Raw genomic sequence first — 119,882 nt, 5'->3', positions numbered from 1 at the left:
GGATGCTTTGTTGAAGAAAGTCTTGGTACAATTTGTGATCTTGTTGGTCATTGTATAAGGACAAGTTGACCTTGTGATGTAGAATTTTGACCCATTGTATGGAGAAAATGTGACCTAATTAATATGTGGAGAAAATGTGACCTAATTAATATGTGGAGAAAATGTTACCTAATTAATGTGTGGAGAAAATGTGACCTAATTAATGTGTGGAGAAAATTTAAGTGTGGGGATAATATAAACATAGTGTGTAAACTATGAGTGTGTGGTGATGGTTGTGTGTATAGACCGAATGGTTTAGTGCGGGACAGTGTCTGGTTTTGGTGTAGGCTACATGGTCAAGTCGGCTTAAGAAAACTTATCTATTTAACTTTTGCATGTGTCAATATATTGTGCTCGTATATTGGTACAAACCTTTAACAATTATCACAATGTTTATTTCTTCAATTTTGAAGATGCAGGTGCAAACTTTATTACAATTCAAACTAATTACCTTGTACATAGGTCTTTGACTATTAGCTTTTTTGTGTACAATAATCTTTAACTGTAAGATTTTGTGTACATGGTTCTACAACCGTGAGAGCCTTGTGTACGTTGATCTTTGCTAGATCTTGTGTGCATAAGACTTAAGCTGTAGTGGATCTTTGTTTGCATAGATCTTTGACTGTTCAGACTTGTGTACAAAGATCTTTAAATCAAGATCTTGTGTACATAGATCATGTTTTTAAAAATTGTGTCAGATTCTTTTATCTATTATATAATATGTTCACTACTATTCAAAATAAATAAAACATATTTTTAAATGCTAAAATATATTGTTTTTGTCCTCATTTGAATATAGAAATAGTGATCTATTTTAAGAAACAGAACCATGAAATTACAATTAATACATTGCTATTTGATGGAGATTATTTCATTTTCCTAAAAAGAAGAGTTTCCTTGTAAGACTCTTCTTGTGGATTACTAATACCTTTTTTTTTGGGGGGGGGGGGGGGGGGGGGGGGCTGCAAGTCTGCCGCTTCCCCCCCCCCCCCCCCCCCTATTCAGACTTAATATTAAAAAAATAGTTTATCTAGAATATATATACTTAAATAAGTGTGCGCCCCTCCCCCTACACACAGGTAGTTTATTGTGCCCAGCTCTCTCTATATATAAGTGTTATGATAATTAAAATTCATTTCTATAACTTGCTAGCTTGACAACCTTGAACCTTTCACGTATTTGAGAGAGAGCGAAAAAAGTAGAGACACGAAAATTGTAGGCTATAACTCAGGAATCTTGTGAGTGCGGGAATCTCTTCAATCTTTGTAGAGCGACATGTGACAGGTCAGCCTGGGATGTTCGTTGGGTGAAGGTTGGGGGACGGCAGTGGCGGCATTAGAAAAACTGCCCCCCCCCCTAGACGAAATGGAACTTACATAAATATATTTTTTTAACAATGTCCGCGGACCCCCCCCCCCCCCGGCGGAAATTATAGTTCGCCCCCTTTTCCCACCCGAAAATTTTAAGTGCCCCCCCCCCCCCGGAGAGAAAAAGTTTGAAAGAAACACTATATATATATATATATATATATATATATATATATATATATATATATATATATATATAATATATATATATATATATATATATATATATATATATATATATATATATATATATCCTAATTTATAAAAGGCCATGTGCGCTCTTCTCTCTCTCTCTCTCTTTCTCTGTCCGCAAAAAATTTTCGCCGGACATCACGTCAGAATCGGCAGCGATATATCGAGAACTTTTTACGGACTTTTGTTGAAAATAATATGTTAGATGTTTTAAATGTATAACCACAATTTTACTTAAATAAGAAAAATAAAAATTAAAGGCGTATTCGAATGTAGAGAAACAGTATTATTTATGCAACCGGAAAAGCATTAATAGATGTGTTAAAGAACGCACAAAACTGTGACGACACTATTGCTTACTAATGACGTCATCTGCCGTGTTTAGAATAAAAAAGAAATGAACTATTTCATTCAAATTTGATTTAGATCTACGTACACTATGAAATGTATACAATACAATTTTTCCGGCCTAAACTCATAACATTTATTTATACAAAATCTTTGTTTGGAACTGGCTAATTTGGGATAAAAAAGTTAATTTGAAAGAATAGGCATATTCGCGTAAGTTAAGATTTTAAAATACGTCTTTCATTCTCTGTATTTTATAAGGTGCCTAAATAGCGGAGATGTTAGTGTACTATAAACCACGCAGGTGGTGCGGGTTCGAGACCCACCAAATCAACTTGGTTAATGTATTTTTTTTATTTTGCTCGGACTAAACTTAAAAAAAAAAATTCAATTAGGATTCTAGATCTAGATCTAGATTGTCGGGTGTCCGATAAGGCACTTCCCGGCGCCGCAGGCGCTTCAAATTTGGCAGGATCTTGCCTTGGGGCGACAGAACACGGGGGCCGGTTGGCCAAAAAGTCTACGATGAGGGGGTCAAAACTGACCTCGACTGACCGGTACCTTATATGAGCTATAAATCGAAAAAAAATGTCCACGGAGGAACCTCTTCATAACTCTTGAGGTCGTAGACCGACCCTCGGGCGAATTAATTAAGCATTCAAATTCTCAATGTTTTCGAAAGCCTAAGCGAAGCTGGGCAGCATGCCTAGTATATATATAAGAACAAAGAAGACATTTATTTTTTTGTGGTCTAATTTCTAAAATGCAATCATTTGTTTTGAAATGTGTGTATATCGTAACGAGTTTTTTAATTGTTACTCATTGTCGATTCGCTTTTGGCGCCCCGTATGTTTGGGAGTGCATCCCCTACATTCCGCAGCAACAGCCACGCCTCTGCTTTAAAGTACACATAACTTAAGCACGTATCTAGTGGTGGTCTGACCGTCCATTTTGATCCACCTGATTCATAAAAGTCGTCTGGTCTGTAAAAATCTTGTCCAGAAGCGGGACATCAGCTAGTTAATTCACAAACTTGCCATCTGCCCCGAGATTTATGTGCCCTGTGTAAGCCTCGTCAGCTCACGGCGACTACGTCACTCTGTCACACGTCTCGACTATTTCCGGCTGGAGTTTTCGAAAGTCAAGGTCACACATCACGTGAATAGGTTAGATCCACGAGCCACAGTTGAAAAAGTTGGTCGAGTGAAACGGTAAGGTGCGCATTCTTTTTTAAACAGAATTTTTTTTTCAACTTTTTTAAACAGCACATTAAAAAAAATGATAATTTTTATAAAACAAAATACCAGCAGTGACTTTAAAAAAAAATTAAAAATTGTTTCATCTGCAACTCTATGCTGCAAATAATTTTAGCTAAAGTCAGAGGAAAAAAAAGTTCCCCATTTTTCCCCTCAATTAATCCGCAACAAAAGTGGAGAACCTGGAGAGCTAATTAATTAATTAACGTGTCGTTTAAAACGTCTTGACTTGGTCTCGAGTGTTTCTTTATGTATAAACGTAGTTTTTTTTAAAGCCAGATTTACGGTTCTTGTAGCATGCACTTTTCAGTTACAATTTAAAAGAAAATTTAGTTTTCAGATAATTAGCCATTATATTTATTAATTTCCAATTATTTTTTTACGGAGTTCGTATATTGAAATGGCGTAGTCCCTATGTATAATAAATAGTGTTTCAAGTGTCTGGTAATTTTCTCACTGTGCTTAACTAACTTGCAGTTGGCTTACAACTTGCGGATATTTCTCGCACCGACGACTGAGAAGGAGTGAGTGGACCCTGGAGTGAGTGGACCCTTGAGTTGATCATGCAGAGCGAGTCTGGCCGGACACCCCAGTGGGTCACCCTAGACGTGGAATCGGCTGACACCCACGGGGAGCTGCCCACACACGTGACAGGTAGGTTTAGGTTAACACGGGTGTGAGGTAGGTTTAGGTTTACACGGGTGTGAGGTAGGTTTAGGTTTACACGGGTGTGAGGTAGGTTTAGGTTAACACGGGTGTGAGGTAGGTTTAGGTTTACACGGGTGTGAGGTAGGTTTAGGTTTACATGGGTGTGAGGTAGGTTTAGGTTAACACGGGTGTGAGGTAGGTTTAGGTTTACACGGGTGTGAGGTAGGTTTAGGTTTACATGGGTGTGAGGTAGGTTTAGGTTTACACGGGTGTGAGGTAGGTTTAGGTTTACACTGGTGTGGTGTAGGTTTAGGTTAACACGGGTGTGAGGTAGGTTTAGGTTTACACGGGTGTGAGGTAGGTTTAGGTTTACACTGGTGTGGTGTAGGTTTAGGTTAACACGGGTGTGAGGTAGGTTTAGGTTAACATGGGTGTGAGGTAGGTTTAGGTTTACACGGGTGTGAGGTAGGTTTAGGTTTACATGGGTGTGAGGTAGGTTTAGGTTTACACGGGTGTGAGGTAGGTTTAGGTTTACACGGGTGTGAGGTAGGTTTAGGTTTACATGGGTGTGAGGTATGTTTACACGGGTGTGAGGTAGGTTTAGGGTTACACGGGTCTGATGTAGGTTTAAGTTTACACGGGTGTGGGGTAGGTTTAGATTTACACGTGTAGGTTTAGCCTAGATCGAGAATGTACCAAAGAGGTTTATGCGTGTTTAACACAAATCTATCCAACTAGGTACCAAGCCCTATAGGTTGGAGAAGATATTTTAAACTAAATAGACCGTTCTAAAGATCTAATAAGATCTTTTAAATAATTAGCTCGTTCTAAATATCTATGTAGCTAGGGTGGGCCTAACTACTAGTTACAAATCTGATAACGAACGATAAGCCGAGACGCAGTATTACAGTCTGACGCAACATAGCAGGTGGCTTATTGGAGCGGACTGATAACAATCTCAAAGCCAACGCGTGCTATTTTGGGAAACGGTACGAAGAGAGTCAAAAGGCCTGTCAACTTTGATTGATAGGATGCAGATGTTATTTCACGGACTGTACGCTAGAACTGCGTAACTAGTGGTCGGAGACATCGAGTACAAGTATCGATTACGGAGGAATACAAGTATGCAGACGAGTACGGATACAAGGCATAAATAGGAGGGGACGACTGAACTCGTTCTCTTACGTCTCTTACGGCTCTTACGGCTCTTACGGCTCTTACCGCTCTTCCAGCTTCATCGCTTGCTTTAGATCAGTCAGTCTGTGTGACATACTCAAGTTGGTTATATTGTGTTAAGAAGGACAATAGACATGTGGATTCAGTTATATGAAGCCTAGTGAGGACTGTTAGGGGGTCAGTTGATTCAGACTATTATTGTGAAACATTTCTGTTGATTCATTGTGTTATATTGAAGCATTTCTTGATTCATGTAATAAAAGGATCAATAGCGAACCTGCATCTTCGAGTCTTTCTACTGTAGTCGATGTTGTGTAGCATGAGTGGTTCAACTCGTTACAATTGGCGTTGTCGGGCAGGATAGACTCGGGGAAGGTCACATTTGGCGTTGCGAACAGGAAAGATGCAACTAGCCTAGGTCACATTTGGCGTCGTCGAGCAGGATGAATTCAACTAGACTTGCCGTTTTAGGCACCCATAGTCAACCTTGTGCATAACTGTGTTTTGTGTGTATGTGAATTCGGACATTCAGGAACTGTGAAAATTGAGGAAAAAATTTTTCATATACACACGGTAAGAAAGAACTCTTTTGTTTTACTTACGGAATAAAATGTCTACTCTGGACGAGAAGCAGACCCATATAGTGGTCCTACCCAGAGAGTCCCACATTAACAAATTTTACGGGGACGGTGATCCCACTTTAACCAACAGGTTCAGTGAAGAGGTCAAAGCGGCCTGGGCCTCGAGAGGCATGTCACCAGAGGAAAGATTAAGACTGCTGATGGGCAGCATAGGAGAGACGGTTAGGGCAGAGGTCAAATGCCACGATAAAACCATCCAATCAGATCCAGATAAGGTGCTGGATCTGATTATGGAGACCTTTGGGGAGAGACGGTCGGGATCGCAACTGCTAGCAGGGTTCGTAGGCTTGAGGCAGAGATTGGCGGAGAGTGTGATGGAGTACTCACACCGGATGAACAGTGCCTTTGATTCGGTAAAGGTCAAAACACCGGACATTGATGTACGCCTACTGAGGGACCATTTCATTGAGGGGCTGGCAACCCCGATCCTAAGAAGAGAGTTGAAAGAGGAGGTCCACAAAGAACCGCAGTTGACCTTCCTTCAGGTCAGGAACTCAGCGATCCGCAGGTCCGAGGATGAGGACCAATCGAACTGTTCGGTGGACAAAGTCTCTGTGCCTGAACAGAGACAATCCCCACCCACAGGGGCCGACACGATAGAGACCATGATGGCTCAACTGTTGGCCCACCTAGATAAGGTTGACCAACGTTTGGAGAGGTTAGAAAGCAGGTCAACAGCTGAGAATCGGGAAAAGAACGGGACAAAACAGGGACGGGTTGGACGGCCGCGTCCGGCCAAGCCATCACTCCAATGGACGGCCGACGGTCGACCAATTTGTTTGTCTTGTTCACAACCCGGACATATGGCACGGTACTGCCAGGGAAACGGTCGTCCTCTGTAAGGCAAGGCCAGGCTACAGAGGGGCGAGGGTATGGCCCAAGAAGCAAAATGATGGGAGTCTGTCCCGAAATGGTGATTACGATTGGGGACATCGCGGTGAAGGCAATTGTGGATACAGGCTCCCAGGTGACGACAATCACGGAAAATTTTTACACCAAATGGATGAAAGGAAAAGACCATAGGTTGAGGTCTGACACATGCATGCGCCTGACGGCAGCTAATGGACTAACCATTCCATACTGTGGTTATTTTCTGGCGGATGTCGTGGTGGCAGGACATAGGTTGAAGCAGGTTGGGGTGTTCGTTACGAAACACAACCTAGAGACAAATGTGTCAAATATACCTTGCCTGTTGGGCATGAATATTCTTGGCCAGTTGCCAGAATTTCTTACAAATATTGTCGCATCGACCACACCAGGTCGGGGATCCAAGTTGACCAGGTTTGCCAAGACCAGAGGAAGGACAGCAGTCCCGGCAAACACGGTCAAGGCAATCACATTACAAATTGGTGATAGAAGCGTGAATGGTGATGTGATGATAGAACCATGTGGCGCCGCACTGAGGGCAGGCGTCGTGTTACTGCGGACATACACATCAGCGGAAAATGGACTAGTTCAAGGATTAGTGGCAAATGTTTTGGATGAGGAAATTTTTATACCGCCTAATACTCTGGTAGGAGTACCACAGAACGTCGAGGTACAAAGGTCGGCACAGTGCATCGAACTGAGCAATACCAGCAGTAATGAAGTAACAGTTAGGTCGGTCAATGTGACGGCCGAGGTGAAGAAAGAGGATGGCCGATCATATACATTCCCGGAAACTGAGGACCCAAAACTAAATGAATTGCTGAATAAATACAGTGATATATTTGCCTCGTATGAGGGTGATTTGGGGTACACGGAAGTAATAAAACACCAGATACCCTTACTACAAGACAAGCCGGTGGCGCAACCCTACCGAAGATTACCACCGAGTCACTACTCTGCGGTGAAAGCACACCTGAATGACCTACTAAAAAAGGGAATTATTACAACCAGTACGAGCCCGTATGCGGCACCGATAGTAGTGGTAAAAAAGAAGTCAGGGGAGATAAGACTGTGTTGTGATTACCGGAAATTGAACAATATCACAAGAAGGGATGCATTCCCCTTGCCTCGTATTGATGAATGTCTTGATGCGTTGGGGGGAGCAAGATTTTTTTCTACCTTGGATTTGGCTAGTGGCTACCACCAAGTGGCCATGCACCCCAACGATCAACATAAAACTGCATTTATTTCTCCACTGGGACTGTACGAGTGGACCCGTATGCCGTTTGGTCTAACTAATGCACCTGCTACATTCCAGCGAGTAATGCAGAGTGCTATGAGTGACTTTCTATTTCAAATAATGTTGGTGTATTTGGATGATATTCTAGTTTACTCAAAAACTTGGGAGGACCATCTAAAAAGATTAGAACAAGTGTTTCTCCGTCTTAGGGAGATAGGAGTAAAGCTGAACCCAGACAAATGCTGCTTTGGTTTGAAATCGGTACATTTTTTGGGTTACGTGATTTCGTCGGATGGCATCGCCACTGACCCAGATAAAATTGCAGCTGTTAAAGAATGGAAACAACCAACAACTACGGTAGAGGTCAGGTCATTCTTGGGTTTTGCTTCCTATTATAGAAAATTTGTGCCGGGTTTTGCAAAAATTGCCGCACCATTGCATGACTTGGTAAACAAAATGACAAAGAAACACAGTAAGGAGAAAAAGAAAGGTAAAACACAACTGATAGGTGAATTATGGACTGATGAATGCCTGAACTCGTTTAAGCTATTGAAAAAGGCTTTGACAGAGGCGCCGATATTGGGATACGCAGACTTTGACAAACCATTTCGGCTAGAAATTGACGCCAGCTCTAAAGGTCTGGGAGCTGTGCTATCACAACAACAAAAGCAAGGTTTCAGGGTTATTGCGTATGCAAGTCGAGCTCTGAAGGGATCAGAGAGGAACATGACAAATTACAGCGCCATGAAACTAGAACTTTTGACATTAAAATGGGCTGTGACTGAGAAATTCAGGGACTATCTATTAGGTGCTAAATGTGTGGTATACACTGACAATAACCCCTTGAGCCACCTAAAGACAGCAAAGTTGGGATCCATCGAACAGCGATGGGCAGCAGAATTGGCACTCTTTGACCTAGAGATAAAGTATCGCCCGGGGCGGTCCAATGGCAATGCGGACGCCTTATCAAGGAATCCTTACGAGAGACCGGGTGATGAGGAAGAAACACTGACAGGAATATGTGAGGTCAGAGCGTCAACAGATATCCCTCATGGGGTACAAGTGATGCAGAACGGGCAGACCGGGGTGGAGCACATATCCACGGAACCCGGACATATGGACAATAGTGATTTTAATTGCCTTAATCACCAAAAGATAAGAGATGCCCAGGGAACGGATAGTGGCTTACAACCGCTATTGAAATACGTCCAGGAACAAAAATTCCCAGGAAGAAGGGAAAGAGAACAATTTGGTCGAGAAACAAAGAAAATACTGAGTCAGTGGGACCGTCTCAGTATAGAGGATGGTGTTCTCATGCGGAGAATTCATGACCAAATTGATGGGACAATACACCAGGTGGTGGTGCCTGGACAGTTACGAGAAGAAGTGCTAAGGTTGGCACATGACAGGGCAGGACACCAGGGTCAGGACAGGACGCACAAAATATTACGACGGAGGTGTTACTGGCCCAATATGGAAATGGAGGTCAAACGCCATTGTGAGGCTTGTGTGAGGTGTCAGCATGCGAAAATGCCAGTTGTCAAAATGAGACAGCCATCAGGACACCTACTAGCGACAAAACCACTAGAGATTGTGGCTATGGACTTTACGTCGTTGGAGCAATCATCGGATGGGACGGAACATGTGTTGGTAATGACTGATGTATTCACCAAATGGACGGTGGCGGTGCCCACACGAGATCAGACTGCCAAAACAGTGGCAAAGGTCTTAATAGAACATTGGTTCATCAAATATGGCATACCAAGACAATTACATTCTGACCAAGGAAGGGCTTTCGAGTCAGAAGTAATTAACCAACTGTGCAGCCACTACGGGATTAACAAATCTAGAACAACCACATTTAATCCGAAAGGAAACGGACAGTGTGAACGGTTCAACCGCAGCATGCATGATTTGCTGCGTACGCTAGAACCTGAACAGAAAAAACGTTGGCCTGATTTTCTCCCAGAGTTGGTATATCTATACAACTGCACACCCCATGCCACAACCGGCTTTGCGCCATACATGTTGCTGTTCGGACGGGAGGCTCGACTCCCTCTTGATTTGTTCCTAGGAAAAAGGGAGAGTATGACTGGCTCATACACCGCACTGGAATATGTGAATGAACATATGAGAAGAATTAGAGAAATGTACAGGGTAGTACAGGAAAGACTAGAACATGAAGCACGGCGAAGGGAACCGCCGGTACAGACAAAGGACCCGCCACTCAAACTGAATGACAGGGTATTACTGCGTAGTCACCCGTTAGGCAGAAACAAAATCCACGATCTCTGGGGACAGGAGATATGGCAAGTCGTGGAGATGCCTAAAGTAGCAGGTGGCCCCTTTAAGATAAGACCCATCGATCACGCCAAACCGGATCGGTGGGCGAATATTGCTCAATTAAAGAAATATTGGAATAGGCAAGAAGAGCAGTTACACACAAGGAAATCCAAGACAATTAGGGAACCGGAAGTTACAACGGAAATTCACATACCCATCCCGGAACCATATCACCATCATCAGAACAACCGCGATACACAAGTGGAGGATAACGGCAACAAAGAGGATCCCGTTCCTTCCAGAAGCAGAGAGACAGTAGACCATCAGATAAGTGGTCCGCGGAGAAGTTTGAGGAACAGAAGGAAGACGAAATTTTTTGTCAGCAACCATCAAGTCTTTCATGGTCGCGCTGGTATGAGAACAGACTGTTCAAAAAGCTATAAAAGTGAACTGGTGAAGGCACCAAACGAAAAGGTGGATGTGAATTCTAGAACTGTTTTGTGTCTCAGGAAGACGATGTAGACACAGTTGAGATGTGAAATAGGTATAACTGTCAATCGTATACGAATGGGACGTCGTGGACAGTGAGTGGAACAATAATTTTTTTTTACGATTATGCGATTGACTCTGGAGGAGTGCACCTGCCAGGCGTTGTTTGTGGTTGAAAACACACAAAAAAAGGCAGGGGTGGATGTAGCTAGGGTGGGCCTAACTACTAGTTACAAATCTGATAACGAACGATAAGCCGAGACGCAGTATTACAGTCTGACGCAACATAGCAGGTGGCTTATTGGAGCGGACTGATAACAATCTCAAAGCCAACGCGTGCTATTTTGGGAAACGGTACGAAGAGAGTCAAAAGGCCTGTCAACTTTGATTGATAGGATGCAGATGTTATTTCACGGACTGTACGCTAGAACTGCGTAACTAGTGGTCGGAGACATCGAGTACAAGTATCGATTACGGAGGAATACAAGTATGCAGACGAGTACGGATACAAGGCATAAATAGGAGGGGACGACTGAACTCGTTCTCTTACGTCTCTTACGGCTCTTACGGCTCTTACGGCTCTTACCGCTCTTCCAGCTTCATCGCTTGCTTTAGATCAGTCAGTCTGTGTGACATACTCAAGTTGGTTATATTGTGTTAAGAAGGACAATAGACATGTGGATTCAGTTATATGAAGCCTAGTGAGGACTGTTAGGGGGTCAGTTGATTCAGACTATTATTGTGAAACATTTCTGTTGATTCATTGTGTTATATTGAAGCATTTCTTGATTCATGTAATAAAAGGATCAATAGCGAACCTGCATCTTCGAGTCTTTCTACTGTAGTCGATGTTGTGTAGCATGAGTGGTTCAACTCGTTACAATTGGCGTTGTCGGGCAGGATAGACTCGGGGAAGGTCACATTTGGCGTTGCGAACAGGAAAGATGCAACTAGCCTAGGTCACATCTAATTAGATCTAATTTAGATTTTTAAATAATAGCAAGATCTAAAGATGTGACAAGACAAATGTGTTTAAAATAAATAGTCTTTAGATTTTTTTTTAAATATGCGTTAAAAACGTTTTAATAACAAGCTTTAATGCAATAACGCACTAAGGAGAAAATAGATTATATAATGAACTACTTTTCAAGTAACTAAAAATAAATGCGTGGGTCGCTCTTTTATGTATTGAATACCTTTACTAGAACTCAAGAAGCGGCCCACGCTTTTATTTTTAGTTAATTAAAAAGTAATTCATTATTATTTTTTTCAAAGAAAATATTTTTTTCTATCAATATTAGTGCTTTATTACATAAAAGCTTGTTATTAAAACTTTTTTATGCATTTTTTCAGCACTTTCATATTTTTTAAAATTACAATATTGTTGCATGAGTTAAAAAAAATTGTGCGCCAAATGAACAGGAGAAAAATGTGCGAGGTAATTAATACTTTAAATAGGAAATTTTAATGAATTCTTTCAAAATTAATTAAGCATACAATTAAGTCAAATTTGATATCAAATTGCATTTTCTTGGGTTTTGACCCACGTTTCATGTTTCAGAAAAATTTCTCGGTTAAAAGAGGTCGAAATTTTGATTGCCATTTCCGAACCATACGGACATGACCAGGATTCAAGTTAAATAAAAGCTTGTAAAAATTACCCCGTGCTAATGGTTGAAAAATATCTTTAGAATAATTAGCAAGTTCTAAACAACTAATTACAGATTTTTAAAAATTATCGAATTCTAACATCTAAATAGATATGATCTTTTAAGTAGACTGCTTTAAAGATCTGAAAATATGTCTTACTATTCTGATAAGCGTAGTAATAACAAAGCTGTTATTTGGTATAATTCTTACACTGTCCACAACACGAGCCATGACCTAACACTGACCAGAAAATGACCTAACACTGACCACAACCCTAGCCATGACCTAACACTGACCAAAACCCGAGACATGACCTAACACTGACCAAAACCCGAGACATGACCTAACACTGACCACAACCCTAGCCATGACCTAACACTGACCAGAACCCTAGCAATGACCTAACACTGATCAGAACATGACCTAACACTGACAACAACCCAAGCCTAACACTGACCAGAAACCCAGAAAAAGTTTCTTAGCAGAGCATGTTGATAAAAAATATCAAAATAATAACTTTTGATGTAATAATCATAGCGACCCCTGATTGAGTCTACCCCCCCCCCCCCCCCCCCCCCGGGGCTCCACTCACCTGTCACCGCCCCTGTTGCCGCCCACAACCTTAGCGACAGGCCGGCGGTGACTTCCGTGTACCTTATCTGCGGCAGGTGAGAGGGTTCGCTGTCTAATTTAATTAAGTTCCAAGATTTGACCTAAGGGAGTTAACCTAGTGTGACGCATTATGACAAGGTGAGAAAAGCGAGGCGTGTACGACAAACCGCATTACCTTATGGAAAACCGCCTTCAGCTCTTTAACATTTTCTCTTTTATCAAATTTTTAAAAAAATAAAAAATCAACCAGATGTCCCATTCATTCTACCAAAACTCCACCCATGACGGCCCAATGTAAGGAGCATAACTCTGTATGATCAAGTGAATAGTTTCACAAAATATTTGTTTTTGTTTAAATGAAATTGAAAATTAAGATAAAAATTAGTGCTTAATGTTGGGAATAAACCTGGCTTTCCAACAGTATTAAATAGAATATATTATATTCGGTAAAAGTACAGTATAAAAATAAAAAATGTCTGAGAAAATTCAAAACAGGTCATTTTCGGTAGTCAACTTTATTTATTTTTGTCTTAACAACTATGCATCGAATTTAACAGTTAAATATCAATTTGGTTATGTTTAACATATATAATTCATAAAATACATGCCTAGATACGTTTAGAGGCATTAATTTTTTTTATTTTTAATATTAAATCTACTAAAAATACGACAGATGAGTCGAAAATTTCGAGATAGAAAGAAACTATTATTTTTTATCTTTCAAAAGCGCCATTGAAATTACAAGACCGGAAAAGGATGCTGAAACCATCCGACTTCCTGTTTAGTTAAAAATTAGGATTTGTAGGCCAAATTTTAATGAAACAAATTTAATTTTTCTATGCTTATTGTAAGCGGGCGGCAGCGGGCGTTACGGGACATTAACGGTGTCGGGCGGCAGCGGGCGTTACGGGACATTAATGGTATAAAATGTAAGGATTTTTGTAGTTAACAAAAACACAAAAGGGAAAATTAATAATATTTTTTCTTAGTCTTGGCTAATGTTTCACAAAATAAATGAGCAGGGGACGAAATAAAAATAAGCTAACAAAACATCTTTGATCCCAAATGTTTAAGATCTTAAGAGAATATTTTAAGAACAAAAAAAATATTTTTCTTAAAATAGAACATCGTGTTTAGAATCAAACCAAGGGACAACGGAAATATACGTTAAAAGAACATTACATGTCGGAGGCATTTATAATAAAGGGAAAAAAATGTAGAAAAAAAAATGAATAAAAATACTAATTTTAAAAAAAAAAGAAACAGCACTATTATATTTAGCACTGTAATGTCGTAGAAAATTATTTTTAAATGCAAGTTTCAGTCAACGACTGGATTCAGTAATGATCTGTGACGTCATCAGGTCGGGTGTCACTAGGTCGTGTGTCACCCTTCTTGGTAGCGGGGGGGGGGGGGGGTCACCCCACCTCCTCCAACAATTAAGCATTTTCGATTTGAAGTAATTCCTTTTTCACAACCATCCTCGTTTTAAAATGGATAGAACATTGTTTTGACATTAAATTGTAAGATTTTTGAGTTGGAGTCTCCCCCTAAGGCTGCGGTTACACTATCCGTCGGCAGACCGAATTTTTTCATCTGACGTCAGGTGTTGTCCAATCTGCCGAAGAAGGGTGCGCCCCAGCGGTTACACTGTAGCCCGTCAGAACGTATGTCTGACCACCGGCAGGCATTGGTTTCAATACAAAAAATCTACTAACAAATGCAGCTTCATTTTTTAGCAGAAAACAATGATGCTTCCAAGATTATTTTGCTTAATGAAAAGGAAAGAGAAAATCATATAGGAAATGCATTTCTCCAAAGAAACGCTTGGCTTTGACATTGAGGCAAGTGTCTTTGTACAGTTAATTCTTATTAAATAAGATATTTTGTTACAGTAAGTTGAGTAAGGCCTATTCTAAATACCATTCATTATTACAATTGTGTGTTCTATGTAATCTATACATTTAAAACAAGTAAAATCTAAGCTATAAATTTGGTTGCAATACCTCAGTAGTGGGGAGTAGATCTAATCTATAACTATAAGGTCTTGATTCTATGTTCTGGCCTGCTTTTAGTGCTAAATTAAAATAATTTCATTTACAGATAGGCCCCTCACTACAACTGTATTGGCCTACTAATATCGAATTGTCCATTCACCTATCACCACAATTATCTATGAGACATTTGATATTATGTGGAGATGCCTCACTAAAAAGCATGTACCATTACCAACAGCAGCAATGTGCCAAGGCTTTTGAAGACTGAAGACACCATCTGAAGTATTATGAAACATGTTGAATTTGATATTTAATTGAAATAAACTTCTTTTTGTTGTTTTGTTTGTTTTATTTATATTATTCATAGATAATAATAAAATCATTGGCCAAATCACCTGATCAATATCAATAATTCCTACTAGTTAGGCCTACTTGACTAACTTTGACTTAGTCCTACTTGCTCCTTATAGTTATAGAACATAGGGCCTCCACCATTTCCACCAGTTAGGCCTACTGGTTAGACTTAATTTTCTAACTCAATGTCAGTTACATGTTAGATTGTTACAAACTAAAATGGTATTGGTTTTTGATCATTTAAAAAGCATAATTCATTGTTTTAATTTATTAAGCAAATCTGTAAAACATGTTTAAGTAGCATGATTAACAGAAATACATCTCATAAGACACAGGCCTCATTGAATTATTAATTTAACTATTTTAACTACTGGTATAGGTAATTCTCCATTACAGTTTAGGCCTGCATTTAAAGAATTCTTAAAAATAATAAAACAGTAAACAACATACACTTTTCAATTAATTTTTTATTCAGGCATAACACAAAATTAATTAATCCTGGGTCAGGATCTTTAGCAATTGCTTCTTCCACAATTTGAATCAATGTCTTCAAAAATAAAATATCTTTTAAACAATGGTTTCACTTGATACTGAATTGAAGTTGAAGGTATCTGTATGCTGCTTATCGTTTGCTTGGAAGCGAAACAATCATTCATAAAGGATAATTGATTATAATATGTCCATGGTTTGTTTGGAGCTATACTGCCAGTTACTCTTTTGTTGCTAATCTTGATATGCTCCTTTCTAAATGTATCAAGCAGGTTTTTCCACTTGGTTTTTGCTTGTGCACCTGAAATGAATTAAATATAAAGATCAGTTTAGACTGATTGTAACTTTAATATGTTGGATACATATAATTTATATATATGCCTACAGGCTATAAATGAAATAGGTTTCTAGATAGAAAAGGGCGGATAAAAAATAGTTAGGACTGTAGTGACTTAAGTAATCAGCTCATTAATTAATTACTACTAGATCTAGATCTAGTGGTCTAGTCCTAGATCCAGACTTTTCTATCATAATTGTCTGGGCCTAAGCCTAGATCTTGATTCCTATAGACAGTTATATCGATCTAGTAATATATAGTAACATTACAGTACAGGAATCTAGATCTATACTCTTAATTTAGATTAGATTAAGGCCTATTAATATTAATAGTATTATTGTACTATTAATATAAATTTTAATTATTAATCTAAAAATAGATTCAATGGAAATAGAATAAATTTAAATATAGGCCTATACTATTATACTTCATACATATTACTATAGATCTACCAATAGTCCTATAGTCCCTATAGATAATAATATACATAGAGATCTAGATCTAAATCTAGAAAGAATCATAGAATACTAGAAAAATAGATCTATTTCATAGATTCTAGATATTAGAAATTAGATAGACTATCAGATAGGCCTAGCCGAGAATGAAAGATTCAATTTTAGAACCAAGAGTAGAGAGTAGAGAGAGTCTACTACTAGAGACTAGAGAATATTAAATTCAATGAGTAGATCTAGAGGTAATCTATCGTTTTGGGTACGTAAAATCGCCCGCGGCTATTAATGTACGAAAACGTTACCTCATTGTCAAGGCTGTAATAGAAGTATATTGTGATATGTTTGTGTCAAATATTATAGATAAATGAATAATAAACCCAAATCAATGGCTAAATATATTAATATAGGCCAGAAATTAACTTTAAACATCAGTGTCTGCAAGCAAGATTTGCTATATAAACAGCAGCCATTTGTAAAATAGAGTGACTTCCGCCTGAATCTCGAGCTATAAGTCTATAAAAATAAAATTTTAACAAGATGGCTGCTATAGTAAATGAGCATGGTTGCATCTGTTGGAAACATCGCTGGTGTTCATTTATTACTGAAAAGTTTTAATTCAATTGTTTAAAAACAGGTACATAAATGAAACAAGGAAACATTTTTGTATTTTTCAAAACATAAATCCTCCTCAAAATGTGAAATAATTATTAAAATGTAAGGAGTCACCTGTTTTTCACATTACTAGTCGCGGGCGATTTTACGTACCCAAAACGATAGATTACCGATCTAGATCCTATTATTTAATAGGCCTAACTAATTATTTTACTAGTTATTACTAGATCTAGATCTAGAATCTATTTTGAGGTTACTTACTTTTCTATTACTTAGTCTTAGCCCTAACTAGACCTAGTACTAGATCTAACCCTTGCCTTAGTCTAATCTTAGAATTTAGAACGATGACGATATCTAGATTCTCTAGATCTAGACTAGATCTAGATTCTGGATTAGATCTAGAGTCTAGAATAGTCTAGATCTAGAATCTAGATCTAGATCTGAATTCTACTTCTTCAGTACTTCGAAGCAAGATCTAGAATCTAGATCTAGATCTAGATTTTCTAGATCTAGTCTAGAATCTAGATATAGATCTAGTCTAGAATCTAGATCTAGACTCACTCTGCACTCTAGATCTAGAAAAAAGAATTAGATTTAATAGTATAGATCTAGTTTTCTAGATCTAGAGTCTAGAATCTAGCTTAGTCTAGAACTAGAAATAATCTAGATATCTAGATCTAGAATCTAGATTCTAGATCTAGATCTACCAGTTGAGTAACTTGAGTGACTTGAGTGAGTTGAGTGAGAGTCGATAACCAAAAAAAAAAAATGTGAATGAATGATAAAAATTAATCAATGAAGTGAATAAGTGAAATAAATTACTTAACTTGTACATCCGAGTTAATCGGCTATTTCAGACCTTTAATTTTCTCTTCTGGATAAGTAAAAATCATCTTCTCTGTGTCAAATACTAGATCTACAACTTTCTGTTCAAACTGAAGTCCTCCATTTTATATTTTGTTTATCCTGCCAGATAAATTTTCATCAGAATGTGTTTTCCGTCAGAACAGAAACAAAATTTTAAGTTCATCATCAGGCGCCTGACGTAGTCTGACGACTCGGACGATGAGTTCGGATCTAGTGTAACCAATAGAACTGGGTTATACTTTTTGTTTGCTTTCCAGTTGTTCGGCCGTGTTGTCAGAAACAGAAATTCGGACTGCCGACGTATAGTGTAACCGCAGCCTAAATGGTGTCACCCCCTAAATGCTGTCATCCCCGAAATGGTGTCACCCGTTGCGAACCGCCCCACCCCCACCCCCACTGTCGTCCTGTTACTTATTCATGGGTATGATATCTATTTTATGGTAAGGATGTACACATTAGCAGAGTTTCTTCCAGGTATCTCTTGGGGGGGGGGGGGGGGGCATACAGCCGCCCCACCCCCCAAATCCCGATGAAAGTCTGCCGCCCCTCCCCTCCAGAACGAAATGTAATTTATATGGACATTTACTTTTACCCGTGTCCGCCCCCCCCCCCCCCCCCCCGGAGAAAAAAGTCTCTAAGAAACAATGCACGTTATGTGTATATATGTGTAGGCCTATGATACTTACTTTATGAGTGAGATACTAAATAACTTTATATATATGAGTGTGATATATTATGTAGGCTATATGGTAATTTCTTTATGGAAATGACATATACTATATGAATATGATAATTTAACTATATGTATATGTTAATTTTTTGGTGTGTATGATCGACCTACCTCAGGGGTCGGCAACCTGCGGCTCGCGAGCCGCGTGCGGCTCTTTTGATATCAAGATGCGGCTCTCCAGCTCCTTGAACAAATACTAATAATCTTAATAAAAAAAAATATTTGAAATAAAAAAAAATGTTAGTGGCTCTTTAAAACCAGGGAAATTTTGAAAATTGTAACTTTTGGCTCTTCCGCTTCAAAAGGTTGCCGACCCCTGACCTACCTATTATGTGTATGATGTTTACATTATGTGTATGTTCTTCCCTCTATGTGATTGCTATCTGTAACACAGGACACATACCACAATGGCTGAATGGGTGTCTGTACAGAAATGGCGCCGGTGTCTATCAGGTCAAGGACACCAACATCCGCCATTTTTTCGACGGCTTCTCCGTCCTCCACAAGTTCACCATCCAGAACGGTCACGTGACCTTCCGGTCCTCCCTGCTGGACACCCACACCCTGCAGCAGGCGATGGGCATCACGAGAACCGTCACCAGCAGGTCTGGCGTGCACAGGGTGTTGGACCCATGCAAGAACATTTTCAAAGAGTAAGTTGCCAGATCAATTTGCTCGATAAACGACAAATTTGTTAAAAGCAATTTTAAAAAAAAAATACAATTAGTGTTTGCCTACATAAAATCAAATCAAATAAGACTAAATGTTTACTTTTTTTTAATTTATCGACGACATGGGGGGGGGGGATAGATTAACTGCGGTTTCCTAGAAAGTGACGTCATCCCATCGACAGCTAATAGACTGAACTCTATGGTGACGATAGAAGTGAATTAATTTAATTATGGGGTTTTAGAAGATTTAAGCTTTTAATTAATTGAATAAATTAGCTTTTGATGGCAGGTGATTTATTGAATGAGTTAAATGTTGTGAAGTGTTGGATTGAATTTAAAATCTAATCTCAAGAAATGTTCATGTTGTTAATTAAAAACAAATTGCAGAACGTCTATTGAATAAAACCATGAAAGTTATTCTTTATAAACTTGTGGTCCATGAAGCAGATGAAGTAGCGATCAACTGTTTCTGTTATCTCGTCATACGGAGTGATAATGTAGCCAACATTATGTCCAGTCGCCTTTACTTTCCTAAATGTTATTCATGTGCCCATTGGGTTGACTGCCCATTGGGTTGACTGCTGATTGGGTTGACCGCCCATTGGGTTGACTGCTGACTGCCCATTAGGTTGACCGCCCATTGGGTTGACTGCTGATTGGGTTGACCGCCCATTGGGTTGACTGCTGACTGCCCATTAGGTTGACCGCCCATTGGGTTGACTGCTGATTGGGTTGACTGCCCATTGGGTTGACTGCTGACTACCCGTTGGGTTGACTGCCTATTGGGTTGACCGCCCATTGGGTTGACTGCTGACTGCCCATTAGGTTGACCGCCCATTGGGTTGACTGCTGACTGCCCATTAGGTTGACCGCCCATTGGGTTGACTGCTGACTGCCCATTAGGTTGACCGCCCATTGGGTTGACTGCTGATTGGGTTGACTGCTGATTGGGTTGACTGCTGTTCACTTTAAAACTTTTTAGTTTTTACTAATTCACATAGACCCTTGTTTAATTATTTTTACATCAAATATTTTTAACCAATTTACATTGACCTTTGTGTAAAGACATGTCAACCTTCATGTCAAGAAATATTTTAACCAGTACACATAGACCTTTCTGAAAAATTTTCCAAGCAGTTCACAAAGATTCTTGTAACCTTTATGTGAAAATCTTCCCTTGTATTAAGACATTCATGAGAAAATCTTCCAAGTAGTTCACATGATTCTTGTATTTATTAAGACCTTTATGTGAAAATCTTCCCTTGTATTAAGACCTTCAAGTGAAAATCTTCCAACCAGTTCACATGATTCTTGTATTAAGACCTTCATGTGAAAATCTTCCCTTGTATTAAGACCTTCATGTGAAAATCTTCCCTTGTATTAAGACCTTCATGTGAAAATCTTCCCTTGTATTAAGACCTTCATGTGAAAATCTTTCCCAGTAGTTCACATGATTCTTGTATTAAGACCTTCATGTGAAAATCTTCCCTTGTATTAAGACCTTCTTATGAAAATCTTCCCTTGTATTAAGACCTTCATGTGAAAATCTTCCCTTGTATTAAGACCTTCATGTGAAAATCTTCCAAGCAGTTCACATAGATTCTTGTATTAAGACCTTCAAGTGAAAATCTTTCCCAGTTCACATAGATTCTTGTATTAAGACCTTCATGTGAAAATCTTTCCCAGTTCACATAGATTCTTGTATTAAGACCTTCGTGTGAAAATCTTCCCTTGTATTAAGACCTTCATGTGAAAATTTTCCAAGCAGTCCACATAGATTCTTGTATTAAGACCTTCATGTGAAAATCTTTCCCAGTTCACATAGATTCTTGTATTAAGACCTTCATGTGAAAATCTTTCCCAGTTCACATAGATTCTTGTATTAAGACCTTCATGTGAAAATCTTCCCCAGTTCACATAGATTCTTGTATTAAGACCTTCATGTGAAAATCTTCCCTTGTATTAAGACCTTCATGTGAAAATCTTCCCTTGTATTAAGACCTTCATGTGAAAATCTTCCCTTGTATTAAGACCTTCATGTGAAAATCTTCCCTTGTATTAAGACCTTCATGTGAAAATCTTTCCCAGTAGTTCACATGATTCTTGTATTAAGACCTTCATGTGAAAATCTTCCCTTGTATTAAGACCTTCTTATGAAAATCTTCCCTTGTATTAAGACCTTCATGTAAAAATCTTCCAAGCAGTTCACATAGATTCTTGTATTAAGACCTTCATGTGAAAATCTTCCCTTGTATTAAGACCTTCATGTGAAAATCTTCCAAGCAGTCCACATAGATTCTTGTATTAAGACCTTCATGTGAAAATCTTTCCCAGTTCACATAGATTCTTGTATTAAGACCTTCATGTGAAAATCTTTCCCAGTTCACATAGATTCTTGTATTAAGACCTTCATGTGAAAATCTTCCCCAGTTTACATAGATTCTTGTATTAAGACCTTCATGTGAAAATCTTCCCTTGTATTAAGACCTTCATGTGAAAATCTTCCCTTGTATTAAGACCTTCATGTGAAAATCTTCCCTTGTATTAAGACCTTCATGTGAAAATCTTCCCTTGTATTAAGACCTTCATGTGAAAATCTTCCCTTGTATTAAGACCTTCTTATGAAAATCTTCCCTTGTATTAAGACCTTCATGTGAAAATCTTTCCCAGTTCACATAGATTCTTGTATTAAGACCTTCATGTGAAAATCTTTCCCAGTTCACATAGATTCTTGTATTAAGACCTTCATGTGAAAATCTTCCCTTGTATTAAGACCTTCATGTGAAAATCTTCCAAGCAGTCCACATAGATTCTTGTATTAAGACCTTCATGTGAAAATCTTTCCCAGTTCACATAGATTCTTGTATTAAGACCTTCATGTGAAAATCTTTCCCAGTTCACATAGATTCTTGTATTAAGACCTTCATGTAAAAATCTTCCCCATTTTACATAGATTCTTGTATTAAGACCTTCATGTGAAAATCTTCCCTTGTATTAAGACCTTCATGTGAAAATCTTTCCCAGTTCACATAGATTCTTGTATTAAGACCTTCATGTGAAAATCTTCCCTTGTATTAAGACCTTCATGTGAAAATCTTCCAAGCAGTCCACATAGATTCTTGTATTAAGACCTTCATGTGAAAATCTTTCCCAGTTCACATAGATTCTTGTATTAAGACCTTCATGTGAAAATCTTTCCCAGTTCACATAGATTCTTGTATTAAGACCTTCATGTGAAAATCTTCCCCAGTTCACATAGATTCTTGTATTAAGACCTTCATGTGAAAATCTTCCCTTGTATTAAGACCTTCATGTGAAAATCTTCCCTTGTATTAAGACCTTCATGTGAAAATCTTCCCTTGTATTAAGACCTTCATGTGAAAATCTTCCCTTGTACTAAGACCTTCATGTGAAAATCTTCCCTTGTACTAAGACCTTCATGTGAAAATCTTCCCTTGTATTAAGACCTTCATGTGAAAATCTTCCCTTGTATTAAGACCTTCATGTGAAAATCTTCCCTTGTATTAAGACCTTCATGTGAAAATCTTCCCTTGTATTAAGACCTTCATGTGAAAATCTTCCCTTGTATTAAGACCTTCATGTGAAAATCTTCCCTTGTATTAAGACCTTCATGTGAAAATCTTCCCTTGTATTAAGACATTCATGTGAAAATCTTCCAAGTAGTTCACATGATTCTTGTATTTATTAAGACCTTTATGTGAAAATCTTCCCTTGTATTAAGACCTTCAAGTGAAAATCTTCCAACCAGTTCACATGATTCTTGTATTAAGACCTTCATGTGAAAATCTTCCCTTGTATTAAGACCTTCATGTGAAAATCTTCCCTTGTATTAAGACCTTCATGTGAAAATCTTCCCTTGTATTAAGACCTTCATGTGAAAATCTTTCCCAGTAGTTCACATGATTCTTGTATTAAGACCTTCATGTGAAAATCTTCCCTTGTATTAAGACCTTCTTATGAAAATCTTCCCTTGTATTAAGACCTTCATGTGAAAATCTTCCCTTGTATTAAGACCTTCATGTGAAAATCTTCCAAGCAGTTCACATAGATTCTTGTATTAAGACCTTCAAGTGAAAATCTTTCCCAGTTCACATAGATTCTTGTATTAAGACCTTCATGTGAAAATCTTTCCCAGTTCACATAGATTCTTGTATTAAGACCTTCATGTGAAAATCTTCCCTTGTATTAAGACCTTCATGTGAAAATCTTCCAAGCAGTCCACATAGATTCTTGTATTAAGACCTTCATGTGAAAATCTTTCCCAGTTCACATAGATTCTTGTATTAAGACCTTCATGTGAAAATCTTTCCCAGTTCACATAGATTCTTAAATTAAGACCTTCATGTGAAAATCTTCCCCAGTTTACATAGATTCTTGTATTAAGACCTTCATGTGAAAATCTTCCCTTGTATTAAGACCTTCATGTGAAAATCTTCCCTTGTATTAAGACCTTCATGTGAAAATCTTCCCTTGTATTAAGACCTTCATGTGAAAATCTTCCCTTGTATTAAGACCTTCATGTGAAAATCTTTCCCAGTAGTTCACATAATTCTTGTATTAAGACCTTCATGTGAAAATCTTCCCTTGTATTAAGACCTTCTTATGAAAATCTTCCCTTGTATTAAGACCTTCATGTGAAAATCTTCCAAGCAGTTCACATAGATTCTTGTATTAAGACCTTCATGTGAAAATCTTCCCTTGTATTAAGACCTGCATGTGAAAATCTTCCAAGCAGTCCACATAGATTCTTGTATTAAGACCTTCATGTGAAAATCTTTCCCAGTTCACATAGATTCTTGTATTAAGACCTTCATGTGAAAATCTTTCCCAGTTCACATAGATTCTTGTATTAAGACCTTCATGTAAAAATCTTCCCCAGTTTACATAGATTCTTGTATTAAGACCTTCATGCGAAAATCTTCCCTTGTATTAAGACCTTCATGTGAAAATCTTCCCTTGTATTAAGACCTTCATGTGAAAATCTTCCCTTGTATTAAGACCTTCATGTGAAAATCTTCCCTTGTATTAAGACCTTCATGTGAAAATCTTTCCCAGTAGTTCACATGATTCTTGTATTAAGACCTTCATGTGAAAATCTTCCCTTGTTATAAGACCTTCTTATGAAAATCTTCCCTTGTATTAAGACCTTCATGTGAAAATCTTCCAAGCAGTTCACATAGATTCTTGTATTAAGACCTTCATGTGAAAATCTTCCCTTGTATTAAGACCTTCATGTGAAAATCTTCCAAGCAGTCCACATAGATTCTTGTATTAAGACCTTCATGTGAAAATCTTTCCCAGTTCACATAGATTCTTGTATTAAGACCTTCATGTGAAAATCTTTCCCAGTTCACATAGATTCTTGTATTAAGACCTTCATATGAAAATCTTCCCTTGTATTAAGACCTTCATGTGAAAATCTTCCAAGCAGTCCACATAGATTCTTGTATTAAGACCTTCATGTGAAAATCTTTCCCAGTTCACATAGATTCTTGTATTAAGACCTTCATGTGAAAATCTTCCCCAGTTCACATAGATTCTTGTATTAAGACCTTCATGTAAAAATCTTCCCCAGTTTACATAGATTCTTGTATTAAGACCTTCATGCGAAAATCTTCCCTTGTATTAAGACCTTCATGTGAAAATCTTCCCTTGTATTAAGACCTTCATGTGAAAATCTTCCCTTGTATTAAGACCTTCATGTGAAAATCTTCCCTTGTATTAAGACCTTCATGTGAAAATCTTTCCCAGTAGTTCACATGATTCTTGTATTAAGACCTTCATGTGAAAATCTTCCCTTGTTATAAGACCTTCTTATGAAAATCTTCCCTTGTATTAAGACCTTCATGTGAAAATCTTCCAAGCAGTTCACATAGATTCTTGTATTAAGACCTTCATGTGAAAATCTTCCCTTGTATTAAGACCTTCATGTGAAAATCTTCCAAGCAGTCCACATAGATTCTTGTATTAAGACCTTCATGTGAAAATCTTTCCCAGTTCACATAGATTCTTGTATTAAGACCTTCATGTGAAAATCTTTCCCAGTTCACATAGATTCTTGTATTAAGACCTTCATATGAAAATCTTCCCTTGTATTAAGACCTTCATGTGAAAATCTTCCAAGCAGTCCACATAGATTCTTGTATTAAGACCTTCATGTGAAAATCTTTCCCAGTTCACATAGATTCTTGTATTAAGACCTTCATGTGAAAATCTTCCCCAGTTCACATAGATTCTTGTATTAAGACCTTCATGTGAAAATCTTCCCTTGTATTAAGACCTTCATGTGAAAATCTTCCCTTGTATTAAGACCTTCATGTGAAAATCTTCCCTTGTATTAAGACCTTCATGTGAAAATCTTCCCTTGTACTAAGACCTTCATGTGAAAATCTTCCCTTGTACTAAGACCTTCATGTGAAAATCTTCCCTTGTATTAAGACCTTCATGTGAAAATCTTCCCTTGTATTAAGATGTTCATGTGAAAATCTTCCCTTGTATTAAGACCTTCATGTGAAAATCTTCCCTTGTATTAAGACCTTCATGTGAAAATCTTCCCTTGTATTAAGACCTTCATGTGAAAATCTTCCCTTGTATTAAGACATTCATGTGAAAATCTTCCAAGTAGTTCACATGATTCTTGTATTTATTAAGACCTTTATGTGAAAATCTTCCCTTGTATTAAGACCTTCAAGTGAAAATCTTCCAACCAGTTCACATGATTCTTGTATTAAGACCTTCATGTGAAAATCTTCCCTTGTATTAAGACCTTCATGTGAAAATCTTCCCTTGTATTAAGACCTTCATGTGAAAATCTTCCCTTGTATTAAGACCTTCATGTGATAATCTTTCCCAGTAGTTCACATGATTCTTGTATTAAGACCTTCATGTGAAAATCTTCCCTTGTATTAAGACCTTCTTATGAAAATCTTCCCTTGTATTAAGACCTTCATGTGAAAATCTTCCAAGCAGTTCACATAGATTCTTGTATTAAGACCTTCAAGTGAAAATCTTTCCCAGTTCACATAGATTCTTGTATTAAGACCTTCATGTGAAAATCTTTCCCAGTTCACATAGATTCTTGTATTAAGACCTTCATGTGAAAATCTTCCCTTGTATTAAGACCTTCATGTGAAAATCTTCCAAGCAGTCCACATAGATTCTTGTATTAAGACCTTCATGTGAAAATCTTTCCCAGTTCACATAGATTCTTGTATTAAGACCTTCATGTGAAAATCTTTCCCAGTTCACATAGATTCTTGTATTAAGACCTTCATGTGAAAATCTTCCCCAGTTCACATAGATTCTTGTATTAAGACCTTCATGTGAAAATCTTCCCTTGTATTAAGACCTTCATGTGAAAATCTTCCCTTGTATTAAGACCTTCATGTGAAAATCTTCCCTTGTATTAAGACCTTCTTATGAAAATCTTCCCTTGTATTAAGACCTTCATGTGAAAATCTTCCAAGCAGTTCACATAGATTCTTGTATTAAGACCTTCATGTGAAAATCTTCCCTTGTATTAAGACCTGCATGTGAAAATCTTCCAAGCAGTCCACATAGATTCTTGTATTAAGACCTTCATGTGAAAATCTTTCCCAGTTCACATAGATTCTTGTATTAAGACCTTCATGTGAAAATCTTTCCCAGTTTACATAGATTCTTGTATTAAGACCTTCATGTGAAAATCTTCCCCAGTTTACATAGATTCTTGTATTAAGACCTTCATGTGAAAATCTTCCCTTGTATTAAGACCTACATGTGAAAATCTTCCCTTGTATTAAGACCTTCATGTGAAAATCTTCCCTTGTATTAAGACCTTCATGTGAAAATCTTCCCTTGTATTAAGACCTTCATGTGAAAATCTTTCCCAGTAGTTCACATGATTCTTGTATTAAGACCTTCATGTGAAAATCTTCCCTTGTATTAAGACCTTCATGTGAAAATCTTCTCTTGTATTAAGACCTTCATGTGAAAATCTTCCAAGCAGTTCACATAGATTCTTGTATTAAGACCTTCATGTGAAAATCTTCCCTTGTATTAAGACCTTCATGTGAAAATCTTCCAAGCAGTCCACATAGATTCTTGTATTAAGACCTTCATGTGAAAATCTTTCCCAGTTCACATAGATTCTTGTATTAAGACCTTCATTTGAAAATCTTTCCCAGTTCACATAGATTCTTGTATTAAGACCTTCATGTGAAAATCTTCCCCATTTTACATAGATTCTTGTATTAAGACCTTCATGTGAAAATCTTCCCTTGTATTAAGACCTTCATGTGAAAATCTTCCCTTGTATTAAGACCTTCATGTGAAAATCTTCCCTTGTATTAAGACCTTCATGTGAAAATCTTCCCTTGTATTAAGACCTTCATGTGAAAATCTTTCCCAGTAGTTCACATGATTCTTGTATTAAGACCTTCATGTGAAAATCTTCCCTTGTATTAGGACCTTCATGTGAAAATCTTCCCTTGTTTTAAGACCTTCATGTGAAAATCTTCCCTTGTATTAAGACCTTCATGTGAAAATTTTCCCTTGTATTAAGACCTTCATGTGAAAATCTTCCCTTGTTTTAAGACCTTCATGTGAAAATCTTCCCTTGTATTAAGACCTTCATGTGAAAATCTTCCAAGCAGTTCACATAAATTTTTGTATTAAGACCTTCATGTAAAAATCTTTCCCAGTTCACATAGATTCTTGTATTAAGACCTTCATGTGAAAATCTTTCCCAGTTCACATAGATTCTTGTATTAAGACCTTCATGTGAAAATCTTCCCTTGTATTAAGACCTTCATGTGAAAATCTTCCAAGCAGTCCACATAGATTCTTGTATTAAGACCTTCATGTGAAAATCTTTCCCAGTTCACATAGATTCTTGTATTAAGACCTTCATGTGAAAATCTTCCCTTGTATTAAGACCTTCATGTGAAAATCTTCCCTTGTATTAAGACCTTCATGTGAAAATCTTCCCTTGTATTAAGACCTTCATGTGAAAATCTTCCAAGCAGTTCACATAGATTCTTGTATTAAGACCTTCATGTGAAAATCTTTCCCAGTTCACATAGATTCTTGTATTAAGACCTTCATGTGAAAATCTTTCCCAGTTCACATAGATTCTTGTATTAAGACCTTCATGTGAAAATCTTCCCTTGTATTAAGACCTTCATGTGAAAATCTTCCAAGCAGTCCACATAGATTCTTGTATTAAGACCTTCATGTGAAAATCTTTCCCAGTTCACATAGATTCTTGTATTAAGACCTTCATGTGAAAATCTTTCCCAGTTCACATAGATTCTTGTATTAAGACCTTCATGTGAAAATCTTCCCCAGTTCACATAGATTCTTGTATTAAGACCTTCATGTGAAAATCTTCCCTTGTATTAAGACCTTCATGTGAAAATCTTCCCTTGTATTAAGACCTTCATGTGAAAATCTTCCCTTGTACTAAGACCTTCATGTGAAAATCTTCCCTTGTACTAAGACCTTCATGTGAAAATCTTCCCTTGTATTAAGACCTTCATGTGAAAATCTTCCCTTGTATTAAGACCTTCATGTGAAAATCTTCCCTTGTATTAAGACCTTCCTGTGAAAATCTTCCCTTGTATTAAGACCTTCCTGTGAAAATCTTCCCTTGTATTAAGACCTTCATGTGAAAATCTTCCCTTGTATTAAGACCTTCATGTGAAAATCTTCCCTTGTATTAAGACCTTCATGTGAAAACCTTCCCTTGTATTAAGACCTTCATGTGAAAATCTTCCCTTGTATTAAGACCTTCCTGTGAAAATCTTCCCTTGTATTAAGACCTTCATGTGAAAATCTTCCCTTGTATTAAGACCTTCATGTGAAAATCTCCCCCAGTTGACATAGATTCTTGTATTAAGACCTTCATTTGAAAATCTTCCCTTGTATTAAGACCTTCATGTGAAAATCTTCCCTTGTATTAAGACCTTTATGTGAAAATCTCCCCCAGTTGACATAGATTCTTGTATTAAGACCTTCATGTGAAAATCTTCCCTTGTATTAAGACCTTCATGTGAAAATCTTCCCTTGTATTAAGACCTTCATGTGAAAATCTTCCCTTGTATTAAGACCTTCATGTGAAAATCTTCCCTTGTATTAAGACCTTCATGTTAAAATCTTCCCTTGTATTAAGACCTTCATGTGAAAATCTTCCCTTGTATTAAGACCTTCATGTGAAAATCTTCCCTTGTATTAAGACCTTCTTATGAAAATCTTCCCTTGTATTAAGACCTTCATGTGAAAATCTTCCAAGCAGTTCACATAGATTCTTGTATTAAGACCTTCATGTGAAAATCTTCCCTTGTATTAAGACCTGCATGTGAAAATCTTCCAAGCAGTCCACATAGATTCTTGTATTAAGACCTTCATGTGAAAATCTTTCCCAGTTCACATAGATTCTTGTATTAAGACCTTCATGTGAAAATCTTTCCCAGTTTACATAGATTCTTGTATTAAGACCTTCATGTGAAAATCTTCCCCAGTTTACATAGATTCTTGTATTAAGACCTTCATGTGAAAATCTTCCCTTGTATTAAGACCTACATGTGAAAATCTTCCCTTGTATTAAGACCTTCATGTGAAAATCTTCCCTTGTATTAAGACCTTCATGTGAAAATCTTCCCTTGTATTAAGACCTTCATGTGAAAATCTTTCCCAGTAGTTCACATGATTCTTGTATTAAGACCTTCATGTGAAAATCTTCCCTTGTATTAAGACCTTCATGTGAAAATCTTCTCTTGTATTAAGACCTTCATGTGAAAATCTTCCAAGCAGTTCACATAGATTCTTGTATTAAGACCTTCATGTGAAAATCTTCCCTTGTATTAAGACCTTCATGTGAAAATCTTCCAAGCAGTCCACATAGATTCTTGTATTAAGACCTTCATGTGAAAATCTTTCCCAGTTCACATAGATTCTTGTATTAAGACCTTCATTTGAAAATCTTTCCCAGTTCACATAGATTCTTGTATTAAGACCTTCATGTGAAAATCTTCCCCATTTTACATAGATTCTTGTATTAAGACCTTCATGTGAAAATCTTCCCTTGTATTAAGACCTTCATGTGAAAATCTTCCCTTGTATTAAGACCTTCATGTGAAAATCTTCCCTTGTATTAAGACCTTCATGTGAAAATCTTCCCTTGTATTAAGACCTTCATGTGAAAATCTTTCCCAGTAGTTCACATGATTCTTGTATTAAGACCTTCATGTGAAAATCTTCCCTTGTATTAGGACCTTCATGTGAAAATCTTCCCTTGTTTTAAGACCTTCATGTGAAAATCTTCCCTTGTATTAAGACCTTCATGTGAAAATTTTCCCTTGTATTAAGACCTTCATGTGAAAATCTTCCCTTGTTTTAAGACCTTCATGTGAAAATCTTCCCTTGTATTAAGACCTTCATGTGAAAATCTTCCAAGCAGTTCACATAAATTTTTGTATTAAGACCTTCATGTAAAAATCTTTCCCAGTTCACATAGATTCTTGTATTAAGACCTTCATGTGAAAATCTTTCCCAGTTCACATAGATTCTTGTATTAAGACCTTCATGTGAAAATCTTTCCCAGTTCACATAGATTCTTGTATTAAGACCTTCATGTGAAAATCTTCCCCAGTTCACATAGATTCTTGTATTAAGACCTTCATGTGAAAATCTTCCCTTGTATTAAGACCTTCATGTGAAAATCTTCCCTTGTATTAAGACCTTCATGTGAAAATCTTCCCTTGTATTAAGACCTTCATGTGAAAATCTTCCCTTGTATTAAGACCTTCATGTGAAAATCTTCCAAGCAGTTCACATAGATTCTTGTATTAAGACCTTCATGTGAAAATCTTTCCCAGTTCACATAGATTCTTGTATTAAGACCTTCATGTGAAAATCTTTCCCAGTTCACATAGATTCTTGTATTAAGACCTTCATGTGAAAATCTTCCCTTGTATTAAGACCTTCATGTGAAAATCTTCCAAGCAGTCCACATAGATTCTTGTATTAAGACCTTCATGTGAAAATCTTTCCCAGTTCACATAGATTCTTGTATTAAGACCTTCATGTGAAAATCTTTCCCAGTTCACATAGATTCTTGTATTAAGACCTTCATGTGAAAATCTTCCCCAGTTCACATAGATTCTTGTATTAAGACCTTCATGTGAAAATCTTCCCTTGTATTAAGACCTTCATGTGAAAATCTTCCCTTGTATTAAGACCTTCATGTGAAAATCTTCCCTTGTACTAAGACCTTCATGTGAAAATCTTCCCTTGTACTAAGACCTTCATGTGAAAATCTTCCCTTGTATTAAGACCTTCATGTGAAAATCTTCCCTTGTATTAAGACCTTCATGTGAAAATCTTCCCTTGTATTAAGACCTTCCTGTGAAAATCTTCCCTTGTATTAAGACCTTCCTGTGAAAATCTTCCCTTGTATTAAGACCTTCATGTGAAAATCTTCCCTTGTATTAAGACCTTCATGTGAAAATCTTCCCTTGTATTAAGACCTTCATGTGAAAACCTTCCCTTGTATTAAGACCTTCATGTGAAAATCTTCCCTTGTATTAAGACCTTCCTGTGAAAATCTTCCCTTGTATTAAGACCTTCATGTGAAAATCTTCCCTTGTATTAAGACCTTCATGTGAAAATCTCCCCCAGTTGACATAGATTCTTGTATTAAGACCTTCATTTGAAAATCTTCCCTTGTATTAAGACCTTCATGTGAAAATCTTCCCTTGTATTAAGACCTTTATGTGAAAATCTCCCCCAGTTGACATAGATTCTTGTATTAAGACCTTCATGTGAAAATCTTCCCTTGTATTAAGACCTTCATGTGAAAATCTTCCCTTGTATTAAGACCTTCATGTGAAAATCTTCCCTTGTATTAAGACCTTCATGTGAAAATCTTCCCTTGTATTAAGACCTTCATGTTAAAATCTTCCCTTGTATTAAGACCTTCATGTGAAAATCTTCCCTTGTATTAAGACCTTCATGTGAAAATCTTCCCTTGTATTAAGACCTTCTTATGAAAATCTTCCCTTGTATTAAGACCTTCATGTGAAAATCTTCCAAGCAGTTCACATAGATTCTTGTATTAAGACCTTCATGTGAAAATCTTCCCTTGTATTAAGACCTGCATGTGAAAATCTTCCAAGCAGTCTACATAGATTCTTGTATTAAGACCTTCATGTGAAAATCTTTCCCAGTTCACATAGATTCTTGTATTAAGACCTTCATGTGAAAATCTTTCCCAGTTTACATAGATTCTTGTATTAAGACCTTCATGTGAAAATCTTCCCCAGTTTACATAGATTCTTGTATTAAGACCTTCATGTGAAAATCTTCCCTTGTATTAAGACCTTCATGTGAAAATCTTCCCTTGTATTAAGACCTTCATGTGAAAATCTTCCCTTGTATTAAGACCTTCATGTGAAAATCTTCCCTTGTATTAAGACCTTCATGTGAAAATCTTTCCCAGTAGTTCACATGATTCTTGTATTAAGACCTTCATGTGAAAATCTTCCCTTGTATTAAGACCTTCATGTGAAAATCTTCTCTTGTATTAAGACCTTCATGTGAAAATCTTCCAAGCAGTTCACATAGATTCTTGTATTAAGACCTTCATGTGAAAATCTTCCCTTGTATTAAGACCTTCATGTGAAAATCTTCCAAGCAGTCCACATAGATTCTTGTATTAAGACCTTCATGTGAAAATCTTTCCCAGTTCACATAGATTCTTGTATTAAGACCTTCATTTGAAAATCTTTCCCAGTTCACATAGATTCTTGTATTAAGACCTTCATGTGAAAATCTTCCCCATTTTACATAGATTCTTGTATTAAGACCTTCATGTGAAAATCTTCCCTTGTATTAAGACCTTCATGTGAAAATCTTCCCTTGTATTAAGACCTTCATGTGAAAATCTTCCCTTGTATTAAGACCTTCATGTGAAAATCTTCCCTTGTATTAAGACCTTCATGTGAAAATCTTTCCCAGTAGTTCACATGATTCTTGTATTAAGACCTTCATGTGAAAATCTTCCCTTGTATTAGGACCTTCATGTGAAAATCTTCCCTTGTTTTAAGACCTTCATGTGAAAATCTTCCCTTGTATTAAGACCTTCATGTGAAAATTTTCCCTTGTATTAAGACCTTCATGTGAAAATCTTCCCTTGTTTTAAGACCTTCATGTGAAAATCTTCCCTTGTATTAAGACCTTCATGTGAAAATCTTCCAAGCAGTTCACATAAATTTTTGTATTAAGACCTTCATGTAAAAATCTTTCCCAGTTCACATAGATTCTTGTATTAAGACCTTCATGTGAAAATCTTTCCCAGTTCACATAGATTCTTGTATTAAGACCTTCATGTGAAAATCTTCCCTTGTATTAAGACCTTCATGTGAAAATCTTCCAAGCAGTCCACATAGATTCTTGTATTAAGACCTTCATGTGAAAATCTTTCCCAGTTCACATAGATTCTTGTATTAAGACCTTCATGTGAAAATCTTTCCCAGTTCACATAGATTCTTGTATTAAGACCTTCATGTGAAAATCTTCCCCAGTTCACATAGATTCTTGTATTAAGACCTTCATGTGAAAATCTTCCCTTGTATTAAGACCTTCATGTGAAAATCTTCCCTTGTATTAAGACCTTCATGTGAAAATCTTCCCTTGTATTAAGACCTTCATGTGAAAATCTTCCCTTGTATTAAGACCTTCATGTGAAAATCTTCCAAGCAGTTCACATAGATTCTTGTATTAAGACCTTCATGTGAAAATCTTTCCCAGTTCACATAGATTCTTGTATTAAGACCTTCATGTGAAAATCTTTCCCAGTTCACATAGATTCTTGTATTAAGACCTTCATGTGAAAATCTTCCCTTGTATTAAGACCTTCATGTGAAAATCTTCCAAGCAGTCCACATAGATTCTTGTATTAAGACCTTCATGTGAAAATCTTTCCCAGTTCACATAGATTCTTGTATTAAGACCTTCATGTGAAAATCTTTCCCAGTTCACATAGATTCTTGTATTAAGACCTTCATGTGAAAATCTTCCCCAGTTCACATAGATTCTTGTATTAAGACCTTCATGTGAAAATCTTCCCTTGTATTAAGACCTTCATGTGAAAATCTTCCCTTGTATTAAGACCTTCATGTGAAAATCTTCCCTTGTACTAAGACCTTCATGTGAAAATCTTCCCTTGTACTAAGACCTTCATGTGAAAATCTTCCCTTGTATTAAGACCTTCATGTGAAAATCTTCCCTTGTATTAAGACCTTCATGTGAAAATCTTCCCTTGTATTAAGACCTTCCTGTGAAAATCTTCCCTTGTATTAAGACCTTCATGTGAAAATCTTCCCTTGTATTAAGACCTTCATGTGAAAATCTTCCCTTGTATTAAGACCTTCATGTGAAAATCTTCCCTTGTATTAAGACCTTCATGTGAAAATCTTCCCTTGTATTAAGACCTTCATGTGAAAATCTTTCCCAGTAGTTCACATGATTCTTGTATTAAGACCTTCATGTGAAAATCTTCCCTTGTATTAAGACCTTCTTATGAAAATCTTCCCTTGTATTAAGACCTTCATGTGAAAATCTTCCCTTGTATTAAGACCTTCATGTGAAAATCTTCCAAGCAGTTCACATAGATTCTTGTATTAAGACCTTCAAGTGAAAATCTTTCCCAGTTCACATAGATTCTTGTATTAAGACCTTCATGTGAAAATCTTTCCCAGTTCACATAGATTCTTGTATTAAGACCTTCGTGTGAAAATCTTCCCTTGTATTAAGACCTTCATGTGAAAATTTTCCAAGCAGTCCACATAGATTCTTGTATTAAGACCTTCATGTGAAAATCTTTCCCAGTTCACATAGATTCTTGTATTAAGACCTTCATGTGAAAATCTTTCCCAGTTCACATAGATTCTTGTATTAAGACCTTCATGTGAAAATCTTCCCCAGTTCACATAGATTCTTGTATTAAGACCTTCATGTGAAAATCTTCCCTTGTATTAAGACCTTCATGTGAAAATCTTCCCTTGTATTAAGACCTTCATGTGAAAATCTTCCCTTGTATTAAGACCTTCATGTGAAAATCTTCCCTTGTATTAAGACCTTCATGTGAAAATCTTTCCCAGTAGTTCACATGATTCTTGTATTAAGACCTTCATGTGAAAATCTTCCCTTGTATTAAGACCTTCTTATGAAAATCTTCCCTTGTATTAAGACCTTCATGTAAAAATCTTCCAAGCAGTTCACATAGATTCTTGTATTAAGACCTTCATGTGAAAATCTTCCCTTGTATTAAGACCTTCATGTGAAAATCTTCCAAGCAGTCCACATAGATTCTTGTATTAAGACCTTCATGTGAAAATCTTTCCCAGTTCACATAGATTCTTGTATTAAGACCTTCATGTGAAAATCTTTCCCAGTTCACATAGATTCTTGTATTAAGACCTTCATGTGAAAATCTTCCCCAGTTTACATAGATTCTTGTATTAAGACCTTCATGTGAAAATCTTCCCTTGTATTAAGACCTTCATGTGAAAATCTTCCCTTGTATTAAGACCTTCATGTGAAAATCTTCCCTTGTATTAAGACCTTCATGTGAAAATCTTCCCTTGTATTAAGACCTTCATGTGAAAATCTTCCCTTGTATTAAGACCTTCTTATGAAAATCTTCCCTTGTATTAAGACCTTCATGTGAAAATCTTTCCCAGTTCACATAGATTCTTGTATTAAGACCTTCATGTGAAAATCTTTCCCAGTTCACATAGATTCTTGTATTAAGACCTTCATGTGAAAATCTTCCCTTGTATTAAGACCTTCATATGAAAATCTTCCAAGCAGTCCACATAGATTCTTGTATTAAGACCTTCATGTGAAAATCTTTCCCAGTTCACATAGATTCTTGTATTAAGACCTTCATGTGAAAATCTTTCCCAGTTCACATAGATTCTTGTATTAAGACCTTCATGTAAAAATCTTCCCCATTTTACATAGATTCTTGTATTAAGACCTTTATGTGAAAATCTTCCCTTGTATTAAGACCTTCATGTGAAAATCTTTCCCAGTTCACATAGATTCTTGTATTAAGACCTTCATGTGAAAATCTTCCCTTGTATTAAGACCTTCATGTGAAAATCTTCCAAGCAGTCCACATAGATTCTTGTATTAAGACCTTCATGTGAAAATCTTTCCCAGTTCACATAGATTCTTGTATTAAGACCTTCATGTGAAAATCTTTCCCAGTTCACATAGATTCTTGTATTAAGACCTTCATGTGAAAATCTTCCCCAGTTCACATAGATTCTTGTATTAAGACCTTCATGTGAAAATCTTCCCTTGTATTAAGACCTTCATGTGAAAATCTTCCCTTGTATTAAGACCTTCATGTGAAAATCTTCCCTTGTATTAAGACCTTCATGTGAAAATCTTCCCTTGTACTAAGACCTTCATGTGAAAATCTTCCCTTGTACTAAGACCTTCATGTGAAAATCTTCCCTTGTATTAAGACCTTCATGTGAAAATCTTCCCTTGTATTAAGACCTTCATGTGAAAATCTTCCCTTGTATTAAGACCTTCATGTGAAAATCTTCCCTTGTATTAAGACCTTCATGTGAAAATCTTCCCTTGTATTAAGACCTTCCTGTGAAAATCTTCCCTTGTATTAAGACCTTCATGTGAAAATCTTCCCTTGTATTAAGACCTTCATGTGAAAATCTTCCCTTGTATTAAGACCTTCATGTGAAAACCTTCCCTTGTATTAAGACCTTCATGTGAAAATCTTCCCTTGTATTAAGACCTTCCTGTGAAAATCTTCCCTTGTATTAAGACCTTCATGTGAAAATCTTCCCTTGTATTAAGACCTTCATGTGAAAATCTCCCCCAGTTGACATAGATTCTTGTATTAAGACCTTCATTTGAAAATCTTCCCTTGTATTAAGACCTTCATGTGAAAATCTTCCCTTGTATTAAGACCTTTATGTGAAAATCTCCCCCAGTTGACATAGATTCTTGTATTAAGACCTTCATGTGAAAATCTTCCCTTGTATTAAGACCTTCATGTGAAAATCTTCCCTTGTATTAAGACCTTCATGTGAAAATCTTCCCTTGTATTAAGACCTTCATGTGAAAATCTTCCCTTGTATTAAGACCTTCATGTTAAAATCTTCCCTTGTATTAAGACCTTCATGTGAAAATCTTCCCTTGTATTAAGACCTTCATGTGAAAATCTTCCCCAGGTCACAGACCTACTTCGCGGAACTCCCACCTGAGAGGACTGACAACACGTCCGTCAATGTCGTGACCCTGGGGGACGGGCTGTACGCCCTGACCGAGACAGCGACCATCAACAGGGTTGACCCCCGGGATCTCAAGACGACGGAGATGGTAGGTCACGTGTTTTAATGGCCGACAACTGTCATAAGCACGCATTATTTTATACTGTTGGCTAAGCCCAGGTTTAAGATTAAGAAACCAGCGGCCATTGGGATAAAAAAAAATATATGCGGCTGTATTTGTTACGGTCATAACATCTTGTCATGTGCATACAATACAAGAAAACAACTGTAATATCAGTCAGCCCACCCCCCACCATCCCATGTGTATATAAACATAACATAGACATAGACCTCCCAGCCCCAATTCTTTATTTAAAGTTTCTAATAATCCCCCTTATGAACTATTGCTAAGGTTCTGGGTATAATTTTCAACTAGTGCTGTGCAGAAGAGAATCGGGTCACAGTTTCTGCTGGTAGTCGGTTATCTTCTGGTTAGTGTTGTTTCCGGTTAAATTCTCTGTTAATATTTTACTAGACACGGGAATTGTTAAGAGTAAATTTTTTTTAATGGTACAAAAAAATTGTATTAGACAAGAATATGAAGAGTCAGTCAATTATCAATTCATCCAATGCCCAGTCTTCGTAGCTCTTATCTGCTAAATATGTCCTGATGATAAAGGGAATTTTTCTTGCTTTCAGCTCTTTCATGGCTATGGCGAGAGGGTCAGTTTCTCCTTCTAGCTCCACCATCACAGGGGCACACATCGCTATTTGCAGTGCACGTGTTCCTATTAACTCTGGCCCGCTCATATTTTGTCATGTACTTGGTTGTTATTCATTTTTGGGGCTCCACCTGGCCTGTGGCTCCATCACTGATCATCTCCACTCTCTCACCCTGTTCATGATCTATAGCAGAGGTCTCCAAACTACGGCCCGCGGGCCGTATGCGGCCCGCGATGTCCTCTCATCCGGCCCGCGGAGATCTTTTTGTCCACGGAAAAGACGTTAGTTGGTGATGGCTGAGGAACTTTGCCCAGAAAAATCAAAGACATGCCTGGTAACAACTGGTCCCCGAGCTGAAATTTGATAGTCAATGCGGCCCTCGGACTGAAAAGTTTGGAGACCCCTGATCTATAGGTTCATCTAATGGCTCATCGTCTTCTACATCAGCTCCATCTTCAGAGTCGTCCCCGTCAGCTTCTTCTAGATCCATGAGTTTTTTTTTTTTTTTTTTTTTTTTTTTTTTTTTTTTTTGATCTAGCATACAGACTTTATTTCCAAACAAATTTCATTTATTTACATATACAAATGTTCAAAATTCATAGAGGCATTGATCACAAGCAGGTAGATTTTAGATATCAGCTTTGACATTTACAATGTAAATATATCGAAGCATTGGCAATCAAACACTGTGCTAGCTGTAGCCATTTAAACTCACATTCACCCTACTAGCTGCAGTCAGTGATACACACATACACACTGTAGAAACAGCAGTTATCAACCACACAAAAACCAGCTATCAAAGGTACAAGGTAAAATAAGTTGACTGTTGATGTTTTAAAATGTCTGAACCACAGGTGGCAAGGGGTTCTGCAAGGCTTTGTGTACTGAAATATCTCAGTTGTCAACATAAGAAAAAACTCAGCATCATTTACAACCAACATAATCTGTAGTCAGAACTAATTACATTCCCGGTTCTAATACTTTTCTCTCCATTTACACCATCAGTCTAGGCAATTTAAAATTAGATATCATTTGCTTATTCATAGAAAACTATCTGACAATTCAAAACCAATTCACTATAAATCCAACAATACTATATTATATTTATTCCTTTTTTAAACTATCACTATCAGGCAAAGGAAAAACTAAAATCACATTCGTACACAAGAGCAAACTGTACTATTTCCCCCCCCCCCCCCCCAATATCCTTTTGACATAGCCAGTATTCTCTGGCTTATTCACTGTCTCTGCTGTTAAAGTGTCCACCTGTTTCTGTAGCTCTCTGATCTGACTCTCCTGAATCTCTGTGACAGTGGTTAAAGTTTCTATTTTGGACTTGATGGTATTTAGTTCATTCCTTGCTTTCTCCTCCTTGGCTGCTTCTTTTTTGGAACTGCGTTGATACTCCATTCCCACGACAAGACAAGCCAGCCCAAAGACAACAAACTCCCCCAGCATTTCACCACCAAGTTCAATGGCTTCTTTTTCAGAGAGTCTTTCAACATTTTTCGCTTTACCCAGACCCATTATCCGGAGACGGAAGTTCACTTCAAACCAATGGTAAATCTGGGCCGGTGGCATACATATATATGTACGAAAAAAACGGGTGTGATTTCGCTCGTCTTTTAATTGAATTTGCAATTGGTTTACTAATCTGTTTTATAAAGAGGTAACCCAGTTAGATCCATGAGTTTTAACACTAAATCTAGACTAGAACTCTTCTGCTCATCCAGTGGCTATCCAACATCGTTACGAAGTAGCTCTTCCATCCCTACAAATTAAGTATTTAATGTAGAAAATGTTTTTCTTTTTAAATTAAAGTCAATTGATAATTCTAAAATATATCAAACATAAAGAGTAAAAAACTATTAGTATCAAGGTATAAATCTTTTTATTCAATCATTTTATTATAATTTTTTTAAAAAATGTTATAATTTTATTACTATCGAATGTATGTATAAAAACATAGTTGGCTGTTGTCTCCCCTGAAACATTTTAAAATATTTTTAAAGGGGAATAACTAAAGCTCAATAAGAAAATTTCAAACAATTCTAACCATTTACTAACAATGCATTGTTTAAACGTATGGAAAAATAATGCGTTACATTTCTGTAATAATTATTAAATATAAAATTTAGGAATATATTAACCTCTCTAGAGTTTATTTAGGCAGCTCTTCGGAAAGGGGGGGGGGGGGGCACCAAAGCCAGTCCATCCCCCCACACTTAACCGAAATAGAAAATATAGAAAATATAGACTTTAACAAGTGTGCGCCTCCCGGAAATTTAAGAAAACGGTGGTATTTGTTCTCGGATAATTTTATTTTGTTTATTATAGTATTTTTGTTTGAAAATTTAAATATATCTACTTTTTCACACAACAATTTGTTATTTAGGCCTAATTAAATCGTTATCTACATAATTTTTTTTCCTGTATTTATTTCATTACTGTGTCAAATGTTACATCGAATTTCCTCACTCCAATTTTTAATGCAAACTTCGTGTTTTGAATCATGCACCGCGTCTAGATAACACTTTTAAAATAAACTGGTAGTGATCTCCCCTAAACTTTCTCGAATATTCTTATATAAAACAACAGCGGATGGTAACTGGGGATATAGTTATGATTTTTAATCCATTTTAAATACTGAAACTTTTAAAAATAGAATAGAATCTCAGTAAAAAACAATTGCGCACCAAGCGAACGCCTAATAAAGGTGTGTATAATGGTGCGCAATAGTATTAGTACTTTAAAAATTTACATTAGTTTTTTGAGAAATCGGAAGTAGCGTAAATTACTACTTCCAGTCAACGGAAATTACTCAAAATTTAACAGAAGGTAGAGAATTAGATCTTTTACTTACATGTGAAATTTCATTTATCTATCTGAAATAGTACTCAAGTTATAGGCTTTTGAAAAATTCAAAGTAGAAAAAGTACCACTTCCGGTTGTCGGAAATCGCTCAAAAGTTGATACGGATCTACGATTTTAATATAATACTTATATATGAAATTTCATCAACCTAGCTGTAACGGTACTCAAGTTATCGTGTTTACACACGGACAGACACACACACAGACAGACACACACACACACAGACATACGGACAAGATTGCAAAATTATGTTTTTCCGTATCAGTGAGGTGTAAAACGTCGAGATTTGTAAAAATCTCGATTTTTTTTTTTGCACGATTACAATACTTTCTCTATACTACGTATATACGAGAAAGTAAAAATGATATTGTTTTTTTGTTTTTTTTTAAACCGCTGTCGTCTGTACATTTTTACGACGAACTCCGACTGTCTAAATTATGACCCAAACGTAACATTAATAAGAAGAACACACTCGGTGTTAATTTTAACAAAAGAATAAAACACAGAAAATAGCAGCCCTTTGAAGGGACGTGTTCGTCTGTGCTGGTACAAGAATTTTTGTACGAACAACAACGAAAACGTTTCACTCAGGTTGTTACTTGTGTTGTGGTGAAAACCATCTTTCAAAACGTCAGTCACTCTTTTAACTTGTTGACAGTGCTTTTTTCAGGCATCTCTGGAGGGAGGGGGGGGGGGGGATATTGCGCTCTCATCTACGAAGCACGCCCCCCCCCCCTCCCAGTAACTAAAGAAATGAACTTTAATAGAAAATATATACTTCTTTTATTGCCCCCTCCCGAGGTTTCAAGTACCCCACCCCCTTGGAGAAAATTTTCTGAAATAAATTCTTAGGTCGAGATGTCGTTAATTGGTTTTAAAATATTTTGAAACTTTGATACTACCTTACGTCAGAGGCGTAGCGAGGGGGGGGGGGGCGGGGTGTGTGGACCGCATCGGGTGACAACATTTAGGGGGGTGACACCAAGGCAAAACTTGAGGGGGGTGCAAATCGAAAACTTGAAAGTTTGTCCCCCGGGAAGGGTCGCTACGCCTCTGGGGGTGACACCATTAAGTGCCGCACCGGGTGACACCCGACCTCGCTACGCAACTGCCTTACGTCTATAACCCTTGGTTTTAAATTATTTTCTAACTTTGATACTACCATACGTCTATATAAGTCTATAACCCTCGGTTTTAAATTATTCTCTAACTTTGACACTACCATACGTCTATATCCCTTGGTTTTAAATTGTTTTCTAACTTTGATACTACCATACGTCTATATCTCTTGGTTTTAAACTTTTTCTAACTTTGATACTACCATACGTCTATATCTCTTGGTTTTAAATTGTTTTTTAACTTCGATACTACCATATGTCTATATCCCTTGGTTTTAAATTATTCTCTAACTTTGACACTACCATACGTCTATATCCCTTGGTTTTAAATTGTTTTCTAACTTTGATACTACCATACGTCTATAACCCTTGGTTTTAAATTGTTTTCTAACTTTGATACTACCATATGTCTATATCCCTTGGTTTTAAATTATTTTCTAACTTTGATACTACCATATGTCTATATCCCTTGGTTTTAAATTGTTTTTAACTTTGATACTACCATACGTCTATATCCCTTGGTTTTAAATTGTTTTCTAACTTTGATACTACCATATGTCTATATCCCTTGGTTTTAAATTGTTTTTTAACTTTGATACTACCACACGTCTATATCCCTTGGTTTTAAATTATTTTCTAAGTTTGATACTACCATATGTCTATATCCCTTGGTTTTAAATTGTTTTCTAACTTTGATACTACCATATGTCTATATCCCTTGATTTTAAATTATTTTCTAAGTTTGATACTACCATATGTCTATATCCCTTGGTTTTAAATTGTTTTTTAACTTTGATACTACCACACGTCTATATCCCTTGGTTTTAAATTGTTTTTTAACTTCGATACTACCATTTGTCTATATCTCTTGGTTTTAAATTATTTTCTAAGTTTGATACTACCATATGTCTATATCCCTTGGTTTTAAATTGTTTTTTAACTTTGATACTACCACACGTCTATAACCCTTGGTTTTAAATTGTTTTTTAACTTTGATACTACCATACGTCTATATAAGTCTAGAACCCTTGGTTTTAAATTATTTTCTAACTTTGATACTACCATATCTCTATATAAGTCTATAACCCTTGGTTTTAAATTTTTTCTAACTTTGACACTACCATACGTCTATATCCTTGGTTTTAAATTGTTTTTTAACTTTGATACTACCATACGTCTATATCCCTTGGTTTTAAATTGTTTTTTAACTTTGATACTACCATATGTCTATATCCCTTGGTTTTAAATTGTTTTCTAACTTTGATACTACCACACGTCTATATCTCTTGGTTTTAAATTATTTTCTAAGTTTGATACTACCATATGTCTATATCCCTTGGTTTTAAATTGTTTTTTAACTTTGATACTACCACACGTCTATATCCCTTGGTTTTAAATTGTTTTTTAACTTCGATACTACCATATGTCTATATCCCTTGGTTTTAAATTATTTTCTAACTTTGATACTACCATACGTCTATATCTCTTGGTTTTAAATTATTTTCTAAGTTTGATACTACCATATGTCTATATCCCTTGGTTTTAAATTGTTTTTTAACTTTGATACTACCACACGTCTATATCTCTTGGTTTTAAATTATTTTCTAACTTTGATACTACCATATGTCTATATCCCTTGGTTTTAAATTGTTTTTTAACTTTGATACTACCACACGTCTATAACCCTTGGTTTTAAATTGTTTTTTAACTTTGATACTACCATACGTCTATATAAGTCTAGAACCCTTGGTTTTAAATTATTTTCTAACTTTGATACTACCATACGTCTATATAAGTCTAGAACCCTTGGTTTTAAATTATTTTCTAACTTTGATACTACCATACGTCTATATAAGTCTATAACCCTTGGTTTAAATTATTTTCTAACTTTGATACTACCATACGTCTATATAAGTCTAGAACCCTTGGTTTTAAATTATTTTCTAACTTTGATACTACCATACGTCTATAACCCGTGTCCTTTCTTTCATTAGATTGACCTGAGTCGAGTCATCTCTGTCCACACAGGCACAGCCCACCCCCACTTCAACCAACAGGGCGACATGTTCAGCTACGGCTCCAACTTTGACCACAGAAAAGCTTACAACATCATACGAATTCCCAACATGAAAGGTAAGGGGAACAGGTGAAACAAAATTCTACCTGAGAACATAATGGGTTTGGTGTGCTTTCGACAGGTAGTACATTATTTGCATATGGCGTAAAGTTTTCGTAATTAAAAATATAAATAACTAGTATTATATGTGGTGCTTTAAAAAAATTTCGGGGCGATACAATGTTAATTCTTAACAAGTATTTCGGCCATTTTTGAAATGTTCACTGTTATATTCGAGATGTAAGTTAGGGTCTATATATGGAGGAAGATGTTGGAAATGGCGTGATGATTAGAAGATGTAGGTCGAGGGCGACACTTTTTTATCAATATAAATATACGTATGTAATTGTTGTAATATGGGTTGGGTTGGATGATAGTTAACTCATCTTATGTACCGAAATGTGTAGTTTTGTCCCTTTAAAGTTTGGCTAAATGAAATAAAATACTGACGTCATGATTAAATCAAAATACTAACGTCATGAGAGTCATGACTAAAAGAAAATTTTGACGTCATTACTTCAACACAATACTGACGTCATCATGCTCCACAGCTGACGCTGACCCGATGGCCAAGGCCGAGATTGTGGCCAGCGTGGCCAGCAGATGGCCCACGAACATCTCTTACAACCACAGTTTCGGCATGAGTGAGAACTACTACGTGGTTCTGGACCAGCCCGTGGCCTTCAACACCAAGAAGTTCCAGATTTCAAACGTCGACATGCAGGGCGTGGCAGGGACTCTGGTGCTCAGGAGGGGGGAGGCGGTAGGTCATTTGTTATCAGGATGGGGGGGGGGGGGGTAGGTCATTTGTTAACAGGAGAGGGGGTAGGTCATTTGTTATCAGGAGGCGGTAGGTCGTTTGTTAACAGGAGATGGGGGGTATGTAGGTCATTTGTTAAAAGGAGGGGGTAGGTCATTTGTTAACAGGACGGGAGGTAGGTCGTTTGTTAACAGGAGGGGGGGGTGGTAGGTCGTATTAACAGGAGGGGGAGTAGGTCATTTGTTAACAGGTAGGGGTAGGTCAATTTTTAACAGGAGGGGTAGGTAGGTCATTTGTTAACAGGAGGGGTGGTCATTTGTTAACAGGAGGTGGTAGGTCATTTGTTAACAGGAGAGGGGGGAGTAGGTCATTTGTTAACAGGTAGGGCTAGATCAATCGTTAACAGGAGGGGGAGGTAGGTCATTTTTTTAACAGGAGGTGGTTGGTCAATTGTTAACAGGAGGGGGAGGTAGGTAGGTCATTGGTTAACAGGAGGGGGAGGCGTTATGTCAATTGTTAACAGGAGGGGATGTATGTCATTTGTTAATAGGAGGGGGAGGCGGTAGATTTGTTAACTTAGAATACTGTGGGTATGTAATTTGTTAACAGGTGGGGGGGTAGGTCATTTGTTAACTTAGAATACTGGGGGGTAGGTAATTTGTGAATATAGAATACTGAGGTGGGGGGGAGGGGGAGCTTATGTTCGAAACGTGAGAGGAGGAACGGTAGGTAATTTGTTAAGCTAGAATACAGGGGTTCTTTGTTCTGAAAACGTGTTTGGAGGGGGGGGGGTTGTAGAGTGTGGATTGGTCATTTTTTTAAATAAAGAACTGTTGCATCGTGTGGTCGGAATGTGGTGGTGGTGGTGGAGGGGGTAGCTCATGTTTAAGCTACTAAACTACAGATAAGAATGTAGGTGTGGGGAGGGAGTGGGGTGTATAATCTGTAATCAAAAGTGTGTTTGTGTAGAAGAAAAAAAAGGGGGGTGGAGGGGTGGTACAGTAAATTAATGTAAAGTTAAGAAACAGTGAAAACATAAGGAAATAGGGGAGGGGTGCTATAGAATTTGTTAAGTCCCTTTTCTCGTACGTACCCATTAGTTCAGTTCAGCTGTGTTAAGTTACGCTTTTTAAAAACCATGTAAATAAATATAAACTTGATACCCTTTGAACCAACCCCAATTTGTGAACACTGTTGTGTCGACATTGGTAGTTTGATACTTAAAATTATGTTTTGGAAGCGTAGAATCATACAAATTGGGGGTGGTGGGGGGGAGGGGGTGATCTAGATTACAGTTAAAAAGAATGCTGAAATTTTTTTAGAAGGCTTGGGAGCTACCAAGAATGGATTAAATGTGCTGAGTAAATGATGTGTGTCCCAATGTTGTGAGCTGTTTTGTGAGCTGAGTTCAGACATACACAAACAGAAAGTTGTGAACGGTGGGGGATGTGGGGCCAATACAACAGGTGAGATGTGTTGGTCTGTTAGTCAGAGTTTCTTTCAGGCTTCTACCATTGTCCGCCCCCCCCCCCAAACCCAGAATATTTAGTCCGCCCCCCCCCCCCCCCCCTAAAAAAAAGGAGAACATTTTTCGAAAAGAAGACTGCTGTTAGTGTGTTACCAATGGACCATCAGTGCTAGCGAGAGAAGGTTCAAAGTTCAATCAGGGGACGTAATCCTTCTCAACTTCTCAGCTCCAGTTCCTCGTCATTGACCGCCGGACTAGCAAAAAAATCCCGGTGACCTACGAGACCAGCTGCGCTTTCGTTTTCCATTTCATCAACTGCTACGAGGAGGACGGTTATCTGGTAATCGATCTGGTCATTTACCACCGTATCGATGCCATCCTGGACCTGTATTTGGAGAGGATGAAGAAATCGGATTTCAAATACCAGACGCGGGATCGTTTGCTCGATTTGTGCTGCCTCTCAACGTAGAAAATGTAAGTTGATGTTCACTAGATCTAGATTATTCATTAGACTTCCGCAATGTTCTAATAGCTGGAATTGTCAGCAAATATTCGCCAACACTAAAGCTAACCCAATATCTATCTTTAGTTTTAAATTACCAATCCGATATGCAACCTTTTTTTTCCCCAAAAAACATTTTCTCCTTTTTCTGGTTCGTATTTGTGGAACATTCTTCCTCATAAAATAAAACTGATATCTGAAAATATATTAAAAACTAAACTAAAACAACTACTTCATGACCTCCTAAACATTGCAACATTTCTCATTCATCGATCACATTCTCATCCTATCCCAATGTGTAATATTTTATTCCAAATTTTTTAATGCGGTGTTACTGCTGTCTTTACCACTCAATGGAGGCGAGCGAGTTGACGAGATTCCTTCTATAATGTTGTTGATATGGAATAAAAACGTGCTTTTTAGATTTAGACCGTAAAAAAAAATAAAAAATAAAAACTTAAGCCTAAAATTAATTTAGAAATTTTATATTTTTAGAATAAATGCTATAAAAGTTGCAAATCCAGAGAACTTGAAAATAATTTGTTGAGTTTAAGGCTACATTTCTATTTATTTTCATCAAGCCTAAGTTATAACCGGATGTTTCACTTTCGTAAGACAAATATTGATTGGCTGTGCAGTAACTTAGTGATCGATAACTATTTGTTTACAAACCTTTGCAGATCAAGTTTTTAAATAACAATGCAAATTTAAAACCCCATGACCTAGTTTTCTATTTTTAGTTTACAATGTGTACAATAAAATCAATGGCGGCCTATCCAATAGCAGGATGCCATTGTTTATGTCGCCATTACACGTGAAAACCAAATTGTTTTTGCTTTTTTTTTTATTTTTATTTAGTTACCGAAAATATTATAAACATCAAATACATCCAATCGTTAGTAAAGTCCGAAAAAAACCAGACAGGCAGGATTTTATAACCATATTAATTGTAACTACTCTGTGCATGATTTTTAAATGAATTTATACACCTCTCAAATACCTTTGAGACTTTTCTCGCTGGTGTCCATTGCTTTTTAGCGCAATTTCCATTCTGGAGAATTGCGTTTATTAACTCGTCATTATGGAAATGGATGGATGGGTGAATGAATGAATGGATGTATGTGTGTCCGCAGCTTTAAGTCGTATCTCCTCCTCAACGAAGCAATAACGAGGACTAGTTTCAAAAGCAATTATGTTTAGCAAGTTACGAGGATGAACATAGGCCAAAAAAAATCCGGGTTTCTTTCATGGATTTCCCGTAAAAGCAAAAAACCCTCGAAAAAATGCAGTTTTTTGCCCATATCTCGGCAACCAGACCACTTAGCTACTTGAAACATGTACCCAGTAGCGTACGCAGGGGGGGAGCAGGGGGAGCGGCCGCTCCCCCTCTGGCCATTTTCAGCAAAGTGGCGCCTTTTTGGAAACTTTTTAAACTCAAAGTTTTAAACAATGATTTTTGTTAAAAAATTATTTTTGGTCGGCACGTCTATGTAAATCACAAGATTTCTTTTCATGCAGCAATTAAGCAGAATTGTACTAGTCTAGTAGTGTCTACGTTTACAACACGTATTAACAGCTGTATCAAGTTAGTCATTCTAAAAATAACCATTACGATGCATTGCAATTTTAAAAAACCTCTACGGGTAGTATACCACTTGGCAAGAGGGGTGTTAAGTTTAAGGCAACTGTATAATGTATTTGCTTAAGAATAATTGATCTAGAAAATATTATACATAAATCTTCACACATAATTACTTTATATATACATTTTTAATAGTGTAATTAGTTTTAAAAAATTACAATACAGACACAAATACAACTGATGTGGCACCTCTATTTAAATTTATTTATGGGCAAACTGCGTAGTGGTGGGGAAATTTTGACACGGTCAACAACGTCATCACGATGAAGTAGTAGTATTATGACAGTTTGAGCGATAGTGATTACGATTACAAATTATATGAAACAGTTACAACCCCCTCCCCCCCTTCCCCCCCTCATGGACCCCTCTGTAAAAAAAAATATTGTCATAATACCACTGCTACTTATTTAAATCTATTTCTGAATCAGTATATATGTGTAATTGAATATGTATGTTTAGAACAGTCATCTAAAAACTGATGCTATGTTCACTCTGAGTTGGTTATCCCACCCACCCCACCCCCACCCCACACACCTCACCACCACAATTGTGTAGAGCGACATTAATGTCACACCTAGGTATACACTGGAATGGATAATTGACCTAAAGTGACCGGACAGTGGTGAATGTAGTTGAACCCCCCCCCCCAACCCACCCCGAACTGATCTGTTAAGTACATTTGGGAAAACGCGTAACGATGTACCAAATTACCATGCCGCCAGAAGCATAGCTTTGGAAACAGGTAAAACTCTGTGAATATTGTTTTTGCAATTACCCGTAAAAAGGTGTGTGATCAATACAATGATCTAACCCATACCTGATCACTATGTTACAAAATGATCTTTAAAGAACACAAAAAGCAGTAGTTAATTAAAAGATGTATGATCTGAACTACAAGACCGATATTGTAGATTAATGTAAGCTATTATTCCGAATGTTATTCTACATATTTTAAAGCGTGTTTATATACCAACTCTCATTTAAAAAACGTCCATTATGCTGTAATAATTTAGCATTAATGATGACGATATATTTAATTCTGATTGTAGACAAAATATTTTTGTAAACACGAATACTGTTAAACAACTTTATTACATTCTAAAGTAACGAGCCGACCCGCGGTGTATCATACGCCGCTATTTAGTTGTTTTTTCTACTTTTCAGTAATTCATAATTTGTGAATTCGTCAGTACCAATGCTGCCACTGAAAATATTTGCATTAAAACAATAACCCCCCCCCCCCCCCCCCCCCGTGAAAGCAGCCTCCTCTTAGGTACCTCCTCTAAGTTTAAAATAGTTTCAAACTGAATTATCTGCCCCTAATAGCCGTCACCAAACCCGGCTCTACGATTGTTTTATAAATATTTAGCGTGAACTACAACTCACTTGACTATGTGAGGGGAATGGGGGTGGGGGGGGGGGGGTGGTAGCGATAGAGAGGAAGAGAGGGGACTGCAAGGCGCGCGCCTGCAGCTTGTTTTCTAACGTCTCCCAGAAGAGAATTATATATATAGATAGATTATTGATTTGTTTTGACATTTGTAATTAAATATGTAGATATATATATACATATTTATACTAAGAGAGAGATTATTTCCCCTATTTCGTATGTCTTAATTAATTAATGTCCCAGGAATTATTATGTTAAATTTTTTTTACAAGAATTACATAACAGATTGTGTTGCGTGTATTGTTTTTGGTTGTATTGTATATATATATATATATATATATATATATATATATATATATATATATTTGTTGTTTAGATTGATACATTTGTGTTTTGTCGGCCTACATTGTGTGTTTTTTTCTTATTTCTTCAAGTGCTACTTACAATTTATTTTACATCATAACTATATATAGTTACTAGATAATACACGTATATAGAACGTGTTAAAAATTCGACGCCTTTTTTTTTGCTCATTTCGCTCCCCCTACAAAGAAAACCTGGATACGCCTCTGCATGTACCAATCGATTCCTGCCATAATTTAGAACAATATTGCCGAAGATAGTTTTCAAAAATATCCTTTCGTTCGGTCACAAAAAGTTTTTGAATTAATTAAAATATTGACCGACTTAGTAGGCATTTTTATCCAACCACACCACACGCGTCATCACGTTCAATGGCTGCGCCATCGCGTTCCATGGCTGCACCATCACGTTCAGTAGGCGCGCAATGGTTTTTAGTCATGTAACTCTATTGTAAATAAAACATGTAAAATACTGAAATTTTATTTAATAAAAAACGTTTTAATAACTAACCAATGGTTTTACTAACCCTGCTCTTGATTTACGCTACGACAGAGCTATTTTTAGATAACATAAGGAAATTGCGCTAAAATTGTCACTAGACTTTTTTTAATTACTTGTTTTAAATTGTGTTTTTTTAAAAACGGCCAATGTAAAAAAGGCCTCCGTTATTGAATAAAATTGAACATGAATAGCTTACACAATTACATTTAAAACTCAAAATTTTCCCCAATCCATAATTTTGAACATTTAAGGCAATAAATATATTACTACAGTATGTCAATATTATTGAAATTTTATTTTTTTAAATTCTATATAGATTCAGATGCTAAATATGAGATGTAAAAACGAGGGAAAACCTCTTATAATCATCGGTTCTGACACTCATTTTTAACCCTACTGTATTTGTTCCGTTTCTAACATTTACTTCATCTTTTTTAAGTTACCAAACTACTAAATAGAGCCATTGTTGTGTCTACTCTAAAGTTTTCAATCGAACGTTTACTCGATCTATTTATAGGCCCCACGTGATATCAATCTGGTCGGCTTGCCTCACTCCAAGGCCACGGCTATAATCGACTACGACGCCAGGAACGTCGTCAGCTTGACGCCAGATTTTTTTACACCCGGTGAGTTCTTTAGTTGCCAGATAGTGGAATAAGTTTTTGTGAGCTGTGTTGAGGTTAGATAGCAAAGTACAGCGCGCGATCTCTAGTGATTAAAGTCTCGAGTTCGGTTCCCCGGTCCGGCTTTGTCGTGTTTGGCCGTGTCGTGATTAGCCTTGTGTTTAGCCTTGTGTTTAGCCTTGTGTTTAGCCTTGTGTTTAGCCTTGTGTTTAGCCTTGTGTTTAGCCTGTTATTTAGCCTTGTCGTGTTTAGCCTTGTCGTGTTTAGCCTTGTCGTGTTTAGCCTGGTCGTGTTTAGCCTGGTCGTGTTTAGCCTGGTCGTGTTTAGCCTGGTCGTGTTTAGCCTGGTCGTGTTTAACCTATATATTACAGTTTTCTACTTTAAAAAATTGGCTGGAGTAACCAGTTATATACAGCAGTCACCTAAAAACGATAATTCCCTCATCCAGTGTTTCTTTCAGGCATTTCTTCTGGGTGGGTGTCTTATCCCCCTCACCGAAGCACGTCTACCCCCCCCCCCCCCCCTTTTCTCCGAACGGAATAGAATTTATATAGAAAATAAATATATACTTCAACCAGTGTCCTCCCTCCCCTTCCACCTCGGAGAAAAGTCTGAAAGAAACCCTGCGCTCATCGGTGTAATGTAATTATTCTTTGAATAAGCGTTATAAAGGCGGACCCAGGGTATAGAGCGACTTAGCCTAATGAGGTCATCGGCTTATCTATTTACACTAGTAGTGTGAAAAAATGAGGCGATTTCGCAACGTTGTGTTACATACTACATCAGATTAACCTCATCAGAGTAGTCTCATCAGAGTAACCTCATCGGATTAACCTCATCGGATTAACCTCATCGGATTAACCTCATCGGATTAACCTCATCGGATTAACCTCATCGGATTAACCTCATAGGATTATCCTTATCGGATTATCCTTATCGGAATATCCTCATCGGATTATCCTCATCGGATTATCCTCATCGGATTATCCTCATCGGATTATCCTCATCGGATTATCCTCATCGGATTATCCTCATCGGATTATCCTCATTGGATTATCCTCATACGATTATCCTCATACGATTATCCTCATACGATTATCCTCATACGATTATCCTCATACGATTATCCTCATACGATTATCAGAATAACCACATCTCATTTATCACATCTCTTTAACCTCGCCTCATTACCATCTTCTAATTAACCTTATCTCACTAATCCCATCTCATTAATCTTGTCTCATTAACCTCTTATCCTGCGACTGTTTCCATATCCCAGAGAAGATCACCATGGAGCTGCCCCGGATCAACTACCCAATGTGTGCAGGACGCAAGTATAGATACGCCTATGGAACCTCTGTGTTCAGCGACTTCTATAGGGTGAGTCTCAATACGCTACACAAAAATCCTCTTCACTAAGTTTTGTTTTTACGTCTCATTGTTCCTGCAATGTGGGTCTTGTACTCTGTTATCAGATGGGTTATATGTCAGTAATTACTAACATATTTTACTATAGAAACTGATAGAAGCCGATCGTTTTTTAAAGCTCATATTCCTCCATTTCTAAGTACCAGCGGCGAAGCCTGCCTAAAGACATGCATGGAAAATAAAATAGGAAAATTTTCCCTCTTCTTAAACACACTCATAGGGGCCTACATGGTTTAATCTTTTTAAAAATCACTATAATAGTGTTTAATATTGTTACCTCTCCCCCTATCACTCTTCTTGGTTTGTTTTGTTTTTTTGCATTTATTTGGTTGTTCCCCTTTACACACTAACATCCATTTATTTTTCTACTATTCTTCTACTGCTTTCGTTGGCTGTATTTTTTTTTTCTTGATTTTTTTGTGGATAATTTCCATAGCTGTTTGTAGTTATGCATAGCCCCCCCCCCCCCCCCCCCATTCATCAGAATAATTTCCCGACAATTTTCAAAACCTATTTTCGTTCCCATCAGCTGGTGAAACTGGATACCCAAGAAAAGACAGTAAAACAATGGCGGCTAACCCAGTACTACTATCCTGGGGAACCCATCTTTGTCCCCACCCCTGGTGCTATCGAAGAAGACGACGGTACATTTCTACTTATATTAATTTATATTATATACACCAATTTACATATACGGGGAAAAATGTGTTAATTGTGGTTATGTCCCTTTATCTTCAGGTGTTATTCTCTCCCCTGTCTTGTGTGAAACATTAGAAGAACCGTCATTTCTGCTCGTCCTAGACGCTCGTTCATTCACGGAAATCGCACGCGCATACATCCCGAGCAATGTTAAAATGAGTATGACATTCCATGGGACTTTCTGCGGCAGCAAAAACCCGCCTCGAGACAATTTACCGGATGTTGTCGACATTCACTTGTGACAAATTTATTTTTAACTTTTCACTGCTTGCAAGATTGTAACATTACATATTGATTTTTTTTTATTTATCTATTTTGTTTAATACATACTATTCCTCTATCGCGTTCCGTGTAAAACAGGTCATATATATATATATTATATATTATGCTGACGCAATGTGGATGTAAGAAGTATGTTTATAACTTTTGTAAGCGAATTTAACTTAAGAAGAAAAGCGTAAAGTAATCCTATATGGAAAGAGAAGCAATAAAAGGCTTAACATGCTCAGTTGTGTGCATATAAATAATACAAAATTTGAATATTTTTGACCCGTCCAGTCCTCACCCCAACCTCATGTTATGTAAAACAACGTTTTGACGGGACCGTTTTTGGAGGTGCACCGTAAAACAATATATACATTTATACGCCGTGATTTTTAAAATAAGGAATTCATTTCGTTACAAAGAATATCAGATACGGGAGATGTTTTTAAAAAACCGCTTCACCCCTGTTCAATTACTCCAATCACACCCACCCCCTGTTAGTGTACCACGACTACACAGTGGCGTCGCTAGGTCGGGTGTCACCCGGTGCGGCACCTCGTGGAGTCTACCTAGACCTATAATTTAAATATGTCATATACACGTAGATGTAGGCTATGTGTATAAGCATATGTTTATGTATGTTTATACCGGGTTTTTTTTTTCTAAACATAATACAATTTGGGAAGCTACGCACTTTTGTACTGAATCGCTATTTCTAATGTATAGGAAAATTAGTTCTATGGTGACCAAGGAGATATGTTCAACGTTTGAATTAGCTCATTACCTTTTAGTTCGTTTTGATCAGTACATTGCTTGTTTGTGAAAGTTATTATCGGTGTCACCCCCCCCCCCCCAGAGGCGTAGCGAGGGGGGGGGGGCGGGGGGACATATGTCCCCGGGCGCCGACCTTAGGGGGGTGGGGGCGCCAAATTGAAAGTTCGAGGGGGGGGTGCAAATCGAAAGTTTGTCCCCGGGCGCCGGGAAGGGTCGCTACGCCTCTGACCCCTCCCCCCCCCCCCCACACCTCCTCCCTTTTTGCCTAATAGCGTCAATTTGTGCACGTAATTATATTAATCCCCCTATTAATTCAAGTGGAAAAAATAAACATCGTTTTAATAATAAATTATTATGTCATAGCACCCCCACCCCGTTGTTAATTGACTTGTTAGTTATTTTTTCCCTTCTGTAAATGTATTAGTTAGTGCCACTATCCCCCCTCGGTGATAGCTTTTATTTGTCACATAATGTAATAGCAACTATGTTGATCTACAGTCGGTTATTAATACAGCTGAAAGCAGCATCGGCTTCTCTATAGTTAGCATGTATACGTCATAGTGTCACCAAAAGACTATCTAACTTTAATTAATCATTAAACAGGCAAAAATATTTTTTCTTCTGTTCATTTTGCAATTCTTTGTATTGGTGTCACACCCTGTATGTTGTCACCCGGTGCGATCCGCACCACCCGCCCCCGCCTTGCGGCGCCTCTGCGATTACAAACTGTCCTCAAACATGATTTTGTAGATAGAATTTTTTTTTAAATGTTTATTTATCAACAATCAATAATTTAATGTATATTCTTGAAATATGGATGGAATTTAACTTCGAATACCCAACAATTAACATTACCCTGCAAGATTTCATCACCATGTACGCAAGTCTACAAATTAAGCGATTGATTTAGCTATTAGTTTTCTATTTCGACTATATTAAAATAATTCCTAAATGTATATAGTATGAGAATCAAACAAATAAACACTTTTTAACACAAATGTATATTAACATAATTTTTAAAAATGTTTTATCATTACAAGCCTATATTAATTTTTTTTTCAGTATTTTATATTTCTTGTGATTACTGTTTTAGGTTGTTCCCCTTTTGTTAAATTAACAATTTGGAATTTGCTTAATTAAATTTAGAAACAAGACAGCATCAAATAATGTATAAATTCAAAATATTTATTACAATAACAGGTTATCTACGTGTATGGAATAATAATTAAATGCATCGATATACTAATTATTATTGGAAATTTAAATATCACTCAACCCCCATGACGAAAATATTTCCAAATGGACTTTTTCTTTTACTTATTTTACATAACTTATGGGATTATTTTTTCTTCACTAGTTTTATTACGACAGATTTTGTTCAAATGAATCAGCAGAAACAATCTCTCTCCTTAGCCGTTAGCACTAAAAAATGTGACGAGTCATCTTTGTGAGTCTATCCTGTGGTGGAGCCAGCATCATGAAGGGTGCTATTAGCCAGCAGCGCAAATCATTTTTATCAATATAAATATAGATTCTATGTGTATCAAAATATAAAATGGTTTGTGAAAAATCGTGAAATCATCCAGGATACTAATAGTTTGTAGTTATGTCCCTTTAATTAGGAAAAAAATGAAATTGGGGCTACACTTTCCCCATATTAATAAAAATATAATAGCTAAGTATAAAGGGGTCGTCCATAAATGAAGTCACACTCGAAGGGGTGAGGGGGGGGGGGGGGGAATCCGTAATTTTGTGACGGTGTGTGATAAGGGAAAAGGGGGGGGGGGGGGGTCAAATGGTGTGAAGTCGCACTTTTACATAATTAAAAAATCAATGTTAGAAAACTAGTTTTAGCCGTTATTTCGCGTTTTAGAAAACTGTTTTAATAAATTATACTAGGAATTGGTTAAAATACTCTGTTGACAGTGTTCAGTCAAGATTTTTGGAAAAATTTCGATCTTTTAAGAAACTGAACTATAATTTTTAAGGGGTGGGGGAGGGTTGAAGGCTGAGGTGTGACGTCATTTAGGGGGGTGTCTGGCTTTTTGTGACGATGTGTGACAGAGGGCAGGTTAAAATCGTCAAAAAAAATGCGTGACGCTATTTATGGATGAACAAACAGGTTTTAATTCAATGCCAGTCAGCCAACTCAGTATTATCTAGTCATCAATGAAAAGTATCCAATTTTGTAGTTCTTTGCACTGAGTGGAAGATGCAAAACCAGGATAAAATAATAAAAATAAAAAATAAAAATACCAATGCTCAATGTAAATCTTTATTCAGGTCTTTGTGAAAACAAAAAAGAAACAACCTAGGTTAGAAATTTAATATAACACTTTAAAATTTGAGTGGGCAAAGCTACACCAAACAGTGTTGTAAAGAGTAGGAGCATAAAATGAAAGAAAGACTAGATATAATTATAATAGCCAGAGTTTGTGAGGTGTTAGTTAATGATTTTAACTTTAATTTTCTTTACTAGAAATACTAGAGATATTGTTCATAATTACATTAGAAATCAGATGGTAAATAATTAAAACATGAATGGTGATTGTATCACACAACTTTATGATAAAGGCCTCTAAAAGAAAAAAAACATGAGAAGAATAATTAGGTGTTAAAAAAATTAATTATAAAACAGGTTGGAAAAAAAATATACAACCATCAGTATTTTTTTTAAAATTATAACCTTAGTAAAAATCTCATGTGGTAAAAATTAACTGCTGAGAATTCTATCCAGGTTAATTATGTGAAGGAGACAATTTTTTTTTCACTGTCCATTTCATTAATCTCATTAAATCATCAATGGTTGTTTCCTTTCATCTTCTAAAGCCCCCTCACTAAGCCAAGGGCATTTTAATACTTTCCTTATTTAACAGATTAAAGGATTTAAAATAGAATTCTTTGATCTGTAAACAAAAAAGTAGATTAAATTGAAAATTTTTATTACATCGTAGTAAAACCAGATATGTCAGAAACCATTAAAATTGTGGAGTTAACACAGAGTAAAAATATTTTTAACAAACAATTTGTTTCATAGTAATAGTGTATATATAACAATGGTCTTTCAACAAAGTGGCCACTACTCTTCAATTACTACATTTCTAAAACACAAACAAAACTTACAAAATATTTTTTAGAATACGTTTTCTTATTCTCTATTTAAATTTAAAACTGTATTTGAAACTTAATTAAGTACATAAGAGTTGGGTGTACATGTACATAAACAGATATTTAAAATCAGCTATATATATATATATATTTCATGTAAACAGAGTGTAGATGTGTTCTAAAAATTACCTAGTCACCTGATCAGAGTCATGTGATCAAAGTAAAAATAAATAATTATGCAAACCAAAAAAAAAATATGTAGAGATTCCATTTGGAACTAAAAGAATTCCAAAAAGAAAATTCATTTTGTCATTATGTTTCATAACTTCATGTACAAAGTAAACAAAAAAAAGTAGTTGAGCTGTACAAATGAAAACTACAGTAACCGGCAGATCAATGTAAAAAATACATCAACAAGTTCCAAGTGTGGATTCGTCTGCACTATGAGACATCAGAAATGTGCTTGGATTACAATAACAATTCAAAAATCATTACTTTTAAAAATAGTGAAGTGAATGGAATGCCAATATAAATAAACCAAATCACACCTGGTTTTTTTTTAAAAATGTAAACAAAACAAAAATAATAGCTTACATAGAAGCATTTTAAGCTCACATATAGTTTCAGGTAACATACAAGTATTTTAAGCTTACATTATTAGCTTTAGGTAGTTGTATAACTCATTTGACACATAAATATATGAGGTTGTTTATTCAGAATGTGTGCTAGTTAACCTTAATTTTTTATCTACTAATCCCTTTAAACATCTACCTATGCAATAAGTTTTTTATGTAATACTTAATTTCAAACAAACATCAGTTTTAAGATTCATTATGCTGACATTATGAAATAGGTGCAGAAAACAGTGGGCTCTATCACACTGCAAGAAAACAGGTTAACACCAAATTTAAATACATTAACTTGAGAAGTAGCATTGGCTACAAAGACATGAAGGGGTTTCAACTACTTAGTCCTGAAAGATGCTTTCATAACTCCAATTACACCTACTAGAAATATCAGCTATATAGACATGAAAGGTGTAGGTAGAGTATAAGTACTAAGCCACATAGCCCAGAAGGATGGGTATTTTGATAAAGTTTAGCTACAGAGACTATGTGGCATCACTACTTAGACTTATAAGGTGGTTCTAGTTACATTATAGTGTGGTCTCAGCTATACTCTGAGCAGATGGCATTAGCTACTTAGAAGACTAGCAAGGTTGCATCAACTACATACTCAAAGGGTGGTATTAGCTAGACTTGTAAGATGGTATCAGCTAAGCTATTGAGCGCTTGGGTTTCTTCATGTAAAGAGGGGAGTGCCTGAAGGTCCAGGGATTCTCACACCCTGCTTGGTAGCAATGAACAGAGCCAAGACAATAACCCCCACCACACCAACCACCACAACAGTGGCTATCACATGAGATCTCCAGGTGCCCCTGTAGCGGGCAGGGCCAAGTGTAGCCAGCAGGGATACAGCTAAGGTTAGGGTCATCACCATGGAGACAGTTGTGTTTATTAGCAGGATGGAGCCAAACTTTGCAAACGGTTGGATGTAGGTCTGGGTTAAGGGTACAGCAGCGATGATTGTGGTCAGTGCAGAGCAGACAATGGCTACTCCAATATGGCGGACAGCTAATGATGTCCTCTGTCTCCTTAAACTAGCAGCATTCTGAAAGAGCACATCAAAAAGATGGATTAATATCTTTTGGTAGCTTAAGATTTTTGTATGGGAACAAGACCATTACACAGTTACAGCCATGTTAGAATAGATAAAGGCAAATAAAATTCATAAATAATTTTTAGTAAATTTATATTACAAAAAATATTATAATTTGAAAAATACTTTACTATTTAGGCTGAAAATTTTTTTTAATAAAATTTTTAAAAATACCTCAGTTTTTAAATAACCTGAGTCCATTCTACGTCCAGCCAGGATATAGCCTTCGACTATGTGCACACAGTAGTCAACAGAGGAACCAACCAGGATAGACAGGGACACGGCTTCTACAGCTCCCATTTCCCAGCCGGCCAGGTAGAACACACCAACCACACAGCAAATCATGGCTGGAAGAAATACAAGTACACCATTAGCTTAATGACAACAGTACATCATTCTATATAATAGTTTCGCTGTCTGTGTATCTATGTATCTGACAAGAACGCTCTAGAGAAAACACAAGGAAATTAAAAACATGCATAGTAATTCGAAAAACGAAGTATGACGTCGGCATATTTAGCATAGAGTAGAAAATAATCTCAAGCCGGAGAGTTCACACAGTAATATGACGTCATTGATTCTCGAGTAAACATTGAATAAAAAGGCAATTTTGTCTAATCTAAATGGTTTGCGTGAAGAGTTTCTTGCATACAATTTTTCGGGTAGGGGCGAAGCCCCATCCCCGCTTAAGAACGTCTGAGCCCCCCCTCCCCAACTCAAAAGAAATTTCTTCATCGATACTCTATAATAAAATTACCGCCTAATTAATGTGTCTAATCTAAAAAGTGGTTTTCTTGCAATTTCTTTAATGCAATTCTTCGGGTAGTGGCTAAGCGCGACACCAGTGTTTCTTTCAGACTTTTTCCTCCCCGGAGAGGGGTGGGGGTACTTTGAATTTTCGGGGGCGGGGGTAGAATTTTCGGGGAGGGGGCGGACACTGGAAAAAGTATATAATTATATTTTGTTGAATGGGACGGTAGACATGTTTTTTTGGGTGGTGGGGGGGCGGGGGTGGTGTGTGGGGTGGTTTTAGTTTACAGAAAAGAGACAGCACTATCAGCCTAGCGCCCGTTGTATCCTTCCTCAACGGGCCATTTTTCTCGTTAGATGATAATGGTACAGCATTAGTCTGATGACACCAGTACACTATTAGGTGAGACTAGTACAGAATTAGCCAGATGACACCTGTACTACCTTAGATATCACCAGCAGGCCTACATCCATATTTAGCATTAGCTAAATGACACTAAGACTGCATTTAACTACTGTCACAACCACTGTTCCCTCTAAGAGGAAAAAGCTAGTGAGCGTGGTGTTCTTAACGTCCTATACAAAGATGTATGTATTTTACAAAATGACAGCACGGCAGGTTCAAATCTTCTGAGCGGCAGTGCAACCGCGCAACTTAGAGGGAACATAAATCCACCACATTGGACCAGTTATCAAAAGAAAAAGTCACAACAAACAGACTGAATTAATGATAGTAAAAGAAATTGAATTCTTCATGGGTGAGCACTTAACCATTGTTATATCTAATTAAGCCAATTTGCCACTAAGCACCTACCTATAATTGTGATGACCACAATGAGAAGCAAGACAGCATGTCCAGTGAAGATAGCCACAGAGACCACACAAATTAGCATGGAAAGGACCAGACCATAAATTGCACTATTGACTGCTACAACTTCCATCATAACCTAACGACAAAAGTTAGCCCCATATGGAAATATGTACACAAAATATAACATATTAATATTTTATACTATTATTATGTAAGTATCAATTAGATAAGTAATAAAAAAATATTAATAAATCAAGTAGTAGAAAGTAGAAAAGCTGTTTTAATTCAACCTACAACTTAAGATTACGCATTATATTGCATTGAAGAAACTAACTTGAGCACTTTTTATATCAAAGGGAGCTAACTATTTTTTAAGAAAACATTATATATTGAAAAGTATTGGCCTAGGCTTGTATAAAAGATTAGACGTAAAATTTATGTACAAATAAAAATCGGTGCTGATTTATACAAATATTTCAACCAACACATTTTTTTTTGGTTACAGATTGAGATATAGAATTGTTTCCCTTTAACTGTTCTTATTTTTGGAAAATGACCTAATGACCAACAGATATAAACATAATAGATAAAGACATTATGAATAACAGATAAATAAATGATCGGAAAACAACATAGTCAACTGATCTAAAACCAAAAATGAGCCATAAAGTGTTTAACCTTAGTCCAGAACTCTGAAGTCTGAAACATGCTCTGAAGTGGAGAGTCAGGTGAGATGACATTGCTCTTTATGTGGGCCATAAGGCTTTCCCACTTCAGGTATTCTTTGTAGGCATCAAAGTAGGCCTGGCCCTCTGATGTTGTCTGAACATAAACATAGAACTTTGTTAAAATATTGTCTTTAAAGTTTTCCTACTGTGATCTAGGCCTGGCCCTCTGATGTTGTCTGAACATAAACATAGAACTTTGTTAAAATACTGTCTTTAAAGTGTTCCTACTGTGATCAAATCGGACAAAAAGACCTACTGATTCAAACGCAAAAGCCAGCCAGATGACCCTCCTATTTCTGGTCACCCCACCTTCAGCGTGTGCAGGTGTCTGGCGCTGGTAGATGTAAGAGCTACTTGGGAGGTCATGACACTCTGGGATACTCTTCAAGTAACTTTGGAGTGAGTACATTGCTGAGGAAGAAACACATAGCCAGCCATGTGAAACCTTAACATTACAGATGTAAAACAGATATTCAATAATTTTTACATGGCTGTATAAGAAAATTATCACCGGACAAAAATGGAATTCTTACACTAATACAGTGAGGATATGATAAATACATTTTTAACTGCTTTACAGTAGCCTGGCTCAAAGTAAATAATTTAGTACACATTGTGGTGGCATTTCTTATTACAGATTATGGTGACACTCTATTCACCATTAGGGACACACTATGGTGACTCTACACTCACCATTAGTATACACTATGGTGACTCTACTCACAATTAGGACACATTATGGTGACTCATCTCACCACACTATGGCGACCTTCTACTCACCACTAGAGACATATCACACAGAAATTTTACTCACTACTTGGAACACATTGTGCACTCCCAGGCTGAACCAAATCTGTATTGTTGGCCAGCAGCTTACAGATCACACAAAGTTCCTTTAAATACTGCAGGTTCAAGTTTTTCAAGTTGAAAGAATCCCCAAACTTAGGATCAAAAATTGCTGTGCTCTGTGACAAAAGCAAAACATAAGGTAAATGACTATTAGTAAAGTCAATTTACATCTATAAAATAAGGACAACACCTACATAAAGAGACAACCAAATGTAAACTATTATGTGTTTCTCCCATACTTTTACATTTGAGTGTCAATTATCTTAATCCACTGCCTTCTAGCCCCTTTTCATCTACATAAAACCAACATATCCACAACCACCTTGCAAATAGTTTTATGTGGCCACTCATCCTAAGTAGGCCTAATTTCTGCCGTATCATTTCTAAAAAACGAAATGACTTTTTTAACCGAATCTAAAAAACAAATGGAATTTTATTAAAAAAAAAAATAGTTTGGTTAACATTATAATGAAAATTTAGCCAAAACCAAAAAAAAACAAAATACTGACCTTGAACTGTTCCATGACATGACCTACATCATCCCTGGACCTGTTGACACCTGTGATACCAAACACAACATAGACTGTAGCACCAGACATCAGGATTGGCCTGTCTTTGAGATCATTACAAGACTGTTCTTGGCATGGATCAAAGTTTTTACCAACAGATGTGGTGTTGAGTCTTTTTGGTGTCGTCCCTTTATTTAAAAAATAAAAGATAAGGAATTACTGTGATTTCAGTTTAAAATAATGAGTTCCTTTTTGCCCTATAAAGACTTTTATTTGTCACTCTACATAATTAACATTTTTAATCTTATTTTCTTTCTTTTTTATTTGGCAAAGAAACATCACTTGTTTTCTTCCTAACAGTTAAGTGCATTTCCATAACAGATTTTTAAAAAGTTATTAAAAAATAGTTACAAGCTAAACCTCAACGATTTACCTGATTATTTTATTATTACATTCATACATAAAACTGCATTATGGAAGTTATAACTGTATGATACTAATCACTAACAGATTTAATAGAAAATATAAATTTATGTCATTTTAAAAATAAATATGGCCTACTTTTAGTTAAGGCCAGCTAACTTAAATTACCTGGAGTTTGTGTGACATCAGGAAGAGGTGGGTTTGGGGCATGTTGATTGTCAGTCGAAGGCACATAGACTGGCAATGATTTGGGTGTTATCTTAACAGGTTCACTGGTTGTAGTTGTTGTTGTAGTAGTTGTGGTTGATGGTGCTGACCCAGGGGATGAGAGAGATGAAATGAGGGTGGATATACTGGCAGCAAACAGCTTGAATAAAGCTGATTTGGTTTGATTGGAGAAGTCAAACAGAGTCTGGGCGAGAGGTTGGAGGGACTTAATGTTGAGGGTCTTGTCTGCTGTGATGATGTTGATGGTTGGTGTTGGGCTTGTCTGGGGTGGATCTGTTTTGTGCCCAGTGCCTGGATGCACCTGAAAAGTTTCAAGCAAGTAAATCATATTTACAGACATGTCACAATGTCATCAGGTCTATCAAAAACATTTTTATAAGGAACAGTGCCAGCCAAATGAAAAAGAGGCAGGCAAAAGAAGAAATGGGAAGATAACATTAGGGAATGGATGGATTTGACGGTTCCCATAAAAATGTGCAAACGGAAAAATGCAACAGCAAAATTGGCTCAAACAGAAACAAACAAACAAACTATACTAATGCACATTAATTTTGCCATTTTTCTTATGGAAATTGCTACAATGTACTTGTGGTCATTCTTTGCTAACTTCTATAAATAATCCATTGAAAGATAATAATTTCCCTTTTGCACATTTTAGTGCACATTTTTCTGTTGCATAGTTTTCTGGGAGAGAGATTCACTGAGGATGGCAGAAGAGAAAGTGGAATGGAAGAAATGATCAGAAGGATATTAGTGGTGCACCAACAGCACAGAAGAAGAGGCTTTTAAGTAAGGCTAAAGTAAAAACTAAAATAATTAAGAGTTTTTTCGGGGTTGACGTGGTCGAGTCGGTAAAGTTCATGGTTGCTAAACCGAAAAGTCTCGAGTTGGAACCCTAGGGCAGATGAGGCTCGTTAGCTGGGGACAGCCACTCTTCTAGGAGAGAAAACTCCAAAATCAAACATCTTCTGCCTTGTATTTTGTTCTTGGTTTGATAAAGGCTATGGAAGCAAATCCAACAATAAAAGCAGGCTGAAATCAGGAGTCAACTGCCTAAATGGCGCATAACCAGTTGACACATAATACTTAATTAATTGTGTAGGAGGGAATCCCTTCGAACACTAAAATTAAGTACAAAAAAGAAGATGTAGAAGTTATTCAATTTTCTTTTTGATTTTCCTCTCACCCACTCCTTACCTAACTCTACATCATCCTAAGAAGTCAGAACATCACATGAAACATGAATGAACAACATACTTCAGTCTACTCCCCTTTTTCCCCTAACAAAATTTCAATATCTTATCTTACTTTCAAAAGATAGTTAAGTGCTTTTTCTCTTGCATACAAAATGTGTAAGCCACATAAGTGGTGGTACACTCACCTTATAAAAAGCAGAGCAGGTATCACAGTGGATAGCATCAATGATGGTAAAATTAGCCTTCAGGTCTAAAAGTTGTTGGATGTTGGTGTCAGGGCGGAACAGCTGTGGTGGGTGGGTAGCAGGGTGCAGCTGGGACATCAGGTAGACAGACGCACATAGTACTGCCAAGTAGAAGCCTGTAAAGATACGTACAAATAACTGTGCAATGGAACTCTAAAAACTCCATTATTTTTGTTTTTCTAAAAATGATGGTATGGCAATTCAGTATTACAGAAAGTTTTTTTTTTCAACTAGTATAGGTCTATTGTTCTAGGATTAAGTGTCAGGATTAGCTGGCGTTCCAATGAATTATTTTTTTAACAGAAAACTTCTACAATATTTTAATTGTTTCAAGTAAACAAATAGAAACTAATTGAAACTGATTATTCAGAAAATGTATAAAATCTTGATTTTTTGAAAGTATAATTTTTTTTCCAAATCTTTTACTCCACCATAACACCAAACATGTTAACCATAACACCAAACATGTTAACCATAACACCAAATATGTTATCGCTGTTAAAAATTGTTACTCTCCACAACACTTACCAATAACAAAATATCTTCCCCTGATTGCTATATGGTTGGTAACAAACATGAGCATTTTCTGCATACATCTACCTAGACATACATTCTGGTCGTGGGGCTCATTGCTGGGTGTGGCTTCTTGGTCATTACTAGTGGACAGTGCACCTTGGTCACTTCTGTTAGTTCCCTGTTGGTCAAGCACTGCATCAGAAGAAAATCAGATTTACTTATTTTACAGGATGGCATGGTCAAAAGGTAGAACTGGTGATTGCAAGCCCTAATATCTACTGTTTAGTTCCTTTTGTATTTTGGGTTCACAGAAACAAATAAACTTATTCAAGCAAGTGGATCCCACCTTCCCCAGGTATCAATAGCTACTTAGCTTTTACTAAAGTTACTTTAAAGAAGTACCTCATGTAATTTAATCTTTCACATGATTAATTTATGCAATGAATCCCATATAATAATGTATATAAAGCAGTTTTATTTGGAGTTGTGTATGTTCAATTCGAGAAGCTCCATTCTTTAATTACATTTATAAATTTTAGAAAAAAAAAACTTGGGGGTTATTCAGATTAGGAATGTTATTATTTTAAAAATATAAGCTCTTAGCAATAACACCTTGCAAATGTTTTATATAATGATTACATCACACCTAGAAAATTACCTGTGTGTGTTGCTTGTTGTGGAGAGACCATGTATGGATCTTCCATTATCAGCATGTCATCATCATCCATGCTTCCAATGTCCTGGTCCTCTGTTCTTGTTGTGACATCATCAACTAGTGACCAATACAAACAACATCAAATGTCACTTCCAGCTAACAGATTACAATCACCAACATGAACTCTACTACACTTGCCCCATGGAACACCAGGTTTGAGAGAACTTTACTTAGGTGACGCCGTGGTCGGATGATAGAGATTACAACTGCCAACCCAAAAGTCTCGAGTTCGGATCCCAGGTTCAAGTCTGTAAGACGTCACTGACTCATGTTAGGGTAACAAAGTCAGTTGGGCATAGATCAGAATGCACTATCCCTCTTATGCTGAGGTTACTGAAACAGATTAACTCTACTTCATTTGCCCCATGTGTTTTGGGTACTAACAGGAAAAGATGATGAACATCTCAAAACATATCATCTTAATCTTTAAAAAAGACTTACAATCGATGTCCAGCAAAGGGACATCATCTTCCTGGTACAGCCTCCGGTCACTAGATTGCTGCTGGCTGTAGTAGTGCAGGTTTGTCTCTACTTGGTTCTTCTTTGTTTTACATACAAGACACCTGAACAACAAATATATGAACCTTAAGTAAAGGAAACATTATATCATGGTGTGAGCTGCAAATACAAGAAGTCCTTGCTGAAGAACCAAACTGAGGTGAAATTACTGTGAACTATTTAGACTTATTTATGCATGATACATTAGAATTATGAACTCTTTATATTTTTTATGGATTAGATACATTTATATATGAGTCCTTTGAGCTTACATGCACTCAAATAAACAGAACAAAAAATCTGGAATATGACACATTTTTTTTGGGATGTCATTTGTACATTTACAGATCTCCCAGACTAACAGTTAACTCATTTACCTCACAGGTTTGTAAAATTACCACAGGCATAGTGATCCACTCCATAGCCTGGTGGAACTATCAATTCCCATCACTTTGTATAGTTTTGGATGCATTCAGGGGCAAATATTTTAACACTAAAAGCGGGTTGACAAAACAGACGTTCTAACACATTTTATATTTGTAATACATATTCTCTTTTCTAATTATCAAAACATTTTCTACACACCAGTCAGTTGAATATCCGCCTCTCACATAACCCCCCCCCCCCCTCCCCCAATTTTTTCACCAGGCGAGGAAGCTATTTACCATTTACAGGGCCTAAGCAATGTTTTTTTTTAGATGTTACATAACCAATGTAGAAAGCACTTGAACCAGTCTGTAAAGCCATGTAGCAGCCTATTTTTATAACACTGTGCACAGTTCCCATTTGCAGTTCAAAATGAGATGCTAATTATTTTTTTACCCCCTCTTAGTACCTGTATAAGTTTGGTGTCTGTGGCAGCCCCCACCCTCTCCTAGATAGGCATCTGACAGTTAGTTAGTACATGTCTATTCATGAGTTGACTACAGATAATACGGGCACTTTATAAGCCTGTAGCTGACTTAATACAGGTACTTGACATTCATTTAATCCAGGTACCTAACATACCTGTAGACTGACTGTTAAAACCTGATATGTCTGGTAACTGACTGGTAAAAATTACTTTCCCCCAGTTTCTAAAATTGTTTTTGTATCCTTGTCCAATGCCTAGAAGTTGCCTGAGGCAAAAATCATTGGAGCATGTCAGTAGTTCAGTCAGGCTACAACAACACTGGTGTTTATACATTCAAGCATGGATTAACATTTGTGACAAGTCTGTATCATATTTTAATTCTCCCATTCCTACCACCCCACTTAACAGCCATTAAAAAGTACAGAGGTGATGTCCTGCCCCCAATAACAATACTATAATAGCTGGTTTATAAGGATTAATCTATTGTAATGGTTAACAACCTAGTAGGCTATAACTTGACTGTTGTAATGGTTTTCAACCTGGTATAACTTTTGATAGGTTGTTTAGTTTACTTAAGGACTAGTTACAAAATAATTGTCTGACTGTGTGGTCTGATGGTAGAGTATTCAGCTCTAAACCCAAAAGATTAGTTTGGATCTGTACGATGTCCCTAAGTCCACCTAGCTAGAGCTGAGTACCTGACTCACTTTACTGAAAACAAAGGCGGCTGGTTATTGTGCTGACCACTCTATCCCTTAATATGCAGAGGTCACAGAAAGAGGGGAACTTTACTTCACCTGTCCCATGGACTGTTTCAAAAGGGTACTTTAATTACTTTATATTACTACATGATTCTTTGCAAGATGTTACTGTAGTTTGCTTTTTAATATAGGAATATTTATCCTTTGATTTTATTCATCCATCAAAAACTAAATAAATATTTATATTATTTTTACTAATCTTTTTTTTTTGCGTAGATGTATTTGTTCAGAAACGGACAATGAATTAACCATTCATTTCAACTACACCAACAAAAATATATTAAGCAGTTGAACTTGAATTATTTAGTAATATTCCATGCAGCACGCTAGTGCCTCAGGGTACAATCAAGGAACAAGTCCAGACACATTACACTGACAGCCTAATTAATCAAACACTGATTTAATCACCTAGAGATTTTTTTTTAAACCTCACTTGTCTGTACCAGTATAATTTTTTAAGGTGATGTAAATCTCTTACATCTTTACAAGATGATACATTTTATGACATGCATTACCTTAAGTCTTTTATACCCAATAAAACATTTTATTTCTTGTTATCAACTTACATGGATTTATGTATTTAAATAAAAAGATCTTTATAGAGAAAAATGGTGGCTTAGTAAGCTGTCATTGAATAAAATGTGTATGAACAAACAAAGGATAGACAAAACAGACCAGTCTTAGCCAGGCTGTGGTGTTTGTTTAAGCCTAGGTTTTAGCGTTTTATCCCACTGAATCAACAAACTTTTACAATATGTCAAGGAACATTTGAATATTTAAGTGTCTTTTACAATCTGTAGCATAAAATAAGGAATTTTTAAAACCTAACTTGGTACTGTAACAACTCTCGTTGATAATTGACTATGTTAAGCTTAGATTCTTGGAAGCTTTTAAACATTCAATAAAGTAAATACATTTCCATCGAAAGATGAACCAGTAATTTTGACATTCGATCAATATAAATGAATGTACCCATTATTAAATCATCATTTCCGGTTTGTGCCCAAGACACGTGGGGCAGAAGAAGTAGAATTCATCTGCTTCAGAGACCTTGGCATATGAAGGGATAGTGTGGTCAGCACTATGCTCTGCCACCTTTGTTTCCCTAACATAAGTTAGGTACCCATCAAAGCTGGGTGGACTCAGGGACATTCCACTGATTTGAACCCAGATTCAAACTCAAGACTCTCAGGTTGGCAGTCTAGCTCTCTACCGCTAGGCAATGCCGTCCCTAACCACTATTTAATATAGACTGGAAATTAGCTTTGAAGATGTGGAACACTTTAAACTACCAATATGACTAATTATATTTTACCATGCCAGATGTAGATAAAAATGTGAGAATTACTGCCTGCAATAAACAACCAGCTGTTCTCAGTCAATAATTTCCTTCCAATAATACATGGATAAGAACTTTAAACAAGTTTAAGAAGTATGTAATTACATTGTACTGAGTGAGTGTTTACTAGGCTATCATGTTAAGGATGTTTACCATTCAAACAGCTTATCTAACAGGGATAGTTTTATCTGATTTGCTGTAAGACAAAAATGTCGAAGTATACTTACGAGAGTAAATAGGTTTCAATAGGCTCAAAGAAGCAAGCATAGAGGTATAAGGCTGGTGGCATGAGAACAAAAACTGAGATCCAACATGTGGAGACAATCAATGACATGAACAAACCAAAATCATACACGGCTGGAATCTGGAAAACAAATATTAAATTGGTTCGATTAGTGAAAGGTCTGTAATTGTCAAACTGAAATACAACTGTCTTATTTGTTAAACAACTTTCCATTTGAAATTATGTCTAGATCTAGTAGCATGTCTTTCATAGTTTATTTAACAGCTTTTTAGGTTAGTTATACTTCTTGAGCTATGAATTTTGAAAAACTTGATATTAGTAAAACTAGTAATATACTATATTGTATGATTAGAAAACACAAAAACAACTAAGTATTAAAAACTAGCAGAATAATCATAATAATAAATGAACACTTATTAAAATAGCGCTAGACTGCTAACCCGATAGTATCGAGTTCGAATCCAGGCTCAAGTTAGTGGAATGTCCCTGAGTCCACCCAACTCTGATGAGTACCTAACTCATGTTAGGGAAAGTAAAGGCGGCTGGGCATAGTGCTGACCACGTTATCCCTTTATATCCCGAGGTCAAGAAACATATGAACTCCACTTCATCTGCCCAATGGATTGTTAGGTAAGAGGAATTTTTACTTACTTTACTTATTAAAAATGAAAAAAATGGTAGAGCTTTGATGAATTAAACAAATTTTTAGTAATGAAATGTAAATTGTAATGTTTGCCTAAACGTAACAAAACCAATGAAGCTACAACTTTTACAAGCTAACTGATATGGATATTAACTCACAGAGGACGCAATATTGGCAGCAAAAGCAGCAGCTGTGGTGAAGGATGTAAAAAATGTGGCGACACCTGCTGTCTTGATTGTGTACACAATCCTTTTCACTGTGTCGCCAATGTGTGATGCTTGGCGGTAGATGTTCATAAAGACAAAAACATCATCTACTCCTGGTCAGAGTAAGACAATACAAAAATGTTCACAATTCAAAAATTCGTGATCCTATGGTATTAGGTGACCTAAAAATCTTAGTTGTAAGTTTAGATTAAATGATTAAAAGCTATTCTAGGTTCAGCAGATGAGAATGAGACTTGTAAACTAACTAGCTTTTTAGATTCAACTATATATTGTAAAAAACAAACTCAACAAAATTCAAATTGAAACAAAACATTAAACTCAGTCAAACATAACAACAAAATTACATTAGCATGTACCATATGTTGCAATCATTTGACCCAATATCAAACGCAGGTCACACTAAACTTTTAACATGTACAGTATTGACTATGTAAAGTTTTTAAAAACGTGTTATATTTTTAAAAAATACAAGGTTGTTAATTTATCTTCTGTCAAATCAGTACACTAAATTCTCCCAGTAAACACATTGTATGTTTCAGTATGGATGAGTGGTAGAGCAAACAATTGCTAACTAAAAAAATTGTGAGAATCGCTCCACTGAATATGTTGCTCCCAAGCCCCTTCAGGTGTGATGAGCGCCCTACTCAAGTATGATTAAAACTTCATATGCTAACTGATAACCTCTACTTCATCTGCTCTATAGACAGAAAGTTGCTTCAATTATAAGTAAATTTTAAAATCTCAACAGATACTTACCTATTCCAATAATGACAAAAGCGGCTGCTCCATTCAGAATTCCTAAGGCATCAATACCAAAAACAACACGGTAGAAAAACAAGGAGATGGGAAAGCTCAGTGCAATGATCACAACACCAACGACGGTGAGAAACAGGGATAAGGACAGCACCAGCATCAAAATAAATATAGCAATCAAAGAGATTATTGCAAGACGGACATCGCTCCAGAATGACATGGTGACCTCATAGTCGAAGATTTCATTCCCGCCGTACAAGACTTGGACCTTGCTGGAGAAAAAAAATAAGAGTAGGCTTTTATGGTTTAAAGAGATGAATAATTCTTCAATAATTCCAGGCAATCAAATTGTATGGAAAACAAAAAAAAAAATTCTGAAACTACGAAGAAACAAATCTGGCATGCTGACATTCTTTTTTCACAATGAACAATAAAATATTGGTGAAAGCATAGTTTAACAGTTGAATGTGTATTTTCTAATACACAAGTTATGAATGTTTTACAGAAACCCCCATCCCCCACCCTAAACACACACAATTTGCCAAACAGGGAAGAAGAAAAGGTGGAATCAAACTAGTCATAGCAACTGGTAATATAGGAGCCAGTAATAATCATTTTTACATTGAATTGCTAAGTGTATTGCTGAAAAGCATTTCTCTAGAAAAGAGGAGAATAATCAAGAACTTTTCATTAATATGAAAATAAAACTGATCTTGATTTTTTGTTATAATAATACCCCCAACTATTTTAAATCAAAGTTTTTAGTGTTAAGCTGGTCAAGTCATGACAAAAATACAATTAATTAAGCTCATTAACATTTTAGATATAGGTTACAATTTTCTCAGATGCTATTTATAGATTTATGTCTGAAGGCTAAGTATTTCTGGGCTTGTCTAGCCAGGTCATGACAGTGCATCCTTGAAGGGCAAAATGAAAGATTGTATTCAAGCTATCACCTACACTATCCCACGTCTTCAAAATTTGTAATAAAAGATACAGTTACTTGAAACATCAAAACTACAACAAGGAGCAAACTAAGTGCTTCCCCCTCCCCACTCACAGAAATTATGAACTTACTCTGTTGAAGCTTTTGATAGCATGTTGATATAAGTAATGACAAAGTTCTTGAACTTTTCATCTTGATCTTTTCTATGATCACCATTACATGGAAAACCTGAGAGAAACAGGGATTTTCTACAGTTCATAGATAAATCAGATAGATGGAGTGGGTTGAGAGCAAGGTGGAAGATATGGTTTTATTACACTATGCTAATTCCTGGGGATGATGTTTACGACTCTTAACCTCCAAGTTCAGATCCTGGGTTCAAGTCTGCATGATGTCACTGAGTACACCCAACTCTGATTAGTACCAGACTCATATTAGGGAAAATGAAAACAAAGATGACCACACTATTAATCAAATTTTGAGGTCATTGAAATTGGTGAACTCTTCTTCATCTTCCCCATGTGACTTGGGAACAAATGAGAAAAGATGATAATGTTGATTCATGCTTATGTTTTGTTATTAAAATTTTTAAAAGAAACATTTTTTATTACATGGCTACATTTAAAATTATGAAATATGATGAAAACTAAATTTAATCAACTGTGCTAATATCTCAGTAGAAAGAGCATTGGGCCGAGACTTGTAATATAAATGTTATACTATTTACGTTTCATCCATTAGTTATAATATTTAAGTTTATATTTCAGTTTAAAGTTAAAGGTGAGGTTCATTGTAATCAAGCTAGTAAAAAATGTGAGGTGAATGCTCATTGTTACTGGCCCAACACCTTTTGACTGGTCTTCTTTTCATGCAGGATCCTTACTGCACTGTTTGCTTTCAGGTTTTGTCTGTTGGCTTTGTGTAAAACAATGGAGGCAATTAGGGTTCAGGGATCAAGAACAGCAAATATACCTGTTCTACTCTCATCTGCATGCTCTGTCTGCTTTTGAATGGCTGGGGTATACTAAACTTTTATACAATTGGGTATAAATAGAAGTTTTAAAATTTATGTTTAGAATACTCTCTATTATAGGAAACATTTGTAGCTTTATTAATAGCAAAGATAATGTGTTAATAATTTATTGGTCATAAGAGCTTTGTTTATTTACTGCATATAAAACAGTCTATACATGTTTTATTAAAATACTGCCTTTTATGCAACCAATACAATTTTAACATACACCAAGACAGAAATGCTGTTCACTTCTGCCCTAGTAAATAACATAACATCCATTCTTTTTTTTTAAATGTAAAAAAAAAAAAACTTTTTGCTTCAAAGCAAAAACAAGTTAATTAAATAATCTAGTGACATTTAAGTGCAATATTCTTATGTTATCTAAAAATAGCTCTGTCATAGCGTAAATCAAGAGCAGGGTTAGTAAAACCATTGATTAGTTATTAAAACGTTTTTTATAAAAAAAAAATTTCAGTATTTTACATGTTTTATTTACAATAGAGTTACATGACTAAAAACCATTGCGCGCCTAGCTACCGAACGTGATGTCGCAGCCATTGAACGTGATGTCGCAGCTATTGAACGAGATGACGCGTGTGGTGTGGTTGGATAAAAATGCCTACTAATTCTGTCCAAATTTTAATTAATTCAAAAAAATTTTTTTGACCGAACGAAAGGATATTTTTGTGACCGAACGAAAGGATATTTTTGAAAACTTTCTTCGGCAATATTGTTCTAAATTATGGCAGGAATCGATTGGTACATGTTTCAAGTCGCTAAGTGGTCTGGTTGCCGAGATATGGGCCAAAAACTGCATGAAAGAAACCTGGAATTTTTATGGCCTATGTTCATCCTCGTAACTTGCTTAACATAATTGCTTTTGGAACTAGTCCTCGATATTGCTTCGTTGAGGAGGAGATACGACTTAAAGCTGCGGACACACATTCATTCATCCATCCATTCATCCATCCAGAAATGACGGGTTAATAAACGCAATTCTCCAGAATGGAAATTGCGCTAAAAAAATAATTCAACTTAAATTAATCAGAAACAGATGAATGTAAGCATAAGTTGCTCCAACATCAAACTGTTCGACAGACATGTTTATATAACATGTTTCTGGTATGTTTTTTGCTTGCACTTGGCCAATTCACGAATTAGTACAATAGCTAATTGTAGTTACAAGCAGAGGTAGTTACTTGGGAGAATCTCTATAAATTATATCAATGTAACATATTTGTTTTCATGTTTTTGTTGTGTTGAAAAAATAATTGTATATTATATAGAATCTATCAGGGCCATTATAAACATCACTTGGGCAAATACCTTGTGCAGCCAAAATATTTTTACAATAGTGGTTAAACAGACCAATGACTCCAATTGCGGTACCTAAACAAAGGTAATGTATAACAATTTGCTGCAGACAATACAGACATAATACAGATGTGGACCAGAAATAATGGTATACAAAATAATCTCAGCAACCAGCTATTTAATAAATTAAGTTATTGCTACCATGGTATTATAATGTGTAATAATGTGATTTAAAATACTTGAGTAATTTAACAGAAAAGGAAGTCTTATTAAGAAATATAAAATACGTAATTGGAGAATACAAATGGCTTTCAGATATCAGGGCAAAGAATTTTAAAATTTAAGTAAGATTAAAAATGATGAAAAACCTTACCTTGTAAAGGTGCACCAAACAGTACTTCAGACCTGAGCAGATGACTTTTTTGATAGGTTTTATTGATCTTATCATCCACATAATAATAAAATGTTTCGTGGTTCATGGCCAGCCTGAGAGCACTGTGGATATCTTCAACAATGGTGCCCATACCATCATAATAGATAGTCCCCAATTCATCTTGTGAAGGGAAGAAATATGTCAACAGTGAATTAGGTGGTACACAGCCTTGCATGTTTTGTACTGCTGGGTCAAACTGTGTTGGGTCTCTCAGGCAGAAGTTATAAAACCCTGGGTGCTCTATTATTTTTTTCTCTATCACATGAGCGGTCTCAAGCCTCTCTTTGGTAAACATATTAGCCTCATTGTCTCCTTGAGCTAGGTATATCACATGCATCTTCCAGCGTGCTCTGCTTTGGTATTCATACATACACCCAATACTGCTAGATCTTTTTTCTCTGTGTGCACTACTTAAGTACTCATTATGATTTTCATTAAAGCCACCTCCTCCTGAAGGTACCACTGATTTGCTGTTCTTTTTTAACAAAGACAAGTCTAAATTATATTTTTTAAGAACAGCTTCTGTATGTTTTAAAGCCTCTTGCTCATCTCCAAAAGGCTCATCCTGTTTCCACGAATTTACAGTGTCCCTTTTGAATCTACCCGAAGAGTTATCCTTCCTTGCAAGCATCAGCGCTTCAAAGTGCTGATATGCAGCATGGTTTGGGATACTGAAAGACTTGACTGATTTGTCAATGACCAGTTTTTCTGGCTTGTAGATGATAAGGCTGTAGCAGCCGAGCCCTACGTCCAGCCCGATGAAAGCCAGGATAACCAGTAGGGAAATGAATACAAGAGAACATCTACAAGTGGGGAATGACAGCTTGGGAAGGCCACAGCTGGTCACATTTGATGGGTTAGAGTGCGATGGTTGTGGTGGCACTTCAGGAGTAGGAAAACCTGGGTACGAGATTGCTAATGTTGATGAATTAAAATTCCTGCTTTGATGAAAGACTGGTTCAATATGGTCGTTCTGCTGATGGCCATTAGTTAAATCCCTACATTCAGCAGGGTTCTGTTCATACTCCCCCATTAGAATTTCTGCTTCCTCACACTCATCTGAGTTGGAGACTGGCTCCCAACTATGGTTTGGCCTGTTACCAAATATGGAGAACCACCTCATGTTGAAGTCTGAAAAAAAAATTTGAGAAAAAAAAACTGTGTAGTCCTACTTGTGAACAAATAGAAAGCAACTTTGAAATTGTACTTAACAACAACTAAAATAATCCTTGACTGCCTGGTGTTTACCAAGTTGGCTGACATATCCAGTCAATCTATAAAAAAAAAAAGATATGCTTGACTGATTTTCTACTTCAGTCTGTCATTAAACTTTTTATCAGGCTTTTTAATATGTGTATATTAAGCTAGTAGTATTATACATAAACTATGCCGACTGCTTTATTTAAAACTTTCAAATTAAAACCAATTAGATATACATATGCATTTTCAAAAAGATTTATTAAAAGATTCACTTGTATTAAGGTAACTCAAATCTGATTTGACAGATATTTCATACTTTAAAAAACTGACAACTCTTCAGCATACAAATAGATCTGACATAATCAATTAACACTGCAGTGCTTGACAATAAAAGCCAAGGCAATCAACAAACACCACGCAGCGTTATAATTTATTCCTGCCAAGCTGAATGGTCTCAATTTAAAATCAATTCTGTAGCTTTGACATTTCAAAGAAAGACAGCTTATGTATGTATTTACAATTTTAAAAAATAAATTAATGAATTATATATTTTTACACATGATTTCATTTTGGAGGATTAAATTATATGACATGTGTTATTGAATGAAAAATGAATTATAGTTCATATTTTTAAATAAGAATTTTTTCTGTATGAAAGCCTAATGCTTGTATTTGTGTAAAACTGTTTGAACAATTTTCAATCCCAGTAATAACACTTAAAATGTAAACTTACTTCCAGGCCCGACAATAGACAGTTAATCAACAAAATCTATGAATCTAATGTTTACATATTCAACATCAACTGAATATTGACCATTAGCCTTACAGTGGAGCTAAACTAGCAATTTATCATTTTCATGATTGATGTTAATGTTTATAGTCTAAAGGGTTTTTATTTAAGTTTATATTTTAATATATTATCTAATAAAAGGTTTTTTTTGTCTTCTGCCAAAGGAGTTTTAGTAGGCGTGTTAGACAGGGTAACAAAACTAACAGAGCCCCGAAGGCCGTCTACTGCACACTATTACAAAATAGAATTTATATAGAAAATATACTTTTACAAGTGCCCCCTGCCTCTTATTTAAGTCTGAAAGAAACACTGGTCACATTTGTAGGTCATACGGCTAGACCCTACTTCTATAATATAGACCTGTTTCCTACTTTTGGACACTGGGGGGCTGAAACTATAAATTTCTATTTAAATTGTTTTTGTTTGGGGGGGGGGGGGGGTTAAGATGCTTAGATGCCTGAAAGCAACTCTACATGCAGATCACTTTTAAGATTAGACCAATCAATTAGGTGTTAATGTTAGTGTTTTTATTATCAAGTATCAATGATATCATTATTATTGTGTATTTATTTTGGCAATGGCTTTATAATTCGATGGTTACTCTAGAATCAATGACGTCATTTTATTATTATGTGTACTTTTTCAGCCTTAGAACTGTACATATTTCGTTTCATTTTTAAAACTTTCCAGAAGTTCCATATGACATCATGGTCTTTCACTATGCATCTTTCAAATTTCTTTGTGTTTTCTCTAGAGCATTCCCAACAGACAGACAGAAAAGCTAAACTATTATAGTGATTCTAATTTTTATGGATAACGACCACATACAGCAATGTGACGGAGTGGCCTAGTGGTAGAGAGCTGGACTGCTAACCCAAAAGTCTCAAGTTCGAATCCAGGTTCAAATCAGTAGACTGACTCAGTTCTGATGGATACTTAACACACGTTAGGGAAAGTAAAGGTGGCTGGGCATAGTGCTGACCACACTATCCCTTCATATGCCGAGGTCACAGAAACAGGTGAACTCTACTTTACTTGCCCCATAAACTGTTGGAAGGGGAACTTTACCAAAAACAGCTATCATTGCTTGTATCACTTACTCTCCAAATCCAGTCTGACACGCCAAACTCTACTTTATTTGCATCATGCTTTGTCAGGTTTGAAAAGGGATTACTTTTTAATATTACACAACATTATTAATATTAATTGTATATTTTTAGATGTGTGATCATGTTTTCTAGAACATGAGTTAATTATTATATATTATTTATTAAACTTTAAACTAATCTAGACTAATCTAGACAATCTAGATCTAGAAATCTAGATTCTCTAGATCAAAATAAATAATGTTGCCAATATCATCATAATCATAAATAGACATAATATGTCCTTGGATCTCAGTTGTTGAGGCTTTGATTGTCCACACTACCCCCCCCCCCCCCCCCCCCCCCCCCCATTGCATGCCCCAGGGAGTGCTGTATCTCATTTATTTAGACAATCTAGATCTAGATCTAGATCTAGAATATGTAGGCCTACGGCTACTTATTGTACTAAATCTAGCTAGATTTAGATCTAGATCTATGTTATGTAGATATGTAATATTTTAAACCTTGTGAGTTTACCATTCGTTGATGAGCCCTGCAAAAAATCTAGATCTAGTTGAGATAGATCTAGAATCTAGATCTAGATTCTATATCTCTAAAATCTAGACTAATGTATACTCACAATTTCCTTTTCGATCAAATTATAAATGACCACATATTGATAGCAGACGTTTAAGCTCAGTGTTACTGTTCAGTATGTCACAGTACGTGTCGTCTGGTCTTTGTTATTATTTTGGTTTGCGCTGTTCTGTTTATGTTCCGGACGTCTGCTAAGGCTAAAGATGTGCCCACGAACCTCTGACGTCACGTCAGCGGGTCTGAACCGTTCAACTGTTTAGCCTAGAGTGGCCTAGATATAGGACATCTCTAAACACGTCAAATTCTGATCCTGTCCGTTTTGATTTTCTCTTGTATAATTTTAAAAAAAAAAAACTAGATTTAGAATCTAGATCATAATATTATGAAAATAAAACATCATTGACGATTTTCACGCTCCTTTATTCAATAATAATTCAATGCAGATTTTTATTTCTTTATAATCTTCCTGCTGTTTCAGTTTGGTAACAACTTACTTTTAGTTGAGCTTGTAAAAGAAAATAAACTAATAGACTTAGATTCGAGATCTAGTCTATATCTGTTTTTAGTTTTATTTCCTTTACTTATAAGCTTAGGCTATATATTTTAATTTTCGTCATCAGAACCAGACGAATTTTACGTAGGTCTACTCAGAAGCGTAGCAAGGGGTTTGGGTGAGGGCGGACCGCACCGGATGACACCATTTAGGAGCGTGACACCAAGGCAAAAGTAGCAAAATAAATATATTTTAAAAATTATCTTTCCAGTTAATTAATGATTTGTAAGAGTTAAATTGTCTTTTAAGAGCAAAGTTGACAATATTTTTTTCTTTCGGGGGTGGGGGGGGGGGTGCTGACACCATTAGGTGCCGTATGGGTGACAACAGACCTAGCGACGCCACTGGCTACTGAGCGTACTGATAAAGTAAAATGGGCAATATCAACCTGGAGAAAACAATACGTATTAACATATGGGGTCAATATTTAGCCTCGGAGGGACGGAGTGGTCTAGCGGTAGAGAGCTGGACTGCTAACCCGTTAGTCTCGAGTTCGAATCCGGGTTCAAGTCAGTAGACCGTCCCTGAGTCCACCCAACTTTGATGGGTACTTAACTCACGTTAGGGAAAGTAAAGGCGGCTTGGCATAGTGCTGACCACACTATCTCTTCATATGCCGAGGTCACAGAAACAAGTGAACTCTACTTCACTTGCCCCATAGACCATCAGGTTTGAAAGGGAAACTTTACTTTTTACTTACTTATTTAGCCTCAGAGGCATCGCGTGGGGGGGGGGGGGGGGGGTGCGGACCGCACCGGGTATATATATATATATATATATATATATATATATATATATATATATATATATATATATATATATATATATATATATATATATATATATATATATATATATATATATATATATATATGGGGCGGCCGCCCCGGGTGCCGACCTTAAGGGGGCGCCAAATTGGGTAGAAAAATAAAATAAGCTTATTCCGAGCTGCATTACAGTCGAATTTAAGAAAATAGAAGGCTAATTGGTTCTACGGGCGGCTTTCTACAATGCTTGTGTGATACGGAAAAAAACTATTAACGGTGGCTGTGTGTGTGTGGTGGGGGGGGTCCTTTTTCGCTTACGTGGATTAATATATAAATATGGGGGGTGCAAATTTAATAGTTCGCCCCGGGCGCCGAAAAGGGGTTGCTACGCCTCTGCTACGCACCGGGTGATACCTGACCTTGCTACGCCACTGTATAGCCTGTATGTCTCAGGATTATAATCTACTAAAAAGAGCCTAGGTAAATGAAAGCCACCATACCAAGTAGGCCTTCAAGAACTGATTAAACAAGGTTAATCAACTAGTAACTTTATATATTCTGTATACTTTGTCCTGAGAATGATATATTTAATTTGTCCTTGAGATATTTAATCTGGAAATATTGTCCTAAGATAGGCCTAATTATTTTGTCCGTGCGATCAGTTTGCCTGAGATATTGTATGTAAGAAATGCTTTGTTCATGCGATCGTCCTGAGTTTCTTTGTCCATATAGGTCAAGGCCTATATATATACTTAAACAAATGCCTGTTCTATGACCCAAAACGGTTTTCAAGTCTGAGCTCATGTTTCAACAGCTAGCAAAATAATTCAAGCGGCACATTTTTTTTTACACCGAAATTCGTGTTTTAGCGTGACTTTTCTACGAGGCGATAGTGCGGGATTAATATTTTAGTGCATTTCAGCGGCACGTTACACAATTAGCTTGATTAGTGCTGTCTCTCGTTACACACTGAGTTGGGGATATAGCGCCCATCCGCCATTCCAATTTAACAAAATGTATTAAATTATTATTTTAAAAGTATTTTAAACCACATTTTCAAATTCTCCCCCTCTTTAAAAAAATTGTAAGCTAATTCTTCTACCACCCATAACTATGACAATTTTGCACAAATTATATTTTAGGGTAATCCTTGATAAGTTACTTCCCTGTGTATAGTTACCTCCCCTTTCACAACACAGAAACCAGACCAAACCAAGTGGTGACGCTAGTATAGGCCTGTTCTGAACTTCAATGTAAATGTTTCATTGTATGGCTGGCCGAGCGAGTTTAAGCATGATGTGAACATAGGACAGCAGTCCGTAAACAAAATCAATCGAACCGATACTGACTTCTAAAAATCGATTCGCAATAGTCTACACAGCCTACGAACGTCATATTGATGGAGTTAATTGAGTTAATGACGTCATTAATCAGCGTCGCATTGTTGACGCACTACTACATTTTGAGTCGGAAGTTTCTTCTAACCAAAAAAAAATGCCTTTCACTGTGTGGTACAGCCAGTATAAGATTGTCATTGTTCTCCAAATTAACATATCCGGCACTAGTAGTGTGTGTGACACCAACGTAAGAGCAGACGTAATACACGTAGCCTTCTATTCAGTACAAGACATGTGTAGTTGTAAATAAGATACCGGAATTTAAAAAAAAATATTTACGAACACCTACCATGTGCACTGTTATGGCCAGGAACTGTTTTAGTTACCATATTTTGCTATAGCAAACCACCAAAATAACACCGACAATGTTTGAAAAGTTATTAAGGATATGGGACCGTGCACAAATTAATGTATAAACACGAGAGGGGTGGGGGAATGATTTTTACCTTTTAATTACAGGATGGTGTGTCAGGTGGTGGAGGTCAAATTATGAAATATGCCCACACAAATTATAAGGAGTTCATTGTAATATATATTCGTGTGATCATGGGCGTAGCGAGGGGGGGCGGGGGTGCGGACCGCACCGGGTGACACCATTTAGGGGGGTGACACCAAGGCAAAAAATAGCAAAATATGTAGAGAAAAACTTGAGGGGGGGGGGGGTGCAAATCGAAAGTTTGAGGGGGGGGGGGTGCAAATCGAAAACTTGAGGGGGGTGCAAATCGAAAGTTTGAGGGGGGGGGGGGTGCAAATAAAAAATTGAAAGTTTGTCCCCGGGAAGGTTCGCTACGCCTCTGGGGGGGGGGGGGGTGACACCATTAAGTGCCGCACCGGGTGACACCCGACCTCGCTACGCCACTGCGTGTGATTATCTTAAGAAATGCTTGGGTATAGGCATATATATATATATATATATATATATATATATATATATATATATATATATATATATATATATATATATATATATATATATACACATGAAGGGGAGCTAAATAAAGGAATTTTGATTTGTCTTAGTTTAAAAAAACAAAGGGAAAAAAAGAAATATTCAGTAAAGTACAATTTAAGCGTATCTACACTATTCTATATTGTTATCAATCCATATAAAATTGAATTTGTTATTATCAAAAGGCAATTACAGTTCACGCAATAAAGATAGTCTATACATGATTTGATTTTGGTCAATACATGATTTGACTTTGGTCCATGCATGATTTGATTTTGGTCCATACATGATTTGACTTTGGTCCATACATGATTTGACTTTGGTCCATACATGATTTGACTTTGGTCCATACATGATTTGACTTTGGTCCATACATGATTTGACTTTGGTCCATACATGATTTGACTTTGGTCCATACATAATTTGACTTTGGTCCATACATGATTTGACTTTGGTCCATACATGATTTGACTTTGGACAAAGTGTAGGGGGGTGGGGGAAAGGAGTTAATTAGAAAAATTAACTTCCCTCTCTTTCATGTTTAAAAGGGGTTTGTAACCTGAACTTTATGAACTATCCAATATCGTTAGTAACAATGATTAGCTATGTATTCGACTAATTGAACCAGCAATAGTAAGCAGGGTTAACCGTAGCTTTAACAAGTATCTTCGTGTAAGGGAAACAACCCAATATTTCTTTGTTAAATCTATTAGCTTGGTTACATCCCTTTCCTTGTTAATTAGTTATGCAATAGTTTTATGTGCTCATTTTTCTGTTTGCACAATTTTCCGTTGAGCATTTTTTTCTTAGAACCAGCAAGACAAACATACACACTGGCCATACAAATCAAAATATAAAAACAAAAGCTTAATATTGCAGAGATCATGTATTTTATTGAGCAGTAGTAGCATGTGGTCTTCAACAAAATTTACACCACTAAAACATGATTCAGTGATCACTTAGGCAAATCAACAAATTAAAGTGTGGTGATGTCATTCCATTTTGATGATTCTACACTTATGTTGGCCTACATATTTTAACAAGTTCTTGCAAATTCTTTTAATAAAATCTGTTACTTTTAAAAAACGTAATTTCATCACTAAGACTGTTTTTAAACTGACAGCAGTTAAATAGGAAGTACAGTGATTAGCATCTTGTATAAAGTTTCCCTTTCAAACCTGACAGTCTATGGGGCATCTTGTATACATAAATAAATATTTGATTTCCTAAAGGCCAGATAAATTTGAATTTTTTTTTGGGCTAAGTCAGCTTGTAATAAAAAATTTACTTTTAATCTTGTTTCTGTTTTAAGTAAAAATGTACTTTTAATGTTGTTTCTGTTTCAACTAAATAATTTACTTTTAATCTTGTTTCTGTTTTAACGAAAAAAAATTACTTTTAATCTTGTTTCTGTTTAACTAAAAAATTAAAACTTCAAAAGTGTTAAATTTAATATTTTAAAGGGATATATTTTCAGCAACAGATTTTTTAAAAATACTTTATTTTTGCATGCAGGAGTCCTAACTTATAACCGAGGGCAGGCCTCAAAGTGGGCAGGCTTCAAAGCTGACGTCTAAAATTTCATATGATCCAAATTTGCCTTATTTAGACACTTATTTCTAAACATATAAAAGAAATAGTCCCTGGTTTTATAAGACACTGCCTTAAATTGTAACAGAAGTGAGAGGTATCAAAAGAGAATACCTCAGATGAAAAGTTAAAGAAATGTAAGACTAGAATACTTCAATGAGCTGGACGCCATTTTTCAAACACATAATACAAACTCAATAAAAATTTAATTACAACTGGAAAAAAAAATATTTCACAACCATACAAAAGTGTTGCACATACACCCTCTGACCAATGACATGCTATAAACATAAGCACCTGCACTATACATCACTTAAGAAAGGAAGGGAGTTAATTATTTATTTTAACAAGCAATATGAAAAAATACCAAATCAACCAAAGTGAATATTTATTTATGAAATTTAAAGCCTGTACTTTTTCAATAACAATTGACTGCCCAATCAATTACCAAATCAAAACTAAATCTTAAAATGCAGGTGGCAATGGATATAAATGTCATACAATTATAACACACACAACAGACAATTGAAAAGTTGAATTTCATGATTTAAAAAGAAAGCATTGACACTAAATATAACTGAACTGACAGCATAATAGTGAGTTCAGCATGCATACTAAATGTAATGTAGAAGATATGTACAAGGTACCTGAAGTATATTTAGTTATCCTACTCTGGAAATAGAAAATAGTGGGTTAAATAAAAATTTGTGAACCATTGATCAAAACAGTCAACCCTTACTTATAAAATAGAAAAGCTTTAAGTTAAGTTTAAGATATAAATAGTTCTGTTCATATACACATTGGTAAAAAGGGGAGTTAATCACAGAATTATTTTGTTGCATTGTGTTGTTAGCCTTTCCCGAGGGGAGGCAAGCACCCAAAATGTTTGTGAAGGCTTTCAGTCTTTCAATCATGGCCAGCATCCATGTAAGAGATCTCATCTTTTGGTCTCTTGATAATACACTGCAATAGAAAAAGTTTTGAAAAATGTATGCTTGCATTATAGTAGGTATTCAAAATGAAATTTTTATAATGAAATTAAATAAAATTTAACACTTCCACCTGATAGAGACTGTTTTCATCAGAACAGAAACACCAAATTTATTGATGTATGTCCATTTTTAAAAAAGTTATGAATTTTTTAAAACTCAAAAAATGCGTTCGCTTTTTTAACAGTAAAGGGTCTATTTGAGACCCCTACTAACTTCTAAAATAACTAAGTTAGAACTCTCAAATTTCTTGCACACACAGCCAGTAATACAAATAGCAAACCCAATTTTTTTCAAGGTAGTCAGACAGATATAAATAGAAAATTTATTCACATAAAAATGAGCCAAAGCACAATTTTACCGAAGTACGAAAAGGGAGACAAAAAGTTAATTTACAGTCATTTTTAAAAAATCATAGAAAATCAACTAATTAAGCCACATTAATAATATAAATGTTCTAAGAAAGGAAATTCAAAGCATGTTAATATGAAATAAGCAGGTAAAGAATTAATGAAGAAAGTAATTAGCGAGACCAGATTCAGCAAGGTCAGTTTATAAAAATTAGAAATTTCAACCGTTTTCAAAAAATGATTAAAAAATATTTAAGTAAGGTATCTTAATAAATTTTACACCAACTTAAAGCACATGATGTTCTTAATATATAATAAACACAGAAACATAAAATAATCATTCTGCAAAACAATACAAGGCATCCTTCCTTAACGCCCAAAATCAAGAATGTTCATTACCTAACATTTTGCAAAAAGTGTTCTTACTTTTAAGAAAGTAATATAAATTGTGTAGGAAACATGTTAGCATTACTTTGTTATGAAAAACTGAATAACTATACTATTACTTTACTTATATACTATAAAAAGAAGAACTTCCATGCATTTTAAAAACTGATGAAGTAAGATAACTAAACTAAAATTCTTTTTAAATGACCCTAATAGAGTTGTGATGTTCATCTAGTTTTGTTACTCTGGTTCCTAATCATGACTTGTTTAGCATAAATTTACTTGTTACTAGTATATTTATTTCTTCTAGTTAGTTATTGATCAGAGTCAACTTCTGGAAATGTCTAGGTCCTAACTTATACAATTATCAGAAATCTTAGAGCAGGTTCAAAAAGACAGGTCAATATTCTGATTGGGAAAGTTCTCTATGAGGTTGGGTAGCATTGTAATTAATAGTCAATATCCTGGTTGAGTTTGTCTTCTTCATGGTTTGGAGTAGCATTGTAATAAATGATTGTGAACTGGCAGCACAGATCAAATTATGGAATCTTAGTAGTAAGGGATCCTTCCATTGGTCCAGAGTATAGAAAATGTCTGTGAATTAAAACAATTAATTAGCATTTCCAATATACTGACTTATATAGCAGGCCTGTATATCTTTATACCAACTTAGATATCAATCATGTAACATTACATCATTATAAATAATAAGCAAAGTGCATACAATACTAACATTTGACATATGGTTTCCTTCAAAAGTATTCAGGAGTCCTGTTGTTGCTTACACAACAATATAAATTGTTTGGTAGGCCAATGAGTTTCCCCTTTCTTTTATGCTAATATCTTGCTCTGTAAATAGAATAATAATAAAAGTAATGCTGCTCAATGCTTTTTAGATATTAAATGTAAGCACTATAGATAGTTCTACTACTAAATATTATTAATATGAAAGCAATAGTGAATCTAACTAATCTAAGTAGATCTAGACTAAATCTAGAAACAACTTTGGACTAAACTATTATGGAAGGGGGGTTACATTTTATTTTAAGTCGTCTGTACAATAAATCTAGAGATAAAAAATGTAAAAGATCGTAATATTCTAAAATGTAATGTAACTGCTGCACATATATACAATAGTTAACTATTAAACTAGGAAAGACAAAAAAGCAATGCTACAATAAATTGAAAGTATGCTGTTAACCGCTGCGGTAATATAATAGTTGAACCCGACACTACGCGAAAGTAAGAAAAAACATGGCGGACAGTCGGCTTGAAATATCGACAAAATATTGATAGTTTAATCGGCCGATGTTATTAACTAACATAATTTACTAAAACAAATTAAATTCTATCATCCTTTTAAACATCTTTTTGATTTAATTGTGCATTCCTTTTTTATTTCAGTGACCATAAATTAAATACAACGGACTTTTAAAAAAGGCTAGATAATTTTTTGGAAAAAATTTTTTTAAGCGTGGAGCAATTACCGATAAGCGGAGACTAATATTCAAATGTATTAAAGCAGAAGTTAATCACAAATAAATAGAATATAGCTAGTAATATAATGTGCATTCAACTTACCTGCACGTGCTTTTAAATCCACTGTAATCAACGAATAAACACAAAATCTTGCTCTGAACCGAGGTCGGGTGTTCCGGAATTCAACAAAATCTTGACTCAAGCCGGCGAAATTTAGATGCAGGTCGTCGCGATTTGTATACATTGGTTTCATTTACTGCGGTCCGACCCCATACATGGAGTGTTCATTAAATCGTAACAGTTTTATGGCAAATTGGATGCCCTTTCGGAATATGCAACTTTGGCGGCTGTAAAATTATTTTTTCATGGAAAAAAATCATTTTAAAATTTTAAATTGAACATTTTTAGCATTTAATTATTTTATACAGCTGGTAAAGTTATACCATCTTACAGAGCTACCATTCTTCTTTCTAAATCAGTGGTTTCTAATTGCGTATGTGTTATGGGGTCGGACCGCCGCGCGATGCCGCAACGCGACCAAAAAATTTTAAAACCGGCTTAAATTTTTCGGCTCATTTAGAATACCTAATTATAGTGCCTATAGCCTGAAAACTTGTAGAGTCCACCCAGCTCTAATGAGTGCCTGGCATAGTTAAGGAATGTCTGGTTAGCTGGGTTTAGACCTGGTCATGCTATTCATTCATAGGCAAAGGTCATGGTGTAAGATGACCATCAGATGTAAAAGGGTAACTTTTTATTTTTATCTTTGACAAAGTGAATTAAACAATAGGTAGGAAAAGTATATGTAATCATACTAAATTTTTGAAAACATCTTTTTTAAAATATGGCAAGCGATAAAATTATTGTTACATTGTAAAAATTAAAGCCGTTTGGAAACCATCGATTACTCGCATATTTTTCTATTTTTCTATCGAATATAAGCTGTTGACTAGCCGTTTAAAATGATTTTATAAATTCAAATATTTTCAAACACAGCCCTCAACTTCTTCTTGATGTCAACCACAATGGCCAGAGAGAGTAAAACAATTACAAGTCAGAACAATTGTTTTCCATGATAAAAATACACAATAGTTATCTATGATGTATAGCTTGGTATTGTATTTATATTAAATAATACAACATCCCCAATCAATACAACAAAAATAAAAGTGTTTGCTAAATTACTACTATATTATTAGTAATTATTTCTTTGACTATTTCTAGCCTTAATGAAACCGGAAGTAATTTGTACATGTTACACACATGTTATAAAATATTCAATTTTGGTTTAAGAATTTGCTTTCTGGCAACATAAATTTGGAACCATTTGGAACCAGCTTTTCAGGCCTATTATGCCAGCATTAAATGTGTAATTGATTTGATCAACAAGGAAAAATCCTAGAAGCAAAATGCATACCAAAGATAAAATGTTATATCTAAAATCCAACATACAGTCAATGGCCAAGAACCAGCGGGTTGTTCAAATCCTAATTGTTTAAGCAAGGTTTAGCATGAAACTTACAGACCACTTGAGGGGCTCCTTATCACTTGCGAGGCAGCACTCAACAATGGAGAATAGAGTGATCTTATGTCTGGTTGAGCGATGACATGATTCGTCTGGCTTCCATTCAAGCAGAAGCTCAGGACATTTGGAGTTTTTGTGGTACTGAGAAGACGCCAAAGGCAGCCTCTGTCAAAATAAATGCAGATTTCTGTGAGAGTGCATCAAATTAGAGTACATGAAATTATGGTACACTCAAATTGCTGATGTATTACTATAAGCGTTCACTGAATTGTACATTTAGGACACTTTACTTAAGTTGCAATGGTTGCTTGTGTTTGTTTCTATATTTGTCATGAAATTTGTAACTAGACATGTTACTGTTGACCATTGATTCAACATAACTCATCTTACCCTAACAAGACACCCCTACAACACATAGCTCAACCTACCCTATAAGACACAACACACCCCTACACCACATTGCTCAAGCTACCCTACCAAGACACAACACACCCCTACACCACATAGTTGAACTTACCCTATAAGACACAACACACCCCTACACCACATAGCTCAACTAACCCTATAAAATAATACACCCTTACATCACATAGCTCAACTAACCCTATAAAATAATACACCCTTACATCACATAGCTCAACTAACCCTATAAAATAATACACCCTTACATCACATAACTTACCTCCAAGTAAACCCTCTTGACCACGCCCAGTTTCAATACAAGAACATCAAATGATTTGTCTAAGACTGCCATAACCATACCACTCTCTTCCAGTGGTCCAGCTTCCTATACATGGTGATCAAAGAAATAAATCAGGCAAGTACCAACCAATAAACATGTTAAATCCACACAAAATATTTTGCACAATGACAAATTTTAACAGCTGAATAATTAAATGAGTGAAATCCATTTTAATTACTTAAACATGTTAAATTTGTTAAAGAGCATAAACATTAAGTTAAAGAAGTTCTATAATCAGTGTTAAAGAAACTAAATCTAGTTCAAGCTCTAACAAAATAGTCAAATAAATATTCATCAACAGAGTTTGGATGTGACAAGAGATTTACAAGCATATTCATCAGTTTTTTTAATTATACACAAAAGTAAAATTATTCAAAATCACTATTATGCTAACAGAAGAACACACAAGCTCTACTTCACCTTCCAAACGCCATGTAATGTCTAGTTAACTTCACCCACCTTGACAAACAGGGAGAAGAACATTTCATTACTGCGTTCTGAAGCCATCTTAGCTGTTTGCTTCTTGTCATTGCAGTGTTCTGCCTGCCTTTGTAAAACTTGGATAGAACGCTTTGGTGGTTCACAATAGTCTAGAAAATTGACATCAAGATAGATTTGTAAACAACAAACTTGATGAAATTTTTTTTTTTTTTTTTAGATGAAAACTAAGCAACAATTTTAAGAATTATTTTCCTATATTTTTTTAGTCAATTTAGCAAATTAACTTTGTTAACTGCAAACATATAATTAAAAGAATATGCTACAAGTTTAAGTTTTAAAGAATTGGTTTAAATTGTTTGACTTTATTATTTATGTATTTATTATTATTATTTTGATTTTTTTAAAATACAGAATAAAAAGAGAAAATGTATTATTTTCAAAAGTTACTTAACATTTACTTCACAAAGTACCAAACATGGCCAAGGACTTACCTAAGGCTGCTGCCAAAAGCCTGTGCACCAGAATGTCTGGGTACCTGCGTATTGGGGACGTGAAGTGCGTGTAGAGGGGAACATTCAGGGCGTAATGGTGGTACATGTTCTCATCTGGGATGGCACCAGAACAGAAATATTTGGCATTCTGCAATAGACAACATGACATAGTTACCTCCCCTGGGCTTAGAGCAAAATACAGACATATTCATATAATCTTCTCTGTGATTTGTTAATCTCTGGAGTGTATACATGATTATCATCATACAAAGACATATCCCTATATTCTCTGTGATGTGTAGACTATACAACACATCATCATCACACACAGACATATGATCTTCTGTTATGTATAATAACATCTATAGCATATCCAACAGACAATTTATCATCTTCCCTGTGATGTGTGGATCACAACAGTGTAAGCAACAGACAACACATCATTATCATTTTCCCTGTGATGTGTGTACCACTATAAAGTACACAACAGACAACACATCATTATCATCTCACAAGTACACCACAAGCCAGCAACAAAAACAACCAAAGGAGGTTCTCTATGGTGTCTTCTGATCTTTTACATGCATGTTTTCATTTACTTTTCTCACTAGTGTCAATACAGTGTATGACTGAGGAAATCTAAGATTATCTAAGATGCACAGGTTCTGTCTTATCCAAGTCCAGGAAAACACTGGTGTCTATGATTAAAGTAACTTATAAACAAAAAGAACCAACCTGCATTGGTTTTCTATCACTAAAGTAACTTATAAACAAAAAGAACCAACCTGCATTGGTTTTCTATCACTAAAGTAACTTATAAACAAAAGAACCAACCTACATTGGTTTTCTATCACTAAAGTAACTTATAAACAAAAAGAACCAACCTACATTGGTTTCCTATGATTAAAGTAACTTATAAACAAAAAAAACCCAACCTGAATTGGTTTCTTATCATTAAAGTAACTTATAAACAAAAGAACCAACCTGCATTGGTTTAGAAATGAGTACAACTAGTACTTGAATCCTGGCTAGAGAGAAATCGTCTTCTTTGTGGTACTTGAGTAAAGATTTCTGAGGAGGAAGGCAAAAATTCTGTGGCACTTAGAACACTTAATTTTTTATAAAAGATTTTTGGGGAAGAAAGACAAAAGCCTGCATCAAATAAAAGATTTAATTTATATGGGAGAGATTTTTGGGGGAAAAGTCTTTAGCACACAGATTTCTGATGAAGGCAGTCTGTAGCATACACAATTTTAACTTTTCTATTCAGTTGTTGAATACAAGAAGTCAATGTACTAAAAAAGCTAAGTTACAATTCTTCCAGAGCTGCAGTCAGTAGAGCAGATGAATTAGGATTCGCCTGTTGTTTTTTTTTTTGTGACTTTGAGATGTGAAGGGATAGTGTGGTCAGGTCTATATTCATACCTTAACTTTCCGCAACATGAGCCAGGATGCTAATAGAGCTGAGTGGACTCAATAGTGCACTAGGAATTTGAGTCAGCAATCAAGCACTCTGCTGGAACTTGAAGAAAACTGAAGACTTACCTGTAAATCACCAGCTGTAGCTGCATCTATCTTCAGTCCAAAACTTTCACACAGTTCCTCCTATAAAATTTTTATAAAAGGTGTAACTTAGATAAGATAAAAGAGGTAACTTGGATTATACTGGATAATGAAGTAATTTGGGTTATACTGGACAATGAGTAATTTGGATTATACTGGATAATGGGGTAAGTAAATTTATACACTTTAGGCCTGTTTTACTTCTAAATTATCTAACATACTAACATTATAATATGTGTTTTAAAAATGGATGCACCTAAAACAAAAGTAGAGTTTAACATGTTATAAATGTATGGAGCCACAACTGAATAGTAAGAGAAGACGTTAATAGGTTAGAATGATCTTACAACTGCCTCTAAAGGTTTGACTTGAGGTGGAGGGTGACGTCTGAGGATGGCTGTATCTGGGAAGCTTGTTTTGATCTTATGAGCGACAGCCATGTTTGCTAGCAGCATGAACTCTTCAATCAGCCTGTATAAACAATAACAAACCCCATCAACGCACAATTACAAAATAACAGGTGCACTACTTCATTATTAAGTAAGAATTCTAAAACATACATCTTTTTTTTAAAAATAAAGTTTGGCTTTTTTTTTACTCAATTTTATCTGGCAAGGGCCTTTGATTAAACCCCTAAAAGTTGTGGTTCTTATTTTCTTTATATAAAATTTATATATGTAGTTTTTCAGTTTTTTTCCACGCATCTCTTGGAAAAAATTGTCTGAAAGAATTCCCGGTTTATATTAGTCTCAGCTCTTAAGCTCTTAGGTCTGTTCTCTTACAAATGTTTGACATCCTTACTTCCCCCATGATATGAGGGGATAGTGTGGTTGAGTGGTAGAACACACAATCACTAACAAAAAGTCTAGAGTTATGTCCACTATATTCAGGGAAATTAAATGTGGCTGGACTTAATGCTGAACTCTTACATCACTGTAGGTGTAGTCAACATTTTTTAAACTCTTCTTCTTCTTCGTTCTTAATTTTGAATATGGTGGAGGATTCAGACAACAAGTCCAACTTCGTGGACAAACCGGACTGTGGTCTCCAGTTTGGCAGGTGCCCCATATAATTTTTCCCTGAGTGGGGTGGGCAGGGGCCAGTGTCTGACTCGTGCTTGGCTATACAAAGTACATTCCTGGAGTACGTGCTCCGTATTTTCCAGGGCCTTGCCAAAGGGCACATTTCGCCACACCCAACCTTCAGTTTTCTGTGCATGTGTTGATTTAGTCTGTTGTGGCCTGTTCTAAGTCGAAAGATTGTGTATTGTTGTTTTCGTGTTAAATTATAATAGCCGTAGTCTTTATTGTAGTGAGGGTGTGTGACAGACCACATTTGCGTTTGTTTGTTTTTTATTATTCTTTTTATTTCTTTTGGGTGTAGCGAAATTTCCGGTTGTGGTTTCTTTCCCCCAATTTTTGCCAGCTGGTCTGCGATCTCGTTACCCTGGATCTGGCAGTGGCCCGGGATCCACTGCAGCACAATTCTGCTGCAGGTATTTTTTAGCCTCTGTAGTGCTGTCATAAGTGTTTGAATATAGGACTCTTTTAAACTCTGACATTACGACAAAAAAACGCAGATAAAAAGTGACATCCAAACCTCACCTATTGCTGTCCTTCTGTTGATACACAGAATAGCCATTGGGTAAACCCGATTCTTTATTTAGGGCGAACTGTAGTTTAACCTGATCTAGTCTGAGTGCACCATTGTCAAATCGCTGCTTCCTCAAATTTACCGCGATCTGTAAGCACACAAAAATCAACATAATTAGAACCTTTATTCACACAAATCCATAAAATTGCAATATTTATATGTTGAATTAATTAAATTTGAAATTTAGCATAGCTCTTGCTTGCTATTAGATTAGAAAATCAGAAGATATGTATTTACTTTTTAATGAAACTAATATTTAACCATTATCAATATGGGCATAAAACACTTTTTCTTACCATAGGCCCATGCAATAAGAACAATACTATTATTAAAAATTATTTTAAAATACCCACACGCACAAAAATAATCTTATTTTAATAACTTTGATTCAAAATATTTTACTAATTTACAAATAGTAAATAAAAACTCAATCACAAAAAAAAAAAAACTAAGACAAATAAAAAAAAAAAAAATCACACACATACTATTGTTCTGATACAAAAATGATTGTAAATGCTAAAAAAATCAACTTTGTCATTGGAACTACTTTCTTTATCAATATCACTATACTAATTAAATTATGATCAAGGCCCAATACAAAACAGAGAAATTTCAATTAGTAATCAATCAGAAGCATTTTGCTCAGTGCTACTAAATACTACATTAGGTTTGGTATTACAAATTACTACTTTAAAATCAATGCTACAAATAAATTTTTTTGCACACAGTGTTACAAATTACTACATTAGTGTAACATACTACATTACTTTGTTCAATAAAAGAACTTTGGTGACGATATCACTAGCTGTAAATGAGTTGGTGATGGGAGGTAACTCGTCATCGCGCCATTGTCTTCCTGGATCTTCAATAAAGCCCTAATAAAACATAATAAAAATACAGACAATGCACGTATTCAATGTTTATGTGTTCTATACAATAAATGTTTAAATAAATGCCTTTGTGAGAATAATATATAATAAAAAGAGAAAATAAATAAAAATTTTAAAATGTTATATATGGATCAAGATGTATTGTGCAGGATATTGTGTAGTAAATTGTTTTATCACTTAATACAAGTGTTATTGTTCTAATACTGGTCTAACCAAAATCTTAACTAAAGTTATTTCCCCTTTCCCATGTCTAATCAGATGAGGGGTCTTAACAAGAGACTTATGACAATAAAGTTTACACTAACAGATATATTCCTAAATGGGTTTATTTCTCACAAAATGAGCAAGCGTTGCTTACCTGGGCATGCTCATAGCTTAGTTTCACACAGGACCTTATAACTGATCGCCCATACCATTCATCAAAAATCTGAAGAAGTTGGAAAATGCTCAGTGATTATAATAATACAAAATATTTTATTTTGTGAAAAATCTGAAGATGTTAGAAAATGCTCAGTGATTATATTAATACAAAATATTTTATTTTGTGAAAAGCTAAGTTTTAATAGGATTTTTAATATGTAGAACTATTTTACTAATGCATTTATATCTATCAGTATAAGTCTTTAAGTGAGACAGCTCTAAGCAGTAAAAATGTCTATATAATGACTTACTTCCCCTTTCTCATTGAGGGTCCAGATCACGGAGAATGTAAGTCTGTCTTCATCAGGGTTGAGGCTGCATAGTTGCTCACACAATAGACGAGGAAGCATAGGGACAACCTGTGTAAGACATGGATTCAACACAGCTAAAGTAAACACACTACACACATGCTAACACAACAGAAGAGGTTACATAGGGACGACCTGTGTAAGACATGGATTCAATTAACACAGCTAAAGTAAACACACTACACACATGCTAACACAACAGACGAGGCAACATAGGGACGACCTGTGTAAGACATGAGACTCAACACAGCTAAATTAAACACACTACACACATGCTAACACAACAGACGAGGCAACATAGGGACGACCTGTGTAAGACATGAGACTCAACACAGCTAAATTAAACACACTACACACATGCTAACACAACAGACGAGGCAACATAGGGATGACCTGTGTAAGACATGAGACTCAACACAGCTAAATTAAACACACTACACACATGCTAACACAACAGACGAGGTTACATAGGGATGACCTGTGTAAGACATGGATTCAACACAGCTAAAGTAAACACACTACACACATGCTAACACAACAGACGAGGCAACATAGGGACAACCTGTGTAAGACATGAGACTCAATTAACACAGCTAAATTACACACAGTACACATGGGCACTAGAACGTCCCTGAGTCTGTACCAAACAATGATTGTTTTCTATCAAAACCTACCTTTTGCACTAGATAAACACTAGTTGCCCTACGTGATGCCACCATGTCCAGCTCTGTGTCCTCTTTCACAAAATAGCTGACATCAGCTATGTGTACCCCTACTTGGTACTTTCCTGGAACAAAACAAATTATATAAAGTTAGCAACATTAAATAATTTATAATGATGGTACTGAACAACAGATTCAAATACCAAAGTTAAAAACATAAATAATAACAATCTACATTCTGCGTTAATCTGCACGGCTCATAAAAAAAATTAAGATGATGTTTAACAAACCATTCTAAAAATATATTAAGTAATGTTAATCTTGCGCTACAGTTGGATAAAAAAAAAACATCTCCACATTACCACCACCCAGATCTTCAATGGAGACCGCATCATCTAAATCTCGCGCAGTAGCTGGGTCTATCGTAAAGATACAAGAGCTGCGGAGATCCTTGCGATAGGCATATTCTGAATCAGGGATGGTCCATGGAAGATTGGTAGGTAGACACTGAATTACCTGAAGGGAAACAATGTAAATATGGAATGACATAGCTGTGAATACATGTTAGAATTTACTTTGTGCACACAACAGGGGGTTTAACTTAGAAGCAGTTGTACACTGTTCAATGAATTGATTGTGCTACTGAAACAAATTAGCTATAACTTTTGGTAAAAAGATAATCTTGTCCAGGGATATATCCTCAAGTTTTCACAATCTTTAACCGCTTTTACATTTTGTGTGCCTAAGTGACATTTTACAGAATGTCTCATGGTCAAGTAACAGATTCTTTGCAATGACATGTTCTCTTGGGGGCCACATTCAGTGGATTATTCTCCAGAGGATGAGAGATTTCTGGGATGACAAGTTCCATGAAAGTTTATGTTCCATAGAATGATATGTACAAGGAATAACATCATCCCTGGAATGGCATGTTCCCTTGGATGACAGGTTTCCTGGACTAGTGTTCCCTGAAAGGTTCCCTAGAATAATATACTACCTTGAATGATATACTCCCTGGAATGTGTTCCCTTGGGTGATAAGTTTCCTAAAATAATATGCTCTTTAAACAGTTTAAACCCTATGCCCCATTATGCCCAGAGTTTCAATGCTAATATTATTTTAATGAGTTTCACACTGTCAACAGACAGGTGTCAGCTGTCACCTAACAAAATTAGCATCAAGTCTGAACACCCCAGACGATATTCCCTGTATGTGATGGTGTGGATAGACTGACCTTGTCGCTGAAAGGAGAGTCATCGATGTCTAGTTCTATCAACAAGGCGCTGGTTTCAGGTTCAATCTCCCCAGCCTCTCCCAGACTCCTGGCCAGAGTTCTATGGACAAAACAAAACACTCGAACTTAGCACCACTGGTGTTGTAATACAATTAGGCTTTTAACCACAACTCTAAAACAGAAAGCTATTTGGCTTTCTAAAATAGCCACAGTTCTAAAACAGATAACCAGAGTTCTAAAACAGCCAGCTATTTCAATTTGGCCACCATTCTAAAATAGCCAGCTATTTGGCCACGATTCTAAAATAGCCAGCTATTTGGCCACTATTCTAAAATAGCCAGCTATTTGGCCACTATTCTAAAACAGCCAGCTATTTGGCCACTATTCTAAAACAGCCAGCTATTTGGCCACGATTCTAAAACAGCCAGCTACGATTCTAAAATAGCCAGCTATTTTGGCCACGCTTCTAAAATAGCCAGCTATTTGGCCACGATTCTAAAATAGCCAGCTATTTGGCCACTATTCTAAAATAGCCAGCTATTTGGCCACTATTCTAAAACAGCCAGCTATTTGGCCACTATTCTAAAACAGCCAGCTATTTGGCCACGATTCTAAAACAGCCAGCTACGATTCTAAAATAGCCAGCTATTTTGGCCACGCTTCTAAAACAGCCAGCTATTTGGCCACGATTCTAAAACAGCCAGCTACGATTCTAAAACAGCCAGCTATTTGGCCACGATTCTAAGTCAGCCATCTACCCCTACATTTAGGCAAACACCAAAATCAGCAAGTCATTTAGACTAAGTGTTCTAATAGCAGGTAATTTTTTTAGCCAGTTAAAAAAAAAAAGCAAGAACAAAAACAACCAGCAATCTGACCATTTTAATTTACAATATATAATATTCAGTATTTTTCTTTAACGCCATGCTGTTTGTTTTTCCAGTATAAACGGAGATTTAATTTTACTTAGCTATTTCATGTAAAGCAGCCCATAGGGCTTGTCAGTAATTCTACCATACCACTCCGTAAAAAAATGCGCACCAAAATATATTTTTGTTTGCACGGTGCGAATGGGATTTTTTTGTTGTTGTCCTTTTATGTAAAGTAATAGTTTTTTTTTCTAAACACTTGCCTCGTGATATTACCGTGTTATCAAGATTCTTTCCTAGGCTTTTGTTTTCTTCTGTTGGCGATAGAGCTTACTGTACACAAACAAAATAATGGCAAGTCTTTAGAAGATAGAGACACATTGTCTTAGCCTGTATTAACGCTAACTTTAAAAACGATGTCCATATGTCATTTTTCAATATGTATCTTCATGTTAATTTATTGTGTTTTTTTTTGTTTAGTGTTCGAACATAATACTACTAGATCTAGATCTAGATCTAAATCTAGTCTAGCTAGGTCTAGACCTATAGCTATACGTAGGCCTATATTTTAATGAATAAACAAAATGCACATAATTTGCGCTAGGTTAGTTTATACGATAACATAATAAATATGATTAGAATATATTCAGTTCTAGATCTAGTAACAGCTAGGCCTATATTTTGAGTCGACATAGCAGAAACTACATTTTAAGTTACCGACCTCCACAAATCCAGAAACGTAATTACGTATTTAGAAATGTGTTTGATGGGTACTCTCATTTAATGTGTCTTCAATATGTTAGGGTTACAAGACCGATGTTAGGATTAGGGTAGGAAGACAACTGTTAGGGTTAGAAGACAATTGTTAGGGTTGCTTTAGACGGCTTAGTATAGTCACGGTAAAGACAAGGACGATGTTAAGGTTACTTTAGACTGGGTTTAGTACCACCACGATAAAGACGAAGACGGTACTATTAGGGTTATTTTAGACTTGGCTTAGTATCGTCACGGTAAAGACCAAGACGATGTTAGGGTTACTTTAGAATTGGTTTAGTGTAGTAGAGTCACGAAGAATGTGTAGAAATGTATATAAATGTCACTCTATTTTAGCCAACATTAACCCCCTATTTTCACATTTCGTCACCATAAAAATAGCCTGACCCTACCCTTTCTAAAATGACGCCACAAAATCTCCTCCCCTGCCCCCCCCCCCATAAGCATGACATTTTCTGACAACCCTTTCCCCATCTCATAAAAAATAATCGTGTGCAGAACCATTTTCATTGAAATTTAACATGACTAGTTCCCATGCACTAGTATTCATATAACTAGCGGCGCCGATTATGATACTTCATCTTTTTGACCTCGGCATATAAAGGGATAGTGTGGTCAGAACTATGCCCAGCCGTCTTTACTTTCCCTAACGTGAGATCAGTACACATCAGAGCTCATCTTTTTGACCTCGGCATATAAAGGGATAGTGTGGTCAGCACTATGCCCAGCCGCCTTTACTTTCCCTAACGTGAGTTCAGTACACATCAGAGCTATGTGAACTCAGGGATGTTCCACTAACTTGAACCCGGATTCGAACACGAATCGGGTTAGCAGTCTAGCGCTCCACCGCTAGGCCACGTCGTGACATCATTTCATTTAGCCTATGTTAATTTAGTTCCGACTGTTTCAATTAATAAGCTCCTTTAACCTTTCCACATGAATAGGTTACATGGGGCACACAACACAGAACGCCCAATACAACTGGACCATTCGCTCAATTTATCAGAAAAAAGTAAGCTTCTATTTTTTTTATCTTACTCAGAGCAACCTTCAGTACAATAACTAGCACATATGTCGCACTAACTCATGTATTCCGAATTATTAAAATGTTGATCGGTGTTGAGGAAAAAATATACCTAAACCAGTAAAAAAATTAACACATTTTTAGATCTTATAACTTATAAGGGTCGCTGGGCGTGCTGTTTTTTTTAATTATTATTTTACTTTCATCACCCTCAATAATAGGGCTTGTAAGTAGGTCACAACTTCTCGTTCACGTACTTGCTAGTAGATTTCGAGACCGTAGACTTACAAGCCCTATAGTGAGGTAGAACAATCTCGGCGCCAGCCCAGGTGTAAGGGGCTTTGCTGTGAACTCTTGGGAAAATCCGGTTAGACTAGCGAAAGGGCGCCGTCGGTCGAGCCTGATTCGATTTAGTCAACTATTATAGTCGGCTACCGTGTCCCTAGTGTATGGTACTCTAAAACAAGGGTCTCCAAACTACGGCCCGCGAGGTCCTCTCATCCGGCTCGCGGATATCTTTTTGTCCAAGGAAAAAAAAACGTTACTTGGTGATGGCTGAGGAACTTTGCCCAGAAAAATCAAAGACATGACTGGAAGAAACTGGCCCCCGAACTGAAATTTGATAGTTAATGCGGCCCTCGGACTGAAAAGTTTGGAGACCCCTGCTCTATAACAAACGTAGGCGCCATAGTGTCATGGGGGACCCCGGGCCATTTGATAGCCAAGGCACCGGTGGATGCGCGTGGTGAAGCTTGATAGCTGAATCAAGTAGTACATCCGACCGCCCTGTGCAGGACGCCTTATCAACGCATACCAGATGCTGGAAAATTCAGGGCGCCAAACCGCTCCAAACTGCCGGGGTTTTCTATCACAAAAACCTCCTTTCTTCCCCCTCCCCCTCCGGAACGGAGAAAAATGTCTCAAAGAAACCAGAAACCCTATCCTCAAAAGCCGTAGACTTTCCAAGCATGCGATTAAGCGAACGAGTTAAGTCAAAGCATGCTTGAAGCAGTAACAGACCGCGTAGTTGAATGAGCATTGGCTAATGTAGAATACTAGTTCCACAGCAAGTGAATGTAAACTTCAATGCTGAAAACTTCCTGCCAGTAACGACTGAACTTGTGTTCCAGGTACAAGAGTAGGACGTCTTACATCCTGCAGTATTTTGTGGAGGAACCCACCACCCCGGCCGGCGAACTCCTCCCAATATTTGAAGCCATCATCGCGGAGCACACCAAAGACCAGACTACCCAGCTGACCATCCTCCTGGCCGTAGCGATGACCTCAGTGGTGCTGAACGTCTTCGTCATGCGGTGTATGTCCCAGAGCTGCACCTACTCCACCACCGCCCGCCTGCTGAGGTGCTTCACGGCTGTGGACATGCTGCACGCTATGAACAACGGCGTCGAGAACACCCTCATCATTCTACAAGCCTATCCTCTGGTCAGCAAGACCTCCTTCTGGCACGGCATCCTCTCCAGCTACAACGTCTTCCAACTGCTGCTGAAGATCCACCTTATCATCTTCGTCCTGTTCAGCCGCTTTACCATACCGAGAGTAACGCCCTGTAAGATCAGGCACCCGTGCTTCATGTGGAACATGCTGGCCATGATTTCATCAGCAGTGGGGACCATGCTTTACCTGAACTTCAAAGAGGAAACCATTGCTATGCGGAAGGACGGGTACATTTTCAGCATGTACCCGTGCGTCTACACCAGGTGCAAGACAGCAGAGCTGCTGGAGCACCCGTGGAGGGTGATTCGTGACAAGAGGATGAAGATGACTGATGTAAGTTTTGGGGACACCTGCTTGTAGGCATGACTGATGTTTCTGTGGCTGGTATTGCCTTAACTCTTTTGGGTTAGTTTACAGGTTAGCAATGTTTCTTTCAGACATTTTACTCAGGGGGCAGACTTACATTTCTGAGGGAGGGGGGAGGGGGTTTAAGTATGTATATATATATATATATATATATATATTTATATATATATATATATTTATATATATATATATATTTATATATATATATATATATATATATATATATATTTATATATATATATATATATATTTATATATATATATATATATATATATATATATATATATATATATATATATATATATATATATATATATATATATATATATATATATATATATATATATATAAATATATATAAATATATATATATATAAAAATAAAGTATATATTTTGTACATAAATTATATTTCTTTCGGGGGGGGGGGGGTAGACGTAATAGAGGGGGAAGATGCCTGAAAGAAACTCTTTAGGGTCAGGACACTGACTGGGGAAGTTAGTGTTAGTATCAGCTATACTCATGTCATGAATATAAAGGTAAGGTTAATCAATATGTTCTACACAAAGGTTAAATAATGATTAAATTAGTATAAAAACTGCCAATGGGGGGGGGGGGGGGGGGCAGTGTAGAGCAACACTGAAACCGTAGCTTCTTTATTAGACGAACATAGCAAATTTCTACGGGTTATTGCTATGTGTACAAACCTGATTCACAAGTCACATCACAGAGCATATTATTAATGCCCAGCTTATAAGTCATAACACAAGGTATATCACAGCTCTAAGCCATATCTTACGGCATAGCCCTATATAGAAGTCATTTCACAGAGAAATTTAGTGCCCCGGTTTGAAGTCACATCAAAAATCCCATTAGGGCCAACTTATAAGTCATATCATCTGGCATATTAGTATCACAAAACGCTTTTTAAGTGAAGAATACAAAATAAAACTTAAGCAATATAGTCAAACCATGAGGGTATAAACATTAATTACATATGTCTTTGTAAACGCTGAGGCTACAACCCTTATTACTTCTACAACAATTGCTTCTTTGAATGTAACAAAACTCTCTCCCTCTTGAACAGATGATAAGCCAGATAGTGACCAGCTTCATAGTATTCCTCTTGCTGCCCCTTTACTGCACGAAAGTTATCAGCCTGAAGAACTGGATGTACACCCTGCAGGTCTACGACACAGAAAGAAAGAACATCGAGTCCGAAGGGAGGGAGATCCACTACTACGAGGACCTGGAAGGCACAACCAGGAAACTACCAATCATATACGAAGTCACGGAGACCGAGTCTGGAACTGACAAGCAGAGATATTTCCCTTACTCGCTTGTCATTCTCCATAACAGAATCAGCCTGTGTGACAAAACAAAAAAAGATAACATATTCTATGATAGCGAGCTTATACCTGACAACGCAGAACCGGTTGAAGAGCCAGTGGAGATCGCACCAAAGCCAAAAATGGATTTTGAAGCTTTTAAAGAAAGGTTACAATTTCGTGCGGAACAAGCGAAAGTCGTCGAGACGAAAGCAAGGACCTGGCTTTGGTTCGACATGAACACCAACAACGTATCTAAGTGGCCGTGCTACGAGGGTGTGGAAAAAGTGCACCAGACCACACAAACAGAACAATGCTACGTCTGCCTTGAAAAGTCTAGCAAAACTTTTTCCAATCAACAAATCATATTCAGCATAAACTGCTGTTGCAACAAGCCAGCCCCTGTTGAGAGCCCGCGCAGACCTTTTCATGAGCCCTGTAAGCTGGACTATGCTAGAGAAGGACACTCGAGTTTTTCCAGAAAGAAATTTAACAAGCTGAAGACCAGAGCTTTAACAAGCAAGGGTATTACGTCCCCATATAACACATACAATGGTTTTACGTACTCAAAAAACATGGGCGGAGACAGAAACTGGAATAATAGTTTTGAAGAGATTTGTGATAAAGCCAAATTTGATGAAAAAGAGAATTTTAAGATACTAGATTTTGAGAAACCCAAGTCTCAAGAGGTATATAATATTATATTTATTTTGTACTCACAACAAGTAAGTAAAGTTACCCTTTCGAACCTGGGCGATCCACAGGGCAGGTAAAGTAGAGTTGACCTGTTTCTGTGACCTCAGTATATGACGTGATGGTGTGGTCAGCACTATGCCTAACCGCCTTTACTTTCCCTAACTTGAGTTAGGTACCCATCAGAGCTGGGTGTGCTCATGGCCATCCAACAGACTTGAGCTAGAGACTTTCTGGCCACTAGATCTACACTCTACCATTCGACAATGCCATTCCATTATTGCAACAAATGTTTATATTACATGTCATTGTTTAGTGGCAATTGTTTTACATTCCAGTATCTTCTTCTACACAAATGGGTAAAATTTAAGGCTGAACAAAAGCTAAAACTTTGCTTTAGGATTTTCACCATTCTTTTCAGAAGTTTTTTTCTATTTTAAAAAAGAAATCAGAAGCTTAAAAACATTATTTAGGCTAAAAACAAAATTAAGTGCTTTTTCATTTTTAAATGTATTGAGCTTTTAGAGTTTGTGTAAGTAATTGTTTTATAATCTGAGCTTAAGGTAATTTTAGACGAGGGTCTCATAATCTGAGAACTAAATGGTATAAGCAATGTGTGTCTTATTTATTTAGTTGTATTTGTATATATATCTTTATATATTGTGTTATATTTGTTGGTTTATAAAAAGATTTTAGATTTTAAAAAATCCATTTTACTGCATGGATTAATAACATTGCCTTTAAATCAATTTTTTAAGTTATAAACCCTGCCCTTCGTCATGTGGGTCATAAAATTTCAGATTTCCATAAATTTTTACAACAATGCAACAAGTCAACCCTGTGGTTGGTGATTGTTAACTAGAAATACAATTTTTCCTGCTAACAACTTATAGTATACTGAAACACTCTTTTTTTTTTATTTTGAAAGTCAACACTTTCTTATGTAAAAGATGTACATCTCTTCTGCACAGATCCACCGCCAGATTCAGGAGCATTTCAACACACACAGCACCCCTTTAGAAATCATCGGTCTGCCAGATTCATTAAAGACTTCACACTACAGGATGAGACTGGGCCATACGTTACACATCACACATCGCCTGTGGTTCCTAGCCATCTTTTACATCATTCTAGCACTCCTGCCTATTGGCATTGAGTCCAGGATGCTCCAATACAGTTTTCTTCTGTCGCACGCAGACCACTTTATGGGCCTGGTCCATTTTTTCACACTCTTCATATTCAGCTCAGGTTTCAGAAGAACTTTAAGGATGCAGTGCCGTTGATTGACAAAGCCATTGTCTACTATTGCGATTCTTCAAGGATTCATTTTAAAAATAAAAAACCAGATATTCCTATCTTTCATGAATGACCACTTATGTGTCCTAATATGCATTGTGCAACATAACATTTCCGTACAAATTTTAGCATCACTTCAAACACCAGTTACATTAAATGCTGGAACTTTTAAGTGCTTGAAGTACTTATCAGTGGGGATATAAGTACAGGATGTTTTCCACAGAGGAGGACAATAATCCACCATTGCTGGAATCAAAGACACAAACGATAAACACTCACCCTTTTGGCATTTTTGAAGTCTCATCCCACTGAAGAATGCGTGCTATAAATAACGTCTGAGAAAAATCTTCAGGGCGCTGGTAAAAATCTGGATCACATGAAGAAGAAACAAAGCTAAAGTTTAATAAAAAAAAAAAAATTTAAATAATAATAAAAATGTTAATTTTATTGTGTGTTAAATTAAAATTTTAAAAAGCTACATAATGTAATTTTTAAAATCTGGATAAAATAACTTCCATGCAAATTTCAAAAAGAAGATCAAGAGCTAATTGCACTGAGGCACTTTTATGAACGAAATTCAAAAGAGCTTTAAAGTTATAATATCCAGACAAGTTATATTGAAAAAAACCAAACGGAAACAAGAAAGAAAAAGTTTTGTTTTGTTTTTGAAGGTTTATGTTACACTTGTGATGCTATACATGTTTTCATTGTCTATGACTTTTAACAACCTGCTTTGTCAACTTATCTGACACATTTTTCATTTTTAATAGGAATAATAAAATTAATTACTTCATTCATCAACCTGCATTTTTTTCATAAATTTATTTAGTGTTTCCCAGGAAGATTTTTTTACTTTAATTTGGATATAACATAATTATAATATTTTAACTATAAGAAAAATGTGTGCAGCTATTTCAATAGTTGAACATAATTTTTTTTGTAATCAATAATGAATATGCATTAGCTTACACCCCAACTTGTCATACTACTTAATAATGATACACTTTTTAAGCTTTACAAAACCTCTAAAGACATTACTATTTATGATATATCTAGCTCCTAATTAAAAAAGCCGTTAACTGCTGACACTGTCTAACCCATTTCTTAAACAAACAACGTAAGTATTGCAATTAATTTTAAATAGAAAACCAATATCTTATCTTAACTTCTTGTTGGGACATAAAACATTGGACAAAATTTAGAAAATCTTTAGTGCTGTGCCCTCACCTTTGGGACATTCTGACATTGGAATGAGAATTCTGGGAATTCTGCTGTCTGTAGGTGAGAACAGGGCGAGGTTTTTGTTTTTGTCTGGCATCAACTTCAGGCGTCCACTGGCGGCCCTTGAGTGCTTCTTCTCATAGATGTACACAACCTGAAAATGGAACACAGTAATATGTAAACAACCTGAAAATAGAACACAGTAATATGTACACAACCTGAAAATAGAATACAGTAATATGTACACGACCTGAAAATTGATTACAGTAAAATGTACAAACACAGTAATATGTACACGACCTGAAAATAGAATACAGTAATATGTACACAACCTCAAAATAGAATACAGTAATATGTACACAACCTGAAAATAGAATACAGTAATATGTACACAACCTGAAAATAGAATACAGTAATATGTACACAACCTCAAAATAGAATACAGTAATATGTACACAACCTGAAAATAGAATACAGTAATATGCACACAACCTGAAAATAGAACATATTAATATGTACACAACCTGAAAATAGAAGGTTTCACATTTATATGTACACGGCCAGAAGTTGGGGGGGAATCACAATAATATGTACACAACTTGACATTACAACACAACAATATGTACACAACTTGACATTACAACACATCACAATATATATATAACTTGAAATTACAACACAACAATATGTACACAACTTGACATTACAACACATCACAATATGTACATAACTTAAAGTTAAAAAGATCCACATTGCCTTAAAAAAAAGTATCAGTGTGTAATCATTTCCTTCCTGAGTTTTTTATCATAAAATATGTTACCAAGTAGGCAAATACTACGTAATGAATACTATGAACAGCAAATATAAAATGCTACATCAGTGATTTTTTCTTAAAGATTTAGTAAGTAAGCTTTTTAAATATCCTTTATTAAATTAGCCTATTAAATCTACTCTGGATATAGGCTACTCAAGTCAACTTTATATTAAATCTCCTCAACATTAAAGCAAACCTACAAGATTATAACAGCAGGGTTGAACAGTTTGCCTACCTTAAAACATATATTAAATTTAATTCAATATAGAAAATTTTTTTGTAAACAAACCCGCCCAGTGCGCTGAGTAAACCTGTTGCCCAATTCAGAATCAGGTGCTTCGCTGCCGTTGGGGTTAGTCCCGAATAAATTTTTGGCGAGAGGACTTCCGCTATGTCTCATATCAGACACTGAAGAGATCTTCTTCATTGGAGTCCCTTTGCTGCTGCCTTGGCTGGGTGTGGTCTGAGCTTTGTTTTTATTGCTGCGCTGCGGGGACTTATCTTGAAATTTTCCAGCAGCCCCTGGAGTACCTGTGGATATAAAAACTGCTTGAGACAACATCTGGAATAGATACGAGGAAAGATTAAAGTACCCAATCAAGTATATGTGAAGTTCAGCAAAGATGAAGTTAAGTTTATCAGTCGCTGTGGCCAGTATGATGCCCAGTTTGTGAGCAGATGTTGAAATACCTTCAGAAAACCATCAATAAAAATGAATAAGAATAGACTTCTCGAGAGAAGAGAATAAAAGCAGGCCTATAGTGACCTGGAAAAGATCAGTTGAGATGGTGGAATGATGGAATGATGTGACTTGAAGTGAAGAGGAAGTGGAATAGTTGAGTTGATTGGTTTAAGAGTTGCCTCAGCTTTTTTTCTCCCTAAGTAGGAGGGGAATAAGAACGACCAGCCTGATGTAAGTCAGGTACCCATTACAGTGGGTGACTCTAAACAAGGAAACACAAAGCCTTTGTATGTCCCAATGTTAAGTCAGGTACCCATTACAGTGGGTGACACTAAGCAAGGAAACACAAAGCCTTTGTATGTACCCATGTAAGTCAGGTACCCATTACAGTGGGTGACTCTAAACATGGAAACACAAAGCCTTTGTAGGTCCCAATGTAAGTGAGGTACCCATTACAGTGGGTGACTCTAAACATGGAAACACAAAGCCTTTGTATGTCCCAATGTTAAGTCAGGTACCCATTACAGTGGGTGACTCTAAACAAGGAAACACAAAGCCTTTGTATGTCCCAATGTTAAGTGAGGTACCCATTACAGTGGGTGACTCTAAACATGGAAACACAAAGCCTTTGTATGTCCCAATGTTAAGTCAGGTACCCATTACAGTGGGTGACTCTAAACAAGGAAACACAAAACCTTTGTATGTCCCAATGTAAGTGAGGTACCCATTACAGTGGGTGACTCTAAACAAGGAAACACAAAGCCTTTGTATGTCCCAATGTAAGTCATGTGCCCACTACAGCAGGGTGTTTCTAAAAAAAAATTCTGTTTTCTACTTTTATATACCTTCAGATATATCCAATTTATCAGAAAGTGCGAGTGCCAAATTGTTCCCTTCATCCCCATCACTCTCCACAATAGCATCTGGTCCAGAATCCTCATCACTCTCCTCCACAACTAACCTCTCCTCAGCAACACTGCGCTCATAGTTTTCAAAGTCGTCTACAAACACCTGATGTAGACAAAACATTTATTTTGGACAAATACACTCGCTCCACCAACGATTCTCTACCTACTAGAAAACCCCACTCAAGTGACGAATTACTTTTTAGAGGTCATTTTTCAAAAACGTATTTTAAGAGCAAAAAAAACTGAAAAGAAATTAACTTTTTGGAAACAATCCCTGATGAGAGACCCTGCTTTAGGTATGTAACAAAAGTATTTACTTAAAAATAATCAAAGAACCATTTGAAATTTTGTTCTAACTTATAGTTGTTTCCTTAGCAAAGCTGTCATTATAAGATAGGGTTGTTAGCCCTACGCTAAGCCTCCCCTTCATCCAGACTTGGGAAAGGCGGTAACCTAATAGTCTAGTCTGAAGTATCCTCCTTCCTCCCCCCCCCCCCCCCCCATTACCCTAGATAAATTACCACATGAATATTCCACAAAACATGAAGTAGCACATTACACCCTGTTGATTGAGAACTAACTTTAAAGTGTTAATAACCACAAATGACATCACAGTCTTAGAGGATGAGGGGTGAACTTTCATGATGTGATGTAGGGGGGGAGGTGTTAGAAGTTTAGACTTTAGCGGTATGTGTCTATGTGTCGAGAGGGAGGGAGTGTGAAGTCAGTATTTAGCATTTGAAAAGCCATTTTTTTTTACATAAATTCTTTCCAATTTAAAAAATATTATTTGTTATACAGATTAATAAATATAAAACAAATTTTGACCCTGCTCATTTTATATTTTACCAAGAAATAGGGGTTTCAAAATAAAAAATTTGATGTGGGTGGGAAGCAGCTAGGCTTGAGCATGATGTAATATGGGAGGGGGGGGGAGAGTGGCTGACGTTTTATAACAATGTGTGAATATATCTGTGGGAGATGGGGTGGGGGTGGGTGAATCATCCATGAAAGTGTCTGAGGTTGTTTTAAGTAGTCCTTTCTACTAGCAGGTAAGAAACTTACCCGCCATTTTTCATAGTGGTACACTTGTACAACCACCTCGTCGAGGTTTAAAGCCCTATTGCGGTCCTTCATCCCACCTATAAATATGTCAGCAGATCCATCCTAGTGGAAAAACAATAATAAAATACCTCAGTGAACATTAAACTAGCTACTTAATGCTGCCGGAGTCACATAGCAAATGATGGTTTTAATGACATAAGTGAGAGAGACCTTTTGAAAGCTTCACAACAGACTACACACAAAAAAGTATTGCAGCACAGCTTGGGACTAAATTTTGTAAGTTTCTCTGTTAAATAACTCACAGGCATGGGAACATAGGCATCCTCATAGTTTTTTGGGTTGATTCGTAGTGGACCCTGTAAGGTAGAAAAATAAAAAAGCAGGTTAAACACAAAGCAGGCAGGTACAGCTGATACAACAAATCTACAAAATTGTAAAAGGAAATTATTATGATACACATCTCTAAAAATCTGTATGCTTAAATTATACCTACCAGCATTCATCAGTGGAATAGCCTTCCCCCCCCCCCCCCCCCAAAGTAAGTTAATCCATGCTAAGTCACAGCTACGGTGACTGTGGCTTTGTTTGCAATTTCAAAATTGTATAAAAGCACACTTTTTTGTTTTTAAAATAATTAGGTATACACAAACACATAATGGAGGAAAAATATGGATCCCCCCCTTAAGACAAAACCTTGACCAGGCCCACAACCTACTACAATAGAATTATCTAATTAAAAAAATATCTAAAGTGTACTTACTACAATCAACTCTCCTCTTTTAATACCGTTCTTAACATCCTCCTCAGACCAATATGAATCATATATCTGTCAAGGAAACAATGATCATGCCAGATTTATTACAATTTTAATCCAAACTAGAATAAAAATTGTAACATTTACTTTTAAATAAATCATTTGCACTAATTAAGTATGCTTTTAATACTCTAAGGTTTAAATAAACAATGTAAACATTACACTAAATATTTACTATGAAAATAAGAACTACAAAATACAAACAAAATTATAGTACTACAGCACTGTGCACCTTCCATATAAAATTAACATAATTAAAGTAGAGATAGGAACTCTATGTGAGATAACTAAATAATATTAAAATACCAAAATAATTATTAACTTTACTCCACTAAAGAAATTTTTTTAAAAATGCATTCAAAAATAGGTTTACTATCTTGTAAACCATAGAACACAAAGACCTGTATTTCAGATGACTTTGTGGTTATTTTAGTAAAATAAAGCAAAAAATAGAAGGGGTTAGTTGTTTTTTTTTTAAAAGAGAGTTCTCATTTACTTGACCACAACTATGTTTAATTTGAAGACTATCCATTGTCTGTTGAAAAACTGAAATTTCATTTTTGGAAAAAAACAAAAATTTTTGTATAAATAAATGTACGAGTTTACACAAAGAGTTTCACCAGCAGAGCTTAAAGTCATGTTAAATTTTTTAAACCTTATTATATTTATCCCCTAATACAAGTATGAAGGACAGCAGGTATGCAACATTGAACGGAATGCAGCACACTAGCAAACTACCAACACAGGGAGGAGTGTATCTGTAACACACTAACATGGATAGGAAACCTTACACACCCAACACATCACACAGAGAATACTAACTAGACATAAGCTCAAAACACACAATAATAAATGCCAGTCCTGAAATGGCTAAGGAAATAACACAAAATGCCATTCATCGGAGACTGAAAACCAGATATATATTTTAAACTGTTATCTAAAACAGTTGCTGGCAATTAAATTGAAACAATAATGAGATTCCTTTTAGTGATTTTTTAAAAATATATCCAGAGGGAATTTTCAACAATAATTTTTTTTTATTTGTATTAGCTTATTTTACATGTAGGAAGACTTTGCAAAAAAAAATGTAATATATTTTTCACTTAACACAGGGCTTAAGATTAATTCTTTTGTTGAAGTTTTTTTTTAGCTTGATATATAAATTATTAAAATATGTGTACAGTACTGTACAGTAGCTTGTTTAAGCCTCTTCTAAACACAATGACAACACATTTTTTGACATGATACAAAACTTCTAATTTGTTTCTTATTTTGCAATTTTCAACATGTTTTAAAAAATTTGAAGCATAAATTTAAATCGTTACAAAAACTTACTAATATTTTATAGAAGGCATCATATGAACACAATGACAACACAGTTTTTGGCACAATACAGAACTTCTACTTGGTTTCTTACTTTGCAATTATCAAGTTATTTTTAAAATCAAATATTTCAAAAATGTATAGCATAAATAATTTCAAAACTGACTACAAGCTTATAGAAAGTCTCTTCTAAACACAATGCCCGGGGCACAAAAGGGAAAAGATGAAACACAATGAAAACATACTTTTTGCTTGTCGCGAGACACTTGGTTGGCTCTCTGCTGGGGACGAGCTGGACTTTTACTACTAGCAGACACAGGTTGCTGTCCTGTTTGACCTTTAGTACCAGCAGACATAGGTTGCTGTCCGGCTTGACCTTTATTACCAGCAGCCGCAGCTTGCTGTCCTGCTTGAGCCTTTCTCCTCTGGTTGCCTGACATTTTGTTATCTAGACTGAACTAACACAACTCTTGAGAGAAGAAAGTTTAAAAACGTTTTGTCTATCCTCTAACCTCTAACATAACTGCCTGAAAAAAAAAGAAGTAGAAAATTTGGCTTGTTTAAAAAGACACACTCACCGAAACAAAAATCGTTCTGACTTTTTTTTTATGATTAATTCAAATATTAACTATTAATAGTAATTTGATCTTCATCCTTTTTGAGGATTAATTTCACTTTTGGCTAATAATGCTTAAAATCATACAAATTTTGCATATTAAAATTTTTAATAAAAATTAACAATTAACAGACAATTTATGCAAGACAAAATGTATTTTCACAACTAAATTGAAAATAGCTCTTACTATTAATTTACAAACAGCATAATAGTCTTTATATAAAGCTATACAAAATAAACCGGGAGTGATCTCCCCTAAACTGTCTCGAATATTCTTATATAAAATAACAGGGGATGGGAACTCGGGCTATAGACATGATTTTTAATCCATTTTAAATACTTAAAGTTTTAAAAATAGAATAAAATCTCGTAGACAAATTAATTGCACACCAAGTGAACGCCAAATAAAAAAGCGCATAATAGTGAGCAATATTATTAGTACTTTTAAAATTTACATTAGTTTTTTGAGAAATCGGAAGTAGCGTAAATTACTACTTCCGGTCAACGGAAATTACTCAAAATTTAACAGAAGGTAGAGAATTAGATCTTTTACTTACATGTGAAATTTCATTTATCTATCTGAAATAGTACTCAAGTTATAGGCTTTTGAAAAATTCAAAGTAGGAAAAGTACCACTTCCGGTTATCGGAAATTGCTCAAAAGTTGATACGGATCTACGATTTTGATAAAATACTTAAATTTCATCAACCTAGCTGTAACGGTACTCAAGTTATCGTGTTTACACACAGACAGACAGACACACAGACAGACACACAGACATACGGACAAGATTGCAAAATTATGTTTTTCCGTATCAGTGAGGTGTAAAACGTCGAGATTTGTAAAAATCTCGATTTTTTTTTTTGCACGATTACAAGACTTTCTCTATACTTCGTTTATACGCGAAAGTAAAAAAGTCCACAGCAATGAATATGCTGAAAATTTTTAATCAAAACTCAAATTATACTTAACGATAAACCATGCAATAAATAATAACTTTTCTTCAATTTGTTAGTAATTAGTAATAAAGCTGCAAAAAACAGTTTATGTTGATAAAAGCAGTTATGTTAGTTTAGTAAAAGCAGTTGGTTAATGTGAATAAAACCTGCATTCACTGGTCAAAATAGCATTACCATCCCACTGATGGCTGGAATTTCTTCATTCTCTTTAAGTAGTGCCATCTGTTCCCTCTGCATCAGATCTGGTGTATGTCCACCCAATAATGGCTGGGTCACTTGTTGTATAAGTGTTGGCCGGACTGTTTGTTCCTCCAACGCTGGTTGGGCCATCTGTCCCTTCAGCACAGGCTGGGCCATCTGTCCCCTCAACATTGGCTGGGCCATCTGTCCCCTCAACATTGGCTGGGCCATCTGTCCCCTCAGCACAGGCTGGGCCATCTGTCCCCTTAGCAAAGGTTCGGCCATCTGTCCCATCAGCATTGGCTGGGCCATCTGTCCCTTTAGCATTGGCTGGGCCATCTGTCCCCTCAGCACAGGCTGGGCCATCTGTCCCATCAACATTGGCTGGGCCATCTGTTCCTTCAGCAAAGGTTTGGCCATCTGTCCCATCAGTCTTAAAACTGGTGAATTTATTTTAAACCAGATGTCTTCATCAACCTCTAACCACCTACAATTTTTTTGCTGTTCAAATTCTTCAGTACAGATTTTATTTTCAGGAGACAGTTTACCATCTGTGGTATTTCTGGCTTCTAATTTATTAAAGTTTTCATGCAGTTCTTGCTCCATATCTGTGCAATTGGAATGAAGACTGTTGCAGGAAAAAGTATCTACCTTTGAATTTTTATCCTGTAAATGCTTCAAAGTTGGTGATGCAGCAGTTTTTGGCTTGCAAAACTTTCTTGATTTTGAGGTGCCAAGTTTCATTTCATTTGGGGAATTTATCAACTTTATGGCACCTGGTTCTAAGCTACATAGAGCTGGTTTTGGTGTCTTAAGTTCTAGGTTTCTTGAGAGAGAGTTTACAGTGCCTTCTTCTACGTTACTTTGGGCTTGTTTTTTGGTGTTTAGTTCTAAGTTTATAGACGGAGCAGTACCACCTTCTACATTACTTTGGGCTGATTTTGTGGCAATTCGTTCACGATTTTTTGATGTAGAGTTTACAGTGCTTTCTTTGACGTTACTTTGGGCTTGTTTTGTGATGCTTAGCTCTGAGTTTCTCGCCAACTCACAAAGTTGATACAACCTGGACTCAGGATATTTCAACGATACTTCCTCATCAACCTTAACCTGCAGCTCATGATTATCAAGTTTTCTTTCCATAATAGATGGCTAAATTTGTACAAAACTGATGACAAAAATATTTTCAAATGTAGATTTAAAGTATGAAAAAATATTACAATTCAAGCAGTATTGGTCGGGAAAATACTGAGAAAAGATAAAATTTAGATTTCCTTATCTTATATTTCTACAAATATTCTAAAGTAAAAAGTGCATTTATTTTCAAACCAATGGTAGTCTACATAAACACCTCCAATGGTTTCATGATTTTCTGACATGAAGAGTTAGAACTAAAAGTGTTTAATATTTTCAATCAGTAGAGCTTAAAGGAAATTAAACACTGCTTTCATTTCTTCACCACAAGAAGAAATATCTTGTAATTCCAAACATAATTTATTTTTAAAAAGTCTAGTAATATGTATTTAATTGTTTTGTAATAGTAAACGTTAGTATTATTACTACTTTTATTAGAGTTTATTAGTTATGTTTTAGAGTACTGAATAGTAATCCTGGTATCTATTTTAGATTGTGGTCGATGTAATTAGAAAATATTAGGATTGCAATGATATCACTCCAAAAACACAAATAGATTAAAAGTAGAGGGCGTCACTACAAAAATATAAAATGAGAACTAGATCAAAAGTACTCAAGCACTAGGCCTAATATTAACTAATAATACTAAAGGTACTTCCAATGGTATGTAGTCTGAGAGTACTGTGAGTACTGAATGAGGTCTTGGCTTTGAAATAGACTTCTGTGAGAACAGTCTGACAAAACTAGTTGTTTTTTTTAATTTAAGGCTTTCTTTTTTAGAAGTCTAAGACAAGAGCTTGGTTTAAGTTTTGCTGAATTTAGGCTAACATTTAAAGTTAAACTATGATTCTATTTAGATCTAGATCTCTAATAGTAAATAGTTAGCCTAAATTCTGTTAAACTTTAACTAGTTTATATTTAACTAACAAAACTGACACTCTTAATAGACTCTACACTCTTACATTGTCTACAGCCTACTTTTAATATTTTGGCCTACTTAAACAGGGGTTGGTAAATTGCAAGGCGTGAAACGCAAAATGGCAAGGCAGTAAATTGCGAGAATGCAAGAGAAAATGCTAGACATTGCTGAGGAATCACTGGTAAATAGCGAGACACTTTTTTATTTCATGCTTTTGGTGTTGTTTTTTTTTGTTTTTTCACTAGATGTACAAGAAGAAAAGTTATAAACTAAACAAGTAGATCTAGATATATCACGAGTATTGTTCTTTGAACTAGTTTAGATTTTTTTTAAATATTAAAATATCTTAACATCGTTGCTCCTATGATCGCACGCTCACATTTTTTTGTCAGCAGGAAATCCCATCTCAGTCAAGTGAGTCAACTGAATTCGTAAAAGAGAATATTATTTTGGAATGTATTTTTTAAATCTATATCTGTATTCAAAATTCAAAACACTGTTGCCTGCTCAGTTTTTTTTGTTAGTGCCATAAAAATACCACCTTCTGAGGCTATAAAAACTGGTCATAAAAACTGGGATCATTGAGGGTTCACATAATCTTGTCAGCTGGAGAAATATTCAGCTTTCTTTCAGTGTATTTTTGTACTGGTAGAAAGCATAGAAAAATAAATAAACAATTTAAAAAGTGTAATTTACAGGCCTATTTTTTAATTATAACATTTTAAAGAATTATCAACATTGATACCTATACGATGAAAAAATAAATGATATTCCAAATTTTTTTAGCAACAATACAACATTCAACATGTTTGCGGCGGCTGCGGCTTCAATAACAATGGCTTTGGTGTTCCACACAAAAGAAAGAACAGATACAAATTTAAATGTGGTGTATTGGGCAGTTTTGAACAAGGTGGTATTTAAAGTCTGCCCAACAGATCGAAGTTGCAAAATCATCAGCACATCTAGCAACTGAAGTTATAACAATACAAAAGAAGGTCTTTGAATTCTGCATCAAAGTTCATTATAAATGGGGTATACCACCACCCTGGGTATGTATCGTTTGGGGGGTAAGATGTGAGACAAAAATGTCTCATGACCGGCAGTTTTCACACCCTTCTCATAATTTACCACCTTGCCATTTCACAACACACAATTTACCAACACCCTACTTACTACTTAGGTAACTTAGTTGAGCTACTTCATTTTGACTTAAACGTAAACATTTTCTTAGATTTTCTACACTACAGACTACAGAATAATAAGTGAGAATAGTTAGTTAGACTTAGAATTAAGATTTAAAATTTAAAAATAAGAATTCAGAATAAGAATCTAAAATCTAAACTAAATAGACTGAGTGAAATCAGAAATAGATTGTGATTAGGCCTAAATAAAACTTTTTAAAAAAGTGAGTCAGTCTAGAGTCTAGAGTAGACTAAATCCACATCCAGACAAAATTTTATTTTTAAAGTTTAAACTTACTTAAAGACTTAGGGCCCACTAAATTTGAAAAATCAACCGGATATGTTGATTTTGTTGTGCTTTTTAATGAGTATCTTCTTCAGTGGTGTGTGGATGTTATCGTACTCAGTACTGTATTCTAAATCTAGATCTAGATTCTAAATAGATTCGTGACATAAGTTTGTGCAATGGGTTTTTTAAAAAAGATTAGTTAATTCATCTTTAATATCGGGAGTAATTTCCCTTAACAATTTTTCGCTGCTCTTTACTTGTTAGGCCAAGGCCTAATTTATATTGCCAGTTAATATGCAAAATTTAATTATAAAATGCATGTACACAGTGTGGTACAAATATATATAATTATAAGACTATAGAGGCCTATATATATATATATATATATATATATATATATATATATATATATATATATATATATATATATATATATATATATATATAGGCCTATATATATATATATATAGGCATATATATATATATATACAGGCCTTTATATATATATATATATATATATATATATATATATATATATATATAATTATAATATATATATAGGCCTATATATATATATATATATAGGCCTATATATATATATATATATATATATATATATATATATATATATATATATATATATATATATATATATATATGACGAAAACAAATCAGTACGATTTATTTTACCCATCTACAGATTAAATGTCAAGTTCAAATAAGTATTCTTTTATGATAAGCACAGACAACCGCGCGCCAAGCAACCATCGTTTAATTTTTTGTTATTGCTTCCCTTGATTAGTTATCATACTCTACGTTAAAAAAGTTTAAAGGATACACATTTAAAATTTAAAACAAATGTGGTCTATAAAGAACTTCACACATGGTGGGATGGAGGGGGTTTGGACTTGGGTGACAATTGTGCAAGTGTAACGTCTAGCAATTTTAAGAAGTAATTTTATAAATTGAATTTTATAATTTCTCTCTCTTTTTTCCAAAAAAGTAGTAGGCCGAGGCCTATAGCTAAGAAATTGTAGCCACGTCATAATGTATCATTTTTTAAATATAATTTTCTATATACTCCACGTGTGAACGATGTTACTGAACCTTGTTCTTTACTCCTCATGGGGGAAAATGATGATGACCCCTGTCATATACTCCCCAAGTGGGGAAAATGTTGCTGACCCCTTTCCTATACTCCACATATAGGGAAAATGTTGCTGACCCCTGTCATATACTCCACATGCAGTGAAAATGTTGTTGGGCACTATCCCTAAACTTTCCATGGGGACAAAAAAAATATTTCTACAATGGAATTTTTTTTAAAGCCGCTTCAGACAAAACCAGACATATCTGAAGTTAGCTCCAGAGCTTTAAAGCTGAGGGCGCCAGCAAAATGCACGAAGCTCTCAAGAAAGTGTCCATTGATTGACATCAAGCTGTAAATATGATGCCGTCTTTCATCTTCTCGGGGGTAAGGCGACCCGCTGTGCCTGCACGACCCCCAGGGGCATGTTTTTATACGGGGGGGGGGGGACGCCCCCTGTTATTATATAAAAAATGGGAAATGCGTTCATCTTTTATCAAGCGGACAAAAAAACATTTAGATACTAAAATTCTTTTAAACGTCGATGAATGGTATAGACACGGTATAGAAATATTTATATATAATTTATATTTAAATATAATTGCTTGTGTGTGAGGCGAAGAGGTGTGTGTGTGGTGGGGGAGAGGGGGGGGTTAACAAGATATATTGAAAACATTGTTATTTCCTTGGGCAATGAGCGCCTGCACATTGGGTTAAAGGACTTATGTGTGTGGGGGGGGGGAGAGTTTTGAGAAAAACCTTTTCAGATAATTAATTGATGGTGTGACTACATATGTTCATATATATAATATATATATTATATATATATATATATATATATATATATATATATATATATATATATATATATATATATATACTGCATTTATTCACCCTACACGGTCCTCACCCCCATAAGCTTCGCCTCTTGGGCGTAGTTGTATTGACTAAGGTACCTAAATGTGTTCTTTAACATTACTGTGACTGCTTCGACAGTACCTCCCCCTAACTAAAAGTCCCCCCCCCCCCCCCCCCCCCCCCCACCGTCCCCCCCCAGTCTGGATGTGGGTTCACCGCGCATTATCAACTTCCTTATTGATGGAGATTAGGAAGGACCAAAGACATTGGTAATTTTGT

General features: G+C 36.0%; 4 protein-coding genes and 1 long non-coding RNA gene across 6 annotated transcripts; 2 read left to right on the top strand and 3 right to left on the bottom strand.

Annotated features, from left to right (window-relative positions):
- Window positions 1–18,362: 18,362 nt before the first annotated feature.
- Window positions 18,363–54,217, top strand: LOC131946175 (carotenoid-cleaving dioxygenase, mitochondrial). The gene is made up of 10 exons (XM_059306825.1): window positions 18,363–18,390; window positions 19,041–19,299; window positions 37,584–37,731; window positions 44,332–44,470; window positions 45,005–45,216; window positions 46,940–47,155; window positions 51,597–51,705; window positions 52,982–53,082; window positions 53,660–53,774; window positions 53,869–54,217. The coding sequence occupies exons 1-10, from the start codon at window positions 18,363–18,365 to the stop codon at window positions 54,069–54,071; spliced, it is 1,530 nt and encodes a 509-aa protein (XP_059162808.1). The 3' UTR covers window positions 54,072–54,217.
- A 4,895-nt stretch (window positions 54,218–59,112) lies between these two features.
- Window positions 59,113–79,543, bottom strand: LOC131946179 (protein dispatched homolog 3). The gene is made up of 18 exons (XM_059306831.1): window positions 79,406–79,543; window positions 75,631–76,821; window positions 73,060–73,156; window positions 71,986–72,254; window positions 71,161–71,321; window positions 70,343–70,479; window positions 67,106–67,227; window positions 66,608–66,721; window positions 65,962–66,141; window positions 65,374–65,549; window positions 63,933–64,293; window positions 63,342–63,529; window positions 62,798–62,948; window positions 62,240–62,394; window positions 61,934–62,077; window positions 61,259–61,391; window positions 59,869–60,041; window positions 59,113–59,646 (listed from the first exon to the last, which is right to left on the bottom strand). The coding sequence occupies exons 2-18, from the start codon at window positions 76,811–76,813 to the stop codon at window positions 59,278–59,280; spliced, it is 4,113 nt and encodes a 1,370-aa protein (XP_059162814.1). The 5' UTR covers window positions 76,814–76,821; window positions 79,406–79,543; the 3' UTR covers window positions 59,113–59,277.
- A 4,365-nt stretch (window positions 79,544–83,908) lies between these two features.
- Window positions 83,909–117,818, bottom strand: LOC131946176 (DIS3-like exonuclease 2). Of its 2 annotated transcripts, XM_059306827.1 has the most exons (24): window positions 117,668–117,818; window positions 112,629–112,910; window positions 111,007–111,072; window positions 110,549–110,602; window positions 110,247–110,348; window positions 109,119–109,284; window positions 107,881–108,122; window positions 106,784–106,931; window positions 105,836–105,923; window positions 97,753–97,852; window positions 96,881–97,034; window positions 96,531–96,643; window positions 95,800–95,907; window positions 95,487–95,555; window positions 95,006–95,113; window positions 94,190–94,326; window positions 92,933–93,056; window positions 92,568–92,627; window positions 92,007–92,093; window positions 91,023–91,170; window positions 90,550–90,680; window positions 90,031–90,135; window positions 89,346–89,513; window positions 83,909–85,581 (listed from the first exon to the last, which is right to left on the bottom strand). In XM_059306827.1, exons 2-24 carry the CDS (start codon window positions 112,821–112,823, stop codon window positions 85,525–85,527), a joined length of 2,730 nt encoding a protein of 909 aa, XP_059162810.1. In that variant the 5' UTR covers window positions 112,824–112,910; window positions 117,668–117,818; the 3' UTR covers window positions 83,909–85,524. The 2 variants fall into 2 exon arrangements, with proteins under 2 accessions (XP_059162810.1, XP_059162811.1); XM_059306828.1 differs by lacking the exons at window positions 112,629–112,910; window positions 117,668–117,818 and adding an exon at window positions 114,133–114,316.
- Window positions 85,915–88,037, bottom strand: LOC131946178 (uncharacterized). The gene is made up of 3 exons (XR_009387669.1): window positions 87,926–88,037; window positions 87,078–87,193; window positions 85,915–86,938 (listed from the first exon to the last, which is right to left on the bottom strand). It is a non-coding gene; the product is annotated as an uncharacterized LOC131946178 (long non-coding RNA).
- LOC131946177 (uncharacterized) lies at window positions 101,980–105,816 on the top strand. Its single transcript, XM_059306829.1, has 3 exons — window positions 101,980–102,207; window positions 103,327–104,256; window positions 105,232–105,816. Exons 1-3 carry the CDS (start codon window positions 102,010–102,012, stop codon window positions 105,541–105,543), a joined length of 1,440 nt encoding a protein of 479 aa, XP_059162812.1. The 5' UTR covers window positions 101,980–102,009; the 3' UTR covers window positions 105,544–105,816.
- Window positions 117,819–119,882: the final 2,064 nt, after the last annotated feature.

This window comes from Physella acuta, unplaced genomic scaffold (genome assembly GCF_028476545.2).
Source record: "Physella acuta isolate Inbredline_101_S28 unplaced genomic scaffold, ASM2847654v3 ptg000547l, whole genome shotgun sequence".
Lineage (NCBI taxonomy): Eukaryota > Metazoa > Mollusca > Gastropoda > Physidae > Physella > Physella acuta.
The sequence above is the reverse complement of the archived record's forward strand: the minus strand, read 5'-3'. Positions and strand labels throughout refer to the sequence as shown.

Excerpts from the sequence above, each read along its gene's own strand:
- LOC131946176 (XM_059306827.1), bottom strand. The coding sequence starts at position 112,823 with ATGTCAGGCAACCAGAGGAGAAAGGCTCAAGCAGGACAGCAAGCTGCG. Across the intron at positions 111,073-112,628 it reads TGTCTCGCGACAAGCAAAAA|ATATATGATTCATATTGGTC; the intron begins GTATGTTTTCAT and ends TTTCCTTGACAG. Across the intron at positions 106,932-107,880 it reads TTACTCAGCGCACTGGGCGG|GTTGTGTACATCTATGAGAA; the intron begins GTTTGTTTACAA and ends TTCCATTTTCAG.
- LOC131946175 (XM_059306825.1), top strand. The coding sequence starts at position 18,363 with ATGTACACATTAGCAGAGTTTCTTCCAG. Across the intron at positions 19,300-37,583 it reads TGCAAGAACATTTTCAAAGA|GTCACAGACCTACTTCGCGG; the intron begins GTAAGTTGCCAG and ends AATCTTCCCCAG. Across the intron at positions 53,775-53,868 it reads TGCTATCGAAGAAGACGACG|GTGTTATTCTCTCCCCTGTC; the intron begins GTACATTTCTAC and ends CTTTATCTTCAG.
- LOC131946179 (XM_059306831.1), bottom strand. The coding sequence starts at position 76,813 with ATGAGGTGGTTCTCCATATTTGGTAACAGGCCAAACCATAGTTGGGAG. Across the intron at positions 71,322-71,985 it reads TTTTGTCATTATTGGAATAG|GAGTAGATGATGTTTTTGTC; the intron begins GTAAGTATCTGT and ends TACTCTGACCAG. Across the intron at positions 59,647-59,868 it reads CAGGTTATTTAAAAACTGAG|AATGCTGCTAGTTTAAGGAG; the intron begins GTATTTTTAAAA and ends GTGCTCTTTCAG.
- LOC131946177 (XM_059306829.1), top strand. The coding sequence starts at position 102,010 with ATGTGGAACATGCTGGCCATGATTTCATCAGCAGTGGGGACCATGCTT. Across the intron at positions 102,208-103,326 it reads AGAGGATGAAGATGACTGAT|ATGATAAGCCAGATAGTGAC; the intron begins GTAAGTTTTGGG and ends CCTCTTGAACAG. Across the intron at positions 104,257-105,231 it reads AGAAACCCAAGTCTCAAGAG|ATCCACCGCCAGATTCAGGA; the intron begins GTATATAATATT and ends TCTTCTGCACAG.